This window comes from Cygnus atratus, chromosome 1 (assembly GCF_013377495.2).
Source record: "Cygnus atratus isolate AKBS03 ecotype Queensland, Australia chromosome 1, CAtr_DNAZoo_HiC_assembly, whole genome shotgun sequence".
Taxonomy (NCBI): Eukaryota; Metazoa; Chordata; class Aves; order Anseriformes; family Anatidae; genus Cygnus; species Cygnus atratus.
In genome coordinates, this window is record NC_066362.1 from 118,995,072 (window position 1) to 119,137,141 (window position 142,070).

The 142,070-nt window shown below is 44.8% G+C and overlaps 1 protein-coding gene across 2 annotated transcripts; it reads right to left on the minus strand.

Moving 5' to 3' along the window:
• Nucleotides 1-2,154: 2,154 nt before the first annotated feature.
• TSPAN7 (tetraspanin 7) lies at nucleotides 2,155-96,586 on the minus strand. 2 transcript variants are annotated; one of them, XM_035542272.2, is made up of 8 exons: nucleotides 96,362-96,586; nucleotides 22,629-22,817; nucleotides 20,371-20,445; nucleotides 17,882-17,977; nucleotides 15,494-15,649; nucleotides 11,238-11,321; nucleotides 3,570-3,642; nucleotides 2,155-3,293 (listed from the first exon to the last, which is right to left on the minus strand). In XM_035542272.2, exons 1-7 carry the CDS (start codon nucleotides 96,440-96,442, stop codon nucleotides 3,574-3,576), a joined length of 750 nt encoding a protein of 249 aa, XP_035398165.1. In that variant the 5' UTR covers nucleotides 96,443-96,586; the 3' UTR covers nucleotides 2,155-3,293; nucleotides 3,570-3,573. The 2 variants fall into 2 exon arrangements, with proteins under 2 accessions (XP_035398165.1, XP_035398166.1); XM_035542273.2 differs by having other exon boundaries at nucleotides 2,191-3,378; nucleotides 96,362-96,465.
• Between the last annotated feature and the right edge of the window lie 45,484 nt (nucleotides 96,587-142,070).

Sequence of the window (142,070 nt, forward strand, 5' to 3'; positions counted from 1 at the left end):
GCTACCGACCACACGGAAGGACTGCAGTCTGAAATAACCGCTCGGTGTCACCCATGGGTAGCTTCGGCAGAGACCAAAAATAGCCAGGCTGCAGCTACCGCAGAGCAGACGGGCGTCTGCCTCGCCACGGCTCGCTGCTGATGAGCGTGCACACACCAAACCTCTCCAGCCGCGCTAGAGGAGAAGGAAACCCCATCTGAATAAAATGCTTCTTGCTAGCAACAGGACCAGCTACGACAGACAAACAAAAGGCAAAACCAGCAGCTTCTTCTTCAAAGTTAGGCCAGTTTGGTAAAAGCAGCCCTCGGAAAGCTGATTTCACACATCTGTGGGGTAAAACACTTTTTCTGACCAAAAAGCGGGAGTGTTGTTGGTGTGTTGACCTGGGTGACCTGTTGTTTGTAACAACCTGGGTGCGCGGGTGTTTTCAGACAGGGAACGTGCGATCCTCGGCTGATGTCAGGGTTGGCAATGGGGCTGGGACCTGCCCCTGGTTGATATTCCCATTTCTGGTACCACGAGGAGAGCAGAACTGGGCACACCGTGCCAATGTCCCAAGGGGGGAAGGTACAAAGCAAGGCTTGACCTGGCCCTGCTGGCTTCAGGCACTACCCTGAGGCCGCAGCGCTCCTCCCCAAGGACCGTGGCCACCAGCGAGGCCCTCCAGCACTGCTCACCAGCTGAGGTCCTGAGATGCCCCCACACCACGTCCCAGAGGCTTTCCACCGAGCGAGGAGAAAGGCAAGCCCCTGCCCCAGGGGGAGCACCGTGCAGCTGCCCCATCCTCCCCGCGGAGCTCCACGACGCAGGACTCGCCGATGCTGCTTTTGGAGAGCAGCGATGCCACCAGCAGGGACACGCTCTGGTCTTGGGGCAGGCTACAGGGGAAGGGCAGTGAAGCAGCAGGGCAGATTTAAATTTGTGGAGCAGCTTCCTCTTCTCTTATTTACAACCCTCTGTTCTGAATTGTTTTTGAAGCTCAAGGACGGACTGGTGGAAGAGATGGCGTCCCCACACTTCAGGGTCCCCTACACCTAATGCTGCTCTCACACAAAAGTACCAAGCCTTTTTGTTCCCATTGCCAACAACTTAAAATAGGGAAAATGGAGCTGATGAAGAAAATATGACATGCTCACGTGTTTCACGGGGTACAGAAGTGCATTACCCCAGGCGCAGCCCTCAGCGCAGGCAGCTCCTGGGCACCACAGTAACACAAGTGCCGCCGACGACTGCACACAGCCAGGCTCCTTTTAGCGCCGCGCTAAAAAATGCAGATTGCGACAGAAGACGAATGTGAAGCTCCAAGCAGTAATCAAACGCAGAAGCAGAGAACGAGTGGTGAATCGGAGCTTTTGGTTTTGGCAGCGGGTCAAATCTATACAATCCATTACCTGCGAGGCAGGGGACAGGGTTTGGCACGGCACTGCGCCCCTGTGGAAGTGGTGCCAGGGGAGCAGCTCCTGGAAGACGTCGGCTTAGCCCTGGATGTGCCCAGATACCCCTCTGTCTGGCCAGCGGCAGCCCAAAATAACAGCCTGCCCTGGGACTGGGGTTGGTGTTGCTCTGCAGCCCATCCCACGTTAGCAAAGACCAACCCCGCTTTACAATCACAGCAGAGACCTCATGGTGGCAGCTTGCACACAGGCACAGGGCGCCTGCACTTCCCGATTTAAACTTCTACAGGCCTTTGATCAGACCTTCAGGTCCTCGCACATTCAAACGAGAAAGAGATGAGTGCCTGCCTTTCCGCAAATGCAGCAAAGATGGCTATTAGCCCCCCCGTCCCTCTTCCCCCCACCCACACGCTTACCAAAATCAAAGAGATGCTTAATGCCAAAATCATGCGCAGCGCTAAGGACAGGATAATTAAACGCTGCAGATTGTATCAGTCACAAGAAGAAAAATTGCAAAGCAGAGGGTATGTATTTGTCACATGGTGAAACCAGCTGTGGAAGGTTTTTCTAGGAGCTTTGAAACAATTCCAGCTCTTTCATTTTTTTTTTCCAGGGTAATAACATTTTTCTGTCAAAAGCAAGTTAGTTGTTAAAATATGCATAAAGGCATGTCATTCCAAGCTGTGCACTTGTGTTTCATTTTCACTCCCCCCCCCCCAAAAGAGTTTTGTTACAACTGAAGAACAAAAAGGAAGCAGCTAGAAATCTGTAATGGTTCCATTTATTAATACGTATATCACAAATACTCACAATATCAATGCATTCTCGTTGGCATGCTAGACAGAGGCATTATTAAAAAAGTCCTATTTTTTAAAAAGGTTTTAAACTTTTGCTTTCCCCCAAAAATATTTCATATGCCTGTTGTTTTTTTTTGTGATTTTTTTTGTTGTTTTTATTTTGATTTGATTCAACAACGTATTTGGTGGCTGCAACCTCAATGCAAAAAGAAAGAAAAAGAAAGGACGGGAAAAAAAAATCTGAAGGCCGCAGTACAGCACGGTTCAGTTAGTTCATAGCTATCTAATAAAAATAAAGGAAGCAAAATTACTGCCTTCACGGTAAGCAACAACACAGCTTAGTAACAGTATTACACAGGATCAGGTTCAGAGGCAAAATGCACTAGACAAAGCCTACCGGGATACGCACTAGGCATACAACACTGAGTAAGAATCAAAGATGTAGAAGAACACCAGGAGCAACGCTTCCCTTCAAGCACAACATTTTAACATCATTTTCAAGTATCTTTATGTTATGTTACCGATTCCTTTTGTTTTTGGGGACGGGGAGCAGGTGCGGGGAAGGGGGAAAGGGTGAAAACCTTAGTAAAGCAATAAACAAACCAAGAAATTAAGGTAAAACCAAAAGAATATATATTTCATATACCGGTCTTATATGAACGTGTGCAACACTTATTAACCATGGCGAAAGGCTAATCGCGCCCTCCAGTCACTACATGCACAGCCTGGTCGATGCTGTTAATGAATTAATTACCTGTGTTAACTTACAATGCAACTACTGCGTGACGAGGAGCAGACGGACGGCGCCGCGTCCTCCACCCGGCCGCCAGCACGGAGGTCGGGTGTGGAGGCCGAGCGGTCCCGGCGGCTCTCGGCGGCACGGTGGGACTTCACAGGATGGTGGTAACACTACACGGGGGGCAGAGGTCGGGAATTCGGGGGGGCGGCGAGCGCGCACACGCGCGCACGTGCTTGCTTGTGGTGGGGGGGTGTGCGTGCGTGCGAGAGACGGTGTGTGCTATAACATTCGTGTCAGTCTTTCTTGGGTGCTGCTGCAGGTCCTGGTCCTGAGACAGGCTCTGGACGTCGCGCTTCTGAAAGACTAGATGGGGGGGGACAAAAGGAAAGCGCCGGGTTGGCTCGGTTGCTGACAGCAGGTATTTCGCCCTCTCCTTTCAAGAAGAAAACTGAAATGGCAAAACATTCAATAGGATGTTACCACCTCCCCCTTTTTTTTTCCCCAACAGACAGAATATTGGGATGAAAAACCCAAGAAATCACGTGGGAAGACTTAATTCTTGGTGAATTAAGCGGCATCTTCTGTCTTCAGCAGAAGCAGCACATACAGCACACCGCACAGGAAGCGGGCACGGCTCACCTTGTTACACCATCTCGTACTGGTTAGCAGTAATAAACCGGGACAGGCAGCACGCCAGCAGCATCCCGATCAACTGTTCCAGACAAGAAGAGAAGCAGAAGAGAAGAATTTAGGTTAAAGGAATGCAGGGCAAAGCAGAGGCCACGGCAGGCAAAGATTTCTTGTCCTGGTGTTATCACCCACAACAGAATTTATCCCCTGTTTTAGGGACCACTCTAATTAGAGGAACAGCATTAAAATCTCGTCCTTCCTCACTGGATCCTCCTCTGGATTGTTACCCAAGCCCCTTTATATGACAGGCGGCACGTGTTTTTACTACTTTTCGATCCTGTTGCCATTCCAGGCCCAGCCAGGCACGGACGGGCAACCAGCGGGTGCAGCAGCACGCTGCCGGCTGCGTGTCACTCACTGGCTCCACTGCGGGTCCTGACGCCCCAGGGTAGCTATGCTTTCTTTACAAACGATGCAGCACTCGATAAACGAATGTTATAAATCCAGAAATAAAACAATATAAAAAGAAGTCTTTCACTATTCCCCTGGATATTACTCAGATTATTGAAAACAGATCCCTTGCCTCCACTCTTCAATAACCTCTCAGTCATTTCAATGTTTTGTGTGCTGCAGTTTGTTAGCATTTTCTGCATATGCCCACAGCATTAACGCACTGTACATAACTCAGCCTCCCTTTTCTCATTGGGATTGGTCAATTAATTAACTCACGAGCATACCCAGATTGTCACCGTTCATCACCGGCCACGGGGCGAGGCAAGAGGGCTGCCTCCACACGAGTATCAGCCTCTCCCTGACTTTGCTCCAAGCAGCCGCAGCAGCTTTTGCCAAGGTTTGGGATCCCCCAGCTGCTCCAGCGCCCTTTCTGGCGCCATGGGGTGCCTGGTGGGGACAGTCCAGCTCACGGAGCAGTGCTTAGGAAGGCAGATCCCAACCCCGTCGCACCATCAGGGCTCCGCTTCCCCTTAGGCCCTGCAGAGCGCCCGCAGCTAATGGCTGGCTGGCTGCCCGCCCAAATTGGCTCCTTCTTTCATTTCACGCTTGGGAGTGTTTGTCATTTCCCCTACACAATCAGTGCTCCCTGTAAACACTATCATCATCAAAATATTCACCTTCTCCACTGGCCAATTGCTTGATCCCCTGTTACGCTACACCCGCATTACATCGCTTTACGGTTGCATCTAAATACTGAGACCGCTCAAAGGCTTGAAAGCGCTTGCCTCCCCCCTAATAACATTTCTGGACACGGCTGTAAGAAGCACAGCTGAGTGACACTCCACTTATGTCAGAGTCAAGCTGGCATCAGCCCAGAACAAGACCAAGCCCGGGTACCACAAATCCAGATAAACTGTTTTATGCCCCTAGGATGTCACATACCTGGTCAGGCCACGCTCCATTTGACGGAAATTTGCCACGTAGCACTCCCTCTCCTATTTCAGGGTCTGCATGAACCAAACGCACCACAACTGCTCCAGGAACAGCACAGCACCAGGGGTGCTGGTGTCAGATCATGTACCACCATGACTGTGCTAGGCATCTGAGAAGGGCATGGGGTCTTCCCTAAAAGTAGCCTGAATCTCTGCTGTCACCAACACGCCCCCCTCCGATTTTGCCACCAAATAACAAGGATGATATTGCCTTCGATAACCCTTCCTCAACAACATCCAATAAAGATCTCAGCTACTAGGCTTTGTGGGCTGTATTTTCACAGCTGCCAAAAGAGATGTGGGTGCTGGAAACACTCCCCAGCTTTGAAAATCTTACTTGATACCAAGAAGACATTTTAGCCTTTTCTACTCAACATCTCTAGACAGGTATTCCAGCAGGGAACTGATGCAGCAGCTGGCGTGCTCACAGCTCACCCAGGAGCCTGTGGACCAGTAACAACGATGCCACCACTATCCGTCTGGGCTTTGGATTTCCATGTGTAAATACCCCAGTCACTGGGATGATTTTATCAATTTGGCAGCTCAGAAAGTGTTGCTGAAAACCCATTTACGTTCAGTGGGTTTACTAGAGGGGCTTTATCAGTTCCACTGCTTGCTTGTACGATGTTTCTTTATCTCAGCTCCAGTTTTGAGAATGAGATTTCTTATACCGCGTGCCTGGTGTGCAATGCTCCATGCCTTGACATCCAGAGCAGAGTTAAGTAACGCTGAGTGGCACTGTCCCACCCGCCTTGCTGTTCCCTTTTTATGTCTGCAGTACCTTTCCTTCTTCTCTCACCTTCCTCAGCTGGTCACACAAGTTACTTCCCTGACTTTTTGCCCTTTTCACTACAATGAACTCCACAGTCTATTTCATCCTATTTATTTTCACTGAGCAAATTCCATCCCAAACGCAAAACCGTTCCCCCCTCATCCTACAATGGCCAACAGTGTACCTACATTCAAGGTAACTCATCTTGCTAGCCTGTGCCACGAGATCCTTATTACTTCCTATCCCTCACTAGAGCTTCGGTCTTCCTTTGTTGCTATTTCAGACAGCATCACATTGCACAGTCCCAGACTGCCACAGAGGGGAGGAAAGTCAGGGCAAAGCCTGGAAAACACGGGCAGTTGGTCCTGCACTAGCACCCAGCTTATGGCCACCATTGTTCCCTAACACAGCCTGCTACTCCTGTCAGGTTTACACGGGAAAGATGCTGCAAGCAATACAAACAGCAAGCATTTCTTTTCCACATTCGACTGTACAAGACCTCCCCGGCTATCTTTAATTTGGGATTCTTCTTCTTTTTACCGGCTGCAACTCACCAATAAGCAGTTGTCTAAGTTTTGTAGCATCTGCAGGCACACAACAATGTTTTGATTTAACCAAGTCACTCGTAAGATGAACGGCAGGTTACACATGAATGCATCTTCCTGATCTCTGGTCCACTTATTAATTCCTGGCCCTGACTATATGCTGATTTATGCATCTAAGTCATTATAGTACCATAACACCCAACTTCTGTATTTCAAAAATAACGGTCCGCATATCAAGCCATTGCATACACTGATTTTATAAGGCACTTCTACCCATCACTAGGGCACAGCAGAGCTATAACAAATACCTTAGAAGTACTTTGAACACATATAAAACCTTGTATTTTACAAGGTGTGTAGACTCTCACATTGAACCACAAGAGCACTGTCCCTCCTGTACCAAGAAGAGGCGATATTGTATTAAGTTGCTGAATTTTCCTCACGGTGCTCTTTCATTACAGTCACAGCTACAAGTTTTCTGTATTTGAATCAGGTTAGAGGCTCTCCGTCTGTGAACCACAAATGAGCTCCCTCCACCCCCTCTTGCTCTCCGTGTTTGCTTCATCACTTGCAACCTCTGCTCTTCAGATGGAAGTCCCTTATCCCATTGTGTAGCAGGTCCCTGCAGCTCCTTTGATACACCAGAGGAACCAGCATAAAAGGGTTCCAGCAAAGAAACTAGCTGCTAGAAGTTGCCTTCATTTCCTTAGCTCCCACCATCTCTCAAGTGCCCCATCTCAACTTTTACTCACTTATTAATTCCCTTTTTTTTCCTTTTTTTTATAGTCCCATTTTTTTGAGCTCTAAGAATGACAAAGTTCAAATATCACTCCACCAGGGAAAGTGCCAGATTTGGTTCTGTAGTTGTCTCCTCTCTCACTTTTTCCTTTTCTTCCCACTTTTCTAAGATTACTTCGGTCTCCTGAAATATTACACAAAACCCAGAGAGTTTGTCTTGATACCTCTGGTCTTGCTACAGGGAACTTGAAAATACTGACAAATTCTTTGGCTTAGAGCACTGGAAAACCCACATCCCTCAGGTGCATCTTCCTTACTACCATTCTGTTGGCAAAAGTTCACTCCAGACAGCTCAATGCAGTCCATACATTTTTCATTTCTCCATGGTACCTAGGAGTAATCTTAGGCATATCTTGGATCTGATCACTGAAATCCATCCATGGCGACTTCCTAGCAATCTTATCACCTACCACACACATGATGACTGTTTTTTAAATATAATCATTTCACAGGTATTAAAATTGAGTGGAAGCTATCCTGCAGGACACACTTATTACATCTTATTATACTGAAGAGAAACTGAAGTGCAATTTGAATTTCCATTTTTCCATTTTGTGTCTTGGTATCTTCACCATTTCTCATTCTTTGGAACCCCACCAAAATCTATAAATACAGATGCGTTGAAGTAAATTTGAATTCATCACCGGATCAGGTAAGCTAAAACTGCTTTTTTATCCATCAGGAATAACAGTATAGTTCAATGATTTACCTTGCCGTATTCTCAATATGCAGAGCTTCAAGCATCCTGGTTCCCTGCCTCTGTTTCATAAGACAGCACATTTTCCATGTCATGTGCTGCTTACCCCAGTCAGCCTCCAGTGCCGCGGTATGCCTCTGGCACAGGTCCTATCTCCGTACTAAACCCACAGCGATTGGTCTTTAGAAGCAGCAGACTTAGTGTTATATTAGATTTCAGGTCGCACGTTGCATCCCGATAAGGATCCAACTCCCCAGCCCAGGTGCAACGGGGCACAGAGCTGCACACCCCTCCCTGGGAGCTGTGCCAGGCCAAGTCTCAGCCTCCGTGTCTCCAGACAGGGGTTGCAGTAGACAAGGTTAATGATGTCTCCACCAGAACTGTGTCCCCAGTTAGGTAGAACTACTCACAACTACGTTAACATACAGGAGGGCACAGCACCTGGCTTCCAGGCCTTCAGTACAGAAGAAAGAATTTGGCTTTAACATTGCACTGAGAATCCTTTATTCAGGGACCCTAATGTCTGTAACCCTTCCCCCTCCCCCCCAAATCCCTCTCTTGCACCCCTTAAGCCAACGCCTGCACTGTCGTTTTATCTAGGAAAAGGTCTTCATCATCCACGCTGCTTACATAATTTTATTCTCTGTTGGGCAGAACAGTATTCATTTTGCTGCTCTGAAGAGCACCTGCTAAACGGAAATTATCCCAGCTGAAAGTAAGCGTTGGCATCTGATGCCAAAAACTATAAAATTGTATTTTATTATTGTTATTTCAAATCCGAGACGCAGTGCCGGCTTCTCAACATGCAGACAATGGTAGCAGCGCAGTGATTCGTTAAAACTCCGACTCTGACTGGGAGGTCTGTGCCAGGCCTGCGAGATGTAATGCCATTACATCAGCCTTCCCCGTTTTGGAGAATCAGCACATTCCTCATGCTAGTCAACACCTCACAAATCACGCGAAGGAAAGGCCCTTGACCATGCTTTGCTGGAGATGAGCGACACGTCGTCATCTGCCTTTTACTTAGATTAAAACTATTCTCAGTAGGAAGAGCAAAACCTCGCCTGCAGCTGGAATGCTGCCTGGCACTACTGCCAGCCAGGGCTAACCTGAAATCGATTTGTAAACACCAACCCTAATCGGGTCCAGCAAAACAGATTAGTCAGGAAATGACAACTGGCCGCCTTCTCTTCTTTTTCTGTTCTTCTTTCTATTCAGCACACACACCTTGGGTTTCCCTCTGAGCCGCAGTGGCGGGGTGCATGCCCCACGGTGCTGCCTGCAGCCCGCAGGGCTCGCCTTGCCCCGTGCCAGCAGGCTCCTGCTGCGGGGATCACGCTCTGCATGCGTTGCCCAAGCCCTGCTGCAGCACTGCCTGCCTTCCTGCGTGGCGTTCACAGAGCAACTGATGACCTACAGCAAACAGCCAGGCACGTGCCGAAATACTGACAGCTCCAGCTGAACTCCCCCTCCCAGCTGCAAGCAACTTCCAGGCAAGATGTTTCTTTGCCTATCATATGTGTGGTAGACTGACTAAAGTTTTTCACATAGTACCAGTCCTGATTGAAGCATTTACCCTAGCAGCACATAAATGACTCGTAAAGTGCTACTTATCCCATTATTTTGGAGGGTTTTACATTAGACATTTAAAAAGATGCTACATAGCCTTCTAGCTGTCCAGAACCCAAAGTGAAATAAAGAGTTCAGAGTCCTACAGAAGTAATCAAGTTATAATCGAGGTTGGAGAAGAGTATCAAGACAACTGTGACCATTCAACAAGAACTAGAATAGACTTTTAAAAAAAAAATCTCTCCCCCCGCTCCATGCACCAGTTCCAGACTTCTGGTTTTCACTTTGGATCACAAAGAGCTGACACCCACGTGCATGCTCTGGGTGCCTTGAGGTACGGTGAACTAAGGTTTACATTCATATTGAACAGGATGAAAAGCCAAAGCACGGGGCTTCTCACACCTGAGACCAAGACAAGAAGGCATCAGGTTTATAGATATGCCCAAGGCAGAGCAGGCAGCTGGCCTGAGCCCACACATTTTCAGGGCTACCTTGGATTGTGTGTATGATGACCATGAGGATGTGGTGGCCATTTTCCACACAGCTTGTGGACAGTTACTCTGAAAAACCTGGAGGCCACAGCAAATTCTGAGTGAATTAGCCTCAGAGAGCTCTTATAAATACCATGCAGCCAAGCACAGACCGAACAGATGGGGTAGCCAGGGCAAGAGGGGAACTACAGCCCCTCCATCTACTTGCCCACCACCAGGAACAGCACTGGAAAATCACTTCTTCCAGTGCAGCACAGTATAAACCTGCATCTTGCTAACTGAATCCATGAGTTTTCAGAAGTCAAATAATTTGTCCTAGCACCTCACTTTTTCATACCCCTGGATAAATATAAGTCATTCAAGAGATATTTGTATTTTCAGTGTTGCCTCAGGACCCAGGTTTTTAATGTTGTGTGAATGAAGCAAGTGAAAGTTGCATGACAGTTTTTGAATATGACGCTTGCAGTCATACCACATACTCTCCACAGAGAGAAGGCAGACTGCCTCTCAAACGTAAGTGGATCAGACATCAAATACATCCTCACACATTTTGCTGCACCATTCTGCAAGCACTTTTCCATTGCCTGTGTTTCTCCCTCTCTCATTTTTGCACATTCGCGGGAGAATCCTTGTCATCATGCATGAAATGAGTAGTATAAAGGAGCACAGGTCTTGTTGAAAAATGCAGGTATTTTCCTGCCACTTCTTGATTAAAAGATTCTGACCAGTCCTTTAGTTTCCCTAACCTTTGTCTAGGTAAAGACAGTTTGAATATCAGAGAGCAGCAAACTTAGCTCTTCTCTTCTCCTACCCATACCAAACATTTTAGTGCAGGCAAGGAGCTGGTTTAATAACCTGGTTTTGGCAGATCTCTGCTCAAAGTGTTCCGAGCTACAAGGAAAAAGAAAGATCAATCACCAAAACCCAGTGCCCCTTGCAGGCTCCCTTTTCCCCTTCTCTGGGATGCAGAGGCCTGAAGGTACACTCTTATTTGTATTCTTCATTCCCTTAAAAAATAGTAAGAGAGCTTAGAAGATAGAAGCTTATCCAAACAATGGACAAGCTATTTGTCTTCTTTGCTGTTTATGCTCCATTTAAGCCAATGTTTTATTGGGTTAACCTCTGTGTGACCCGGTGAAGGGACAAGTTGTTTTCCTTGAGCTAGTCATTAGCTCAACCGTAACTGATATTCCCACGGAGAAACTTCATTTAAGTTGAAAAAAAGAAAATCAATGAACAGATGACCTCAGGACTAACGAGCATGCTGAGCTCAGTCCCTTACCATAATCCTTCCTTCCTTGATGTCAGGATAAAGAGAAAGAAGAAAAAAAATGGGGGAGGAAAGCGTTTATGCACTTACCTGTGAGAACGCAATCCCAAAAGCAACTCCAGCTATAATTCCCATATTTGTCTCCATAAAACTGGTCACCAAATCGTAACAGCCCTGGAAAACAAACATAATAATTCTTTGTATAGATCTTCCCTGGCATGTACACATACATACATACCTCTCATTTAAAATGTTCTTGGGCTAGACGATGTTTTTGCTGTTATTTCCAACGTCATCTTTATTTCTAACAGCAATTCTGAGTGAATGACGGAACATGATGACAAAAATAGCTCTGCTTAGAAACAAAGGCATCCGAGTATTTTTAAAAGCTAAATGTGATGTTGCACTCATTTTCACAGGTCGTATTAAAGAAAGACAGTTTGCAGTGACTGAATAAACATTACACCTTTGATTTAAAACCACACCAATAACGACGTAAAGTCATGTTATAATACAATATAGGTGCCAAAAAATGAGTAAATGATGCTGATCTCTGAATATTCCGGATGTTTAGTACAAGCATGCTTCAGGTGTCCAGTGAGGCATTCTGCTTACCTTCATCAGTCAAAGGAGACCAGGCAAGGTTCTGAGAGGTATACAACTTCAAACTATCTAATAAAGTTATCAGGCGTCTTGTATGAAGCTTCCTGGTCTGTTTGCTTTAGGACATAAAATTCCCTGTCCACCTCCCCAGACTCAATTTTCTGTCTCTAGCTCAGACCCTGACTCCATCACCGGAATTGCTTCCTCCTACCCCAGCTCATGGCACACACCAGTGCCAGAAAATTCATACATGTAAGCTGCCCTTCTCTTGGACAAGCTTTTTTGAGATGTCCTGCCAATGTTAGCTTTACCCAAGTTTCTCCAATTGCCTACTCTGCTCTTCAAAAAAAACAGTTTGAAATTAGTTTTCCTAGTTTGTGGTCCCTAAATGAATCTAAACACATGACAAAAAAAAACTTGAAAAAAAAAATCCATTTTCTTTTCTTACTAACTCATTTGCCCACACAACACAAAGCCACATCCCACCTTTTTGACACACCTCCCCAAAGGACCAACAACACTCTCAGCATAAAGTCATTCCCATGGCCTTGCATGTAATATTATAACTTTATCCACTTTATCAGAAGTTGGAAACAACAGAAATAAGAGTGAGTTCCCCTTCCCAGTTTGGACTCTAGTCCTGTACTGGAGATACATCTCTACATTCCCCCTCCATCCACACACTACTTCTGCAAATACTGGAAGAACTCTGCATGATTTCAGAGCATTACACTGCTTGTGAAAAATAACAGCTAGAAGGAAAGGACAATGTCATCTGTTGCAGACAGGCCGTTCATGACCTAAATTATATCATTTCTTTAACCTCTTCTGTAATATCAGAAGACATTTTATTTAATCCTGGGAGTAATGAAGTGGTAAACCTAATAGTAACTGAAGATCAGCACAGCCATAATTCAGTTCTGAAATGTTTAAGCATATGTATTAATTATGTCTTACAACACTGTACAGTATGTTAGATTCAAGCTTGCATATTTAACACATCAAGCAACTATAGCTGTGCGTGTGCCGTACATATTACGAAATGAGATTAGATTTCTCAACCAGTTCTTTCATTCAGTCTGACACGCTTAATGTTCTCCTAGCTTTTCTGAAATCTGTTCTGTTCAACAGCCTTCAAGAGAAGCAACATCTAACAGCAATGGCAATTTGAGGGAGACAGAAGATCTCACTAAAAAAACATGCAAGTGAGATAGGTGTGATCATTCTCCTCATCTGAAGACCGTATTTTCCCAAATCACAATCATCTGTTTCCTGAAGTACATTGCATAAATATGGCTAACTTCTCTCCTTGCTGTGCACATGAATAAGACTGCAAGAAGCAGTAGTACAAATGTTTGTGAAGCACTGTGCTGATTAAGAGGTCACAAGTGACGACGTAGCAAGAATATGATGATTCTTCACACATCTGTTCCTTTATTAAGATTTTTGAGAGAAATAGTTCTTGGGATTTGCTGGTAAGGAGCTCTGAAGATTAAAAGCACAATACAAACTTCAATTAGCTAATCCTAATGACAACTTTTAAAGTTAGGTATTAGTCCCATCTGAGATCAGGAAACTGACAGACTAAATGATTTACACAAGGTCACCGAGCAAGTTAGTGGCAGAGTTTGCAAAGAAAACCCAGGAATGTTTTCTTTTAGTCCTTCAATTAGATCTTTAGCTAATTCTCTTTGGATAATGTATCATTATTCTTCGGGCAAAATAACCCTTCCTCCAGCTTTACTTTTTATTCTCACGCCCCTTTCAGAAAAATCCCACCTTGCTCAAGAGTTAGGGACAAATCCAAGATCCAACAATTGCTAAACTTCCCCATGGTAATCAAACCAAGTAACGAAGTCAGCTGCCTCCCGAGGAATCGGCAGTTCTCCTCCACCAGGTGACTCGGGCATTAGACAAGAGGCAGGTTGAGGAGCAAGCATGACTGCAAGCCAGTCACTGGCACTGGACAAGTTCCTTCATCCCACAGCTGCTCCCTACACATTTGCAGGTGTCCTTTGCCAAGAGGAACTCACAAATGGACAGGGATTCCTCTGTGCGTGCAGAGCATGGGGAGTAAGCCTGGCACTTTTGGGAAACACCAGACTGGTAGTGGGAATGCAAACGACACCTGCACTGTTACGCAGCCAGGAAAGGGTCAAAGAGCATGGCCATCCCCGGACGGATCCCCCGTTAGAGGACAAGGCAGTCTCTGAGGATGCACACACACACCAGAAAGCTTTCCTGCCAGGGATGCTGGCTGTACTGCACATCCCATAGATCCACACCCATCCTGTCTCTCACCGTCTTCCCACTTTTACAAAAACATAAAGTTACTACAAGTTCATAAAGTGTGAATGAAAGGAGTTGCTCATCCTTCATATTCTATACTTATATTCTATATCTATCCTATGCAACCCAGCAAGATTACTTTGCTGGTGACGACAGTGAGTTTCGTAACAGATGGACGTCACTAATGTTCCAGTTACATCTGCAACAAGTGGCTCTCATTAAACTATCACAGAAAATAAAGTGGTTAGAACAGAAGAAGTCAGTGGGAAATAATCCTCTATTTTCCTTTCTTTTTTTTTTTTTTTAATACATGCTAGAAGATGTCCACTTGACTGGTTTGAAAAAAAAAGGTGTTGCAGGCTGTTCTCAGCCACCACTGCAACTTTCTGATCTACAGGTGACTGAGGTGAAAAAGACAGAAACAGAAAACAGAGAGGCATTTCCATATTTCCCGTTATCTACTCAAGACATTTTCTTCTTTTTTCTTTTTTCTATGCAACACTGAAAACAGAAACAGCAAAGCAAACAGTTCTTAACTCTGAGGTATGCTGCAACTTAGCTTGGTGATTTGGCTACAAATTCATTAATTTTACCAATACACTGTCTGTTGCTTTTCTTGCAAATCTTAACTAGAAAGAAAGAACTGATGATGCACCAGCAATTAAAGGAAAAACTTGAGCTGTACTTCTGCAGTCCAGTGTCTGTGATATATGCTGTATTGTTTTCCCTTTATTCCTCCCTTTCCTTGTGCTTTGTGTATTTTTATTCCCCAATTATTCATTTTCTTCCTCTTTTTCCAACCTGCTTTCCCATTCCTGTGCTGTTTTCCCAATCTGTTCCTTCAGGTGACCTCAGGCTGTGCTTTGAATGCAGTGGCACACGTTCAAAGATTTTCTTAAGAGCCACTGTAAACGTACCCACACAAACATACACTTGTCAGTCATCCCTGTTTTCTCTGTTTGGGATGACAATTATGCACTGTCATTTCTAGTAACACTTCTAGCGCTGAAATTTCAAGTAGAACATAAGCAAGAGTAAAACCTGTCCTTCCTTCCACCTAGACACATCTTTCTTCTGAACAAAAAAGCACAGCATTCAGCAGGAGAGCACAGAGAAGCACTGAACAACCTAGCTTTCAAGGACAGCCAAATGCATGTGCTGCACACACTCCTTTGCCTGATCAGCACTGCTTCTGTGTGCAGAGCTGTACCTGAATCAGTGTTATGAGGAACGGGAACAAATTTCCTTCTCAGCAGAAATGTCACCACAACTGGTCATTTGAGAAAAGTCAGCTTAAAGAATTTGAAAGCAAGTGAGGAGCAAAGCCCATCCTCACCATCACTCTGCCCCAAAACACATCCTTACCAACCAAACATTTGAAATGAAATGCCACTGTTCCACTGAGGTACTGGATGGTTTCATAACAATTGCCCTTGGCACAACGTTACTATTACCTTCTGGTTTACTTTAGTGGCAGCCACGGTCATATTGCGCAGATCCTGAGTATTACAGTCACTGGAGTTCATGCAACAGCTTGTAGGGATGCCATGTTTGAAGAAGTAAGGGCTGGTGCTCCAGTTGGTATAGCTCTGAATGCCACAGCAGCTCAGCTACAAGAAAAAAGAGGCAGATTAAAATAAATTAATAAAAGAAAAAACAAAAAAACACAGAATTGAAACTAGTACAGAATCATCACTGCCCACTTAAACTCATAAATAAAATAAAGGCAGGTTCTCTCCAGATTTGAAAAGTAGATACTAATCCCCACTATTTATTACAAAAGTGTCCAGATCTCCCATCAGGAAGACAGGAGCAGATGAACTACTAAAAAGGTATTTCATGAGAAGAGCTATTATTTGTTACATTTAACAAAGGTCCAGTCATAAACCCATCTTTTTTAATTGAAGCCATCTTTTTTTTCTTTTTTTGCTCATTTATTTATTGGGTGAAAGATGATTCTGGAAATTCAAGATAGAGCCTCATCATGTGGTCATAAAAAATGACCTTAAAACCCCAAAATGTTATAAAGTATTAAAATGAACACAGACAGGGTCAAAGCAGTACAAATTCCTAAGGTGAAGCAAACTTCCCTAACTCACCAAAATAATTTCTAGGAAAATTCACTGAGCTGTGAATAGGAAATCATATGTTCACAGAGTGTGTCTATAAAATCAGCTGAAAAAACATAAGTCAGGAAGGATGGTTCTGCTCTAGATGCTAAACCAGAAGACTGTCATTCAAAGATACGGAGTATGTGCTGAATTCTCTGCATGAAAAAGACTTATAAACGCAGTTCCTGTGAAAACAGAGCTACAAATGGCGTGAACATTTTGCTATGACAGAAACACCAGACAGTTACTCAAAACTATTTAGTTCAGCCAACTCCAAGGAATCAGAAATTCCAACAAAGAGTTAACATTTCTCAAACAGGCAATCTGACAGCAGAATATACTCTATTGAGACCAGCACTATAGTCTGCTGGGCTGGAGGAGCCAGGTTAGGGGCAATTTCAAATGTGCTGAGGGGCGCTAAATAATAGTTGTCATCTCTAAGATAGACCTAGAAGCCCTCAATACATTTACATTAAAATTTCATCCATTTGGCAAGTTCCAATCCTACGAAAAGCCAACTGGCTCAAAGCATGTACTGTGAGCTGCAGGGATCTTTTGGCTATGGTATAACTTCCTGTGAGAATTTATATGTGAATTTTACTGCCCTTTGCTCCAGTCGGTGGACTTGGCCCCATGTGTCTGGCCACCTCAGATTAGTTTGGCCATGCTGCAGCATTTGCTCATGCTCTGCTCTCTGCTGGAAGGCGAGGAAACCTCCCATTGCTCTGTCACTGCACCCCTCAGGTCACAGAGCTACGTTTGTCTACCCGCTTTCTCTTCAGACAAAATACACTCTGTTTCTTCCCTTAGCCCATTAAGTCTCCTCTGCCAGCCTTTCTTTGTGCTTGCAAACAGAACAGCTGCAGTTGATCAGCGATGCAAGATGCTAGATTACAAAATCCTGTCTGATCCAGCTCAGATTTACAACATTTTATAATCCTATTGACAGATTTCCCTGAAGAATAAGGGCTGCCCACTTTCTACCACACATAAAACTGGCTCCTAAATGTAATTCAAGATCTGGGTGAACCACAAGCAAGAAGGACAGGCCCCATCTTTATTGGACAGCTTGTAGTGAGCTCATTAAAACTTAGCCATCTTGTACAAGCATGTCAGTTGAAATACTTTTTCTTTCGATCAGTTTTGCCACTCTCTAATTTGGATTTACATCAGTTTGTCTGAATCAATCGTAAAATGTTTCCATGCCACTGGTACATGTTTTTTAACATAGCCCAGGCACAAGATTAGAGGTAATTGCAATTGATTTGACAAAACAGCAGCATTAAGAGCATACCAGCATGGTGCTGTTGCAATACTGGTTTTGAAATTTTGCCATTTGGTATCTCCTGCTGCCTTGGGCATGGTATCCAGCAAATCTCCCAAACGAAGCAGGGCGTTCTTGGAGAGACTAACTACTCTACGACTAGTAGATGTTCTGGGCAAAACCTGTTTTTACTGGTGCATAAGGGGAAGTTCCCATTGACTTTGTCAGGGCAGCATGTCTTCTCAAGCATTCAGAAACCTGATTTCTTACAGCAAAAACATGCTATGCAACCAGACAGGGCTATAATCAGAACTGGGGAGCAAGACCAAACCTTAAATGCTGCATTTTGCTTCCGAAATACAGCTTGCAGATGGAGTCATCAGCACTTCATGTTCTGTGATCAGATCTGAAGGTATGCTTTGTCTCTACTTATTTATTCATTTTTAATCTCCAAATTTCAGACTTACGCTTTCCTGTACATTATCCACTGCATGGCTCCGCTCATCGTTCTTGTTGTAATTCTGGATTGCTTCAGTGTATGTCCTAAGGAAGGTATCCTTGATCTAAGAGGGGAAAAACAAAACAAAAAAAAAACAACAAACCTGCCAACTTGAAAAACAAAAAGCATAACATCCGAGGCACTTTTTCCATGAAACAAAATCATTTCTAAGCTGAACAAGGCAATTAAACCATCCCTTCACACTCTTTCTAAAGTGTGCTTTCACAGATGGCAGAGCTCCTTCTTAACCGTCAGGAGTCTACTCATGGTATTTCCCAGGTGGGGTCTATCAGACTTGGCCTCTTCAAAGAACACTACCCTAGCACACTGCTATATATTTTTAAAAACAGAATTCTGACATTTTAGTTGTTAGTGTAAAAACACTATGCATTGAGCAGGTTATTGGGATGCCTGGGGCATGAATATACTGGTTCTGTTGAACAGGGGCCCTCTAGAAGGAAAACTAGACAGCAAAAGGATGGCTCCATGAATCCTACTTCAAAGCAAATGCTTCAGAATCACAAATCCTTGGTATACATAACGGGATTGAGGAGATCCCATGCATGGACCTGCAAACTGACAGCTTCAGACCACACAGCTCAGGTTTTAACCATTCTTGAGACTGAGAGAAAATTGTTGGTTTTGAGGATTTTCCTTCCTTTTCAAGACAAGCAGCAGAACTAGCTGCAACCAAGAAAAGTATAAAAATGTGACCACTGAAGGCACACGAGAATCATTAGTGGTTAACCAGGGAAATCCCTTAAGAAACATGGGGAAGATATGGAGAGGAAGCAGGTGGATGTATCACAACCCGCTGCAGGTGCTAGGAGAAGTCAAGCTTGCCAGGTGACCAAAAAGGGATTGGAAAATGACTTAATCTATAAGAAAGATGCTTTTTCCCCAACTTCACTCCAGCACTGTGTTTTGAAGGAGGCTCCACGCTTCCCTCTGCTCAAGGGTGCCTGATGGGAGCTGGAGTTTGGTCAGACTCCTTGGCACAGCACAAAGCAATGACTGAGATGGCCCAGGCCCAGGCCACGACCCAGAAACCATTGTCCTTACTAAGCACGCCCTGGGGAGCCAGGAGGGCACTGACTGCCTTGAGAACATCACTGGGGCACATGGTGAAAATAAGACTTTTCACTAAATGCAGGACAACATCAAGCAGGCATGAGGCAAGGAGCAAAATTATGAGCTGTTTGGGGCTGTCTTCCCAGCTACACTGCTTTGGTGCCCAAGGAGTTTATACCCACAGCAAGGTGGGGGACGGAGCTATGTCAGAAAGGCAAAAATAGCAATTTGTGCAAAGGAAGAGAAAGGAAGCAGTCTGCACATCTCTGCCAGACAGACCCAGCCAGGAGAGAGAAGACAGGGGCCTCATAAGAAACCATGAATCCCATGACATGGCAAACGTTATCCCCAGCACCGAAGGCGTTTGCTTTAGGAACAAAGCTCTCTCAGGTGAAGAAGGTCAAGCACATTGCTACGAAATGTACTTCAGTTGGGTGGTAAAGGGGATGCGTAGCAGATGATTTGGTCAACCCACATGGTTGTGACCTTTGCAAGAGACTGCCTCTGCCAAGAGGGAGCAGCAGCGTCACGGCAAGGCTGCCACGGTTTAGGCCCGATGACATGGCACCTTGAGCAGACGGGCAGGTCTTTCAGGATCAAACTAAAAACCATCCACCACTCGCAAGGGCAGACACCACAAAAGCCTATACCAAGGGAATTTTCACATCAAAAGAGGAGACCAGAAAAGCAGTTAATACAAAGACAAGAGACAAAGAAGGTCTCTGGGGTTGTTCTAGTTCAGTATTAACGGCATGTAGGTGTATGGACTTAAAACCAGAGATAGACCTGATTAGAATGGATAAAGCAGAAGTGCTACTACAAATCTAGACCGTCATGTGTCTCTAAAGCTTCTTCCTGTCCCAGTTTCCTACCTCATGCTATTTCTAATCTCTCCCTATTCTCAGTATAGAAACACAATCCCATTCCACATTCTCTCCCCGCTCTCCTCCCTCCACTCCCCCCAAAAGAAAAAGATTTACAATACATCAAGTGTGATCTGACGTAAAAGTGCTCTTTGCCTTACACGAACAAGTGCTTGCCTGGCTGAAGAAGCTGTGTTTAAGAAAAGATATAATCTGTTTTGGAGTCTTCAGCATATGTAAAAGAGTAAAGATCTTACATGATGTACACACAAAAAAAAATGATAGCTCCGGAGTAAATATCAGACAGCTGAGGCCAAGAGCTTTGGCTAAATCCCTTCATTTGGAATCGTATCGTTTTTTAAGAGCTGCACACGTTATTGTTGAACATCAGCCGCATCCCTGGAGATGCATATGGAGCTGCTGAACTCAGCGACCTACAAATTGTCCACGCTCCAGAGCACTTCTCAGCAGCTCCTGCCCGGGGAAGCACTGCCACATGCAACCTCAGCACATTTCCACCTACCTCGTGGCGAAACACAAACCCTGAAATGCCAGCCACTAGCTCAGCCAGGAACACCAGGGACAAGAACATGGCATACTGAAAAGAGAGGAGGCAAGAGATGTCAGAGGGGACAGGCTTTTGTCTCAGCACAAATACTGCTCAGTTATCACACAAAATTTAATTTAAACTTTCTGATCTAGACACCCTTTAAAGACATTAATAAATGTATTTTAGCACGATACACAGGTTATTGCATGAATATATTTTATGCATTTACGCAACTCACAAATTACATGCATTGTCTAATTGCTAGGTTTTCTGACCCCATATTTTTTAGCATTTTCATATAAATTAAAACACATTCATGTACCAGAAACAGATCACAAGCCACTAAGGTTTTGATCTTGCAGTAAGGAATACAAACAGACCCTTTTTATTTGTGTGGCACTCTGCTAAGGTAAATAGGCTTCCCCAGGTGTTTTGGCTCATGTTTATCTATCTCTTGCTGCTAGATTGGGATTTCCAGCCTAACTCCTGAAGTTTCTCAAATGAATGAATGAACTGACTTCACTGGAAATATTCTCATGGTAATAGTAGACGGATGCCCCATATGTTTTGCTGAGCCAAGGCCCGTGTTTGGATTTGGGAGTAGCATTTGGATTCAGAGCTAAATAAACTTTTGAAAACAGTGGCTTTCAGTGTAGCCATTCACAAACCATCAAAAATACATCTAGGCCAAAAAAAAGTAAAGAAAAGAAATGCAAAGTGGGGTGGTAAAATCTGAAGTTGGGGCTTAATCTTCTCATGGGAAAATGCCTGTTTTCTCCATGTGCTAAATAACTCAACAGTTATTTTAAAAAGGAAACATTTTAAATTAAATTCAGTCCTAACAGGATTTAATGGAAAGAGGGAAATTTATTTTTAATAGAAGGTTGTTAGGGAAGGGAGGACAACAGTGAAGACAGAACTAGAAAAATCATTCTCTACAACTAATACTGCTGTCAAATCACTTCTGTATTCCATTCAGGAAAGAAGTAAGGTTTTGTAATATTTCTCACGTGTACAATGAAAATAAAACTATGTGTTTGGAACAGCAACATGCCACACTAAGTTAGAGGACATACCTTTAAACAAGTTACATGACTAACAGAGCAACTAGCAGAGCCTGATTTCCTATGGATTTATATATTCTTTCACACTTTCCCATCTGGACTGCAGTAACTCTGACAAGCCTCTACACACACCCTGACAGCACATCACCAGCAAGAGACAGCAGTGGTGCACCTACAATGGTGTTAGGTACACACTGACTAGCCAGCCACATGTACCCACCGATCAATCTGCAGCTCCTGCGTCTCCCCTGCTGTGCCATCACTTTAGAAAATTAACTCTCTTTAGGATGTCCTTTTTAAAGCCCGCTTCACACTGGAGAGGAATCGTCTCATCTCCTCAGGAAATCAGCCCTAAAATACCATGGCAGCAGATGCATCTACTGTAAAGCCCTTTTCCACCATGTCAGTGTTTCACAAGTGGTATTTCCACCCTTCAAATTGTTATGCATTTTAAATTTTGCTCTTGAATATTCCTAGGAACATGGTTCATGATATAGGTTTGTTTAAATGCTAGCAACTTTGCATTATAAGGTGAGCTGGAAAACTTGGACAGAAACTTGTAGCAAGAGAGGTTAAACTGGTTAAGATGGCTGCTGTACCTCAGCTTAGCACACCTTGACTCCGTGGTGCTTTTGAGATGTGGAAAAACATACAGTACAGAGCTGTGCTGTCTGGGGTTGACTTATTTTATTCCAGTGAATATTAGGAAAAAAGCAAGACTGGTGTGCATTTAGAAGGTACCAAATATTTTTCCACGGATTTCACATCAGAGACTCCTTTAATCTATATTTCAAATAAATTTTACATTTATGGTGCTGTGAACACTTTTAAGATTGTAAATACACCTGTCTGGCTCACAGAAAAACAGAACGACCGTAGAACTGCTCGCAGAGCAGCACTTTACCCTTGCTCCCAACCACACATGGGCCTGTATGCTGCGCAGTAGCAAAATTCATTCAAACTCAATCAACAACTGGTTTTGGCAAAGATTTTTTTTTGCTTCTTTATCCAAAAGACACACGTGTTGAACATTAAGACCCATAAAATCTAGCCTATGTGCCTAAAAAAACATGTTAACATCTGGTGAAGCTTGAGGCGGGAGTGGGAAATCATAATATATTGACAAAACCTCTTCCCCTCTTCAATACGGCACTTTGGCGTACTTACCAGTTTCAGCATCCATGGGCTGCCACGACAAGTGGCAAAGCAGCCGAAAAGCCCGAAGACAATGATGGTGGTACCCGTTCCGATGAGCACGTAGGGAGCATTGGTGGAGTTCTCAGCGATGAGAGAGATGTACGTGCCTAGAGTGAGCTTGCCCCAGACGCCGACTGCGAGAAGGATAACACCTGTGATCTGCAAAGTAAGGGGAGAAAGCCATCAGAAGCTGTCAGTGAAGACATCCAAATCCAGTACACAGTGATCCCGAAGAGCTTCATTGTTGCTGTTGTGTTGGCAGAAGGAAGCTGCAAGACTTTTACTAGCTCCATAGGGATGGACAGAGAAAATTAATTTCCAGTCTCTGGAGATGTTTCATTATGGCTGCCATTGGAAGACAAACATCTAGGACTAATCACTGCAAGGCTGATGATTGCCAAGGGAGAATGCAGTGCTTGCTAATAGCCCCTCTCTGTCTAGGAATAGGCTCTCTGCTCCTACAGCATGCCAAGAGAGGTGGCCAAGTCCATCACTCTTACCAAAAGCCAATAAAAACTGCCTATACCTCACACAACCTGAGTTTTGCCACAAAAACTACCTGAACAACAAAACAAAACTTCCTACCTCCTGTCCTGTCCTTTTTTAACCCAAAGTACTCAGTTTCAGGAACGCAAGCACCCCGTGCAGCATATTGCCCTTGAAGCTGAGCCTTCCCCGCTCCCATACTTATCAAGCGAGACCCCTGGCCACACAGAAGCTTTACCCCTCCAAGTACATGGCCTTGGGAGTACCCAGCTTCATGCCTAAAACGTGAAGACGATGCCCACACCCCAAAAACCCAATGGGCGTGCATTGCTAGCAAGAATAATTGAGATTTTTAAAAATTAATTGAAAAGCATTAAAGCAGTCTTCAGTGGAGACCTCCTGGACAATGGCAGAGATGGAGATAATAGGGGGAGTAGGGGCGCAGAGCAGAAGGAAGTGCCAATGGCTTCCTTGAGGTCGAGGAGCAGTTTAATCCCTGCTAATATGAGTTCACTGTGCACATTTAACACGTGTCAGAGCTTCACATCTGCTTCAAGCCAGTACGCACATCACTTATTCCCACGGCATGACCAAAGGTGCCAGTCCTGAGCACCAGGCCTGCAGACACGGCCTGAACTCCCTCCAAACCACTTTCCAGCTCCTCGAGGCCACTACCAAGAGGCTGAAATGGACGAAATGCCCTGACAGTATTCTTTTGTTTGCTTTCCAACTTCTCCCTTGTGGACATCTTTATACTGCTGTGAAGTCTTGAAATGCCCCGCTATCACACCAGGGCTGCCCTGCAGTTGTTTATGGAGGGGACCGGTGTTCACAGTTGTGTTGCACCAGCTGAGCTACTTTGTTAGATCCTTTCATAGATCACTTTTCATAAAGGTTGACGTGAATTAATTCAAGGAAGACCTTCTCAAAGGAAAAAGGAAAGCAGATTCTTGGCTTTTTATATCCAGGCTCGCTCAAAAAACCCACACAGAGTGCACCCTTGTCACTGCCTTTCTACTAGGTCATTTCCTCTGTCTTGCTGCTCAGTATTAACAGGTGAAGGAGCCTGTCATCCATTCTGCATGTATCTGAGGGAGCCACAGCAAATGCTGCTCTGACGCTGCTCAGCTGCTGCTGAGGTGCAGCACTTCTGCTCCTGAGGGAACCGCATTGAGCGGAGCTGCTGAACGATCAGAGCCATGCAGGGAAAATGCCAGGAGGAGAGAGGATACAGAATAGGTGCTCTGAAGAAAGATATAGGAGAGGGATGTTGGGGGGAGGAACAGCATGGAAGAAGCAAAGCCAAAATAGAGAGAGAGAGAGAGAATATGGAGAGAAACCAAAGGAGAGGAGGCCAAGCAGAGAAAATCAAATTAATGTCTCCTCAGAGAGAGGAGATCCTTTCCATAACACAGAGAAAATAATCTCATCTGGCAATTTTAACACTTCTTAGCTCATTCTCTTCCTTCTCCCACCACCTTCCAGAGCTGTAGGGAAAGAAATGCCCCCACTTGGCTCCCATCCACAGCACGCCAGGGTGCAGCGCTGCCAGAGAAACCCGTCAATTCCTGCGGTTTCCCTAAACCTCCCCTTGTGCTCCCAACCTGCCGCAGGTGTTGGTATTTCTGTCACACCTCCTGAACAGGATTAGCAAAGATTTCTGCTCCCCTGCCCACAGGGGAGTTGAGAGTAAATCCAACTCCTCTTCATCCCTCAGTGCAGTTCTGTGAAAAGTGCTGAGTCCTCGCTGTTGCAGCCCATCAGCCAACAATTTAATGTCAAAAAAATCACCACGTAGCTTATGTAACCGCAGACATCAAACACCTCCTGAGTTTAGTACCATCCCTACGCAAAGCCTTTCAAGGAAAGGAGCAGATCCATCTCTCTCTCTCTTCTCCTATACAAAAGCTTTTTCAGACTGTCCAGATTAGCAGGTTAAAAGCAAACCAGCAAGCAAGCTGTGAGGGACTCCGAAACCCAAAGAACAAATGTTGGTTTCTTGCCTCCAGTGGGACAAAGGTCTGGTTTCTGCGCCTGAGCTGAGCTGCCGAAAGTTTTACCACTGTCCTCGGGGAGAAGTAAAAGCAGCCTCTGCTGCCAAAACAAACAAGCAGCTTCACATTGGAAAGAGAACTCCAGCCTTGCAATAAAAAGCATTTGTATTCTGCTGTTTGAAACAATTACTAACCCTTTACTCTGTGTTTTAAGAGTCTGGTTTCCCTGTACCTCCAGGGGGCCTATCCATTTTATGGTATACAAAGACTTTGGGAGAAAAGGAGCAAAGTCTATTGGCAGCTCATTCCCCTTTTGTTTCTTAGTAGAGCTCTGGTGTAGATGGGTTTAAGGAAATCCTACAGTCGGTGGCGAGGCCTAAAATCCCAGCAAATCTGTCACTGTGCAGAGGGATGGGAAGTTTCCCGAGAGAAGTGCTGCAGACACCCTTGGGCTGCAGTCATGCAGCCTGGAACTGCACTCATGAAGAGGAAAAAACAGAAGACTTCCCTGCAGATCTTTTACTGACCTTTATTTAACAGAGCACGAGTGGCAGTCTGACCAAAGCCCACTTTCACCCAAAGGCAAACCTCATTTTCGTATTTTTGAGATACACTTTTTATCCCTATCTCTCTGTTCCATCACATAATCGAGGGAACAATCAATGTACCAGCTGCTTCCTTTTTTTTTTTTTTTTAGGTTTGTTTTCTTTAAAAACAGGAGGGACATTCATGGCAGGAAGGTCTAAAAGAAAACTCACAGTACCTCCTGCAATGCACAGCCTCCCCCTCATCTTCCCTGCTCCCTTCCCTTCCATTCAGACCATTATCACACATTTCAATGGAAAAAAAATTCTAAGGCTGAATGTCCTGCCATCAAAGCACACTAAAAAGCCTTTTAAAATAAATTAGAAAAGTTTGATGCTGACACAGGAGCTGGGTTTGAGGGGAGCACGCCCCACGGAGCTGAACGTGGCACCCTGCTCACTTCCACGATGGGACGTGGAGCCAGCGGCAATGCTGGTAGCTGTACTGCAGGGAAGCTGTGAAACCTCGTTGTGTCGCTCACGAGGGAGATTATCAGGGCATCTAAAAGTCACATCAAACAGGCAACACTACGAAGGTGAAGGCTCGGGAACCAAACAGAATACCAGGATGCTTTAGCACTCCCAAACCTAGTAATTTGCATTCCCTTGGACTCCTCAGCATCAAAATAAATAAACACAGTAAAAAAAAAAAGAAACAAACAAATAACAACAAAAAAGCAGTCAAGGAAAGGAGGGTCTGTTTCTCTTTAGCTCGCATCCCAGACTAGAGATCTACAGAAAGGTAAACTGTGCAACTAAGCTACCCATGTTCAACTATATAAAATCATGGTTCTTCCAAACAGTTACTTCTTGCAAGTACCTCCTTAACCAAGGCAGGCTGTTTCACTTCTCTGGTGCCTCCCTAAAATAACGGTAACACCATTAACTTCACAGGGTTCTTGTACAGCTCTAATATCTGCAGTGCTTCAACATCCAGGTGAAAGATGGCATCTTCCTCCTGTCACTCAAAAGCTACCAAGAACTGCTTACCCTCAGCAAATCTGAAACAACAATGGCAAGCAGCTATTTGTATTTCAGATTTCTCTGTTGTTCAAGGAAGGAAAACATTCGTAGTCATTGGGAGACTCAGGCTGGCTCTGCCAACTTTTAGTCAGTAGGCTTCAAAAACGTTGAGAGCAAGGGTGTTCAGAAATACCCTTGTTCTTCCCAAGCCTCTGCTCATTATACAATCAGACATTTTATATATGTAAGCCAGAAAATTTTAGATTTCATGGGAGAAAAAAAAAAGTACCTCTTCATTTGAGATACAGGGTCTTACCCGTGTACGTTTGTGCATGCATATATTTTTTTCTCCCCGTAGAGTTAAGCAAATCATCAAGATAAACAGTAGCAGATATACGCATATGAGAAATAAGTTGTCCTCTTCAGCTCTCCTGGCAAACACAGGAGAGTCACTACAAACCTTTTAGAGCCCACCCGAGCCACAGTTCAGATTCCACAGCCACGTTACATACAAACACCTGCAAAAGATGGCACACATGGGGCAGGAGAGCAGCAGCAAAATTTGGCCTTTGCGTGGGCCTGCTAAGAATTAAGCTTTATCCTGGAAATGGTATGATGTTTCTGGCAACCGTATTCTCTGCCAAGGTTTGGCTAAGACAGACAGAGCAGTGCCTATTCCCAGGCACGTCCAGACCTGAGCTCCTTGGCAGACAGAGAAAAAAACTACAATGCTTCAGACCAGAGATCTGGAGTGGTACAGTAACACAAGCACTGGCAAAAGCAAAAAATAAAAAATAAAAATGAAATAAAAAAAAAGAACTGCCTCTAAAAAGAGGCTATAGGAAAGACGCCCCCACACAGGGAGCTGTGGGAGGAAGGCCAGTGGCTGCCCTTAGGCAGGCTGGGACCCATCCCACCATGGCCTGGGGGAGGCAGAAGGGTCTGGGTGGCCTCACCAGGCCTCAGCCCCATCTTACGCAGTGTCAGCTGTGACAAATGTAAGGTGACAGGAGACCAGCCTGGTCACTGCCTGCTTGCCCTCAGAGCCTTACAGCCATGGTGGGCCTGCCCCCTCCCTTTCCATGGCAGGTTAAGAGAAAGCAAAACCCCAAAATATCAGGTTAAGAGAAAGCAAAAGAACAAAACCCCAACATAGCAGGTTTCAAGGCCCTTCCCATGCATGCTCAGATTTTACAAGAGCTTTGGTTTAAACCATATTAGTCCACACCCAGATAAAACAGTCACAGTGCCAGGGAAGGCCTGACTTATGGGTGCTCAGGGCAAGCCCAGCGTACACAGCAAGCCTTCAGAAACTCGGACAAGCTTCATGCCCACAAACGGGCTCGCGTGCTGTTTGTTAGTGCCGACTTTTGTCAGCTCTTTTTAATTCTTGCAAATTGCCCTGCCTCTCGCACGCAGCAGGGTGTTTAATCTATTTTGACGGATGCTCCCTGTTTGCATACATTTCCAGGACAAAGCACTTCGTTTAGGCGCCTGACGTATGGCTCTCTCCTTCCTGCCTCACACGCAGCTGCCATCAGGAAAGCGCGAGGCCTCGTAGCCTCGTATTAAAATCTGTCTGGAGAATGACTGTTACTTCTGATTCACCCTAATTCAGGATTTTGTTTGTCTGTTGTCACCCTAAATGTGCATAAAGGCAGTCTCCTGCTTCATGACTCCTATCTCCTTGTGCTGACCATCCTCCTGCACTGTCCCCCAGCCGGGAAGGGAGAGGAGGGACAGCCGCACTGCCTGCCTCCCAGCAATGCAAACCACCTCAGGCAGGGAGCTGAAGCAGCCCCAGACAGGCAGCGTGGTACCTCCACGGGTGTCCATGGTGCTGCGGATGTCCCTGTTGGAGGTAGGATGCTGAAACCCGTGGATACTGCAGTGTTACCGCATTGACCTTTCGAGACAAGCAACCTTGAAACACTAATTACTCCTCTTCAGCACCCAAAAAAGAATTAAAAAAAACCACCATGCAACTTCTGGTTCTCTTCTGTGCAGTTTCTCCAGCCTTAAACATTATTAGAAAGATATTTCATCCTGGATTTCATCAAAGATAGATCACTGCAAAAATTCACTGCCATGGAAGCCCCTTGACTCATGCTTCTTCAGCACAGAAACCTGAGATGTAGCATTCAATTTAACATTACTAGGCCTGCCTTTCATTTAGGTCAAACTTTCCAAAGAGAAAAATATCCAAGCAGATATCCAAGCAGGGCAAGGATTGTAAGGACTAGATGCGACTAGAGATTGTATTGTTTAGGGCTACAAGGCCTCACACTTGATTGCTTCTGAACTCAGGCTTGGCAAATACAGCCCAGAAACCCTTGACTGACTAGATGGCAGGAAATGAAGCAGGTAGGCAACCTGGTCATCTTCCAAGAAAAACTCCACTCCAATCAAGATGTTCCCATGGAGTGTTTCAATCTAGATGAATCAGCAAGTTCTGGCTGATTCAAAAAAAAAAAAAAAAAGAACCTGGAACAAAAAAAATCCAACCAGCTCTACCCCTTGCTCTGACCACGTGCCCAAACCTCACTGGCCTCTCAGGCATCTTTATTCGCTTCTGCTTCTTCCCAGTTCATGTCTCTGTGTATAATTACTCTTATTCAGCATCTGAACAAATCAGGGATTGTCAGTAGGACTGCGAGACTGCACATGGAGCTGACTAGATGTAGTGAAAAAGTTAACGTGCTTCACATGGGTAGAAATACAACTGAACTGAATGCTAGATGTAACTTCACTTGTCCAGTAAGCCCTCTACTTTTCAAAGACACACAGGCATAGATATGGCCAGTAGCTTCAATATGAGGTTATGTGCTGCAGCTTTATAGGAGCCAGGGAGAACGATACCTTGATAATGCTATGCATTTCTGAACTCAGAACTGATGCTGAACATACACATTTTCTCATTAAGGGAGAAGACACAAATGCCTAGGAATTACTTATTTTAATAGGACCAGAACAAAGATTAAAATATCAACCCCCTCCTTCTGAGTAACAGATGAGAAACATGTAAATAAGAGAAGAGGACTCAGAATAACTTTTGAAACTGCACTATCTTTAATTCTGTCAGAGTAACACAGGAAAACCTTATGTACTCCTTTAAACAGGATGCACGCTGCATCCTAATGGAGTCTGCTTTCTTCACACCCCAAATCTCACAAAGCATTTGCAGCACGGTATAAAGGGAGCTGCTGTCTTAAACCGAGACAGGAGATATAAAAGCTACTCCATCTCACATCCACTGAGATTTCAACAGGCCCAAATGCAGAGGAACTAATTTATACACAGGGCTTCCATATGGAACATTTAAAGTTTATCATTTACAGAGGTGAAGATAAATGTGCAGCAGTAATTGCTAGTTTATTTGTCTACATAATTCATGTCCTCCTGTTCATTACAGATGTCAGCTATTTTGCTTCCTAAGCTCTGGCAAAATAAGACTTGGTACCCAATCCTGACTGATACTGAGCACAACAGCAATCCCTTCTGATTTCAGAAGCAGCTGGGAGAACACACAATTTCTCTGGACCAGTTTTTTACTCACAGAACCAAGAAGCAGGAGGTCAGCTTCATTAATCAGGCTCTCATTGTAGGTATCATTTTTACCGTTTCATTTCATATTCACAACCTTGCTAAATGATTGATTGCAAAACGTGTGCGACTTAAAAAGAGATCCAAAGTGGCAGAAAAGAGTCAAATGCAAAGAAAATACGGATGGTTTTGATATTTTCAGCTCCTTGATTCCAATCCTTCCAAATACCAGCCTCCTTGCCTTTTGGTAGAGGTGTGCTGTCTCAGCACCTCGCTGCTGGAGTCTTCTCCTCTAACGGACTAGAGAAAGTCTGTGCATAAAACGGATGAATCCAGGGGAAGGCAGACAAGAACTAATGCAATCCATCTTGGCTGAAGCTGAAAGGTCTAGCGATAGGTTTAGCAGGCTGTGAGGAAATGAGAGAGGACAACAGCGCACAGCTAATTAGATCTACCAGACTTCTCCCCAAAGGAGGGAAATTTTTTCATGAGGAAAATGGTCGACCTTGAGCATACCCTGCATGAAAAGCATGTCTAGAGAGGCTTAAAAATAACTGGCCTACCTCTGAAAATTTTATAAGTTTCCCGAAATAAGCAAGGGATCACATTCAAAAATGTTCTTGCTTTACAGCCTGCCAAGCAATGGGAGTGGCTGGCTTTGAATCTTTTTCTGCCTCAGCCTCTGGGCTCTCATCAGGCAGGCAGGGGACTAAAACAAGCATAAATCTTCTTCGGAGCTTCAGTGTCAGCTCTTCACAGGCTGGATGGAGCAACAAAGCAGTAAGAAAAGATAGGATGCAATGTGGAGATGCACATAAGGCAGCAACACAGCTGAATTTTCTGTCTTCGCATCTAGTGATCTTGACTACACCTTAAAAGTCAACCTCAGTTACGTTTTGCACAGTATTGACCTCTGCTGGAACTAAAAGAAAGCTGTATCTTTGGAAGGAGGCAACTTTTCCACATCTTTCCCTCCCCTTTGGAAAAAATAAAAGATGCACATTAGCAGAAAAAAAAACAACAAAAAAAAAACCACAAAACTACCACCGGAGTTGCCGTCACCAATGTTACTGCCTAGTATTTCCACAAAAAATGAAGCTATTTAAAAAAAAAAAAAAATCTGATCAAAGAAAGAAATGTTTCCAGCAGAACTTTCTTGTCTCTTTTTTTTTTTTAATTTTAATTTATGTATTTATTTATTAAATCCACCGTAACTATACTGTGCTCAGGGAAGACTCTACTGAAGAAAAATTTTTTGTCTCCCCTCTTTTCTAACTCAGGCATGTCCCTCTCCTTCCTCTCCTTTCCCGACAGATTTTCCCCTCTAAACAATCCCTTTCTAGGAAACTCCAGCCCAAAGGATGCAAAGAAAAATGCCATGACCTTAATTTGGTAGCTTACATCCCTCTCTGTGATCCATTGCTTGTCTCACCTTGGTCAGCTGCAACCCTTTGCGTTCAGAGCTGTCTCTTTCTGTTGCACAGGTAGGATGTCCAGCACTGCAGGTCTTGGTTTGTCCCTTTGCCCTAGCAATCTCTTTGAATTATGATCCACGCAGCTCGGCATCCATCTAGTATTAGCTGCTGTCACAAAATGGATTACCTAGCACAGCCCTTGCTCGTTCCATCCCAAACCGTGAATCCTGTTTATTAGAACTGCTGGTCCATGCCCTCCCTGCAGAAAATGTCATCAGGGATACCAGCACGAGCAAACTATGGCAATGGGGATGCAGCCACTGCTCTCACGTCCCCGCCGGGTCAGAGCTGAGTACCTAGCGCATCCAGGTCAGCAGACAGCCACCAGCTTTGCTCTGAAACACAGAGCAGCAGATTTTGATTAGATACACCGATGTCAAGCTTAACAACCTCTTCTTCCCCAGCTACTTTCCGTGTGTGGACTGACATCCTATTTCTTTTTCAAAAATATTTCTCAGGTTTGCTTATCTTCCTTGCTGTGATGCTATTACAAATGCATGAATATTTGTTATAAGCGAGCCACCACCACATTAATATCCTTGGAGCTGAAATTGCAGGGCTGTTTAAAAAAACATTATGGAAATGAAATAAAATACCAACTCTCAGATAGACACCAAAGTGACTATTAGGTTACTACAGAGAATGCAGTTGATTAGGCTACTCGCCACCAACCCTGCAGAAAACAGTGTGTCTTATCCCTAACTTTAATGGTGCCTCTTTCAGCACCAATTGAGTTAAATGACCTCCAATAGTAAGTGCACATTGTATATATAATCTGGGTGTTTCCCAGAACCCCCACCCATCCATACACTAACCATACATACCAAAGCTTAATGACACTTTCCACCCAGGCTGGGGCAGAAATGACAGCCAGGGCTTAAAAATTAAAAATAGTTTAAACCAGGACTTGGAAAAAAGTTAAAAATCAGAGAGGATAACAGCCTTCCCACAGTGCCTCCTTGCCACCCGGAGAAGAGGCCAGTGCTCCTCGAATTAACAGTGAGGGGTAGGAGGGTAAAATCCAAGTCATCCAGTTCGCTGCAGGATGAAAAACTGGGTATGTCCCAAGAAGTCCTAAAAGCACTAACAAAGAGAGCGGTGTGGGGGGGACATGACAGCTTGAAAAGATGCTTGTAGTGTGGCTCAAAACTAATCATTTCTTGCTAACATAGTAGCAAATACCTATTCTTATAGATTTTTTTCCCATAAAGAAATAATTAATTACATGCCACTTACTGGGAGATTCAGGAAGAATAATGAGATCTGGGACCTGATCTCTATTCTAAGATCACACACATAATAAATGGTTATAATAAACAGCCATATTCTCATGGTGAAAAACTCAGCTTTATCCCACCTTGCACTTACAGAAATACTTAGAAATCTTAGTAACACTAAGATCTTCATTATCAGGCTGATGTTTATTTTTGTGTAAGAAACTTCAATAAATGAGAGGAAATGCTTTGTTTTATAGTTTGGTTACTAGTGGCTCTATAAATTGATGTATCTTTTAAGTCAGCTGCAGACCAAAATGTGGTCGTCTCTGGATAAAAAATAAAATGCAAAAATACATTTCTGCTGGGAATTTTCAGTACCAATTTCCTGAAACTTAGCTTTAAATACGCATGCCTGAATGTTTAAGGAAAAAGAGCTTCCAGTTAGGAAGCATCAAAAGCAGCATCTCGCTCTGCAAACTGAAACACGTCATTAGAGAAAGAAGGAGCCCCCAGCACCTATCATCAGCTTGTGGAGCATGGTGTAAAGCCTGGTGGCTGGATGCCTGCGTGCTGATTCAGCCTGTGTGACACGTCTGCTACACTTGACAATTTTGGTCACTTGGGTCGCAGCCGTGTGCTGCAGGCGGCCCATCAGCTGCCCTCCCTGAGCCTGACGTTGCAACGATGAGCGCTTCACATCCCTGCCCGTGTTGCTCCTACAAGAGGTACGTGATGACAGCAGGAGCCAGCAGCTGAGTTTTAAGACCTGATGCAGCAGTAAGGCAGCGTGTTTGCAGCGCGGCTCCGGCCAGCACACCTACACGTTGCCCTGTAAAAGCTGCACCTGCACTGCTTTGCACAGCCAAAACCTTGTCTGCAGCTCAGTTCCTCCAGCTTTGATTTTTCTTCTGAATATCCTTCTTCCTCCACCATATATTTTCTCTGAAGAGTGCCCAGCCTGCCGGGTATATGGCTGTGAGACTACCCGTTGCGACCGAAGTCTGGATATAGCTTATCCATTAATGACATCCAAACTGCTGGTGTTCAAGGAATGGCCACCAAACCCACCACAGCACGTGGTGCCTCTGGATTTCAGCATAACGGAGGGCTAACAGGCAGGAAAGTGGGGACGGCGTTCCCACAGATGACAAAGGGGAAGACGAACTTTCTGGCGCTCAGGTTGAACGTAATGAAAACCAGCCTGAATGGTCCAGGCAGCCGCTGGGGCGGAGGAGCTGATGAGAGGAAATGAAGTCACCGCCAGGATTTCACAGCAGGACTGTGGGGTGCATCAAAGGACAGCGCGTGCAAGGGGAAAAGCAGCCGAATCAAGCCCAAGTCTTTTAGGAGTCGAAACGAGAGCATCCCACCTCACCAATCATTCTGAGCTATCTCCAATGTCTGTGCCACCAGAGAAGACTTTTGTCCAGACCTGTTGCTCTCAAGACGGCAGTGCTGCATCTCTTTCTCCTCCTCTTGGGCAGTGCAGCAATGGCTGGACGAGAACATTGCCACAGAGCTTGAGAGTCACAGCCACAACTGACTGGTCCTTTTTCTTCATTTGCTTGCCTGTTTTGCAAATATTTAGGGTAGGCTAGGCTTACTGTCTTCCAGATGTCCATCCCTTTTAACTATATCCATCCCTGCCAAATTCCCGTGCCTTTTATAGTGTCAAAATCTATTTTTCAACAATTAACATAGTATTGGAAATTGCCAAGTTTTCCACGAGTATAATTTTAAACACATGTACACTCAGTTCATTATTAATGTGAAAGCACACTCCTAAGCGAAGAGCCAGTGGATGTTTTGAAGGCCTAGCGCTATACACAGTGGGATGGAATGGAATAGCTCAGTTGGAAAGGACCTACAGACCCTACGGGTCATCGAGTCCAACTGCCTGACCTCCTCAGGGCTAACCAAAAGTTAAAGCACACTACTGAGGGCATTGCCCAAATGCCTCTTGATCACTGACAGGCATGGGGCATCAACAACCTTGCTTGGTTGGGAATAGAAGGAAAAAACTCATGGTTAGTAAATGGATACTGCCAGAGAATATTTTTCTGTAGGACTTGGAAGTCTGTGGAAGCTTAAACTCACTGTCGTATACCCAGGCAGCAGCTGTCCCTCATAATCACACTTTCAAATCCCTGCAGTAGCAATACACAAAGATGACAGAAATGTGGGTTTACAAAGCATTCAAACCTTAAAAACCTTCTCCAGTTTTATTGAGATATAAGACTTTAAATGAAAAATATGCAAGATAATCAAGACTAGGAATATCTGCTATTTAAATCCTTTATTGTTTCTTACATGCAGCACCTAAACTTCTATAATCCCCAAGTGAAGAAAGTAAATCAGGAAAATGAAACACCCAGAAAAGCAGCTGCTGGTGCTAACTGTGTCCATCAGAACAGTTCTATATCCAAAGCCCATGTTAGCACAGGTATGATCTAGCCCACAATGGAAAGCCACAGCTGTACCTCAGGCTTGACTAGGATAAGGAAAACCTCTGCTGAAGGAGGTTTGGTAGTTTCAGCAGATCGGTCAGCACAGAAATTCCTCAACTTTCAGACACGTAGCAGTGAACTACAGCACGATACTATCCATCTCAGTCCCAAGCGAATCATCTGAACTTCTTGAGCTCTCAACAGGAATAAAATAAAACCCAGAACACGCAGTGAGCATACAGTGACCACACAGTATGGTCTATCCAGCCCTAGGGGGGAAGAAAATGCAATTTCTGCATTCTGAGTCAAACGTACAGGAGGAAATGAATTCTTTTGCACCAGTACAAGTGCTGGATGACAGCAGGCACCGTACACATTGCCAGAAAAGATACTGTGAAAAAAGTACTGAAAAAAAAAAGTCATCAAAGACTGCAAATCAACATCTCCAAATGGTTGCAGCTTAGGAAAGGAAGCTCCTCCAGGGAATTTCTGCATCCGCTCAACGCACGCTCACGGTCAGCATGTGGAAAGGGATCCTCAGTCGCACCATCACCAGCAACGTGCCCAGAGGGAGAAATCCTGTTGGGCACACAGGAACTCTAGGGCAGATGCAGAGCCGTACCAGTCCCGTTCCATCCTCAACTAGGCACTAGCCTGCTGCTGTCCGTATGGCAACTGTATTTCTGCAGTTGTGACTCCAGTAGTCCTACACAGCTTCCTTCCGAATGTATCGAGAGGCAGTAAAGGCATCCCCAGCAGCACAAGACCCAGAACGATTTCTCTCTTCGCTGGCTAGGGAAACTGCAGGAAAAGCAGAGCTATCGGATTGTTTACCTAGTGTTCTTAAAAAGTTAAGATTTAACAGGGAGAAAACTTGAAACGAATTAAAAACTGATTAACAAGCTCATTAGTCACAGCACACGACAGCGGTGGTATGAACCTCTCTTGGAATCACTTTGTATTCAGGCTCCTCCGCTCCTAATATCCTTCAAAACAACAGGCTACAGCACAGAAATGGGCGATAATAGCGGTGTGCAGAAATTCAATAGTACTGAATTCAAGGTCATGTTGCTGGGACCAATGCCAGAAGTTTCAAGCTCCTAAATTTGCAAATAGTCGTGGAGGAAAGGGATTTTTGCGTGCCAGCTGACCGCAGCCCCTCACGGCACACAGGTACGAGAAAAAGATGCACACAACCCCAAGATGCATTTCCAAAGCCAGGAATCTCCACCAGCAGGCTGCCACTGGGGTGGGAGGGCAGGAGGCGAGGGCAGTAACAGGGTCGCTGCCTGCAGAAGATGGCAGATGGGCAGCTTCACCCCCTCATCCACAGGAGGAGAGCTGCTGGGCAATGGCACAAGGGGAAAAGCAGGGGGCCCTGCTAAAAACCCAAATTGGCTGGAACCCGTGAGGAGGAGGCAGGGGGCCCCAAGCCTCCATCCACTCCGTGCCAGGGCTCCTCTGCCAAGAAGGTTGTCAGCTGTCGTGTTCATTTCGGTTCAATCCATGCAAAAATCAGCTCAGAAGCACATGCAGTGATCTGGTAAGGGCTTTGTTGGAGGTTCCAGAAGGTTTTTGTTATTGCAACCAAACCTCTAATGTGCTGATCCCGTTTTATTGGAAATTAGAGGTTATTTACATTCTCCTAATCATACTTAGAAGTAGCTAAGAGCTGCCATCCCTTTGTATGCCTATTTTTTTTTTCCCAGCAAAGAAAGGCCACTCTACTCTCATACCGGAGAATTCTGGTCTTTCTTCTCTCCTGCACGACCCATATTTTCCTCTGCAGCTCTTTAAGGCACCAAGCTGCAGGGAACTCCTCTGGTGGATACAGGCCTGGTTTTGGCAAGAAGTATACACATGGTGGATCCCCACTGCGTTGCTGTCCACCTCAAATGATCCATCGCAAGAAAGCAAGTCTTCTCATTTCAGCTGATCAAAACCAATGTTCTTACAGCCATCCATATTTGCTCTCACCCATACCGTGGCTCCCGCCCTTCCAAAACCCAGGTAGCGACGCATCCAAGAAAGACAAAAAATAACAAAACAAGGCAAAGCGCGAAAAAAGTTTGGTTTGTACCACCCCAAAATAACCCGGTCTTGTCCCAGTCAAGGTCTAGCACTCTGTCTCAGTGTCTACACAGCAGCTTTTCATACTGCTCTGTTTGTCCTTAGCATATGGCTCTGTTTTTCATGTGCCACTCCTACTAAAGAAGCCAAAGTCAAAGCCAGAAGCCTCTCTTCTTAATACTCAAATGTTTTTTTAGAGCGAGGAAGGTGACATCTGCTCTGAATCCCAACAGGACGGCATACCCACAAACTGTGGCATGCAGATGCTCTGTGCACTCCCCTGCACTGCTGGGAGATGCTCTAATAACCAAGGGTGTACTCTCAAGTCCCATCTTCCTAACAGCAAAAAGGAGGAGGAAGAAGCCCAATGAAACTCAAATTTGTCAGTTCCTCCAGAGCCTGCGCAGTAAATAGACACGGCATGATGCCAATTGTTAAGAGTTCAGAACCAGCCATTTGTGGAGCGTGTAAGCACACATTTTTAGAATATAACTCTTAAAATCAGCACCTGCCTACAAACAAATCAGATACACACACCCCGACACAACTATGTGGACGTCAGGGTCCTTCTACACGAGAGCAGTTGACAGCTAGAGTGAACAACAACACCCTTCTTTGCAGGTTTAACAGGGATATCACGTCTTTATCTGCAAGGCAGTCGGTCGTTCAAGGTGAGAGGTGATGCTCAGCTGTGAGTGTGAAGATGTGCTATCAGAATACACCTATCCTCGGCAGAAAAAAGATGACTTTTCCACGAGCCAGACTGGTAGAAAGGGGCAAGTAGCAACAGGGCGGCTTTGAAGGACTGCAGAAGAGAGGGAATAATTCCCTAGCATGCTCCTTGTTCTATATTTTTATACATAATCTCATACTCTTGCTTAAATGGTTGACGTATGTGAGTTCCTGTATTTGTGGCTACTGCACACGTGTATGCATCTCAAAATAAAGGCACATCCCTCACATAAGAGTTGCTTTTCAGTTCAGTACACATATTAGAGATGCCTGATGCAAATACCAACACTTGTGCGTTCTCCTGTCAAAAAAAAAAAAAAAAAAAGAAAGAATTTTATCTAGGCTTGCACTCAAACTGCTAAATTCCAGCTGAAACACACATTGAAAAAGAATTCAGCCACAAACTGGAATAAAATTTCAACCCAGATGTTTGAAGCTGTGAAGCTGTGTGGTGTGATAATAACAAACAAACCAAACCAAACAAAACCTTTCAATAGAAAATACCAGATAATCACAGTAACAGGTAACACTACAAGACTGCTGATAACACACAAGTACCTACACCGTTTTTATTTAATATTCTTTTGAGATGCAAATGCTCAGACATCTCCAGCCAGACACGTGCAAAACTCTACCTACTGCAAGTTAGGAAAGATACTGGTACGTCCCACTCTAAATGGATAAACTAATCTGCATCTCTGTTTTCCATCAGGACTGTGCAGACATCAGAAGAGCTTTTAACCACAGGTCTCCCAACACTTCAATTCATCTTACACTTTCGTATGGATCCAGGAGCTGTGGGACACATGCTTATCCCATCCTTATCGCCCGCCCCCAAGCTTTGCCACAGCACCTTTGGGAGCACAGGCACTAACACTGTCATTATTCATAGCTGAGTACTCCGAATCACTCAGAAGAGCCTCAGAGGTCTGCTGATGCAGTGGTTGCCACTTTCATCTGCAGACCATTCGGACCCTCTGATGTCCCTCCATGTGGCCTGTAAAGCATTCTTTGTCAAAACCAGTGAAATGCCTAAAACCTTCCGAGCAAGAACGCTCTTGCTGTTTGAGATGCGGCGTAAGATTTGCAGAAGGTACGGATCAAACTCTCATACTGCTACACGTGGCACTCGTGGCTCACTTGCTCCTCTCTCCTTCAAGGTTTTTTATTTCTTGAAAAAACTACGGTGATGTACTTAATGACAGACTGACCAAAGTCTACCCAGCCTCGCATATCTTACTGCTATTAAAGATGATTCACTTTGAAATAAGTCTTCTCTCTTCCTATGCATCTCATCAGCTCTTATCCAGTTTTAATATAACACTAACACGCTCCCTAACCAAATCCACTTAAAACCAAAGCAAATAAATGAAGTAGGTGGGCTGCTTAAATGAGGGGGGAGAGAAGGTTTCAGACTCTTGTGGGCAAATGAAGGCACCAGAAAGCCTTGCTGAGCAGCCACCACGTGGCTCCTGGCACTGTCCTCCGCCGTCTGCCGAAAGCAGGGCAGGAGCAGCTTGACAGGATTACCGCCCACATCTTTCAGAACTGGACACTCGCAGATAAAAGTGGGGATCTGAAGTTTAACTAGTGGATAGTTGCCCCAAATTAAGCATAAACCCCAGGACGAAGCTTCTGCAGATAAGTCCCAAAACACGAGATAAATTCCCCATAGTAAGAGAAAGAGATGAGGTTTGCTCTACGTGGCAGCTTTTCTGAGTTTCCTTTAAAATGCCTGTAACTGAGATAACTGATGAAAGCCTCTCGGTGCATTTGGTGCTAGTGTGCTTTCAGCTTCACTGGAAACAAGGCTAATAAAAAAAAAGCCCATGTTTACATATAGCAGACAAGAAATATGTTGGGGAAGCAATTTCATTTTCAAGCTTGAATGGAAGTACCGCAATTAATGGAAAGTAAAAAGATAAATATAAAAAGTAGGCATTAAAAAACCTGTTATATATTTTCGAACAGCAATTAAAGGAAATGATTCAGTGCAGGGCTCCTGTTGAAAAGAAAAGCATCGCCTCTTTTTCAAGAAGAATTACAATTTGAAGGGAGGTCTCATGCTAGTATAATGATAGTTTATTTACAGATATTCAATATTTATCTTACTAGCATTCATACTAACAGTAAGACAAGCTAATGTTCCCATCATTATACACATCATTCTGTTTTATTTCGTTTGACTGGTGTTGTTAAGTTCATGTCTGCACTGTTGCCAGTCATTCTTCTTCAAGCCTCATCTACAATCTTAAAAGGTTCCAATCTGGGGAGCCACCTACTAACGAGAGAAAATAGAAGGCATTAAGAGGCTGGGCATGAGCTATACAAATTCTTAGCCGATTACTCTCTCACACACGTTTACCAAGCTTTCCTATTTTACTTCACCAGCTCTTACTACACGCCGCCAGCAGCTGTCACTAAGACCACGCTGTGACCGGCTCCAGGCAGGGACGCAGTTCGCAAACGTGCCGTCCTATCTGGCTGGAGCTGATGCTCGCTGCTAATCCAGGATGACACACCACCGACGTGGTGGCTTACCGAATGGCCTGGGAAAAGCTTGAAGTACGGGGGGTCTGGCTGCTTGGAAACAACATAGTATCAGCAAGAAAGGCAACAGCAAATGAAGTTGCTACAGTCACACATATAAAATGAAAAAAAAAAAAAAGAGAGAAAGAAAAAAGAAGGAAGAAAAAAACTAGACTTAAGAGACTACAGGACAAGACCAGATGTCCCTTTTGCATTTCATGTTGCCAACCACGTTGTTGACAGACGCTGCAGTGCTTCCACTTCCATACTCCAGACACATGCAAAAGGAGCCCATCCTCCCACTTAATTAACATATAAAAATATAAAGCCTTGCATTTTAGTTTGGATTATATTAACAGACAGACCTCATGGCTTCCAAGCATTCCAGGCTGTCAGGGGGCTCTTCTGCCTGAACGTTGCTGAGGACAACGCTCACAAAACGTATACTTTGCTAGGGTTCAAAACCATTATTTCCATTCAAGTGTTACTGGCAGGGAGCTCTCCAAGATCAGCCTATGGAGAAGAAGACACATCCTAAAAAATTACAGCAACTCCCTCTTGGGCTTCAACACTACAGCTGTAGGAGATTAGCGTAACAAAACTCAGGGTAAGACTTTATGAAATATGAAGGTGATTTTATTTTATAAAACTCCTAAGCTGATTTTACTTACGGGCACTCTCACACTCAATAAGCACCACGATGCACGTGCCCACCCAACCAGTCTGGCCAGGACCACCTGTGTGATCACCACAGAGGTCAGGAGACACGGGCTCTCTGGTCCTCACAACATCTCCAGGTTCTTCTTGCTCAGAATCTTCTGCCTCATTATTTTGCTTTATGCCTCTCAGAAACCTTAGGAAACACTCCTGAATTTCCCAGTTCTTTTGTTGTCTTTATCTGGGCATCTTACGGCTCGAGTCTTGTTCTTCATTGCCTTATGCTGCCTTTAGGTCAGGTTTTGATTCCTTTCTTGTCCCAAAAGGAACAGACTTCTCAAAGATATTTCAGATACTTTGTGAGTTAAGCACAGAAGGACTGAAACTCACTGACCTATAGGTTATTCAAGCACAATGCATGACATTAATGAAATACCAAATGAATGGCTTGCCAAAATAAAAAACGTGCCATTCTTACAGAGGTCTTTGCACAATACAAATCACTTAAAACTAACTCCTTCTGCCCTTACACCATCCCGACAGACCACGCAAAAAGACTTGATTTCAGACCACCAGGTTCCTAGATTCCAGGTTCCCAGTGTAGGTCTTACTACAGAAATTACAGGTGAAAACAAACCAATGACCGCTTGCAGTCTGGACACTGGAAAGGGACCAGATGCATTCTTGCCGGTGCAGGGCGGTATTGCTGAATAGCCAGCAACAGAGCATGGACAATGGGGAGCTCTGGATGCTCTTGCTGACTTGGGGAAAGGAGCACACCTGGACTTATTTAGACATGAAGATGTGTGGCATTCATAAAGGCAAAAACACTCTGGCTGGATGGCAAGGCATAAATGATGAAATGGGTGAGCAAATAAGAACACACCACAAGGACACTTCACATTGGATACATGACGCCACTGCAAGATGAAGCCGTCTGAAAAAGAAAGCTTAGGTGAGTGCACTCTCTCCCCAAAATGCCCCCCCTTTAGTCAGAGAGTAAGTTTCCCTGACTGAGGGCAGGGGCCACAGCCTTGTGAAACCAGAGGGGACTATCCCACGGCAGCCGTGACAAGCAGGCACCGCTCAGTACTTGTCACATCGCTGCATACACGGCACAACTGGGGAGCTCGGCACGGCTGGCACTGGCGGCCCCGTGTCCCCCGCTGGGAAAAACACAGGATCCCAACAGCACGTCCCAGACAAGGCTGAAAACAAACCTGAAGGAAGCCTGGTAAGTTTGGAATAGTTGTGATGTATTTGGTCTGCTATTGCTACCCGCTCGCTGGGTACACCATACAGATAATAAATGGATGTCAAGTTCTCAAAAGCCAATTTCCTCTTCACTGAAATGTCCCATTTAGCCATCCAGAACATTCTGATGTAGCAATCAGAACATCACAATGTTCCCCATAATATAAGAATATTTCCCCCATTATACATAAATGTTATTGCCAGTACGGTTCGAGGCTTGGCCCTTAAGTACATAATGCTTTGGAGTAGTTTTATCGTAGCTATTTTGTGCTACAGCTGACAGCACAGCAGTACACGCAGTTACTTAGAGAGCAGGAGTGGAAAGAAGATAAATACTGAAGCAAAACAAGGAAACACAAATAGAGAAAAGAGCAGAAATAAGTGCAAAACAGAGCAAAGCTTCAAAAGCAAAAATGTGTTTTGCTAAAGAAAACTACTTGAAGTTTGTTGTTCTTCACCCCACCAGCGAAAACTAAAGCTGCTTTAGGAGTCTCCACCATCTTTCCCTCTTCCTCCTTCACCTCTGGCTGCTATTTTGCTCCATTGCTATGTTTTGCTCCTCACGAGTGGCAGGGCGTCCCCCCCTAGGCATGTTTGCCAGGCACTTAGACTCTACAGCCCGGAGGTAGGTTCAATCTCTTCTAAATGCCAGCCCAACACAAAGGGAAGACAACAACAACGACAACGAACATGGAGAAGCTTCCAAAGCCTTCAGTGGCTTTAGACCTCTCCTCCCTCCACAGAGGGCCAGACTTAGGGATGGCAATAGCAGATTTATTAACGTTGCTCCCATTAGAGGGCCTAAATAAAACACTTAAATACATTCCACTGGAAAGTGATAATCTCTGCTCTCCCCTACTTGATTCAAAGGAGTTGGCTAATGTGAACAGAGTACTTTCGTCCATGGGATTTAAAATCATAGGGTTTTCAGAGTCTTGATTGCTGCTCAAAGTTACACCCATGGGTGGCAGAGGGAGGATGGGACTTCTCAATTACTCCCCTCCCCTTCTCCTCTGTTTGTCCACCAAAAATTATGTTAGAAGGGTCGACTTCTTCCATTCTTGACCAGATGCTACTGTCTTGCAGTCACATTCATGACCACTTCATAGTTTTCTTAAACAGTTTTTTTCCTTGATAACTACTTGATCAGCTTCAAAGTCCCTAGGAAGTTTGATCTTCTGGCAATACATGGTACATCTGAAGTCAAACCAGTGCTGTTATCTGAGAAAATGAGGACTCAAAACATCTACCTAGTTTGTCACGGTTAAAATGGAGCACTGGTTTTGGAAATAAAATGTAAAGGGTTATTTGTAAAACTGAAAACACTGGCAGGACCCCACTGTGAAATACTCCAGCCTTACGTTAAACATCAAACGTCTAGGTCAGATGAACAAGTCAAATCCTTCAAAAATACAATAGCCAGAATCAATGTTCATGTTTAGTTTGTGTCACACCTTGACTTTGAATCCAATCGCAAGAGGACACACTTGTTAAAGCTGGGACGACCTCTATACAGGCACTGTATTTTCCACTATACTGTATTACTTACTTTCTTACATCACATAAAGACTACTTAGAGTATCTTTCAACGCAATCTATGCTTGAACTATCATGAACAATTGTCCTTTCTACATCCCTTTGCTTCTATCCCAACAGGACTGCACAAATACAGCCGAACTTCCCCTTGTGCTAACCTGACGTAGTGAGTTGAGCACCCAATAATGCAAAACAGGGACAAATGCAGCTGATGGACTGAAAGGGCACCTCCTGATCAAATTTGATGAAAAATTTGTATCTGAAAGGGCTTCTGAAACACATTTACATGGGTACAAGATTTAAAAAAAAAATAATCTGGTTCAAATGGATATTTTAAAGTCAATACAAGGAAACGCTCCCTTGCAGCATCATTACAGGAATTGCACTGTTTAACAAAGCAAAGATAACTGGAAAGTAAAACATACTAGAAATTAGTGAGATCATTTTCACTATCCAAACTGATAAAGTGCCAAGAGAAACAGAAAAACAAGTCCTACCTACTGAAAGAAAAAAAACAGAAGAATCATCATTTGCAATCAGGCATACCATTAGGTATGTACCGTTGCCTGCTCCACTTGGAATGGCTGGCATCTGGCAGCAGGCTATCAGCAAGGTATTATCTTCACTGTTATTTCTTAAACTGATAATGTCCCATTAAAACGCATCAATATTATGAGCCTATTTTTTTGCAAACTTAAAACCAGCATTAATTTTCAAACAGAGGTCACCATCGTACATCTTCAGCAGCATTGCCTGCATTACTGCTGCTAAATGAAGCTGAAAATGTTTTATTAATTTAAACAGATGCCCTTTTTCTTAACAAAAAAAATATCTTTTTTCTAGTTTGCCTCGCTTTATTGAAGGAAGGCATGGAGATAAGTAGGAGCTGGTACAAAGCCATGCAAAATATCTTACTGAAGCATAGTTATTGCAGACTAACCCCAAGAATTCTTTCTGAAAAGCTGACTCACTTGGACAACAGAAATACGACTGGAACCGTCCGAGTTCCCTTCAGTAAACCTGCTGACAGAGCAGCACACAGAAAACTGAGCAGAGGGCTGTACAAAGGCAGCATGATGAAGGAGCTGGCAAAGCAGGGGAAGCTGCTGTAGCCATTGCTGATAGAAAAACTGTTGGAGTCATTAGAGAAAAACTCCAAGTATTGGAGTTGACTTATTTTTATGAAAGAATGTCTCAAAAAATTAGGAATATCCTAAGGAAATTTTAGTGGTGATGTAACTGGCCAAGACTTTCACACAGCGGAATACTGTCATGCAGAGGATGCTGGAGAACATGGAAGAGTTTCAGACCAAAACAGAAGGAACACAATTATCTGAGCAGTATCTTCTGCTTAAGAATCAGATCTTTGGCACGTGCTGGTCTCGGCAGTCAGGAGTTACAGAGGAAAGGCCTGTACCAGCTGCTCAGAAGATGAGCATTAGCTACCAATGCAAATCGGGTGTGAAAGCAGCTTGTGCAAACAATGAATTTCCAGTAGGCACACGGTGATAGGAGTGCTACAGAAAAAAGCACAGAAGAAATCTCCTCCTCTGGAGCAGAGTAATGATTCTGGCTGCCCATGATGAAATATGATGAAGTGAGAGTGAGAAAGATCCAGAGGAGGATTGGTCAGCTCTTCCATCTCTGACCAGGCCTCTGTACAAGGAGAGACCAGAACATGACTTGCTCTGCTAAACACAGCAACCTGAGAGTAAATCCAACTGCCCTACAGCTTAGCTCGCTTCCCTTGTTTACTCCTGGGGAACTCCTGGGTTTGAAAATACTATTGTACCACTTTGGGATAAAATTAGGTGTTTAACCCTCGCACAAATGAGCTTCTGAATAGCCTCTCAACAGGACTGTTGGAGGCAACAGCCCACTAGCTTTGAGACAGGGTTTGGTCAATACAGGACAGCATCAGAAAACGTAGCTAGTAGTCTAGCAGGGAGTCAGGTTTGGACGGTTAGACACCAAGTCTAACACCCGCGTTTACTTGCAGCAGAACCTAGGAAAGGATTAAAAGTGGCATAAGAAAGCAAGTTATCTTTTTTTTCTCTCAAATCTGCATCGGAAGACTGAGGCTTCTCAAACTCTGGTGTGTGACTGCAGGTCAGGGTCACTGCCGCCTGCAGGGAGCCTCCATCAGCACAGCACACGTTTCCCAAGCTGCCTACTGGATTCCTCCTCTCCCTCCAGCAGCAGCACGCGTCACTCTCATGACTGTATGAGTGCAAGGTCTAAGGTTAGTTTCCAGTCATGCTCTAACTCATATTAGCAAGCACACATGACCCAGGTGGCTGTGAGTAACAGCCAGGTTAAATGAGAACTGGCTGGAAAAATGAGTGCAGGTAGTTTTGTGGGGAAGGTCTCATCCTGGTTTAGTGGTTTTACATTCCAACCTGACAATGCCTGTTAAACCTTCAAACCCCAGCTCAGCAGCGTCAAGCATATGGCTCTGTAAGTAAATCCATCCAGCATTACTAGAACAGAATTTTCAGATCTCACTTTTCCTTTTTAAATATGTAAGCAAATGTTTAGCTCTTCTGAGTACAAAGAGCACCCACGTAACAATGACTGCCTGATTCCACAGAAACACTGAAATTAAAGGCTCCGAAGTCTCCATCCACTGAGGCAACTGGTAGACTACAGCCCATTTATGTTAACAGCTTTTTACACATTTTACGTATCTGAATGCTAAGCCAGAGCTCCCATGCCTTCTATTTCCTTCGTTGCTCTGTCTAAAAACCCAGTGCTTACATGTGACTGTCAATGCAAACTACTAAACCGTGAAGACTACACCCAAGAATGGGCATCGATGGGCATCAGAAGATAAAATACATGGGCAGCAGCTTTCTTAACTAATACAAACCAGATTATCAGAGGTTGTAAGAAGCCCAGCATGTAAATAGGAAAGCTTTCAAAAGCACCAACACATTCAGAAGGGAAAACATGACAGAAAATAGGCACCCATTTTCCAAAGACTGTCTTTTACTGCACCAAGACCCAGGTGCCAGACCACCCGAAAATCCCAGGAACCAACTGCACCTTCGGGTACCTGAACATCTTTAGAAACCCATTTCTTCATAAACATCACCTTTTCTGGCCACTCTCATACCTGCATTAATCTGTCCCTTTTCCCATATCCTTTTTCATTTAAGCTGCCTCAGAATAACACACCAAAATATTTGATCTTTCAACTTCCTACCCTTAGCCTTTTAACATAGACACAACATACTTACAAAGCATTTTCAACATAGATGTGTAACCAGAAACACTAGCAGAGACTGTTCCTGTAAGGAAAAGGTCACATTAAATACAGTCTGCAAAGAACATAAAATCAGTGACATTTTTGACCATCAGGCCTTCAGGAATGATCTGTGCTTCCTGCTCACAGGGCTCTGCTTGGTGATGGGCTGATTCTGAGCAGATGGCTGCGGAGCACGTTTTGCTGGCGCTGAGCCATCATATTGTTTCTCTTGCTTGTTAAGGTTGGTTTGTTTATTTATTACGTGGTCTTACAAACTTGTGATCGGGGCATGATGGAAATGCAAACACACAGACAGTAAGATGATGTTGCTATTGTTAGGGGGGATTATCAAACTTTGATTTTCTATGGCCAATTTCCCATTCACCATCTCTCGTCTAATAAAGCTTTCCCTATTGTCTCTCCAGCTTACAACTGCTAATGAAATGCTTGAGTGTTTCTATGAGAGTTGATATTAATGTGTTTTTCCTAGTTGTTTTCTTTGGAAATAGCACTGAATATGTCAGCTGAGCTCCTGCAACCATTTCTTGCTAAGCTCAAAGGTTAAGGTACGAAACTAATTGGGGTAAAGACCAAATAAAAAATAAATAAATAATAATAATAAAAAAGCTTAAATTAAAAATCTGTAACAGTGAAAGTGATTAAATATAGATGCAGCATTATCAGATGCTAATTTTCATACAATTGTTCAGAAGATGCCTTTTTAGCCTAATAACCATATAGCCATTATATATGGCAATAACCACATAGCCATGAACAAATAGCCATTGTTCCCTTCTTAAAAAGTTCCTTTCGAAATGATAACTTTTTAATGTTGAACTCTTTCCTATCACAAAGATTCTTACATATGCTCATATTTCAAAAATACTTTTGAAAAAAGCAAAACAAGAACCACGTACACATGAACTAATGTAAAAATTAAAAAAAATCTACTCCACATTAGGATTCATACAAATTGTGCTGCACAGACTCAGTCAGTATTCTGCTTTTTGCATGCATACTTAAACAGAGCTAATCCTACACATAAAAGCGGCAGGTTTAACAATTACAAGATAATCATTAGGCAGACATTAGATCAGCCAGATGTCCAGAAATATACATTTAATCTCAACTGTAGTTTTACCTCCAAAATTATACCGCATTCTATCTTCCACCCCCCATGCCTCATTTTTAAATCCTTCCATTATTCACTCCATAGCTTTTTATTATCCTCCCCTTAACTCAGTGCGATCAGTTAAGTTCCAGTAGATGAACACATTCTCCATATGAATAGGAAATCCACCATAGGCACATCGCTGGCTGGTATTTACATGTAAAGTGGTAAATCTTATAAGAAGAAAATTAAAACGACATCAATTTATACTTTGCATTAAGTGGATCAGACATCTCCCCTCTCCCTTCCCCCTGCTCCCTCCCACCCCCCGAAGCTTTGCTGACGACAGTAGCACTTAATCTTTTTTTGCTGAGGGATGCTAACTGCACTGGGCTACGTGGACTGTTCCTCTAAGTTTCTCTGTTATTAAATACTTTTTCTGGTTGATTGCTTTCAGGCTTCAAGTCAAGTTAAAAATAAATGAATACGGTGCAATTATTAATACCCGCTTCTGAATCAACCTTAAGCATGCAAGACGCTGAGGGAAAACACAGTAAATAGTTGAGCAAAAGTTCCGACTAAATTTATTACCTTTATTTTGATTTAGAGGTAAACGACAACAAAAACGCAACACTTCTAGTGACTGATAGCATCACGAAGTAGGACAACAAACACCCAGGAATGCATCAACTTTTCTAACCACTTTGATGAAAACTGAAGGTGAAGCTGCCACCGTCACCCCACACCAGCTCCTAGCTAGGCCTCCTCGTTTTGTTCAGATGGTAATCGCTAGAGAAGGGGAGCCCCCTGGTCACAGAGGCTTACTCCCCCTCAGACAAACAAAACCCTGAAGTGGTTTTCAGGGCAGCAAGACCTGAACCAGCAGACGAAGCTGTGTGGGAGCACCTGGGGATTTCTGCCAAAGGCCAAGGCCTAAAGGCTGCCTCCCCCTCACAGGCAGAGGCCGCAAGCGTCCATGCACAGCGGTCTCCCTCAGCAGTGGGGGCAGCACCTGAAGCTAGGCATCAACCCCTTGCCCCCCAGAGACCAAGGTCTTGGCTGGAGGGACAGAAGGACGGCCCCCACATGGGGTTTTAATCGCGAGGACATGATGTAGAACAAGAACGTTAAGGCTGTTCTTCCACCAGCCAGGGAGCAAAAGGCAAGAGCCTTCATCTTCAAGAGCCTCCACCCTCCCCCTTCTTTGGGAAGGAGGGAGAATGGGAGCAATGACGAAGGCACAGCATCTGTGTGGTATCCTCAATACCGTGCCATATTCTACCTCATGCCAGTCACTGGTACCTGCTGGCTCCATGGAAAAGCAAGCAGGACGAGTTGTACTCTGCTGAATAAATACCTCGTTTCCTTTTCCAGCTATTTCAAGTGACAGTCATTCCTCTTATCGCAGCAAAGCACATTAGCAGAATGAACATTACCCAAGGCTAGCGCATTATTTTTTTATTTTTTATTTTTTAAGGAGCTTCTGTTAGAGTAGCTAGCATGGGGGACACTGTCAAGAAGTTACAAAATAGTTCCAGGGATGGCCAAGAGCAACTTGATTACTAAGGGAGAGCCCTCGAGAAGGCTTTGGGTTATTCTGTGAAATGTAACCCATGGCAGGAGGAAAGCAGAGGGCATACAGCTTCAGCTGAACCAAGCAGGTCGATGTATGTTGAAGTGACACATACACAGGCAGTCAGCTGTGCTGCTGATCAGTCATCAAACACCATCCTCTTACAGATGTCGCTTCATGTCAAATGGCATATATAAACCTTTTACACTGTGGCAAAGCACACGGAGAAAGATGGAAATGACACCACTCCATACCTCTTCACACGCTGGTATCACTCCAACATGAGATTCTGGCTGAGTTTGTCAGCTCCAAGCTCTGATTTTCCAGTAAACATACAGGCTTAACACCACAGTTACCATGGCTGTGAGTCACAAACGCACCTTCCATTTAGCAGGAATGCTTAAGGCAGTGTAGGCTTGACAAAATAGATGGGTGGAACGGAATTCTTTCTCACAGGGCCAAAATACATCTTTTCAGACAATGTAGTAAGCATGTCCAGGGCCAGAGTAGCGTTCACACCAGAAGCATGCATAAGCATGATGGTGTTCCTTGGATGGATTTTTGTAGCTACGATCATGTTGTTTTTCTTCCTCAGAGAAGAGAAGTAATTCAAAGTTCCCCACAGAGCTGAACTTTTCAAGGGCTACACCTATATAGCAGTTCAGCCCCTGATTACATCCATTTGCTCACCTGCTTCATTTTAAAAGCAAAAGCAGCATGCCTAAAACTTTAGGCTGAGGTAACTTAAGAAGTCCTTTTTATATTCCTGTTCCTCCTTGCAAGGAAAAGCCCACACCACTGTTCCAACAGGACACCACAGGCTGACCACAGCCACCACTGCACACGCAGCACTGTCACCCTAAATTTGTTTCCTGACACATGACTAGTAACTCGGATGTTTTTCTGGAGGCCTTTTCCTCTCTGTGTTCTCTTTTGCTGCGCTTCCTCCCACTGGCATCCAAGTGTCCTGAATACATCACTGGAAAAGGATCCACTGTCATGATGACAAAATAAATTGTCTTGTCACCTACCATCCTTTATCCATTTGTGGGCTGTATTTCCTCCATCTTCTGCACAGCCAGACTCACCAAGACCATGGTCCTCTGGCAATGGGCAATAAGTGGGGACACTACTACACGAGCACCACCACATTCACAGGCAGTGCCACTTGGAAATAACTTTGCCAACGGGGAACAGGGGAAATACAGACTGACTGGATGAACAATGAAGAGTGATAAAGTAAGACAGCAAATGACGAGACTGAGGGAAATGAAACAGCAAATGTCACCACAATGTTTCTATTGATATTTTACAGCCCATCTGTAAAGTCCTATATGCTTTACTACTGCATCTCTTTTGTAAGAAGAGATGTAAAGAAAAGCATTCATACAAATGCTTATTGCTGTAACTACAGCTGGTTAATATTCTTGCTGTGCTGTCCCTGTTTGACTGTGAGCCAATCCTCTTCCCCAAGTACAACATGGTCAGCTACTTAACAAGGAAAATTCAAGGAGGTTAAGACCACAAGTATGCAAGACAGCCCTCCGTCAAAAAAATAAAAATAAATAAAAATACAAACCCTGCTGCCCTCTAAAGACAGCACCAGGGATCTGGTTTATGGTCTTAAGCACCTCAAAGACTACAGATGAAGGTGATAATCCACCTTTAAGGTGGCTAGGTCACCATTTTGTCAGATATATTTTTTCCCCCTCCAAAAAAGCAATAAAAGCAATAGATAACTTATCCCAACTGTGCAGCTGTTACATTCAGGTCCAGATTTCTAGCAGTCAGTGCTAGATCACCCTAGCTAGCCATGTCATGGCAGACAGCTACCTGCATACTGGCCTTGCTCCAGAAACCTTTCCCTTGGCAGCCACACCTGCAGTGCAGACAGCTCGTCCTCCAGAGGAGGAAGGTGCTGGAGGCTGCTCCGGTGACAGGGCACAGGAGCCCCGTTAAACTGCTGTCCCCCTGCATTTGGGCTGGCTTGGAGGGGGCACGCAGCAGGAGGTGGCTCTGGCGGACCCCTGAAGGAAGCATACCGGGTGGCCCTTGCTCTGCTGGTCCATTTGGCACTCAGACCGTGCTGTCACGGGAGGCTGCACAGAGCCACGAGGCAATTAAAGTAACAGCACTTTGTCTGGGCATGTTCAAAGCGCTGTGCAAATAGAGGGCTTAATTAATCCCCACAACAGCAGTGCAAGGTAAGCACCACTTTCCAGATGGAGAAGAATACAGTAGAGGCAGTACAGAAAAGCCAAGAATGAAACGCAGACCTATATGCCTGTCAGACTTGATTTGAGTCCCTCGGGACACATAGGAAAACATTTGCCTTTAAAGTGAGAGTGATTTATGATGATCTGGATCGCAACCTTGACCTGTTTTAACAGTTATAACTGGACAGGAAAAATCTCTCCCAAATGTTAACTGAAGCTTTTAAATCAAAATCTTCTATTCCAATGCAGAGACATTTAATGTACGAGAGAACACCTCCTAGCTCTGTGGTGGCAAGTTCCCAAGCTCATTTCCCCAAGCGATTTTGAAAGCAAGCAGTGCTGGGATGTTTCTTACAACTCTGCTGTGCTACTGGCTCTTGAGTCTTGTGCTGTGTACAGCAACAGCAAGCAGAGAGCTGTCCTGGCACTACTACAATCACTAAATTGCAGTAAATATAGCTAAAATTCACTGAATCAGTACTTTGATACAGAAGTGATTGGTGTAACTATGAAATAATGCCTCTACAAAGGTGTGGCCTACAGCCTAGAAGAACTTGGAACCATTGCGCTATACAAAACCCAACACATCAGCACACCAAGGTTATTTCACATCCACACAAAAGCCAGCGGAGCAGGAAATATTCCTTGGCACATGGAGGAGGTGGTAGTTGATATGAAGAGGACACCACTTCCCAAGGCAGGAGGTAGACCAAGATTCTACTGAAACCCCCAAATCTATGCACTTGCTCATTCTTCACAAAAGGATTGCGCAGACTTTTGCATGATAATCATGTATTCACTGGTGAACAGGAAATTATTGTTATATAGGTTAAAATTAAGTCATCTCATATAGTTTTGGGGGAGCCTGCAGTACCCAGAGATTAACTGCTAAGAGAAAACAGTCCAGTTAGCAAGACAGGACGTAGCTTCCTCATATAATACACATACTTGAAACGCATTTCCAAGCCTGTCAGTGTCAGTAGGGGAGAAAATCAGAAATAGAGCATTGGTTTTTCTCCTTTGTAATGATGATGACTCCCCTGAGGGCACTGAAAGAAACCAGGTGGCTGAAATATCCATATACTTTAGGCTCCTTTGGCAGAAAGTACAGGTGTATCATCCCCAGACAACCTGCAAAGCTTTGCAAGGAACATCCTTTCTTTGTGGAGCACTGGGGCAGGAGGTACCCCAGGTGGTGAAAAGCCACTCACTGCCTTAAAGGCATATGAGCGCTTAAATTATGGGAAGAGAAACACAAATTCTGGCACCTTCCTATGGTGTGATTTCTGTTAAAGCTCTCAAAAGCAAATCACAAAGGATGGATATGACACGCTCCAGGTTTCCTGATGTTCCTTTTTTCTTCTGACGTGACGTTGTTCTCTGGAGCTCTCAGTCCTTTTATCACAGCCTGTCTCCATCAGCCAGAGTGAGACAACGTGCAGCTGTCCTACAAGAGAAGATGCTTGGTCCAGAAGCACCATACCTCCTACTGTGCTTGAGCATTTTTGTTCTCCCCAAAACACCTTCTGTGATCCCATCCATCCTGTATTATGGCTTGTGGTGCTGGCTTCAGCATCGTCAGCCAGCTATCAAAGAGCGTATTCAGGGCAGCCTAAACTCCACCTCAGTCCCTCTGCTTTGCATTTCCCACGAACTAGCACTAAGGCTTCACAGGCATTTCAATAGGAAATCAATAGGCTTCATGGTTCTGGAGGAATTTAGGTTGCCACAAAACTGTCCCATCTGCTGAGCATGGCCAGTCTCTTCTCAAGTCTCTTCTGTGCAGAGTTCAGCCCTGCAATGCTGATGGACATAAATCGTGACACTTGCCTCGGGTTTTCTTTGGGGGCAGCCAGCAGGACCGTTCAAAGAGCCATCACTGTTTCTGCGCTGCCCTGCTTCCAGGTCGTCTAGCAACAAACACCAAGAGCTGGAATATGCGGCCAGCTACTGTGCCAGAGAAGTCACGGTGATGAATAAATGGCAGCTGTGCCTGAGAAATAAGAACTGTGCAATCTCTTAGACAAAATCCAGCAAGAAATGGGTTTTGGAGCAAGCAAGCAAAAAGAAAACAATAAAGAGAATAAAAAGGAGATACTCATAGCCACTGGCTCATTTGATTGCCAGAGAAACGCGGGGCAAGCTTTTGATAACGCCGTGGCATCCATATACAAGAACTGGCAAGACAACACGGCTTGCAAAAACAGGAGCCACGGCAGAAAAGCCCCTTCTTCAATGCAGCGCTTCTTGCTGCACAGCTAAGAAGCTGGGGGATTATGCTTCTGAGTATTAGCTGGCCTGTTTCTTATTTTGTTACTGGAGATTGGGGAGGAAAAGAAACACAGACGTTCAAGCACGCTGCCTAAAATTGGAACGAGAGCAGCAATCTGCAGCACACCACACAAAATTAATCATCATCACTTTCCATTCCCACTGACGTCTCACTACCCTCACCCAGTGACGAGACAGAGGCAAGTATTACAAGGGCAACCAGGGGAACAGAAAAAAACATTATGAAGCAAGCTGCCCTTCCCGTTAACAGCACTTTATATCTATTCCTGCTACTGGTCTTCACGGAGAAACCAAGGTATCTGTCCGTGACGCAACACCTGAATATGTCAGGAGGGCTTCGTTCACACCTTCTCAGCAGCCACACACAGAGCTCAACCCCCTGCGCTGCAGCCGCAGTGAGCTCATGTACTGCTGCACCTGCTGCACGCGTATGGGCATTTTGCCTCTTTTATCCTCATTTCTGTTTCTTCTCAGCACATAAGAAGGACAGGAAAAAGGAAAACGGAAAACAGAAAAGGGAAAAAGGAAAAAGGAAAAGGGAAAAAAGAAGAAATGAAAGCTCAACAGTTTCTAGCAAAAGCAAGTGTAATTCTCTTTCTAGCTGAGAATGACGGCCTAATTTTGTTTCCAGACTTGGCCATTTTCTCAGAGCTAACCAGCAAACTTCAGCTCATTTGCGGAATTAATTGCTAGAGCAAGAGATTATCGAAGAGACAAGCAAAATCCTTCACCTCTTCTGAAGCACTGCTATCATCAGGCTTATGTCCTATACATCAAAGCAGTTCCTAGTGAAATTTCACTGGCAACACTTTTAACCAAGATGTAGCATGTACCTCCAGCTCACCATTTAGTCTCTGGTCTCACATGTATTTACACAATTTATTGAAGGGTCTGGTCCACTCAAATCCCATCCTCCTAGGAGTGTTCCCACCTGAGGGTGGAAAGCCCGCTCCAAAATACAATACCAAGAGGAAAGGTAGGTGTATATATATTTTTTTTTTCAGCAAAGCTACTGCAGCTTCAAAATATAATACTTGAGCTAGTCTCTTGGCAAGATTTTAAGCACATTAACTGCATTACCTGGTGCTGCCACCAGATGTCAGAGAGCAATAGAGAAAAATTACTTGCAGCTGCCCTAAATCAAAAGCCGGCATCGTAAAGGGGAGGTAGCGAGGGGAGCTCAACCAGCCATCTATCTCGGTGACAGTGAAGTCCACATGACTCTACCCCTATTTATTGCAACGTGTCTTATCACTCCACAGTATCTGACATGTAGTCAGCCTTCTTTCACATAAACACCCCCAGGTTTTGAGAGTGCCGTCAGGGGAATTAAAAAAGAAGGGGAAAAAAAAAAAAAAAAAAGTGCCTGGACTTCTGAAGCTGGAAATTCAAAAGAAAAACCCTAAGGTAATGCAGCAGCATTATGTAGGTCTTAAAGGCACATTGCTCAGAAACACTCTGTTTGCAACGCGATGATCAGCTCTGCTTTGTGCATGTGTAACAATATTATTACATATACTGTTATCTTCTCTCCTTTAATTATCATGCTGTTGGCAGCAAATTTTACACACTTTATTCAGATCCCCACCCTCTCCAAATCCCCTGTCAGTGATGAATAAAATACAGAAGGATGCATTAGAGACTCGTCAGCAGCCACAGTCTTCCTGCCAAATTTATAGAGTGCCTTTAAATCACCCTGTAACAGAGAATGAGAGCATGAACTAGAATATACGATGGGGAAGGAGGGCGTACAAGGTGATTTCAGTATGAGTTTGAGATGGTGCATTACACACAGGTGGTAAAGCCACAGTTGGGTTTGGATTACAAGATTGAAATGTTAAAAAAAAAAAAAGAAAAAAGTATCCCTACCCTGCATCCTCCATATGTCGCCTTTCTAGAAATGTATCCTACAGCTTTTCAAATCCTATTACAACTATTTTATTTGTATCCTTTCAAAATGATGGATACAAAGCTTGGAGGATGCTGAAGCCTCTTAAGATGATGTAAAATACTTTCGCTGCCTTGTAAAGTGAGTGAGAATTTTAAAAATTGGTTTCTTGGGTCCTTTCCAAGGTAAGATGGAAGTGCTACAAGTCCCACTGGATAGGAAAAATTCCCACTTCTCTTACGGTGTAAATCTTGTTCAGGAGCACTTCAAGAAAGTGACTAAAGTTACGGCTGTTTAAACTGCACCTTTGAATGGTTTCAGGCAGAAAAATGTGGAAGTCCAGAGGAGAAAAATGTTTCTATGGCAGGTTGAGTAACCAAAAACCATGTCTAACGAAGTCATTTAAGGACTGAAACAAGGCTGAGAGTGCGCATCGGGTAAGAAGAAAGAAGCCCAGCGAAGCAGCCAACAGCATATGGTGAACTAATTATTTTTCTAGAAATTCTGTGTGTGTATGGTTTTATACATTGCACTACATGAATACGCATACACATCCATATGCAATTGCAAAAAATAAAATAAAATCTAAGGAGCTGCATGTGAGGCAGTAATTTGCCAGCCCAAAGGATGGAGTTAATGGGCAAAACTTAATGAACTTCATCCCAGCACCCGAGGGTCACCCAAGAGGAGCAGCAGCAGGGGGCACAGCCAATGCCCTGCACATCCATGCGTGGACTGAAACTTAAAGGATGGTGTCAGCACCGCGCAGGCAGCACTTTGCTCCAGATACTTTGTGCTGAAAGCAGGAGATTATCAGTTACGTGAGCAGCAAAACACAGGCAACAGCTCCAGCTCAGGAGGACGCTCTGCTTCCCCTCCTGACCCCGCTCCCAGGCAGGGAGGGCAGCAGGCACAACATTTTGGGCTGCTGTCTGGAAGGCAGGCAAACAGGGCATCAACAAATTGGATTGTGCCAGCCCCGGCATAAAACATTCAGTACACGGGGCACGTGGCACAGCCTAATGAAATCTGCTTCAGAGGGGCTGAGGACCGAATGTCTCGGTGACAAGACGGCCCCGTCCTTCTGTTAAGGCTTAACACCAGGGAATTCCCATGAAGAGCAGCTCCGCTTGCGGTGGTGTACCTGGGTGTTGCATGCTGTAAACACAGGCACTGAGGCTGTACGTCAGCTCCACAACACATCAGGGAGCAGAAACTTCCAGTACGATATACTGCAAGCAGTATTTCCTCCTTAAAAACCCCGATCTATGCATTGGTGCTTTGGGTTATGGCAACCTGGGTGCGAAGCAGATGCTCTGGATTATAGTTTTGTTATCTGGTGCCCAAGGCTGTTTAGAGCTCTCTTTTGTACTCTTCAAATTTATTCTATAAACAGAATTTACAAAATCTCCAAAAATGTACCAGCATCCTTATTTATTTATGAAACAGTGAATAATTCATGAAAGAGGACAGACAAAGGAAAGAGATGGGGACAAACGAGGTGCTCAGCATTATAACATATGTACAGATTCAAAGGAAAAAAAAAAAAACCATTTGACTTTGGAAGATAACACTGCAAAGTTATCCAACAGCACTGGCTTTAAAGCCTCATGATGTCATTTCATGCTTCCAAAGGCACATCAGCAGCCACAGGAGAGATTAATGGTTCAAAGCTGCACCACGGAGATCCAGGCACAGACCTGCTGAGCTCGCTGTGTACTTTTTCATATAAATGGCCTTACCCCTGCAAACGAGAGCAGGAGGCTGCACGAAGCACACCGACGTGAGATGAGACTCCATGCAGACCAGTAACTTGAGTTAAAGGCAAAGCCTGAAGAGCTGTGCTCTAACTCTCACAAAGGGCTGGTCGCAGCTGCAAATCTGGGTACAACCCAAACTCTACAGCCCTGAAAACTGCGTTTGATAGATTGAAGTAAACTACCTTAAAAAAAAACACACCACCAACAAAAAAAACCAACACCTAGAGGTAATTAGTAGCCAGCATACTTCACAAAGCCGTTTGTTTGTCCAGCTCTCTAGCCAAATGCAGAGCAGGTCAATCACGCTCTGTAACTGCAGAAACCAAAAGGAGTTGGTGTCCTGTCAGCATTTGAGTTTGATAGAATGAGGTCAAAACTAGTCTTGCTCGGTCTGATATGATGTAGGCTTCTGGATCTTACCCTGCTCACCGAGAAGATGGGAGACCTCCTTCTCCTTTCACAGAGTCACGTTAAAAACTGCCAGAGAAGCGCTAATGTGGTAGGATGACATGCCAGTTACAAAAAAAAAAAAAAAAAATCGACAACACAACACCTGAAATATGGTGAACGTTTTCAGAGAGGACAGGGGACGCTGGGCCACTTTGTGGCCTCTGTGTTACAGATTAAAAACAAATCAAAACTGCTAGCTTTCACCAAGAAGATAAACGTAACAGTTGGGGTCATGAAACAAGACGGCAAGACTGGCAGGAAGGATTTAAGACATCTTGTTCAACACTGAATCCAAACCTTTGCCTTCCAGTTCCAAAGAAGAGCTGTTCTTCTATTCTTAGAATAAGCAATATATGATTGAATATGTATAGAAATCACTATTTGCATCTTTGGCAGATGAATGAACGTATTCTCAATAGCTATACCGTAAATTAAAGGAATACTTTAAAAAATACGGAAAGATTGTAACCAGTTGTCATAGAGGATATGTTAATTGATCTGGGTAAAGAAATCTCCATGAGTGCGCTGTTATTTTAAAATTAAACATATCTGTTCCCAATTGATGGCCTTTTTCATGGCTTTCTTTTGCTTTTAAAGATTGAAAGCTTTAGATGCAAGAACAAAGTGGAAGACAGATTTAATACCAAGGAACTTTCAGTGAAGCCACTAACTTGCACCAGATTGAGTCCCATCTTGAGGCACACTTCCTAAAACCACAGAAAAAAATAAGAATGGATAACTTGCCAGATGAGGCAGGTACCAAACCATTTAAGTTAACTGCACCCCCCCAAAAAAGCTATTAAAAGTCAGTATAAATCCTGATGTACTGGCATATCTTGTTATTAATAAAAAGAAAAATAGAGTGAGCAGGATGTGATGTCCTCCCCTGGCTTTAGCTCCAGCGAAGCAACACTTGGCAGCAAACACTGCCACCACCTCTTTTCCAGGAGATAGGCACAGGTAAACGGCGCAGGTCAGAGAGCATGGGAGGACATAATTTTATCCATCTACCAGCGTGGAAGGCAATCTTACCTAAAAACGGCCCAGGATCTTACCGCATACAGACAGTGTCTTCAGCGACCTTCCAGTCTCAAGAGTTTCTGCATTCCCAGGGGCTTCAGACAAAGCTGACTGACATGGTAAGGAGATAGGTTAAAGGGAAGCACTGAGACTGTCTCTGGAAAGAGATCTGTGCGTACTCTAATCAGTGAGGTTTTTTAATCAGACGAAAGCTTACTATAAATTGAAGGGGTTGCACAGAAACATCAATACGGGCTCTTAACGTTTCAACACATCTCCTACGATTTACTCAGGGAACGCGAAGACCGATCTACTGCTGAATTACAAAAATAAAAACAAATCAATCTGAAATCCAGGTTAAGCAAGCCAGTTGGTTTTGGCGTTGGGAATAAACTTACAATCATTTAAGCAAAAACCCAAACCTCTGCACATTTACCGCTTCAGATACTCTGAATCCCTGGGACGGAAGCAAGCAGTTAATGACCGCCACCCAGCTAATTATAGAGCTGGTTTCGCTATCAAGCCCGGCTGGCAGAGCAGTGTGAAGGCAGACAGCTTCATGACACATTCACCAGCAGTGCTCCAAAAATGACCAGCCCTCGCCTGCCTGAATTTCACAGCCACCATTTAATTGCTGGCTGCCAGGCAGGAGATAAATCGGAGTAACGACCTGCCTCTCTCCCTGCGCACGCCGCCACGCACCCAGGAGCGGCAGCTAATTTCTGCTGCTCTGGCCTCACGTGTTGGTAATTGCACTTCCCTGACAGTGTAGGGCCACTAATAAAATGAGAGCATGGCGTGGGGCAGAGCCACGGCACCGGACTGTCCCCCCTCCCCGGCACACACCTCTTCGAGCTCGCAGTGAGCCCGAGGATACATCTGAATGCAGCGTGAAGACAAGCACATGCACAAGGAGAAACCATGCAGCATGAGGAAGGCAAACGGCCTTCTTCTCGGTGTATGGAAACTCAATGATCAACCTTATGGAGGGGGATAGAGATATTTATTTCTACTCCCTGAAGACCGGGGTCCTTCAGCAGCCCGGCGTGCTGGTCCCACAGGTTCGCGCCCACTCCCCTGGGGCGCTGGTCACGAAGCAGTAACTGCTGCCCATTTATGCTTCAATTCCAAATGTTTGACAAGAGGAGAAAGCAAAATAAAGCGGAGGGAGATCACTCTTAAAATGTTTTCCTTAACCTGGAGAAAACAACAGCTCGCTACAGACCTCACGCTGGCCTGCCCTCGGTCAAAACAACTGCAAGGAGTACTGCACGTATTTCCATCTCAGAGTTGTTTACAGAGTTTTGTCCTTCCCTCAGGCATTTTCCTTCCCATGATTAGCAGCGATGTGTGAAGATACTTGGGTATCAGTCCCCTTTCACTGGAAATAGTCCAGTCCACCAGCCCGGAATGACTGCTATGAAGTGCAGCGTTAGCCTCAGCCACTGAAATCTCTCATCCTGTACAACTCCCCCAGGTTCCTTCCAATACACTCAGCAGCAGGCAACAAAGCACTGTAAGACTAATACTTCATGACAAGAGTGCTGTACTTCTGATCAGCATGCAAACAAAATGATGCCACACAACTTTGAAGACTGCACAGCCAGTTAAGTCTAAGGATACACCTAAAATAAAATCAGTTCCAAGTAGACGAGAAAAAAAAAAAAGAGATGAAGAAGGGATGAAAAATAAATCCAACAAGATGGTGCACCCAGGCATATTACATCTTAGTTACTTTTCAGTCCACGCAAGCTTCATCTTCTGGAATCAATTCCAGTTGCACCTAAACAAAATCTGATCAAATGTGCTGTAATTACTTGTACCCTTAAAGTACCAACTCATCAGTAAGAATGAAATAGAGTGAGCTCATCAAATGTGTCTCATTATTACAGTCTTTCACAGCAGGAGTCTGCATCTTCCCTCACTGCAGACATCTGCTATTATCATCAGAAACCTAAAGACGAAGTTGCACAAAGGCTCTCTTTTTTCAGGACTATTTCAGCTTGAGCATTTGTCACTGCCACGCACACTATTTCCACTCTCCCCAGCTGTCGCACCTAAGACGCACATAAAGAAGTGCAAAAGTATGATGAAAAATACCTACTGTAAAACCCACGCGCTGGCAAGGGACCGAGGATATATATAGCACTTGAACCTACATTTGCCTTCAGACTATGAACTGCATTAGCTTTCACGTCAATGGAGCCACTGAACTTGGGGGCTTGCAGTGCCAACGCCCCCCAACACCAGTATCTAGTTGTGTGCTCTTGAACTTTTAAAACCAAGAAAACCAATATTTACTACTTACCAGCTTCCAAGATCCCTATATTTATGGCTGATTTACATTCCCCCGCCTGATTTACATTCCTCTGCGTGATTTTTATCTGAGATTAAGACAATTTTCAAGTGAGGAGCCTGCACAAATACTAACATTGTTTTGGACATTCACTCACTGTTGCAACTTGACTGTAGTCAAACTGGCAAGAACGCCAGTACATTAGCATCCGGTGAGTTTTCACTTCTGCAGGAAAGCTCCAGATCTCTGTGTATGAAATACTTTTGTACTTTTTTCTACCCGTACCTCATTGGATGCTGCATCCACAGGTATTTCCATAAGCAACCAGGGAAGCAGAGTCTTGATGAAACCAGCAATGAATAGAGGACCCCTACAAATGTCCATAAAGGGTCGCTGTAGAAGTGAAAAGGGATGTCAAGTAGATTTCCCCCTTTTTTTCTTGTGCTTGGTTCTATTCCATTCTGCTGTTAGTGAAGGAGAGGAGGAACTCCAGGAGATGTTTATTAAAATCCGCAACACACAAGCACACAAGTCTGGAGGGAATGCAAGTATACCAGAGGACAAGATTATATGAGATTATTTCAGCATTTGAAGACATGCTTTGAAATTCAACATAGCTAAGAGTACAGCATTACACTTACCCAGAAACAACCAACCATATAAACACAGGTTGGGCAAAACTGTTCAGACAGCAGTTCATCAGAGAAGGATTTGAGGTGGAGCAAATCCTAAGGTGAGTGTGATTCAGTGAAGTCATACTGTTAAGAAAACTGAATGAACCAAGATGTATAAGCAGGAGCACACGTCACCTACAATAGAGGTCATCCTTCCATCCTGCTCAGCTTCATAAGGACGCGGATGAAGGATTATCTCCTGCCCTAAGCACTTTATATATATATATATATTTGAGGACCAGAGAAAGAGAGGTCAAAAAGCAACAAAGAGATCTGGAAAACATGACTTGTGACAAGAGAGGTTAAAGAAAATCATGTTGTTTTTATCCAGAGAGGAGAATGCTATGGGTGGGCTGGTAGAGGACTTCTAAGTACATAAAAGCATTTTTCAAAAGTAAATAGAACAACCTGTTCTCCATAACCAGATAAGGAATAATAACCAGGTAGATAAGAAATAATGGGCTGAAATTTGAGCAAAAAAAGACTCAGATCAAACATTATAAAAAGTACATCTGATGATATGGAAGCACAGGAATAGATTTCACGCTGCGTTCTTTAAACACAGAGCAGATTAACAGTGGTTATGAAGAGCTGAAATATTGCTGATCATACCTGGGAGCACAGAAAAGAACTTGAAAACCTCCTGGCAGCCTCCTCCAATCCATTTTTTCCTAGCTTTCTGTGAATCTCGACTTTATAACCGTAAGCACTAAGAGCACAACGATATTATAACTATATGAACTGCAACAAAGCACTGCAGTGTTTCCATGCACCATGTCCCCGATTAACACTGAAAATTAAGTCACAAATGGTCTGTGCTACCTAGGTCTGTGCTACCTAGGCCAAAGTGATGACAGCGAAGTGCCTTTTACAAGGGACCAGTTTCAACTGACATAAATTCAGTAGAAGAAGAGAAATTTCAGTCCAGCACCACCCTCATCTCCCAGCAGAGTCAATGGAGAGAAATTACTCTAAAAATGTGTGCTTTAGGACACAGGAGATTGTGCCAGGGAAATGCTCTTCAGTGGCTGGGCAGAGAGCCTTGCCCAGCTGGCTCAGATATTTGCATTTTCACCTATTTCCCAATCAATGCATCTGGCCACAAAGAGATGCTCTACAGCACCTGCACAGGAGGTCTCAGATGGACTTCGGATTCCTCTTCTTAAAGGATTTCAGCTGCATCCTTTACTACATAAGGGAGCAAAACACCTCAACATGCTTCAGGGTTCTTACTGAGGTTAGCCTGTACGGGATGTCAGCATATATTTAGAGGAGACCTTGTCTGAAAACCGTATCATTAGCCCTGGCTCTCGAGCACACACACACACTTTTCTTTTTTTCTAAAACACAATTTAGGACACTACCGGAAAGGAACAGTTTATGTCCTATCTTCGCTGAACCATTGGGCCGAACTTCTTGCAGGAAGGAAAAGCGTAACCTTTCAGATCATGTTTCAGGTCTGGGGGTCTGCTTCCACCTTTGCGTCCCCATGATTTAAACACCAGAGAAGTGACCACACGCTGAAATTCAGCTGCTTGGTTCACTGGGTTTTCTCCTTCTTCCCACCAGGGACAGCACAGCTAATAGCTGGTCATTTGCCACTGGAGAGCTCTTGTGCTACGATCCATTTTCCATGCTAGATATCAGCACAGGATGGACAGATGTGCTTACCCCAAAGTTTATTTCTGTGGACTAACAGGAGAAACGAGTCGATCTCGTCAGTCCTTCAGACCACTGACAGCCCCCAGGCAGGACCCGAGCAGCCATCAGGCGCCTGTCTGTCCACACTCACTGCAGTTAGGATTCCTTACACACCCAGCCATGTTTTTATTTTTCATTTTCTTACTTTACAGCATTCATTCCAGCCCCTCTGGGGCTGGGAGGGTGAGGAAGGCACATAAAATTCCCCTACTGCAGAGCGCAGAGATAATTTCTTCTAATTAGAGAAGTCTAAATATTTGGAAGTCAGTGTCCATTATTATTCTGGAAACTTCGTATGGCAATAAAAGATGGGATGAATCTGGCAAAATTTCTTCATAACAAAAGAACATTTTCAGAAGCACAGAGGCACTTTCCTGTTTTTCAGTGTAATAAAGCCAACAAATGTATTACAACAGGATTTATGCAGCCTGCCAGGCAGCTCAGCAGCTAGCTCTAAAAGTGGAAGAAAGGCAAACTTTTAAATGTGAACATCCCAAGCAAAACGCATTCAGAGGGCCCCTCCCCTCCCATAGATGAACCCATGGACAAGATTTCTGTCAAAAATGGCATGCAATATTAACTGAAAAATAGCCATGGGAAATCTTGTGAATTCCCATTCAGCTGTGTCTCTCCGATGCTGATATAAGATATGTGGCTTCTCTTCCCTGAAATGGCTCCAGGAGAAAGGAACAGAGAAAGGAGAAAAAAGAGGGGAGGAAAAAAAAAAAAAAGAGAATTGCACTGGAACTGACTTTAGGAACAAATGCAATGTCAGCTGGAAGAAGCCCTTAGTGGCGTTGAAACACCACTTTGCTATCTTCATCTGTACAGATTTGTTTGACTGGAGATGGCTGCTCTCAGGGACATTGACACAGTAATTGGGAACATGCTGACATCTGCATCAGAGGCTCAATCTAAACAGTAGTCTAAGCATTAGGAAGAGGTGGCAGGATCACCCTAAAGGGCCTTGAAAACTTGAAGTCAGGAGAATGTTTTAGGGAGGCTGTCTTTTTGTCTAAGATTGCTTCCAAAGCCTGCTGGAAATGCTGCAGAACAGAACTGAAACTCTACTCAAACACTTGAACATACCGCACAGCGCTCTCAGAGCAATCCCAAGCTACATTTCACTTGCTTAAAATGTAGTTAATTCACACACTTGCTTAGCTAGTGCCATAGACTACAGCTGTTGAATGAATGCTGGGACTCATAAGTAGGGTGATCGCTTTACCTGTTTATCAGTTTTGTATGTGCCTAGTTGTGGTTGAAAGATTAGCTTTGAAACAGCACAATTCCTGTCTGAGAGAAAACCAGAAAGCTTAACAATTCGAGTCAGGCTCTCTTCCTGCCATCAAAGTGCATGGCACTGGGAGAAGCAGAAAAGGAAGACACATAGCATAGCCAATGCACAGATTTGTGAGGAGCTGTCATCAACCCAAACCCAGCTATGCAGAGGGGCCAAGAGACGTTTCATTACAAAGGAAAAACTTTTTTTTGGTAACCAGGCCTTCATCCAAAATGCTGCTCAAGAAGAAATTTCCCTCTCCTTAGTATCAGCAACAATACAGCCAGCATCCTGAAGCACGCCATACCAAAAGCTGCAGAAGCTCGGGAATAAAGCAAGCTTTGCTTTCAATACATAGCAAAAGGACTGGGGAAGTAGGGCAAATGAGACAGCTTCCTTTAGGAATATATCCAGGAGTTTTGACTTGACCTGTGTTTCTCTAAAGCCAGAATTAGATCTTTGTCTCACAGGACAGGCAGACAGACAAGGGGAGCCTCAGAGGAAATTAGCAGCCCAGTAAAAGAAACAGGCATCTTCCCTCATGGCCTGGCACTCCCTGGGATGCCAAGACAGGGACTGCTTTGTCCCGTTCCTAATGAGGCTCAGGCAAATGGTCAGGCACTCGCCCTGGCCAGTGCCCAGCCGCCTCATTCTGATCATCCTCATCCAAAAGTGCTCGCAGCACACAGGAGTTTAACTGCAGAGAGGGCTTGCAGGTAGCCATGCAGGTGGCACTGAAGCCATCAGAAATAGCCAGGGGCTTTGCCTCAGTGAATGGCATTTGCTCTTGCAACGTTATGTTTTCTGCTCTATCTCCATCACAGACTGATCTGACCTGATGTGTGACCTGCAAACCTCACCAAAATTGCCTTTTCTCTGTTCTGCGTTTTCTTCCCAGGGTGACTGTTTGATCTGGCCTTCAGACAGGAATCCTCGAGGGCAGAGGGCAAAAGAGAGCTGCAGAAAGGACGGAGGAGAGAGAAATCACACCGGCATGCAGAGAGCAGCACAGGCGAGAGCCAGCACCATAACAGCCAGGCCTTTCTCTCGCTGGTGGGGACGGCTTGCATGACGGGGGTGCGAGCTGGAGCTGCTGAGCTTTACATTGACCATGGGTTGACAGCAGATGAGAAGCCTGGCCCCTGTCAGCACAGAGCACTGGGGTATTTATCATCCAGGGGTCTCTCCTGCGATGGAGGTGGGCTGCATCAGCAGTCCTGGGAACAGACAGACCATCACAGGGAACTGCTGCAGTTCAAGCAAGAAAGGGTGACAGCACCCTTCACCTTCCTGAAAACAGCAAAGTAAAGCCAGAAGACTTTTAACAAAAAGATACACGAGAGCTGGAGTGCAAGATTACCTCATCCTGTCACAGCATCTTTCCCCCTCCCTGCGGACTGCTGCTGCCTGAAGCAGCAGAGCAGGCGAGGACACTGCGCTTCGCCTGCGGCTTGCCTCCCACACCGCTGAGGACGCAGCGCTGCATCACTTCAGGAAAAACAGAGCGTATTAGCCCCTCGAGTCTCAAATATACGGCCCTTTAGAACGAGAGCAGAAACAGCTCTTCTCATTTAAAACAAAAGCGGCTCGGGCACTTTGCACTGAGGAGATCCAAGAGCAGGCGCCGTCCCCTCCGAGACTGAAGCAGCAGCAGCCCCGCACCAGGCCGTGCTCCCACACTTAACGCACAAAATGAAAGCCCCAAAGCAGCCTGCAGGTTTATAGGTACTGTAAACTATCTTAGACAAAGGCTGAATTTCTTCTTTGTCTAAACCCAACCTCTGTGCTGCAGAAACAGCTGTACCTTGAGAGGTTCGCTGAGGTAAACCAGTCCGAGGAAAAATCGGAGCAGGGAAAGGATCTTGTAAGGAAAGCACGCAGGCTGGTCCCTTCCTCAGTGGCATAGCCCCCTGACCAGAATACAAATGCCGAGCGTCGCTGACAAGCCGGTGTAACATCTCAGCCCCCTTCACAAGCCACCCGTTCGGCTCACAGCACAGAGACAGTGCCTGCATTGTCAGGAACACACTGCTCCCAAACAGAGCAAGGGGGAGGCCCGCAGACAAACATCACCCTATGGAGACTGCACGCAACCTTAAAATGTACCAACAGATACGGCTGCTAACACGCACGCACAAAATGGGATAGGGGCAGAGCACGCCGCAGTGCTTGTTCATTCCTTAGCCTCCATTTCAAGCTAGCACGTCACCCTGTAATTATCTGAAATAACCTCTGTTCTGCTCGACTTCTCTATCAATGCAAAGCTCACGAGAAACATTTATCATCAGGGGAGGTTTAAAAATACACTAGAGTTTTACAGCAACAGCTAGATAAATGAAGCCCTTAGTTTCCCTGTGCTTTTTTTTTTTTTTTTAATATTGCAAGCGCTAATTAGAAAGGATTTTCCAAGTTTGACTGTGCAAGTTACTCTGTAAAAATTCAGTGGCGATGGACTTTTCTTATGCTTCAGCTCTAAGACAAGAGCGCCGTGCCACTGTTTGGAAAGACTTGTGCATTTAATTCCTAAACAAAGGTACATTGTAAACTCCAGAAGTGCCTCGCTTTAAAATACATCCAGGACAAAAAGTCCATCATTAACATGAAAGAACTGAATTTCTGTAAGAAATATAAAGTTGAGGTTGACATGTATTTTATTGGCTGGTCTTCCTTGAAGAAAGATATCGGTGGGAACTAACTGTGAGCAAGTAAGAGACCCTGCATTTCAAATAGCATATCATTTGCAGAGGGTTGGTATTTTTTTTGCTGCACCTTTATTACTGTGTGAGCATCTGATTCACTGGGCCTTTTGTGTTTTTTCTTTAATTAAACATTTCAAGCCATTCACCCTCTCTGACTAATGAACCCTGCATATTCTTGTTCTGTGTGCAGATGGTTGTACACACAAGTGTGAGCATTGTGACCTATGAAGCATAAAAAAACAAATTTTGATAAAAAAAAATAAGAAGAAAACCCCATTCTAATGCAATTTTAGGAGCTTGGGGGAAAAATATAGTCTGAGCACAGGGGAAGCTCGGGCTGTCAGAGTGCCAGGAAAATCTGCAAGAGTCACATATGAAGTTGTAAAAAGATAAATATACTGAAATAACCAAATAATTATATGCAGGAGTTGTTTTTGTAAAGAAACAACGCTGCTTTCTTTTAAAAATATTTTCATCCCATGTCATTTCACTCCTGATCTGTACAGCTACTGAAATCCTTCTGCAAGACGCTGCCCAGATTGAGTCGTTATTATGCTTGCAGGAGGCAAAACACTCGGGACGGGTCCCCGTACACCTCCGTTTAGTTCAAGCTGCACCATTACAAATCACCCCTGTGAAAAGGCGCGAAGCAGATCTCTTCTGCTGCGAGCTGAGACGCCGAAGTGGAGAAAATTATTACATACGGTGTCGAAAATGTTTCCTTTGGCAGCAGTTAAGAAAATGCCATTCATTCTGTATACAGCCTGCTTGCTCCTGCATAATAAAGAGAGCAATTGAACAGTCTTAAGAAGTTTACTGGGTCACATTTCTCCTGGACTAAGGCCAGCGTTCCCATTATTCGCCAGTGCTGGGCGCCCATTACTCAAATCTTCTACTGGTCTCGATCCTTATTGTTTTTCTGGTGCTGACAGTGCCTGAAAACAGAAATATGAACCCTGAAATTAATTACAACGTAAAGCGTGTTTCCAGAGGTTGTTTAAGGCAAAATAAAAAAACTGCTACCCTCGCTTCTCAGGTGGCCAGCTGGCCACGAGAAGTGGAGCCTGTGCACCTCAGCATCACCCGGCACAGGTTGGTCCCCAGTCAAAGCAGCACATGCCGCTCCTCAGAGGCACGGACGAGAATGAGAAGTAAAGTAAAACACAGTGAAGGGTAGAATAACGTGACGACTTGATTATGCAAGCCATTAAAGTTAATGGGACTAGTCACACGAGGACATATTATGCCAGCAAGTTTGGTGTTGCAGAAGAGTGCAGAGGATAAATGGTACTTTCCAGCTAGGCGCTAGCACAGCTTTCTAAGGCTGCCCATCCTCTCCCCTCCCTCCGTGCCACAATCAAGGCAGCACATTTTCCAAAAAGCATGTGGCACATGCAGGGTGCTGTGGACAAGAGCCCATGTAGTGGTGCTGCCCTCCTCTTGACCGACGAGCTCAGTGCCCTGAGCCAAACACCTGCATCCCACACTTCTTGGGCAAAACAGCAAAATGCGGAGACATCAGCAGTCGCACAGCCAGTGGCCAAGGTTCCCTTGGTCAGGGAGAACTGAGAGAAATCAAGGCAGCTTTTGCAAAGGGAAGCAATTTCTTATGCAAGAAGGTGGCAGAATATCTCCCCGGGCAACACTGCTGGAAAAAGAAGGAAAAAAAAAAAGAAAAAAAAGAAAGAAAGAAAGAAAAGAAGGGGTATGAAGGAGAGGGAGATTGGAAAGCAGCTGGAGATGGGGACCAAGGGGGGTAGCCAGTGCTCCGAGTCCCCTTCAAAGCACGCTGCTTGCTGCCTGGATGGGGACAAGTGGTGCACCCCCAGGCAGCAGCCAGAGCTGGATGCAGCCTTAGAGCCAGCCCCATCCTCCAAAGTGCTGCGGGGGTCACCTGCCAACACGTCTTCCCCCATGTCCCTTGGGAAAGCAGAGGCACGGGAAGGATGCCGTGCAAACAAATGGACCAGGAAAGAGGCATGGTTAGCAAAACCAGCGAATTTTTCTTTCTCCCTAGCTGTACAATTGGGTTCCCCACTTGTTTAACAGATTGGTTTTCTAGAAGAGTTAGTTGCCTTTTTCTTTAGTAACTAAGGAATATTTTTTTAAATAACCTAGTATTTTAGTACTTCACAGACCAGTTTTTAAGCAAAGCTCACAAACTACATTTCACCAGCTGTCTCCATAACCTGAAGGCAGTAAAGGTGCACAGAGTTTCCCATACACAGAGAAGAGAAAGGAGCTGTGCACGAGGAGTCGGCAATGGTTGTGCATCAGGAAGAGGGCGAAAGGAAAGAAAAGAAAAGCAAAAAACCCATCCTCTCATCCAGACGCACAAAACCAGCCTGCCCCTGCACACCACCACAGCTGGGTCACTGCAGACACCCTGTGCCAAGAGGCACACAGCCTGAGCACACGTGGCCCCGCGCAGCACTCAGGGAGCTGCCCCTTCACAGGCAGCGTACGCACACAAAAGGTGATGACTCCGAAAGTCACAAAATAAACAGGCATACAGGTACGTTTGCAAAGTTTGGCTGAGACTTTTGCTCCTGACTCCCTTTAAACAAATGGGCACAAGCGCTAGGAAATGCTCGTGCTGCCCAGGTTTAGACAGATTGGGATAACCCCAAGTGCCTGCCCAGAAGGTCCGTATGTGCCAATTTAAAATCGTTTCAGATCTGAAAGCAAGAAGGGGAAAGTGAGGGTTAAAAGAACAGATGACGAAAGGGGGAAGACAGCCTTTGAATTTCTGCTATTAGCAGAGATAAGGAGCCCCGGTAGCTTAATTTCATGCCCAAGAACTAATTTAGTATGTACTCATAGCGCTGTCAGTGTACTCAGCAGAAAGAGCCATTTCTTTTTGTACTGCTGAAATGTGCCCTTTCAGGAGGTACTGAACAGCCTGCAGGAAAGTCTCCTTTTTTTTTTTTTTATTTTGGAAAAACTGCCAGCAGCTGATCTCTTCATTAAGGTAGCTATACACAGGCTTAGCAAAATCAGGCGTGCTGTTTTGCTGATGCTCTTGTAAAGGGTGTAAGGCAGCCGTGCACACACCAGCCTAACACCTCCCCTGCTGCAGAAAAGGCAATTTTTTATTCTTTATTCTCTATTTTATTTATGTTTGAGTTACAATTTTGAGCCTCCCGTTTGCTTCCCCTAACAAAATCTTGGTGTGAAGAGGCTGCAGCCGGGCAGGACCGCACCGATGCCTGGCCACAGCAGGGCAAGTATGCGAAAAACCAAAGGAAAGGTAGGTGCTGCACCACAGACACTTGCAATGTGACACCCCAACGCTTCGCACAGCAGCAGTGCGATTCTCTAGGGCTCGCAGAGGCATGCCAAGCCTTGCCAATACTCTCCTTTTCCTGCCTGTCCATCGGTACAAACCAGCACTGTTTCTGCAGTACCAGCCAAAGCACGATGGATGCTCCCAGGAGAAAACCTGAGCCAGCTCTGCTCTCCCAACACGCTTCCCACAAAAGAGGCAATTTTTTAACCACGCTGGCTAGGCCACAGCCAGCACTTACATTTGCACAGGTTTAAACGACCACGGTTCAGCTTCCAGCCCATGTAGATCAAGCTGTGGCAAAAATTTAAAATTGAAGCCTGTGCCACGTGTAGGAAGGAAGGCTGGGCTGATCGGCGGTGACTCAGACGTGCTGGCACTGAGGAACAAGCTGACAGAACATTCAATTAACAAATTAGCTTTCCACTCTCTTAAATAAGCATCACAGTCTTACAAACATCCAAAACTACAGCGTTCGGCTTCTACCTCGCAGGCTACACCTGACCTTTCTCCAAGCTTCGCTCCTCAGTTTCCATGAAAAACAAGCCTACCTCGTGCACCGTCAGATGTTGTGCTGACAGCAAGGCTTTGCTCTGTGCACTTCTCCGTAGCTGCAGGGTGCATTAGCCAATCCCTCTGAGTCACCTCGAGCGGTGTCTCTCTACCAGCGGCGCCGATTTGTGCGAGTGCCTGTTTGCTTGGCCGGCCTCCAAGCACACCAGCTCTCCCGACTGAGTCTCCCGGTCCCCTCTCTGAGCAAACGAGAGGCGGGAGGCTCGCACAAAGCCTTCTTCCCATCAGGTGAGGCAGTCAACAACCAGATCTCGGAGGCCTTTTTCAGAGTTGACTTAGAAGAAGGGAAGGAAAACAGACGGGGAAAAGAGACACCCGTGTGTCTCATCCCAAGTCTCAATACCTTCTTCCCTTTACAAAACCGGTAACCTTCTCGATTCGAAGAGAAAAAGGTAACCGGTGCCAACGCGGCCTGGTGAAGTACACTGCCAGAAAACACGCGACTTTGAAAAGAAGTGGCCAAAGCTACAACAAGGCACCTTCATGTGCTCACCTCTCCATTAAGACACGGGATCAAACACCTGCCCAGAGGAGCTGAACTGCTGTTACACTTTCTGGTCACTGTTTTTCCCCCTTCCCAAACATGACCATTGCTTCCTATGTTGGGAAAAGGGATTTAACAGATTTAAAGGGCTTTTGTAACAAGTTGGGCCCGTATCTCCCAAGCTGAGCCATCCCCAAGTGGACCCAAGCACCCAACTTCTTTCGGAGCATCTGTTCTTCCAACGGCCGGTCCGCAAACACAACGGTCCCCATTTCTGCAGCAGCCACCCCTCAGACAGAACAATGAGCGTGACACGCTGAACAAGCAGCAGGCAGCTTTCAGGCAGGCCCCTTGGGCCAGGACCCTTGCAGGACCCTGCCAAAAGCAAGCTACCTATTCCCCGCTCACAGCACAAGCTGCTAACAGACGTTTAATTTTAATTAAGTTTAATGACTGAAAGGCAGATGTAGCAGGGCCAGAACAACAAATAAGGATGGCTGCCTCTCTTTTCTGGGATGGGGAACAGGCAGCAGAGATCTCCAGTGATTTGAAAGCGCAGAGGCCAGCCGAAACTCCTCGGGGAGACCCAGCATAACGGGAAGAAGATTGCTTGGGATGGAAAAGCAGGCCAGGGAGAAGGAGCTTGCCATCGGGGAACACTAATCCCCAAATCCCTGATGGACGCACAGCGAGCCAAGATACTTGCCTCCCACCTGTCCTCCCCGGGACACTGCTTGCCCACCCCGCAGAGCCCTAGGAGCACCTCCTCCCCGCGGCAGCAGGCTCACTTACCACATCACCACCAGCAGGACATCGGGGTCGTCCTCTGTCCCTCCCGCGGAGGGTGATCCCACCTTACCACGACTAAGGTCAGCCAGCAAGCGCGTGACGTGCTGACCTCCCGGAGGCTCCAAGCAGGCACCCGCAGAAACGCAGCCCGCATCCTTCCACAACTCCACACCCACAGCTCCCACGGCCAGAGGTTGCTCCTGGGCTGCTTCCCAAGACGTGCCCCCTTGGGAACAACACGGCTACCCCACAGCCTGCCCCTTGCACCCGCCTGCCCCGTGGCTCCCACAGACTCTCCCCGTGCATGGGAGGTGCCCGCCCGCAGCTCGCCGTCTCTGCACCGATTTTTAGCAGGCGCTATCGCCCTCCCTCCCGCTTCACGGGTGAGCGACGGCTTTGAACGCTTGTCTTCCCTTCACACGCCTAATTGCCTGATGTATTGAGGAACTACCTTGTAAAATTACCGCGCAGCTCTGTTTCACTAGGCTCCCATCGCCCGGCATCCAAGCCCGTCACGCACAATCGAGCCAGGGGAATCTTTTACCTTGGCATCGGGAGGAAATAAGAAAGATCCCTACGGATTGAGAAAGCTGCTCTTCGGAATGGCTGGTAATTTTTGTCTCAATCTTTCTTCTTTAAAGCCAAAAACGTTTTTCCCCGACCTGCCTGGTACTTATTTTCCACCGGGACCTCAGGGGAGGAAACCACTGTGTTTGTTCTCAAAAGCTCAGCACATTTTGTACTTAATATAGAGAAAGAAGAAAACAGCCCTTAGTGTGATTTTGAAATCGGTGCAAAAGCAGTTAATATTTAAGTACGAAACCCTTAATAAGTAAATCTTTAAGTAAAGAAATCCAACCTGTTCGGATTCTCCTTTTCAAATCCCCTTTCCTACTTCCCCTCTGAGCTCCAAAGCTGACCAGAAGGAGCAGCCCGTGTGATGGAGCACAAGTGCTCAGCACACAAAAGCAGCCCCTCCATCCCCACCCCATGCTGCTCCTGCAGCTTCCCGAGGCTGCAGGAAGAATCGGGGCGTACCAGCTATCTGCTGAGCACCGATCCCCAGGTCAACGTCCCTTTTAAGAGCCACTTCATCCCAAAAACGATGAGCTTGCTCCATCAAAGGTAGCTTGAAATGCAAGCATCGCCGCTACGCACAAAAACATAGGGGTGTCAAGTGGTAAAAGGAAGGGAGCCCCCTCGCAGAGACTCACAGCGACTGCTGCAATATTAATGAAGCTCTTTATAGGAGAGAGTCTAAAAAGGACTTTGAATAATGCATTGCAGGCAACTGTACATCAGCGGTGGCTTTTTTATGCGAGAGGCAGCTGGCATTTTAAAAATAGACAACTTTAAACTTGATGGGGGTAGCTCACCAGAGGAGGAAATTATCCGCAAATGAACCATCATTTCAGGGGACAAAGCAGATAAACAAGCCGAGCACAAAGAAAGTTTATTAGCACAAAGGCTCTGAAGCAGTGCTCGGCTGTCAGCACAGCCCTGCCGACCATGAGCAATAAGCGTGAGTAATGGTGAAGCTGTGGGTGCCTCAGCATATCCCGTCCCTTACTGTCACCAGAGAAGCCTCTGTAGCAGGCACGTTCTGGCAAAAATCTAATGATTTGCTCCTGTAAACAAAAGGGATGCTCTGTCACCCCCGGGCAGCTCGTGCATTTCTGAAACTTGTATTTAAAAATAACAGGATACTACTGAGCTGAGCTGAGAAGTGTGGGAAAACGGCCGTGTAGCAGGAGCCAGGCAGACAGCACGACACTCGGAGCCTCCACACCTGTGGAGCTGATTGGAAACCGAGGGTCCTCGGGCTTTGGGATGGCATTAAAGGCCCCATTTCCCCAGCACGAGCACGCTGAGAAGCAGCGTACCAAGCAGCCGCCTGCCAAGCAGATAGCGGACGGCTTGGCGTGTTTGGGGTTTGAGTGCTTATTCGTACTACCAGCAGCAACACGGCCTGCTGTCTTGGTGACTGACAGGCAGGGATGCTGCTGTACCTGTCGGCTCTGTGACAAGGCACCATGAAGGTGACATACGCACCTGCAGCCGGAGACATCTTCTAAGCGCCCTCGATAAGCGCTCCCCTTCCCTGCGCAGTCAGGATTTAACACGCGGGTCTAAAACGCTGTGGCAAGGGCAGGTGCAAAGGAGGGAGGCTTGATTCACGGCACAGGAGCCCTGGCACCGGGCTCCGCCTGCACATTTACTTTGCTGATGGCCAGCACCACTCGAATCTTTCTCTTTTGGAGGAAAAGAAAGCTCTCACCACCGACCTCGCTGCAGAGCCGGATCTGCAGAGAAGGGGTTTCATACCACGGAAAGGGAAAACACAAATAAACGGGAATTTCCCATCAAAAGGCACTGGAGGATAACGCATGAGCACAGCATGACATAACCCTGGGCTTGATTTGTTTTCAAAATGAGCTTTGCCTTGCCTGGGGAGGAAACCTTTGGGCACTGCAAACACCACAGGCACCCCCCAGCACTGCCCCTGGGTACCACGGGCGCAGTACTGCCAATGCTCACATAGTGCAGGCAGTCCCTCTGTGCACTGAGACAACGCTGTCTGCATGTGTTATCCCTGAGTAAGACCACACAAAAGCTTTGGGGGGCTTGCAGCATCCCTGTGGGTGGTGAGGCTTCGTCCGATGCCATTCCCACCTGCATCAGCACGCACAGCACCAAAGTTTATGCTTTTGCGCTCCCCTTCCTACTTCCATCTTCCATTTTTTTCACATCTCACTCTTTCCCCCTCCCTTTTTTTAATGCAGCGCAGCTTTGGTTTTTTTTTTTTTTTTTTCTTTTTCCTCCTTCAAACTGCTAAGGGAAAAAAAAAAAAAAAAAGACAAATGCATCTCAAGGGCAAAATGCAGGCTAGATCCACAGGAGAGCAGCGCTGCGCAGGGCACCCAGGAGCAGAGCATCTCGGCCCCAGCACCCACCGCAGGTGCGTAGGAGGAGCGGCTGCTGTGCTCAGCCTGCGCAGTAAATAACTGCGGCCTCATTAGGAGAGCATTACAAATCCAAGATGCAGCTGGCACAGGATGGGTTTAGCATGGTTGCCCTATTCAGCATCCATATAAATCTCCTTTCTCTCGCGGCTAAGCCTCCGCTGCAAACAGCCGCTCTGCCCGGCACAGCTGAGCACAGCCGGCACACGCACAGCCAGCCATTAGCAGCGCCCAAGAGGCTGGTGTTCCCCCCCCCCAACACTGACCAGTAGCTCTCCATAAACGTCAAACTGGGCCAGAGTCACAGGGAGAAGAGCCTCCGGGGAGAGCTCTGGCTCCGAGGCTGTCAGACAGCCCAGAAGCCCCAGCAGAGCTGGGACTCCTGAAGAGCAAATTAGGAAAGAAGACAGGCTCCTCCAAACCAAAACAGAATCAGATGTTAACCCATTAAATTGGGTTAAAAAAAAAAAAAGAGAGAGAGATGATTTTACTAGGAGTTTTCAACCCCAAGATAATGGGGGATTGCAAAGGCACACAGTGTGTAGCTTGATGTATTCCCTATGGATCATGTCATAAAATCCCTGCCTCCTCAAACTGGGGACAGGAGAGGAGCTGGAAAAATGCAGAGGGAAAAGAAAAGTTTGAACAAATTGCCCCATTGAAAAAGGTGGTGGGAAAACAGGGAACCAGAACAAATGGACATGTATACTTGGACACCAGGCAGTGGAAGTCTAAAACACAGGATGCAGACTAAGGTGGGGGCCAGAAGTGATTGATTTTAAATGAGACTATCAACACACTAGCAGCACCAGAAACCCAGTAACAGGAAGGCAGTAATGGGGACTCCTTACATACAAGCTACCTGTTACATGGGAAAGAGAGACTAGATCATAACAGTGAGGCTGTGGGGGAATTAGTGCTGCGTGCTGAGGAAAGCCCAGGCTCAGAAATGCAAGGAGCATTTAACCCTGACCATCACAAAAAGCAAAGAAACCCACTGATGTTCCCTAAAAGGAGAGTGATCCCAAAGCATGGGAGCTTATTTGAGCAGAAAAAGCTGCCCCAAAGGAATGCATTTGAGGAGTGTGTGAAAATTGTATAAACTCATCCAACTGGAAGTACAGAGCAAGGGGTACCTGCCAGAGGAGGCATCAGAAAGACACAGGAAAAGCTGCCACCATTAAATACCAGTCCAGTGAACCTTTGTGGCTCACATCCAAAGACAAATGCTGCAGATCCATCTGTCCTGTCCCACTGATACCAGAACCGTGTCCCTGACAGGTTTCATCACTGCTGTCTGAGAAGTGCCCACCTGAGGGACACAGGGAACCTGCTTCTTGGCTAGAGAGAAGATTTAAGAACACAATAAATGTTTTGCTGCTTTGTTCTACCAGAACGTAAGCTAGAGGCATCCACAGTATCAGATTCAGAGTGATTTCAGGATTTTCAGTGTTATTATTGTTGATTTTATTATTATTATTTAGGTTAGACATACACAAGAAAACCTTTTTATTATTTCATGTTTCAGGGCAAACTGCTTACCATTTGTCTTTCTGTTCCTGAAACTGGCAGCCTCAAAGGTGCAGCCCAGGTGTGCTTCAGAGACACCGACAGTTATGTCAGGAACAAAGAAATTTAAAACTTCAGGAGCACAATATTCTGGGAATCTATGGCGCTTCATAAAGAAAGCTTCAAAATAAGTGATGCTAGGGCTCTTCCTCCACCAAATATCTTTTTATGTCATCACAGATCAAGTTACCTAAATTCTTCCCATTTTCTAGATGAATCACCTTTCATGTACTGTTTGCTGAAATACAAAGAAAATAAAAATAATATTTGAAATAAAATCTTCTGTCTTTACGGGCATCCTCTGCCCAAAGTTACGCCTAGTTCAAACTTGAATTTGATTGCATCAGTAATGTGAGTGTCCATGTGTCTTCCCACAACAGAAAGCAAGCGCAAATCTTTACACTTTACAGTTATCCTGTGCTTTTCTTGCCAGTTGCAAAGGCAGGTAGACAGTTCATTGCAGTACACTCACCAGTGAGCTAGAGAAAAGATCAGCGATGGGTGGTGTTACGACACCGATATTCTCCTTCCTAAACAGGTAATGAACTGTCTTCTCCTCTAGCAGTGCTTGTTAGGCAGACCACACAAAAGGAACCTGCCAATTTCCATCTACCAGAAAGGCTGACACACGAGGTCGAAGCATTATTATAAAGATCTTTTTGCCAGTCAACTTCTAATATACATACAGCTCTTCGAAAAGGGAAGGCACTACATTTAAACTCTGGAGCTAAGCTTTGGGAGGAAGGTGGTGGTTAAATCATGAATCTATGTAATGCATACAGCCTTTACGATCATCTCCTAGGCAACTTCTCATGTCCGTCAAGAACAGATTTTATCCCCAGTACCCAAACTAGCGTATGGCACAAGAGCAAAGCACCTTCCTCCCCATCCAGCTCCTGATAGCCCGGCTGGAACAAGGAGGGAAAGAACACACTTCTGACTGCTCAGGAGACACCTGACCTAGCCTAAATTCATTTGTTAGGGACCCTCTACCCCCTCCTTTCTCAGTCGGAAGGAGAGGTTGGAAGGCCACTAGCGAATTAATGAGCTACTTCTCAAGAGCAGAGCTTAAGGAAGAAGTGCAAGGGAGAGTTGGCATTAAATACTTTTATCCCTTCGGCAGCTTAGGTATAAAAGCTGGTACTCCCTTCTTTGCTGTTCTCCAGAAGGCATGCCATATATCTATCACGTAGCTAACAGAGAATAAAAGAGACAGAAAAGACTCAGCTGTAACCTCCACCAAGGGCAAGGGCATTTGACCATTTTGCAGAGTCATGTATTCAGGAGCTCCTGGAGCAAGTGAGGATAAACTCACCTCTTCTTTCCCTGAAAGACCAACCGTGTAATTCTAGTTCCTCCACTAATGAGACCACAGGTGAAAATGCAGGGCATGTGACTGGGCAAACATTTAAGTCCACTGCTCAGAAAATACCCTTGCAGCAGTTCTAGCTATCACAGGAAGAGGCAAACTTACCGGAGCTCTTAGCTTGGTCAATTTGTGAGCAAAAATAAATTCACAGTGTGAACAGCAATTCCCCTGCTCGGTGTCAAGCATTAATTGAGAGATTCTGAATAAATTGCAATAAATAAATAAATGTCCTCTGACTGATTATATAAATTATAGAATGATTTGCTCATCAGGAGAAGTAAGTATGTGTATCAATATAAAGATATGTATGAATAACACATCTCTCCAAATGGCTGAATATCACTTCACCACAGCACAGACCAAATCGTCTATGAGATGCCTTCACAGAAACCAGAAGTTCACAGCACAGACCAAACGGTCTATGAGATGCCTTCACAGAAACCAGAAGTTCAAACATTTTGGAGAGCTTAGATTAGGGGGGACACCTAGAGCACATCTACAGTGCACAACACAGCGCTGTGCAGCAGCTGTATGTCTGGAAACGATACAGCCAAACCTATGCATCCTTGGTGCACAGCCAATGAGTCCTCCCGAGAGGCAAGGAAGAGCACATCTTTAATCCTGACCGTGTTACTTCCATGATCCAGGTACCTCTGAACACTCCTATACTGTGCTCAAAAGACAGGTCGAGCTCAGAGGTTGCTCAACTGTCTTTGCAGAGATCTGGGCTTTGCAGTCCTGATTCCTTTCGAATTTGGATCTTCCTTATATCTTTATATCTTCCTTATATCCTTATATCACAGTCAGATTCTGCCAAACTAACAGACTAGCACAGAATTACTCTCCAAAGGCTGTACCCACAAACAGTGCTTTGTAGAAGACCACACAGTTGTATTGCTTATGTCCAAGATGGTAACACTCCTAATGGAGGGTACTTTTCTTCAGACAGAACAAGCCTTGAAATGACCTTCCAGCTTCAGACTAGCAATGTTAAAGTGAAAGGATATAGAAATACCGTTAAACATGGTAATTTTGTGACAGCATTGCCAAGGTGACTCCTGTCACACTAAGGGAGGGCTTTTAGTCCACCATGAGCAGAGCCCTTCTGACTTTCTAATGCTGAACACGCGGAGAGAGGCCTTGCTAGCACAAGCAAGCAGGTTTGGGAAGAAAGCTGACAGAACAGATCTTTGTGGTGGAATCCTGTAATCACCCAGAAGAGAAACTTCTGAAGTATCTCAGCCCTTCCTTGAATACTCAAGAGAAGGCAATACGGTCACTTGAGTCCTGCGAGATATTCATTACTACAAGCTGAAGTGACTGCCTCAAGGAAAACAGCCTTCTACAGACGAAAGCCAGTTCATAAACACAGAATGGCCCAAAGAAGGCTTTAATTACCTTTGTGATGACTTTAAGACCAAATGAGGTAAAAGATGCTTTAAATGGAGGGAAGGATGTTTCCAAAATAAGAGGTCTCGTGCTAATTTGGCAAGAGGTCCCAAATGTACCACTTGTGTCTCCCTATTTCTTGAATAACCAGAAAAACGTCTGAGTGAACCCACAAAGAATTTGGCTTTAACCTAGACTCAAGCAAGTGTATGTATGGGGGGAGAGGAGGACTTTCCACTGACTGGCTTTGTCTTCTCTTCTCTCCCAGAGGACTTCAGAGACAGTCCTCGTGGATCTTCTAACACATTGCCAACCTTTCCTGCCTACTGTTCAAAAGACAGACAGAAACTGCTGCCATCCTAGTGATGTGCCACTACGAAAGTACAGTTTTCATAACCTAAGTTGAGAGAGAGAAATGCTTCCAGACCAGGCTGAGGTGAAGTGTCTTCCCCTTGCCCAGCTGCCCAAGGAACAGGTCTAAGCCTGACAGGACCACCTTCAGCATCACTGCCTGGACACTTTTGATGTATTTTATCTACTAAGGGTTATCACCCTAATGTAGAGAAAAGAAGCCAGGACATTACATTATCCCATAGTTGACATAAGCTCTAGTCACCTTGCATGAAGCAAGGACTGCTTAGCCTCTGCCCATCCAGAGGGGAGGAAAATGATTTTGATTCAGGGGGAGGACAGAATAAAATGCCACGTTCTAAACTGCATTTTCATGAGAATGCTCCTCCAGAAAAAATTTACTCATGTGAAAAAGGACAGCCACCTCCCTCACAGAGATTTGGTTTCTTAGTGTCAAGAGGAGACAGGTGTCAATTAAGAAATATACTGTCAGAGCCCTCAGAAAGGCCTGATCTACCAAACCACAATCAGAAGGCCACATCCAGGATCTCTCAGCCTTTGCCTGTTAACACCCCTCCTTTGCAAGCAAGCAACATAATACAGTACACAAAGCAGGCTGTAGATTTAGTGGTTTTGGCAAAGGAAGCCTCAGAGACCTCAGCAGACCCAAAGATTACTTCAGCAGGCTGTGTTTAAGATCACAGCTTTCTTCATCTGCTCTTTTCCCCTGCCCCATTACAGATGCTGCACAAGAAAACCACATCAGAGCATGGATGATGATGCCTGCCCCACATTAAGAAGAAACGACTCTTTGACACATCCCCCTTTCCTCTTTCGCCCTTTGCCCACTATGGTATCTAAGCATTTTAGTGCACGAGCCAGGCTGGGGGGGAAAAAATTGGTCCAAAACATCTATGACTAATTCTGTTTTTTTCTCCTGCAGCTTTTCATCAGTTACTACATTTTAGGCTATCATGTGGTACGGCGCAAATGGAAGTGAGATTACATAATGGAACTGACTGCTCTGCTCTATATACTTACGTTGTCACACAGGACATTTGATTACAGGATAAGCCAAAAAAGGGGGAAAACAGCAAGCACAGCAATTTCTTCCAAGCAGGGATATAATTTCGATATTATTGATACAGCCCTACATGAACCACATACATTAATTTTTGAACATGCCAAGAGCTGGAATAAAGAACACCAAAGATCAGATTCCCCCGATTCCAGAGGAGTTGTATTCCCTCCTGTGAAACGCTCATGCTGAGATCCAAAACACATATGTAGACAACAGTGGCTCCCACCCTCATGATCCTCCCTGTCCTAGCTAGCATGGGCCATCTGTTACCACTTAGCAGGCAGCCCTACTAAACACTAGATTGGTACCACTTACGTGAAAAGGATGACTTAAACCGCCAACAAAAATGCCTTTACGAAGTCTTGCCTAAATTACAGTAAGAGCAGCTTGTAATTTACCCACTTAGAAAGTATAATTTAAACCATGCCAAGTAAGGTGATAAAAGATAAGACACTAGGAACTAAGCCATAGGCCAGTCTCAGCCTCTATCTGACACCACTCATGGAGAAGGAGAAGGGGGAAACAGAAATCATGCTGGAGCACACCTAACAATTCCCTTTTTTAAGATGGTAAGACCCAGGAATGCCAGAGGAATTAATGACCATTTGCAAAATACAGAGTCCCTGCTGAACAGGGACCCTTGTCCACCAGCCCATATAAGATAAGAACAGAACAGTGACTGCTCTAAACTATCCTGCTCTGCTCTCTGCCCATCCAACCCAGCAATAGCCATTACAAGTGACATTAGGATAAAGCTGCGGTGGCGGAGGAAGGGGCCATCAGAAGAAAAACAGCCTGCCATTCACCCAAATCCACTCAGCTTCAAATGAGTAATAGGATGAACGATTGGTGCCTTCCATCAGCTGCCCCCCCGACACCCACTAGCACCAAACAACAGAATACACCTCAATCTGCGGACAGTTAAAAACCTTAATTACCTCTGACATAGAACCAAAGGCACCGAGCATTAATTTCTTCCAGACAGCCCTCACTGTGGGTGTGGGAGAAAGCAAAGACCTATAGTACAGGTTACAGAGCCAGCTCTCAGCACAAACGCACTTCTTCTTGAAGAAATCCCCAAGCTAAGTGCTTCCTCTGAGCAATAACTTATCCGACACCCTTCCCCTCACAATCTATTCTAGTTTTCAGTGGCAGCTTGGGAACCTGACTCTGTCTATACCAGCACAACTCAGCCTGAGCCCAAGGAGGTGCTAATGCATTTTTCCTGCACAAGAGCAGACTCCAGAGAGCTGCCATGCTCAAGCAGACTGCACGTTGTAGCCGTCCGATTAAAATTCATCTAAGAAAACTGCCAAGAAGTCTTCACAGTTGTCATAGCATCCATTTCACAAGTAAATTAGAGACAAATTAGTTAAGAAGTCGGTCCAATTCCTAGGAGCACTTGGCAATCTCACTGAGAAAATCTGTGGCAAAATCCACAAATCACAAAATTCTGCGTACTGGTCTTTAAACAGAGCTCCATGTTAGCAAAATCCTTCTCCATTGATGCCCACAGGAAGGTAAAAATAAGCAAACTAGCCTGTTCTGAGGTCAACGTTTAAACTCGATCCTGCTTGCCACACTTGGTACATACCACGGAGATCACAGATACTGAGCACAAAGAGGATGAGGACATTCCTAAGTTAGCCCACCGTTTCCTTCCTTTGGGGTGAGCGTGTCAACAAATCCTCTTTACTCACCGGCCAAATCATCTTCCAAATTAGAGGCGGATATCCATTTACAGAAATGTGCACTTACTTCCCTGAAGGAAGCCACCCTGCCCAATCCGTGAGGGCAGGAGAGGTGCCTGCATCGTTCCCAGCTGCAGACACCCATGCAACTGGTGGCACTCACCATGCACTGGCAGCTCTGCTCCCTCTCCCAACACACCGAGCAACCTGATGTGCTGTTTGCAGTGCATCGTGTATGCAGCTTCAGAATAAAGAAGCATCGCAGCCTGCCATTTCATGGCTCAGATACAGCCAACCGCTCCATCCAATAATTTCTTTCTACGAGCACTATTCATTAGACTTCTCAGAAATACTCCCTGTACTCTACAAACTACCTTAACAGCAGGGAAAATTCAATTTTTATTTCAACTTGCTATTCCTGCAATTGAAGTACGACGTCAAAGTGAGCCCTACTATTAATAATGATTACAGTCAGGGGCTTAAAATAACTGATTCAAAACGGTGCCCAGTTTGACTGCCAAACTGTTCCTTAGACATCTTGCTTGACGTGCATCAGTGTCTCCTTCAATAAAATGGGCATAACAACTGTTATTTTTCACATACTACCAGTGGAAAACAAATCTGAAGATTTAGTTTTCCCCTAAGTAATTACCCAATGCCTCTTAAGAACAACAGTATTGTAAAAAAAAAAAAAAAAAAAAAAAAAAAAAAAACACACATAAGGCATGACCATCAATGTTGTCACAACAACAGACAAGAAAAAAAAAAACAACTTATTAACCTAATAGGAGCAGCCAGGCTCCATTTTTTTTTTCTGATTTTAATCCAAACAACGTGCACTCTGCCATGCCCTCTGATTCTGGTCATAATACTCAGCATTTATTCACCTACCAGCTGACTCATGCGTGATCTCACAGCACACTATCTCATCAACACATCTACAGATTGAGTATTTTGCTCTCGTGTTTTTCAGTTTAGGCTTTGGTTTTATTGAAGTTGCAATATTTTACACACAATTCTACCTCCTTTGGTGTCCATCTAAGCTCCAGTAGAAACACCACCCTGGAGAAGCCCAAATCTTCCTGCAGAATGGTGCTGTGCTGCAAAACCAAAGGGCAAACAAAACAAGCCTAGAGACCTAAGGTAGAACGTAACAAGTCTTCCATCTTGACAGTTAAAGGGGAAAAAAAAAAAAAAAAAAGGTTTATCCTGCTTTGATATCCAGCACAAGAATGAGTAATAAAAACCTCCCAATCCCAACTCTAATTCTGCCATTGACCCTTGAGGGAAGCCATGACAAGCCACAGGCTGTCTGCTGCAATTTACTAATCAAGGTTGGCTTTGGCAGATGGACCTTAGTATCACAAGCCCCAACAAACTGAGAAACCACTGACTATGTTATGGATAAATATCTTCAAACTTTGGTGTGCTAATTCCACAACTACTAAATTGACGAGCCTCCTTTGTTTTAAATGAGTGATGTTATCTTCTCTCTACATGGCTTTGTGACTTCCACGTCATCCTCACGAGCAATGGACAGCAGGACGGAGAAGTTCTATGTTCCTCAGAAACTACATAGATATGGCAAAATAGTCTGAGTTAGGAACAGAGCAGGTACCAATGGCACCGCAGGTTTAAGATCACATTTACCCACTTTATTTTGAGGCAAAATAAAAAGGAGCAGGAGTGAGTTATGGGAACTCTGTGGTATCCAAGTCAGAAGAACATTCTGTTTCTCCATACCTGAATATTAACCATGAGAGAGTTTTAAAAACAATCAGCTAACCACCTAGGACAGTCTGCTCATATATGGTTCCCACTGATTTTAAGCAGAGCAAGATGACCTTGCAAGATATTTTATACATTTCATATGGACAAGCCTCTGTCTACCCACACAGTCATCAACCTCAGCTGATTTAATTCTTAAAATGTCATTTCACATCATATGCTTTTGCTTAACAGTACAGCACTAGTACCAGATACAGAGCAAATATGCTTTCAGAAGGCAAACGTTACTGCTAACCAAACTCTGGTTTGGGTGTACAACTGGCCTGATGAGGAATTGTGCTACAAGAAAAAAGGTTAACTGTCTGTTTCTCATCATTGAGGTGGTTCTTCTGTCATTACCAGCTTGAATGTTTGCCTAAGAGCAAAGATTCAGAACAGAATTTTGAAACTTTTCCTGAAATCCTTCAGATGTAGAGGCCTGCCATATTATGTATTTTATACATTCAGCAATGCTGGAAAAAAATAGGAAGTCATTTTGGTCTAACACCAGGAATGAAACAGCAAAGCCCAACATTTCATGAAATTAAAAGAACAAATCAGTGGTTGCAACTCAGCTGCATTCTTGATCATTTTGGGACTGCACTGTTCTAGGAAACAGCCCAGCTCCTTACTTTAATACTGGATATCCTTCAGGGTGCAGGGATGAATCCTTTCTGGTCCCTTGGCAATCTGAGGTCAATGACTGAGGGGGGAGGGAATACTTTAAATCTGATACTTCTGTTAAAAAATAGCTATGGAGCAACATGCTCAGGTTTCGGTACAACAGGGACCCAGTGTGTTTTAAGCTCAAGAGCATACGTCTCTCTGCATAAGTACTGCAAGTATATCATGCCAGCTCTCAGAAACTGAGGCAACTTTTCCATATCATTTTGGACAATTTCACCAGCTGAAAACTCTCTCTCCCACAGACATTTCTATTTTAAGCACAACTACATTTCACGAAAGAAAGCAAGGAGCTGTTGCCTACAAAACACAAAACTCATGGAAGTGGGAGGTTTTATTTTTGTTGCTGGTTTCAGTTGAAAAAATAAAACAGAGAAAAAAACAACACATAATTGTGGGATGCAACACTCCATTTACGACCACACTCCGTTTGCCCGGCACATCTCCTGCAGCTTGCCTCTCCTCAGGATGGCGAGCACCGTGGTACAGCTGAGGTCCAAAGGCTGCTTGCTCACCCCTGGGCTGTGGAAGGGACCATCTCATCCCATCTCACACGCCTGCCCTGGCCAGCAGAGCCAAGGATGCACACTGCACAGCAAAAGCGTTGCTTTGGAGTAGCAGAAACAAAGGGAAAAGACTTGAAAAAGAACATTTTCCCATAAGAAAGTATTTACCTACAAGCCTGCAGGCAAAGAAGCACCATCATACACCATCCTACCAGCAAGAGGTTGCCCAAACACTCCTAGAGCACCGCAGAGCTGCCACACATGCCCAACAAGCACAGTAAGGCCTTGCTGCCTCCTAGAGAGGCTGTGCGCTGCCTTGATCTTACCAACCTGGACAAAAATAACTCAGTAATGCCGCCCCTGCAAACCACATTTTTTTCCTTCTTGAAAGGTGTGACCTTCTGTCAGTACATCCTGATCCAACCCCTCTGCATCACTCCTTGCTTTATGAGAACAGGGAGCAAGGAATAAACTTGGGCTTGGCCTCTATGCTCCTCTATGCTCTATGAAACAATACCGAACCACTCCTGATAGCCAGCTCCCCAGCGTCCTGGGATCCTGATTCCTTCCTCAAGAGTCTTTAAACTGCACTTGCATGTGACTGGAAGTCTGCAGGTGAGGCATAGATGGTCTGTAAGCTGCTCTGGGATAAGGGAGATCAATTTAAGCCTTTACGTCATTTTGCCTGCATAGTTTAACTCAGCAACTTTTCCTAAAGCATACAAGAAAGAGAAGCTCAGTCCCAGACAACGTGGAAGCTGATCTCAACATTAGCTAGCAACTGCAAACTGTATCTGCATCAACTGACTTAAAAAACAGTATCAGTTAATCGTAAACAGAGAGGAGGTAAAAAAACACCTCTAAACAGACAGTAATATCAGCTGCTGGGTTCCTATCAGACATAAAATTTACAGGTAAATGTAACCACACACTGCAATCAATGCACGCCACAGAGCAGGAATTATCACATGTAGCACAGAGCAGCTGCAACAGCAAAAATGACCACGTCATTGAGAAGCAGAAATCAGGCTGAACTTCAACATACTGAGGCTAACTTACTGGTATTTTGGTTTCTTGTTTGTTTTCAAAGGGAAACAGAAGTGACATGCACTTAATTATGTTATAATTCCAAGCCTAATTAGAGCCATTTAGATGTTAAGTACTGTTGAAGTGAATAGCATACAGAAGGATTGAGTGCCCATCTTTTCTTCTGCCACTATTTGCGTGGAAAGTGTCCTCTCTTATATCTTAACCTATTCTTGTATCTTAACCTCTTGTATCTCACCCTAATAGAAGCCGCAATTTTCCTGACAGATTTCTGGTGTTTTGTCTTCTGATGCAGTGGTGGTTCAAGGCACTATTAGGGAACAAAACAGAAAGCATGGGATACTTCCCCCCACTTTCACCATACTGGAAATTTGCACTAATCCTCAATCACACGTAGCTTTTGGAGTTCCTCCACACCTGTTTCCATGAAGTATGTATAATGTCCTTCCTATTTTCTTTGGTGGGGTCAGAGTAGAGCATCTGACCTTTCACACTGTCCTTCAAACATGCACAAAATCCCTGGCATACGTCGCTGCAGGCTGTGTGAGGCCTGCAGGCGCAGGCTCCCCATGGCTGCTATGGACTTCCCTCTCTGGTTCGGGCCCCAAGCCCCGGCCATGACTTTGAAGCAAAGGAACTCCACACATCATCAAAAGGGCAAGCCTTGGTTCTGCCTCGTTGGACTGATTTAACACAACTCGTGACAAATGGTGATCCTATAAAAGTGGCCTAAGTTTAAAGTTTAGGTCCAAAGACAAATGTCAACGTTATCTGGAATATTCCGGAACTTCTTGTTTCTTTGAAGATTTTGAGGGGTTTTAGGTCTTTTTTTCACAGACAGGTTCCATCTCTGAGAGGACTACCTCCATCAAAGATTTCAAGTTTTGATACAGCTCCAATTTATTTTTATAAAAAATGACAAAGATGACTGGTTTTTTTTTCATATTCCATTGCCAAAAATACTGAAAGGATTCTTCTAAACACCTCAAAGTCCCTGCCAGAGACCAACCCATTGGAAACTCTGTCCAAATAATAAACGTCTTCAAAAGCTACCAAAGGATTAAATCAGCACAATCAAGCTGAAACTTCAGTTGCAGGGAATGTATTTAGGTCCTTGCAATAAGAGTAATTTCTAGTGTACTGGGGATTAGCTGTAAACATACCTTGCTGTAGGAATTTAGCACAATTTTCTGCTTCCATGTACTATTTCCTCTGATGCGGTACTTATAATCTGGTCAGGAACAAGTTCCTGAGGAACTTGTTAGTTTCACCTATAACTTCAATCCTCTGGCATCAGCAGACGTGAGCTGCCTGTTTCTATCCAAAGGCATTCAAGCCCAAGGGATTATCGGGGGAGCTTCTGCGCTTTCCAGTTTTAGGGCAACGTAGGGGCTCCTCTTCTTGTGATATTCACAGGGTTTCACCCTCTCCTCCCCTCTCATCCTCCTCTGCTACACGATGCACACACACCAAATTTCACCTTAGGTCTGCTCCCAAGATCCACAGACTTTTGCAAATTAAGTCCTGCACCTCATTATGTCAAAGGAGCGGTGACTGCCTGAGCTCCGCATGGCAAGGCAGGGAGATGGGGAACGTGGGGAAGGGGAGGGAAGGGGGGGCACTCGCTCCTTTTAAGGATTTTAGTACTGTCCCCAGAACTATATATATGGAAGAACATCTGGAAAACATCTTGCAAAATGTTACAGGGAAAATACGGCAAAATTAATATTAACAGCGTATTAACAGCATCTCTTGGGTTCTTTTATTGCAGCTCCTAAAAGTCCTGTGGCCTACTCCCAGAGCTCAAAGAAGCAGTTCAGCTATGAAATAACGATAATCCAGCAAGACACAAGCATGCCATGCTTCGTACTGTGCTTCACAGGCCCTTTAGTACACCAGAAATTTAAATGCTTCCCTCTCGTAACCCAGAACTGCTATAAAGACACTCTCCGCAGAACATGCAAGCCATCTGCCCACCATGGTGAACGAGAGCTAAAATAGGAAAGAGGCCTGCTCCACAGATATGAAGGATTTGTTCTCTGAGACATGATTAAATACTAATTAATAATGATAAGCCTAAAGAAATGGCACTACGCAAATAAAAATGGCTTTATGGTACCTGTCATCTGCTCCCTACAGTCTCCTCTGGAGTATCCTTCTAAACATTTGAGGTTCTCAATGCACTGAGGTCAACAAGATTTTCACCCACAGATTTATTGGATGAAGAACAGATTCAGTAAGTACTACAGTAAAGCTAGCATCTCTGTAACAAATCACATTGGACTTAAAAGCACGTGGAAGACTGAAAGAGATGTTTCTACAAGCTTACATGCACAAACAGCCTCTATAGATATTCATCTATTAACTCATTTGCACATAAATTTGTAGGACAGTTGCAACAACAGAAGAAATGATGATAAAAATCCAGGGATGAAGACAACTAACAGTACCAGGTAATCTAATTTACTTCCCTGACAGCACAGGGAATTGATAAATAGTCACATAATGAGAGATCAAATCAGATTCTTGGATCCATTTTAAATTCCCTAGGTTTATCTACGATAATTGCCTCCATTTCCTTGACAAGCAAGTCTGGCATGAACCAGCATCCAAAAAGAAAGGACTGTATTGCTTTCTTGACCAAAAAGTACCAACAAAACCTCCTGAGTACTCTTCCCTAGAATCTGTATAGAAGCTATTTAGACCATACAGCCATTTGCTTAGAGCAGGAGCGAACAGTAAGCAGCAGAAGTGTTTGCTACACAGATAGCAGTACTCCACAACACCCCTACCCTGTCACCTGCAAAAGAGCAAGGACTTCTGCCACTGCTTGGTTATGAATCCACCCTACATCTTCCGAAATATAATGTAAACACTTCAAGTCGAGCACTATCCCTATTCACCAGTCCAAACTGATCTGTTATGCATAGCAGTTACCATCCCCAAACTAGAGACTGTCCAGATACACACACCAGGATCACGGTGTAGCAGGTAGCTCATCAAGACAGCATCAGTTACACAGACAGCAAGGGAAGAAGGAGCATTTAGCCAACAGCAAAGTCAACTACACTCCTAAATTAGGTTTTCCTATAACACTAATTTGCACCACACATACATTTTCAGAGCATGAACAGGCATCAGTAATGCAAAAACTACGTGGATTTACCAAAGGATCTGCTCCCAAATAAAATCAACTAGACTTGGAAAAGCAATTCTCTGCCAAGCAGAAGGACATTAGGTCTGGAGGCCCAGCAACCTCCTCCCAAAGCCCTCCCACCCAGGCATCACCAGGGGCCGGTGGGGGACCACCAAAGCACCCCTCCTGATGCAGCCGCACAACTTCTTGCAGAGTCCAAGCCTAAGTCACAACTTTTTCTTTTCTATTTACTCTCACTTAACAGAGTTGTCATGCTGGCATGGCTCTCAGGTTGGACTGCAATTAAGGGGCTTTTATGCAACAGTTTTCATTAAAAGAAAAAAATCCCACCCCAAACCCCAAAGCTAAAACAAGGTGGATGAGTACCCCAACAGGGAACCTAGAAAGCTGATTCTGGAGCTATGTTTCTAAACACCATCTAGTCCTTTTTTTTTTTTTTTTAATCTAGTTATTTATTTAACCAACAGAAATCACCTTAGGCTGTGCTCACAAGAAAACACCTTTATCTTTAATCTTTCATGTATGCCATTATGTGAATGGAATGGGAAACAACCAAATTAGGGAGGCAACTGCATGAGGTTTGTGCCCAAACAAGTCCATCGCACATCAAGTCCATCAACCTGCGGATAATGTACATTTTTGAAAGAGTGATTTTCCTGGACTTCAGATAAATACGTACAAAAAATGAAATTTCTCTCCAAAAATAGAGCAGCTTTGCAGTCAACAGAACCACCAAAACACACAACAATCTAAACTACATGGGAAAGCTAAAACATTTCCCAGAATATTTCCTTTATAACTCTTCAAGCAATTAAAAAATAAATAAAAGAAAAAATATAAGCATGATGAGAGAGATTAAAAAGACCGGATACATGCACAAACCAATGCAGAAGCACTGAAAAGAAGTTCTGGGGAGAAAACTGGTAATTCTAATAACCCAGCTGGACATTCATAGTAAAGATGACTAATGCCACTAGTAACTCAAAGGGACACAAAAAGTTAATGCCGTATTATAATGAACAGTCTGAACTGCTGTATTTGAAGATGGGTCAGCAATTCAGCCATAAATTCGCATTACAGAGCAGGCCATCATGCTTGATCTTTGTCTTGGGCATTTCCCACAAAACGCCTTTGAGCTCTCAAAACCACACGCGAATGCCACCTCCTCCAAACCACTGCGGTGTGAGGATCGGGTCAGTGCAGCGGTGTCAGAGAAGCCCCAGAAGCTGACAAGGAGTGGTGAAGATGGCCCCAGGCTGCTGCCAGCCCTGGTGAATGTGGAAGGAATGACAAAGGTGCTCCCACCCCCCTGCTGCTGACCTCCTTTTCTGGGAAGCCTGCGAGAAGAGGGAGATGCAGGGGCTGCTCTTCCAGATAGAATCCCCCAGGCCCCTGTAACAGCAGGGAGCACCCCTCCTCACGGGACTGAGAGTGTTTTACTTCACAGGGCCATCTTCTGGTGTAGCATCCCTGTGGCAGCTGGAGGAACTGGCTACCAGGAAGTTTAATGCTATGACAACAAGTAATTCCAAGCTATCGTAAAATGACAGCGCTGGCTGTGGCCTCACAAACAAGGGACACTTGCCTCTCCTGCCACACTCCAGTCCATGGCTCTCCTGTGATCTGCTAACCTCCACGGGGAGGTACAAGGACTCTAAGGTCCATTTTCTAATCAATTAGAACTTGGAAAACCAAACTGCTGTTTTGCAAATAGATACCTTAATCTCAATTTTATCGCATTTCAAAGGGCAAAACAAGTTCTAAGAACCCAATTTAGTATCTCAAACATTGATCTTGGTCTGAAGATGCTCTTCAAATCAGTGAACCGCCTTGCAAAATATCTGAATGGAAACTCTATTTGCATGCTCTTATTGCGTTAATTAACCTCAAGAATCCCCCATACCAGCAGAACAGTATGAACAAAGCACTCATTTGAGTGCCAAGTGTCTCACAGGACCTAAAATCAGAAGCTAATCACCTTGCTACGGGGTCTGTTTGGGACAACAATAAGATTTGTGTACAAGAGGAAAACCATTTTCTGCAGAGGTATGACTTTAAGGACCAGTGGATGCACGCCTAAAGCTCCTTCTCAAAACACTCTGAGGCAGGCTGTTAATCTGATAACAAAATATATTCCAAAGCCTTTACGATGTCACACTAAGAATACATACATTTTAAGACATCAGTCTACTTAAGAACTAGATAAATAAAAGGTTTAAAAATTTTGTTCCCATATAGAGAATACACTTTGAATTCTAACTCAAAATTCATCTTCCCGTAAAAATAAGGCAGGTGATATCTCAGATTTCTATGCAAGCAATTTATGATACCCAAAAGGAAAAAAAAAAAAGCTAACAACCAAGCAGTGTTTTTACTGCCTTTTTTAATCTACTGGTTCCAAACCAGATGCATTCGGTACAGCATTCTGATTAGGAAAAAAATGGCTGTTGAATTTTTATTACTACGTCCCCTAAGGAGCAAAAGCAGTAACCCTAGGCATTTAATGTGTACTATGAATAACAATACATACGAGGACATAAAAAGCTTGTTATCTCTGTTTATGGAATTTTTCTACCATGTTGATACGTTTATAGAAAGAAGTTGGGAAATACGGTGAGGGAGAGGAGAGAAGGCTATCAAAATAACAAACACTGTTAAATAAAACCCATTTGGAAATGAACAAGCTATGCGGTACGAAACATGAATAAGCTGCGTCTCTTCATTACCACCCTGCAGCTCCCATGTAGTCAGCGAAGCCTCATTTAATGCCTCCACTAAAAGCCTTCAGCAACATACATCTCACCCATTGATAGAAAAACGCAGCTCAGATTTAACCCTGACAAACTATCACTCATGATAGGCACAATCTGCGCACACAGATTTTCTTCTTTCATACTCAGTGTCAACGCAGAGAGTTCCTTTCCGGCGTTTCGAAGCAGCTCCCTGGATTCAAAGAGGAGCCTTCTCTCCTGGTCCCCTTACACCACAGTCCACAGCCACCCGGCCAGACACCCAAAGGGCTCCCATCGCACATACCTCCCTGCCGCGGGACCGCTCTCCTCCATGCGTTATACTGCGACTCCATCCCCCAGCAAGAGAAAACAGGGAGCTCCTCGAAACCCATATGAACCGCAGCTAAGCAACGCGGGACTTTCTCCTGCAGAAATTGGCTTACAACCTCCCCAAAAAACATGGGGAAGCTGTCCGGTGAAAAATTCTACAGACCAGCCATTTGCAGCACTGGTTTGTTTTGCTTCCAGTATCTAGATAAATCCAAGAAATCAAATTTTAACATAGCTCCTTTTGTTGAACCCTTCCCGTATTTTCAGCTTTGAGAATTCATGGGGACCAAGTTTCAGTTACTCTGGCTCTGGAGCCAGTAGCATGCGAGAATAAAAAGAGCCCCCCAGAAAATAACTGAGGGGCACTGAGACAGTGCTGCACATCCCCCAGCTCCCAAACTCACTTGCAAAAAGAAAAAGAGGATACAGTCAGAGAACACCATGTTTCTGCTGGACTCCTGGCAATAGGTGGAGCCTGCTCCAATTTATATTAAGTGGGTCGATTCAAACCCCAAAAAGGGGCCAAAACTGTGGATTAGTTTTTGTTCTGCCATGCTGAAAGGGGGGACCCATGACAAAGACTTGGGGTCTGCTGTCAATTACTCTCGATCTTTACCAAGCCTTTTGTTGTCTTCTCCCACTGAGATCCGTGTAGGTTCCCCTAGGTTGGTGCCCTGGGAAAACAGACACACCACAGAGCACGATGGAAAAAAAGTCACTTCTTTTTTGCAGGTCTCTGTCTCCAACTGTTCATTTTCCCCCTCCTTCTCCAGGGTCGAGGAAGGAGACAAACAGACAAACTGACAGCTATCAGGCTTTAAGTGCCTGAAGAGCCACTAGTGGGCCATGCCCTTGGGGAAGACTGGGATGCATGGGAGCCTGACAGCCTCTTTAGAGGAAAGGGATTTGCACTAGAGCATCCCACCAGCACAGGCTCACTGCTGTGGCCCAAACCAGATCTCAGCTGTGTTATTTACCCTGCGCAGTCCCAGCTGTCAACCTGGCCTGGCATCAGCACAGCCTGCAGCGCAAATGCCCTTAGCCAGCTGCTTGGCTCCCCGTACAGTTCTCTCTTTTTTAATGAGATTAGCCTTCATGAAATGTGCTGGCTCAACGGGCACGACGATTTAAGCCCTCCGTTTAGTCGGGGTGTAATGGATAACAGCAGTCACTTTTAAAGAGACGTCATTTGTAAAGACACTGCGAATTCACCGGAGTTCCTGCAGCTGCTCAGTCGTTGCTGGAAGAAGAGGGGCTTCTCATAGAGCCGCCGGGATCAGAGCGCGTGAAGGGGTGAATCCTCACCTTGTGGTATGTACATAAACTTAGCAGCCTGCCTACCTGTGACCGGCATCAAGGATGTCAACACCAAAATCCAGCAGATGATCCCAGCTTCCTATCCACTTCAGTCATCGCACTGCGTGGTTACCACAAGTGTTATAAAAAGAAGGGTGGGTGTATTAAATGCGTGTGGGGAGAGGGGGGTCTACAGCGCAGGATCCTGCCGTGAGTATGGCTCAGCAGAATGACTTTTGGTTGGTTTGGGGGGTTTTTTGTTTGCAAAAGCATATGGAGTCAAACCGGACAAGTCATAGAGGATATAAAGTATTATGGCGATGCACAAGCAAGGCTTTGTTGGGAATAAATTTTTAAGCAGAAGGACGAAGAACCGAGTTACCCCGTTTCACTGCCACTTTCCCCAGCACCGAGCCATTAAAAAATGCTCAGAGATAAGCAGCCTGCCTTGCTGGCAAGCGACGAATTCGCTCCTCGGTGATGCGCAGCTGCCGGTCCCTAATGGCACACAGCGGGGCCATTCCCCTTCGCCGCCGCCGCGTTCCCATTAAAAGCTCTTTTTAATCCCCAGCTTTGTGCCGGCGACGTGCTGAGTAACAGGCCGGGACGCCGCCAGCATCCCCCACCGCCGGGGCTGCCCGCACGACCCCCGCCGCCCCATTAATGCATCTGGGTCACCGGGGCGGGCTGCGGGGGGCCCCATAACGGGTTACGAAACGCTGGGTGGGCACCGGGGGGGGGGGCAGCAAACACCGACGGGGGGCTCGGGGTAGGGCCGGGGGCCGGCGACTTTCCTCTGGGGCGAGAAGAGGGGAAACGCGGCCGGGGCACCGCGCGGTGGGCAGGTGGGGGCGGCCGGGGGGGGGGCTCGGCTCGGCACGGAGGGAGGAAGGGAGGGAAGGAGCACGGGAGGGCGGCGGCCGCGCGGCCGCGCCGCACTCACCCAGAAGACGAAGGAGTAGATGATGAGGAGGGTTTTCAGACACGTTATCACGGGTTTGGTCTCCATTCTCCTCGATGCCATAATACTGAGATCCCGGCTGCAGGCTGGGCGCGGGAGGGAGGGAGGGAGGGAGGGAGAAGGGAGGGAGGAGGCGGGCGGGGAGGCGGAGGGAGCGGGAGGTGAGCTCAGCGCTCGGCTCGCCCCGCCGTGCGGCTGCTCGCCGCAACGCCTGCCGACCGCAGCCACACCCGCGGCCGCCGCCAGGGGGAGAGCGGCGAGACACGGCCCCGGCCCCGGAGTTGCCCCTGAGGGAGAAAATGTCTCCCGGCGCCGCTTCCCTGCGGGAGATGAAGGGCTCGGTGCAGAACCTGAGGGAGCAGGGCTCCCCCAGGTCTCCTCCCGGACACCTCTCGCCTTGGCAGCTCTTGGGCTGAGGTTTAGTTGAGTGGGATTTATGGGTGCTGCCTCACAAGAGCAGGTCGTGAAGCTGGGATGCTGCTGGGGCCAGATCCCTAACCTCGGCTTCGCCACAGCCTCAGATCTGGACTCTGTCCGAAAACTCTTCTGGGCACTGAACCCAAGCCTAAGTTGACCAGAAGCCTCGTACCGAGCTTCAGCTGGTACCGAGCTGGTTCGTCTCTGCTGGGCCAGGATGGGCCCCAAATGGCAACACATCCCAGAAAAAGAGCCCCTCAGGAGCGAGCCTGCAGCTCATTACTGTCACAGCAGCTGTCAGCTCACTGTAGTACCCAGCAAAGGACGGGCGGCATAGAAATAACCATATTAGTCTAGGAGAAGAATGGAAAGGGAGATGATCCAGCAGACCCTTAGCAGCACAACAGCTTGGATCTTGCCTGCCTTCCCTGGATGGGGATAAAAGGGGCTGGTGGTGTGGCTGCCACTGAGAAAAGCTCGCTCAGAGCGAGTGTGCACATGCACCCTGTGCCCACATGCGCCTCAGTGACCAGAACTGCTGCACCAAGATCACGGGCAGGTGTGAAGGGAAGGCTTTCGGGTTTTCCTTTCCACAGTTCATGCTTTATAGGAGGGTTTGTGTGCATTGAAGTGAATGCCGGAGTACAGCATGCCCCTCCTAAATGGTGCGCCTGGACACCCCCAGGGCAGTGCTCCAAGCTATACCTCTCACTGCATTACAATCGAAACAAGGTCAACCTACGCAGCATGTCTCCTCAAGCTACAGAAAGATGCAGTTCACACAGCTGAGACATATCAAGGTGATAAACCACGCTTTACCATTCAAGGGACAATGTTTAGCAACAGAGAGAAAAGAATGGTCCCCAAGCAAGCGCTTTTGTAATACGCAGAAGTTTCGCAATGAAGAATGGGGCAAGATTTTGCTGGGTTTGACTTATGGCTTTAAGAGTTGGTTATTTTAATGGATAGCCTACTGTTTGCAGAAACAATGAAGGCATTTAAAGGATGCTTGGAGGGGGAACATTCTGCAGGAGCTACTGTTTTTTGAAGCATTCACCACTTTTGTGGAAAATTTGTATGACAGATGCATAAATCTTTGTTGACTTGGCCATTAAAATGTAAATAAGTGCAGTAACTGCAAAAAATTATATTGACACTAACAACAGTTATAAATATTCACTGTACAAAAATTACTGTAAGATTTTTGACAGAAAATAGCTAAGCAAGAGCAGGAGAGACTTAATCTGCCTGCCCCTCACACATGGGCTTTAGAAAAGATAAATGCTGCTGTTACAGGCTGGGGGACAGTTACCATTTATTTTGGTAGCTATGGTTGTATCTCCCCTCCCCTTCACGTGTTTTTAATAAAGTACAAACAAAACATAATATCAACCAGAATTTACATATCCACCCAACAGAAAGCTATCTAGGTAGAAGCAGATTTTAACACAGGTGACAGCTCACATTTTTGCCGATAGCCTGCCATTTTAGCCCACTCTGTTTTGTAGTGCCTAACTTGAGATACTTAAGGTGTCTGAGCTTAATCTTAGGCATCCTGAGAAGTGTTGACCATTAAAATATTGGCTTCCATTGCATGGCAGAGAGCAGCACAGACTAAGTGACCTTTTTTTAGAAGCAGGTGTCTTCTGCTTCCCGGGACTATCAAATGTATCATCTATTTCACATCCCAGGGGCAGAGGTACAGCTTAGAAGCAGAAGAGCTTAGGGGAAGGTCAAGCTGATTTTGAAAGAAACATCAGTCCCTGAGTTTTCTCACAAGGATATGTCAGGGATTCGAACTCCATAAATGCTTACAGAGCCTCCCTTTCCAAGGTTGTTAAAACCCACAGAAGGTTTCAAGCCCTTCCACCAGGGAACCAGAAAGAAAGCAGAGGTGCAAGGAGTCCACATCTGGCAATGTGGCTCCTTCCTCCACAAATGTCAGCCTGTGCTCCTCGAGGGGACGATGTCCTGAGAGGTGAGAAACAGAGACTCTGCTGTCTCCACCCTAACCTACAGTCTCCTGCTCAGACTGCATTTGGAAAAGCACTGAACTGCTTTCTGACATATGGTGAAAAAGCATAAACTTTATTGGATGTAGATGCAAATTTTGGATTAAAAATGAGAATGTCGGAACAGAGCTGGGCATAAATCTGTCTGGTTACAGTAAATACCATTAAAATGTGACAGAAGCACCAAAACATCAAACATCTTAGGCTTAAATGGAATTACTGAACAAGTGCTGGCCTTTAAAACAAGTTTACCTTTTAAAATTATTTTATTGTATTTTTGCAGATTTGGGAGCGCTAAGCGTTTCTTGAACAAAGCCAAAGCGAGTCTTTCTGAAGCAAAGCACATTTTCAGTGCTGAAATCTGTGTTTGCAAAGTTAGGAACATAATTGCTCTTTACATCTCCCTGTAGAGAGAACATTCTTGTATTTATTTGAAAAAGGACATTTTTGCCTAGCTGTGTCATTTGAAAAATATTTCTTTAAAACACCAGCAGTTTGCAGGGGATTCATCTGACAGTCAGTGCCTATGAGCTCCTTTTTCTTCATAATGCACAGGGAATATCCTCTTTCTTCATAAGTCTTTCTGCAGCACATCAGTCTAGAAGGAACTACGACAGGGAAGCATCACATTATAGAAAGCAAAGATGAAAACTTTCATCCTTACCTGAACCTAACACTGTTTATTTGATGGTTAAATAGAAAGTTTCTGGGGAAAGTGATGGGAAGATGTAAGCAGCCATTGTATCAAGTGTAATAAGGCCTAGCACCTTTCTGCGGTTACAGCAGGTGTGAGGAAATCCTGTGCTTTGTTCTCTTCATGCCCACTCTGGCTTTCCCCAGACTCCCTGTGGTGCTGTTTAAGGTAAAGACTGTCACTTCTGTCATCCTTTACTGGGCATTTAAGCTTTCAATCCATACCTGATTTGGCCTCTGCTGATACCAGCAGTTTGGTTTGTATTTTAATCCTTCTCTTGTTCCTTCTCCCTCCACATCACCTGTCAGTGGCTGTCCTCAGCCAACCAAATCTTCATTGCAGATTAAAGATCAGCTGTTTGAAACAATGCAGAAAGCAGAGGAAAAATACAAGTCCAGCAATTCTGTAGCACTTGTGCGTCTCCGGTAAGTTCAGATAGCTCTGTTCAGGCCCCATGCAGACCTCTGTGTTGTACTTTGGTCTCTTAAGAAAGCAGAGCTCTTGCACAGCAGCCATAGCTTTACATGGCTTGTAGCTGCCTACTTTTGGCAGGTGCGTCAATGAGATCAAGCTGTCAGGCCCAAGCTCCAAAATGAGTCTTATAAGGAAGCCTCAGGCTTTATATATTGCCAGGGAAGCCATGGAAGGTATGCGGCCAATCTCAGAGAAAGATTTGTCAGAAGAGAACCCGTAAATCAGGAAATGCAGTGTTGATGAAGTCAGCTGAGGTACCCCCCCTTTAAAAATGACAGATTACAAAGATCCAGTCTCCTGCAGCATAAAGACAGTGGAGCAAATATAGACATCATCTTTCGTAGCTTGGCAACAGGTATGAGTTAGGATGAAACAAATACTGAGCCCCGATTTAGAAAAAGGGGCTTTTGGGATGGCATTGCTTTATTGAGAGACATAATGCAACCTACAGATGATGAGCTAGTAGTATGTGCTTACAGAGAAAGTAGAAGTAATGCTAAGAAATCTGTTTAGAAAGTGTTAGGATGCTTTACAAGAATATACATCATCCTTTATGAATGATGCTTAGTAAAGTAAGGATTACGTTGTGCCAGAAAGGGATGTCAAGGGAATAAGAATTGAGAGAAGTAGGATTATGAGAGAAAAACAGTCAAAGGACTGAACTTTACACCTCTCACAACTCAGACTAACCTCTTATAAGATAAAAACTGGTACAGATGTTGACAAAACTGTATTAAAGGTTGCACTTTGCAGCTCTCATTTTGAAACTTTAGCAGGTTTGTCTCCAAAGCCAACCTGCTGCTCTGTAATGTCTTTGAACTGACATATTTTCATTTTCAGTGTTAAAGATTCTTGTATTTCTATTAAGTTTAGTATAATTCAACTATTTATTTATACCATATTATTTTGGGTTTTGATGTTGTTGTTTTGTTTTTCTTTTGTTTTGTTTTTGCTTTGTTACATGGTTGTGAAGTTTTGGAAAGGTTTTTAGTCCTCAGCATGAGGTTTCTCTAGAGCAAGTTTTTCAAACTCTTCCAGTCCACACTTTTGTCAGCTTTGCAAAGGCCACATATACTTTTCTTTGATGTTCCTCAATGGGGGGGAGACCCTGAAATCATGGCCCATTCTTCCTACCTGTTTTCCCTGCCTGCTTCCAATCCCCCTCGTAAATAAGAATGCCCATTCTACACAATTTTAGGGAAACCATTGGTAACACGTGTGTGAAGGCAGGAGAAAGTGTGGGGTGGAAGGATGTCCTTCATCCCATTTACCTTCAGAGCAGGTATGGAATAGCTGGCTTTTTTCAGTAATGTCAGTACAAATATGCTTCTTTTCATAAGTTTTCCTATTTCTCAGCAAATAGTTTGATTTAAAAAGGGAAGTTTCTAGCATTTTTTGTAGGCAGGGAATCCTGATGGCCTGCGATGATTTTCCTGATTACTCCGAATCTGTGCAAAGTGTCCTCGCTGAAGGGAGCAGAACAGAAATACATTTTTGACTAAGCATAACTGCAATAACAAGATAAATTAAGATGACCATCATTTGCAGAGAAACATTGTAAGACTTTGGGTTCTTGGAAAAGATTAGAGGTCAGAAAGCAAGAAAATACACAAAGAATATATTATTTCAGGAGAAGCATTATTATCTCTTCAGATTATGTTAGTTTTGACACATGGCAAGAAAAATGGAACCATGAAAGTTTATAATCTTCATCTTTAGCAACCAGCTGACAGACAATTAACGTTGCACATTTTCCAAGTCACTCAGATTGGTTTATCACACTCTATTTTCTCTTTCTCTCTCTCTCTTTTTTCTAAATATACAATTAATTTATCTCTTTGTAGTTCTGAATACCAGCACTGGGTTCTGCCCTGATATCCCTGGAATACCTAGAAATATTCTTAAAGTCGTTAGGTAATCTACAATTACCTTGGAAGGAATTATATTATTTCTTCTTTTGAACTACAATATGAGGGTTAAGAAGCATTAAGAGGTCCTCTTGTCTATGTTTTGCAGTTATTTAGCTTCTGTCAAGAAGGGCAGGTGGAGCAGCACCTTAAAATTTCAACACTGCAGTATTGAAAATTGTTAACATTTTCCTCCTTTTCCCATCTTGACTGTGCTGTGACTTGTGTTCACTAGGTTACTCCTGAGTCTGCCCTGAATTCAGCAAATGCAGGGAGAACTTGGGAGCCTGGCCTGTTCTCCAGGGTAAAAGGCTGGTCAGCCTGACCATCTGCAAGATCTGCCCAGCCCCATCCCAGCAGCCATCAGCGGGTAGGCAGGGTAACAAACCAGTAGCCTAGGCTGCTCCTAGTCTGTTTCTCCAGCTGTGGACATGGGATTATTTGTGTGAACCATATTTGTGTCAGCAACCTTTTGGCAGTGGCCACTCCAGTTACAACTGCTTGCATTTGCAGTGTTTTTCCTTTGGTTTTGGAAAAGTCTTATGTTCCCCGAGGCTCGTTTCTCCTTGCATGCTTCTCCTGGTTCTCCTTCCAGAGGAAGGGAAACTATAACCTGAGCCTTGTGCAGGTATTTAAGCAGAAAGGCAATCCTGAATGTCCACAGTTTATGGATATTGGGATTGGGAAAGCTCAGGTGTAAGAGAGCTAATAGACTGTGTACTTTATGGATGTTGCAAGAGGGAGCTCAGGATGTGGAGCTTCCACTGAACTGGAAAGCATCATTACATTAGTGTGACAAAACAGTGTAGGAGGAGGAGAAGCAAGGTAGGAAGATGATCATGTCAGGGACCTGCTAATTATGTGGTTAACTTCAGGATACAGCTGGCTTTGTGAGACCCAGAGGAACCCTTACTTTATACAATATGGAGGAGCACAAGGAGCACTGTGTGAAGAGTCACAGAGGCCATGGTCAGCCCGAGAGCTCTTTCATAAACAGCCATGCTCAAGGTGCCAAAATGAGACCATGCAAGCAGTGAAAGGAACTTCGAGCTATAGTGCTGTGGTTGTTGCCTAGTGATGGACAGCTAAGATCCACCACGCAGCTCTCTCACTCCCCCTCCTCAAAGGAAACAGGGAGAAAATATGATGGGAAAAAAAGCTTGTGGTTTGAGATAAGGACAGGGAGATCGCTCAACAATTACCATCACAGGTAAAACAGACTCAGTGTAGAGAAATTAATGTAATTTATTGCCTATTACTAACAGATAGAGCAGTAAGAAACTAAAAGCAAAATAAAGAGACCTTCCCCCCATCCACTCTCTTCCACCTCCTCCTCCCGAGTGGCGCAGAGGAACGGGCAATGGTGGCTGCGGTCAGCCCCTGACGCTTCGTCTCCGCCGCTCCCTCACGGTCACTCTCTGCCCCTGCTCCACACGGGGTCCCTCCCACGGGATGCCGTCCTTCCCGAACTGAGCCTGCGGGGGCTGCCCACAGGCAGCAGCTCTTCAAGCACTGCTCCCACACGGCTCCGTACCACGGGGTCCATCCATCCCCCAGGAGCAAACTGCTCCAGCACGGGTCCCCCACGGGCGGGCGGCAGCTCCCCCCAGACCCCCTGCTCCTGCGGGGGCTCCTCTCCACGGGCTGCAGCTCCGGCCCGGGGCCTGCTCCTGCGGGGGCTCTCCGTGGGCCGCAGCCTCCTCCAGGCCACATCCACCTGCTCCACGTGGGCTCCTCCACGGGGGGGCTGCAGCGTGGAGATCTGCTCCGTGTGGGACCCATGGGCTGCAGGGGGACAGCCTGCTCCACCAGGGGCCTCTCCCTGCACAGGCCGCAGGGGAACCGCTGCTGCCTGCCTGGAGCACCTCCTGCCCTCCTGCTGCACTCACCTTGGGGGCTGCAGGGCTGCTTCCCTCACATGTTCTCACTTCTCTCTCCCAGCTGCTGTTTCATGGCTTCTTTTCCCTTCCTTAACTCTGCTCTCCCAGAGGCCCACCCAGCGTCGCTCCCTGGCTCGGCTCTGGCCAGCAGCAGGTCCCCTTTGGAGCCGGCTGGAGCTGGCCCTTTTCTGACATGGGGCAGCTGCTGGGCTCTGCTCACAGAGGCCATCCCTGAAACCTCCCTGCTACCCAACAATTACCTTATAAACCCAATACAGTTGCATGAATTTTAAGCCAACATGTTTTCTCTTGATGTGTGGCCTAGGTTTCTTTCTCCTCCTTCAATGTCTCCTCTTTATGCATTCAGAAAACAAGAGAATTGATTTTTAAAGTAGCCAATTATTTTATAACAGCGTAGTAGTAATAAAAAGAGAAAATATTACCACAATTATGTAGTCAGCATCTTTTGTCAAATGGAGTTAAGCTATATAAAGCAGTAACATTTAAAAAACAATTTATTACAGATAAAGTATACTGACAACAAATCTTAGCACAAGAGTGATATTTAGAACATACCTTCTGCCCAAGTCAGTGCCAGTCTAGGTTGAGATCTCGATTTTTAAGGACAGGCTGTTGTGTGTTACACACAGGTATCTGTTAGACGAACACAGAAAAGTTGCAGCTCCAGCTTAGAGGCCCAAGTGTTGTTTCTGGAGCAGGCTCCTTCCCAGTGGTGCTGGAGAATGGCACTGATGGGACACTGCTGGTTTCTTGGATGAGTTGAGAGGTGGATGAGAACAACTCTTCCCTTCCAAAGGATTTTTTGCTCTGCACCTACATCTCTTCCTTCTTGTTATCTTAGAGGCACTCTTTGCTTATCCTTCTCAGGTTCCTTCAGTGAGCAACCTCATTTCTTCTACAACCACATGACAATTTCCTGAGCTATTGTGTGCGGAGCTGTGTGGAGCTCCACTCCTCTAAACAGAGGAGCAGCAAACTGTGGAGGGCTCATCCCATGTCAGTCTTACCAGTCATAACAACCTGTCAGACCCCTTAGCACACCCTCCTACCCTTCCTAGCATCTTGACTGCTTGGGCTTCAAGCCAGCTTAGATAATGGGTGCAGGTGTCACATCTAGAATCAAAGATGTGTTTGAGAAAACAGTGTGAGAAGCCTTGGTGGGAATGGCTGGTCTCTCAGGAGCTGCTTTTTAGCAGGGCACTGCACCTGCGCACTCTGCCTGATCTCCTCTGCATCTACATCACAGCCATGTCCCTGCCCACGCCTTTGCTCCAAGCTGGCCACCCACCATAGATGGTCTCAGGTCAAAAAATGAAAGAAGCATACACAGCCTATTCTCAAAGTCCTCCTGGCTCTGGAAAAAAAGCACCGTATGTTCAAGCAGCAGGAGCAAAAGGACAAGCTCAAGGCAAAGAGTGTAGACAGCAAAAGGCCAAGGAGGTGCACAGGAAAGGCACCAGGACATCGTGCTTCATGCTTCCCTGTTCCTTCTTACAAGGCAATGGGTGGACAGCAGTATCAGCGACATGTGTCAGGGCAAAGAGATCAGGTCCTATACTTGTCACCAGCAGAGGACAGAACGCAAGCCATGGTGCCACTGTCACTGATGTATAAGGCACAAAGCTTACCTGTATCACTGGCTATTCACAATGGGTCTGGTGTAAACAAGACTTATGACTATACATACTCAGATTTTTAATTAATGCAGGATCAGCTATGGGTTTCCTTTTTTTTTGTTTTTTTGTTTTTTTTAATGTATAATGAAGACTGATAATGTTTTTTAGCAGTTTATTGCCTTTGAAATGTAAGGTTCTTTTCCATATTTGTCCTGAATTGTATATATTTGTTAAACTTTATTACTGGCAACCAAGAGAAATATATGTGTATTAGGAACTGACTTCAAGTTGTTTTTTTTTTGACTCATTTGAAAGAATTTTTAATGATTTAAAGGTCACTTAGATTCAATACTGAATCTCTTGTGGCAAAAAAGAACAATAAAAAAGGGTCTGTGTAAACATCAGCACTACAATGTGCTGTGGAAATGATCTCTGAAGACCTCTCTACGCTGTCCAGCTCCTGCTGGGGCTTCTGACCTGGATCTCAAGAGCTGAGTATCAGCACCAGAACATCCCATATCTCCTTGACAGCCTGCTGGCAACATGGATGAGGAAAGCAAAGTGTGCTGTCAGTCCATGGGAGTCACTTCAGACATCTTGGTTACGTTCATGTGAGTGTGTCCCCTGGGCAGGAAGAACTCAGCAAGTCTCTTGTTTATCGTATCAGTGGCTGAGCACCTCACAAGCTTTAGAAAATTAAATAAGTCTCTCTGTCTCTTCCCTTTTCCATTTCATAGAAGCAATTTTCTCGTTTTGCTTCCATCGTGCATTTTACAGACATGGTCCTCTCAGTGTTCCAGACCAGCCTGCAGACCTGTGCCAGATCTAATATCCCACAGGCCATCTTTGGGAAGTTCACCACATGGCAGCTGCACAACATACATGAGTGAAGAAGCCACACAGACTGCACAATTTACATAAGGCAAAACTACAGTTATATATGGGTTTTGTACTAGGTTTGGGTAATTTCAGAAGCACATATAATACTGTAATAGTTATGAATTACTGACAGGATATTAGTCCTGTGCAGGAGGAGGACAAAAGAGATGAGCAGCGGAGGTGGTGCCATTTCCATGAAGATGTGAGAGAACCAGCTACACCTTCCAGTGACATGTTTTGATGCAGAAATTGGTTTTTAGCCCCTGAATAACATGACTGAACTTTAGAACATTCCTAAAGTTGGTGAAGTAATTTCAAATAAAATACAGACTTCTATATTTACTTTCTCCTGGAGATTTTTCTGTCAAATTGGGTCAACTTAGAAGTAAAGAAAGAGAGCATTTTAATCTGCCACCACTGCAAACTTAGCTTGGGATTTCAAAATTACTTATAAGTTTAGAAATGTTGCAGATTCTGATTTTGGTGAGCGTCATTGTTGATGCATAAGATATAATGGTATATAATCCAAAATCTGATCCTTTCTGCTTTGTTTGGTTTACCATTATTTTAGCTTTTTTTTTTTTTTTTTTGGGGGGGGGTGAGGAACTTGAGGAAATAAAACTTCCATAAAGATAGTTTGCAAACATAGAATAAAACATAAACCAACGTTCCCCCCCTCACACACACACAGTTTTTTAAGCAGTACCATTTACCACCTTTATAAAAATACCGTCTATTATAGACATGAATGCAGATCATAAAACTGCTCTGCCCAGATCTGTAGGGGAATCAAACAGATGGCAGATCCCACTGCAGTTTGGATGAAGGTCTCATAGCTAGATATGCAAGAGAACAGTAAAGTGGTTTCAATGTCACAGATGAGGTGAAAATTGTGGCACGTGTGGCCTTTCTCATGCATTTAAAGGCAATGAAAAATTTTGGAAACAACAGTTACCGCAATACTTAGGCTTCCAAGCACAGAGGTGCACTGAACCTAAAAAATACCTTCACTATCAGCAACAAATGCCCTCATTGGAAGGTGATATTGCAACAGGAAACCTTGCTTGCTTAAATGGTAATTTTAAATGCATATTCTACAATCATTTTTGGAGATATTCATTACTATTTCTGTGTGTGCATGTGTGTATGTATTTTTATTTCAGTTAGATCTGCAGGTGGTGTACAGCAGCTTGTAAATAACATTAGTTGTGAATTTTGGCAACAAAAATTATTCTCAAATAATGTTTTTTGTTATTCAATTAGTTCTGAGTCCAACACACATCTAAAGCTGTTGGCAGCTGATTTTTTCCTCTGTGCTTGTGTCTTTTATGCCCCTACAAATTTCCACATTGAGTAGTTATGGCTTTAAATGGAAAATTCCCTCCCTGATTTGTTGTATTCTTTTAAAAACAAAAACCTCTAGCAGTCTAGCTTGTGACATCCGTCAGGCTCGGCTACCCAGATCTGGAGGCTGTATTTCTCTCTTGTTTATGTTATTAGTCTGGTTTTAGTTAATTTTCACTTCCAGATGTCTCTCGTGCCTGCTTTTCCTGGTTAACAGGATATAAATTACTTTGATATGCCAGAGCTGTTTGCTCTGCTTCAGTTTTACTTGTTTAATTTCTGGTTACGTTTTACAGAGCCTCATCATCACAAAATAGCTGTTACTGGCTAACAACATGGATTTCACTGCCTCTGCTTATTGGTGTGAAATGTGCACGACGGACTGAAGAATCAGGCTTGCAGCCCGGGTGTCTGCTCTGCCTCCCAGGGGGACGAGGCCTGCAGGGGGATGTGCTGGGCTCAGCTCCCAGGCTGCAAGAAACACCAAAACCCTGGTTGGGGTGGCTGCAAGAGTAGGGACGTGTGGGTTACTGCTGTGAAGGGTGACTCCTACTTGCTCGACGAGGATGTCATCCTCAGGAAACAAAGCTAAACTGAGGCAAGTTTAATATCTCCTTTCCGTGAAGGGAAAGGGCTTTGATTTTACTCATTAGCAGTGAAAGAGGTGTTTCATAGCAGCACTAGCTGTCTTAGTAAGTGGGCTGGCTGCCAGGCAAATCAATCCTGAGCCGCATCGTCTTCTGCTGAGTCACTTCTGGTCCCGAGGTCCCCTCTGAGGGAGTGGAGGAGGCGGGCAGCTCCTCCAGGTGGTTTCCTGCAGGGTTTCTGAAGAAGGGTGGTGAGGTACAGTGGTGGCTGTTACGCCTTACTGGACTTGCCAGATCCCCACCACACTTCTTCAGTTGTGGGTGGGTGAGATGCCTTTTCACAGGGACATTTAGTTGCAATTTATGTCGCTATAAAGCAGTGCAGCACTGCAGTATTTCCTGCTGCTTTTCCAAAGAACTGCTGCAGGGACACTCTCGTGTTGCATACGAGGATCCCAGGACACCTTGTACTTTTCCTTAGAGGTTTTGAGGACTCAAAGAGGTGAGATCCAGTGATCTGAGAAAAAGCCTGGGTGTCGGTCTTCAAGCTTTAAGTCTGACTGCCAGGGACAGCCCCCTGGCCTGTTCTGTGCTGCCATTTCCCCACAGGTAGGCCAGGCCTAACTAACATTCAACTACATTCTGCTGCCAAAAGGAACAGCAAGGCTTCTAACATTGTCCAAAGCTCACAGAAATATGCATAGTCATACTATTTCTCTAGCCAAAAAGGCCGTGAGGGGAGAGCTCAACTCCCAGCAGCATTCACTTCATTTAGGGACCAGCTGCAGGCCCCTCTTGGGCACCTTCTTCTGCTCACCAGCTCAGCCAAAGAGGGGTTGAGAAAAGCGGTCACCAAGCAGCTGATGCACTTACCTAGTTATCACTGCGTTTGCACATCAATAGTTACTCGGACTTGCATTGTCAAATGCACTATTTTTGGTTTTATGCTGGTCAGCTGAGGTCTTGCGCTGATGCTGATCAAGGATCATGAAGGGGAACTATGCAGCAAGTCAGAGAGATTTGTATGCTGAAAGTCATTTGCGCTTTGAGAGCCTGCCAAAAATAATGTTTCAGAGGGCATGTATAACACTGCCAAAATCAAGCTGATGAATGGCTGTATCATTGAATTTGGATGCAGAATGAGGGTCAAGTTCAGAACAGTCTAGCAGTAGGCTATTCACACAATCTAAGCAGGGTGGAACCAAGACATTTTGTAATTAACACTTATGAAAAAGAACTTATTTAGCCCTGTTTCCTTCTAAACTGCAATAGAGGGAGGGCAGAGAGGAATTAAATCTGGAAGGTAGATGACTAGGCAGTTTGGGGGCTATATAGTGCCAGGGCTTATGTGAGCATTTGGGAATTTCATCTAGTTAGGCACAGTAAAACAAAGAAGGGAAATATTAATAGCTTCTTCTGGAACCTGTACGCATCCAGAAGCTGACTCTGCAACACTGGTGTTCCCTCCTTTCTTCCGCAAGTACAGTTGTTCATTCTTAATGGTAATTAAAAATACAGAAATAAAAAGTCTCTAGATGAAATACTACATGCTATTTTTCCCAAACGTGAGATGAATTTGCATTTAAATAATGAGGCTTAGATGTGAAAGCATACAGCCTTGCGTTTCATTTTTTTATTGAAGAATCTTATCTCCCTGGGTAATGCACAGGGGATAGAGCAACAAGCATATCACTTTTCCCTATCTGGAGAAAGATTGTGAAAAAAAAACTCAGATCAGGTACAGAAGGTGTCAGATCTTGGCTGAGTGCCTCCCCTCCTCACTTTTGCTTTTCAGTTCCATTTATATCCTTCTCTTTAACCAGTGGGTGTTTTCCCATTGCTTTTTGACTTTTTTTTTTCTTTTTTCTTTTAAATGGCAAGTTACTTTCAGCTCAAGCCAGTTTTTACTAGTTTTGTAGTCAAGGGCTATGTGACCAAGAGAGAGATCACAGTTAAGTCAGGTCCACCATGACCACTTCTGAGGAGAAAAATAAGATTACCTGAGAGTTAAAACTGCCCAAAGTACTGCTAGTTACTATTAACTTATGAAAAGTGCAGTATCGTTTCTAATACACACAACCATGGGACACTACTTGGAGGTTTGTTGGGAGTATCATGGACAATTTAATTAAAATAACTGAATATACAATAATTTTGACTACATTCTACTATGATTTTAGTGATCTCCATGGCATCCTTTCTTATGCATCAGTCATAAGCTCTTGGGGTGATGACTACACAGTACAAATTGATGGAAAATAGGGCCAGTCCTTGGTGTGGCACTATGTCCAGATAATGAAATAACTGAAAAATGACTAAGAAAACCACTTAGTGTAAATTAGTTGTTTGTAACTGGAAAACTCATGTGAGAGCTCATGATGCACATGGCTCAATGGAAAACAAATAAAATAAGAGAACAGCAAACATAGTTAAATTGAGTTTAGAGCTGAGGCTAGCTATCTAAAATTATCTGTATAGTGTTGACATAATATCTAGCTATGGACAAATCCACCCCATTGGATCTGGACATTGTGGTTTAATAGATATTAGTTGTTTCTACATCTGTGCTTAGATTACTAAATGGCTTGTACAGGGTAAATTAAATCTCATGGCAGAACATTGCATTAGAAATATTAGCTAAGCTTTACGGGCCAAATTGATTGCGCAACTATTCCAGATCATAAGTGACGACTTATACCAATCGTTTTTATTAATTTATTGCCTGCCCCTAAAATGGAGATTTCATCTTCAGATAAAATGTCTCAGTTAAAAGAAAAACTGAGTTCCAGGAAGACAGAGGAGCTTGATTCAATATAGCAAAGAGGGCAACAAGGATTGCAGGGTTTCTGAACAACACGTTGGTTTTCAGCTTGAATTCAGCTCTAGCAAAAATCCAGCCAAGATTCCCAGTTCTCTTTTCACAGTTGCCCCTGGACAGCTGAGCTGGTGGCTGTCCTTTCCATTCAAGTGAGCAGTCAGATTTTCAACCATGTACTAAATAGTTATCAGTTTCTCATTCTTCTACCCAGACAAGCCCATTTCATTTATCTTGAAGGTCAGAGCAAGAGCAGGGCTGTGCAGACAGAGTTTGTCCTTAGCCACAGTCTGTCATGTAACTCCCTCTGCCCAGCTCCTGCTCGTACACCTTGCTTGCTTCGAGGCTGGACCACAAACACGTCATCTCCCATCAAGGAGTTCACCATACCTCAAGGATTACTTCTCTTCCTCACTGTTGCTGGTGGTGAGTAGTTTGGGTGTTGGCTGCAGCGCTCCTGGTCACCCCATGCTTCCTCACATTCTCCCAAATGGGTAAACTGCTCACCTCACCTGCCCACACGGTGAAGGTTAAGCCTGGGTGATACTAACTCCTTCAGCGTCGTTTATCTGTGTACAGGCATTGATGAACTACAGTTCCTCTCCAAACATGCCTGCAAATAAACAGTGCAATTCAAATGTTTGCTGAAAAACAAAGGAGAGGGATGCAAGCCTGGCTGAGCTGGATTATCTGATTAGGCACAAATATTCGAGGCCACCCTTCCCCATCATTTTCTCAGCTATGTTCCAGCTACATACTTAACTGCTTACCAAACTGATCACCCACTGTCAGCGTCTATGATGGAAAAATACCGATAGTCCCCAGGGAAATCTATGCTTCGTTCTCCTGGGCTAAACTGAAGGTGACAATGCTGCAAAGCCTCGAGGGTGAAGGTAGGCCTGCACAGGAGGGAGGAAGAAGAGGTGGCTGTACTTTCAGTAAACAAGGAGATCACATTTTTAAAGGTCAGATCTTTCATCTTTCATTTCCTAAGTGAAATCTGACCAGTGCTTTGCAACGCATTGCTGCTCTAGCTGTAAATAAGCGTAAATTTAGGTCAGGTTACAAACTAGCACTCAGAACTTCACATGTTTACATGTTATCTTTTAAGAGCCCCCAGAATCAAATTTATCTCAAGAAGCATTTCCTACAGCTCATGTCAGATACTTTTATAATCAGAGACTGGATGAACATCTCAGCAATGGTGAAAACAGCTTTGTGTTTGGAGAGCAGGAAGGTAAATGGATAGTCTCCATCAATTTTTCCTGCTTCAGCTATGCAGCAGTGCTAAAAACAGACAAAAACACCATCAGCTTGCCTGCTTTTATGAATTAAGGTTGCCCTAGTTTATATGGATATATGTGCATGTGTCTACATATGCGCAGTTACTCTGGGTGAGCAGAAAGAAGTGCTTCACCTAGAAAGACTGTAGTGTATTTTGGGGCTTTTACAGGCTTAGAAAGACATTGACAGAATGTGGTTAATGCAAATGCAAAAAAAAAAAAGGCATGGCTCATAAAAAAAAGGGGGGGGGGACTACGGTACATTTAGAGTAGGGAGGGGGACTATGATACATTTAGAGTAGCTTAGTTAGATGTGCTTTATGAGTAGGGTGCTTTATGAATCCTGGGAGAGTGAGTGATGCTGATGGACGCCGAATACAGCTGTATATATAGTATATATACAGTGTGGAAGAAGACTCACATAGTTAGCCTTGCCTTTGCCATAGTAGGCAGGCAGCCATTGGGCTGCCCTAAAAGAGTAAAAAATCTCAGTTGACTTTTTTATAGAATCCATCGAAATGAAGAATAGAGCACACGTAACTTGACGCAAGGATGCTACTCAGTTTATTTACAAAACTTGTAAAATGCAAAAATGCAATAATGAAATTGTGTTCTCATGTAAGAATGAATTAATAGATTAATAGCTTCAAAGTGCGTCCGTACCAAATTAACACAATAAGCAAACAAATCAAATGGCAAGGCTGTCACTTTCACTCTCGCTCCTTGTCAACAATGAAGTTGTGCTGAGAGAATTGGAGGAAGAACTGTGCCTTCAGACCAAGCCTAGCAAGCATGCCACCCAAACCCCTCCTCTGACTCGGTTAGGGAGACGCAGAGGTCACACCACGTGCTTGACTGGGGCTAAGACTCTTACCAAGCAAGGACGACAGAGGTGAGTGATCTTCCTCCTTCAACACAGGTTAAGTGTAGCTGCCCCAGTGCAAACCATAGCTCTTGCCGTAACACTTCTTCAAGACTTGCGGCTGTTTCACGGCACTGGGTGCGGTTACTAATTCTCCTGCCCATGCACACGGTTTGTAGAACAACAGATCTAGCCCCCTAACACAGGAGGGGTTGCTAGATAATGCACGATGGCAGCTTTGAACAGCTTTCTACCTTGTAAGAAATTCCTGACTAACTCAGTGGCAGGCTGACGTTTATTTTTATAAAACTCTACGAGGTGTTTTTCCCTTGGTTGTACACAAACACTTATTTGTACCAGGAAAGGAGGGTGGTGGGAGGAAGAGAGAAAAATATTGGACTGAAGTCAGCCTGGCAAAACAGCTATTCAGTGGGAGCTAGGCAAGTGCTGCTGGCCCGGTCTGGACCACGCTGACTCCCGAGGGCAGAGTTTCTCAGGCTCTGCTTGTTTCACAGCTGGTGACACACAAATTAATGAGAGACAATAAAGGAACATGTCTGTCCTGCTGGATTTTTCTTAGAGAGGGGTGGAGAATGCAGGGCTGAACAATCCCCATGAAAACACCACACAGGAGAGGCTGCACCCTCTGATGACCGTACCATTCCCTTTCCAAAACAAAGCTGAATTCCAACGAGTGCTGAAGATAAGAAAGGCTGGATTTATCCCATGTGGAGATGTGCTGAGAAAATAGTCCCTGGATATTTCTCTTACTAAAATATCTCAGTAGGAGAGTTCAAAAGCAGGTACTAGTGGGATTTATCAAAAGAAAGAGCTTTCAACCCATCAGAGAACAACAGTGTGCAGCCCGAGGACTCTGAAGATACGCTACAATAGTATCAAACTGTGTTGTTTTTATTCTATAAGACAAACCATTATTTTCTTTCACATATTTATAACAATGATCATACAAATTGTGGTTTGATGTCACAGGAAATCTCACAGTTCAGCTAGTAGGGGAGAGAAAAAGGTAGCAGCAAAATGTACAATGGCATTAAAGCAGCAAAGAGACGTAGTTATGTTGGCAATTACTCCTGGTGTCTGAATGTTTCCACTCCATTTAATTTTTAGATGAAAATTTTTTTTAAACAAAAGTCCTCCCCAAATTCTAATAAGCATCAAGGGAAATGGATGGAGAACCTCACAGTGAACGGGGTGAGCAGCATGAATGAGCCTGAGCAAGGAAGTTAGCAGGGAGGTTGCTTCCTGACAGCTTTAGGGAGGGGATGGCAATCAAGGGTTGTCTGAAGACAGCAGGCATCAGCTTGTCTGTCATTGCTAGGGAAGAAACTGGAGCGTTGCAGTCTCTGGATGTGTGGTAAACAGACAATGCAAAAGCAGTTCAACAGCCCTGCTCAGAGCAGGTCACCGTAAACAACAACCAGAAATATCTAGGAGATGGCCAGAGGAAAACCCCTACAGCAAGTCTGTGTGGGGAGCTACCAGGAGTGCAGTGCTCTGCTTCTTTTCTGATACCAGTCTAACAAGTAGAGAGGACACTGAAGACGACCTCTCTGGGACAATGGCATTGACTTTAGCAACTCTTTTTAGCGAGGATGAATCAATGGAAAATGGGTCGTGGGATGGGATAAAGTGCTCTAGGGCATTCTGACTGTTGCAGTAGGTGTTTGTTTAACATGGCTAGAAATGCTGTTATTAAAATAAATATTTGTTGCTAAGATACTCTGTTAGTTCAATACCCTGAAATCTAGTTTGTGTCATTAGATTGGAGTTGCAGATATGTTATAGACGCCTTTAAATCAATAGCAGTCAGACCTAGGAGGGAGGGAGGGAGGGAACTCCTCAAGCACTAATAAGAAGTAAAGCCGTTTCTAGCAGCTGCTTTGACCTGCAGAGCAAAGCTATCCCTGGAAGATAAGCAGCTTGCTGAGGGGGTGCAAGAGAGAAGACAGAGCAGGAAAACAGTGGTAAAAGATGAGGAGCAACAGCACCAGGATGGGCCACGAGGGAAGGCAGCATGCTGTACTGCCAGCCTGATAAATGCCACCACGTGCGGCTCCCTGCACAGCACAGACACAACACTACTGACCTGGGCTATGCCAGTCAGGAGAAGCAGTGGGGGTAGATTTTGGAGACTGAGAGGTGGTCTTCTGATGCTAAAGACCTATCAACTTTACTACACTAGTTTCAGGGGGTTTACTTCGGTCTGGTTCAAGTCTTGCCCCATGAACTGAGCTCCAGTCAGGGGCTGGAGCACTGCAGGTGTACTCCTACGGTGCGTGAACTGATTCAGTGCTGTGCAAACACAAAAAAGCGCCCTATTTAGGTCCTCACATGCCTACGTTTTAGGCTTCTTCTCCATAGTATAGAAATGTTTATTCCAGCCTCCCTAAAGCAAATTCTCTGCACAGTTAAGAGAGGGAAAGAGGACACCCTAGAAACTTCCAGATACTAATTCAGCATCTTAGACTGAGCATCCCTCTCCATTGATTATTTAAGAAATGAGTAGGAAATGCTGGATGACTCATTCCACCAGAGGTACTGCTTTTCTGTGGAGGATCAGCAGCTTTTTACCGAAAAGTGGGTCTTTTTCTTCTTCTGCCTCTCCCTGCCATCTCTCAGTGTAATATGACTAGTGGGCGGAAAATGTGCCTTGAGTGTGAGCAGCCTTGTCTCCAACCTTTCCTCAGCCTGAGAAGATCAGTTTTTGTCTGATATGAGCGTATGCCAGCCTTACATGGAGGGGAGTCAGAGAGAGAGCATGAGGCACCCTCTGGCCCATCAATAGGGGACCCCTCTGCAGTCAGTAAAGGGGCTCAGGAAAGCTAGCAAGAGAGATCTGGGTCATCTGGGAAGTAGCAGGAGGTTCTGCTCCTCGCAATATGACAGCAGTAACACAAAGAAGTATCGGCTGTTTTGGGAAAAGACATCACCTGCTTCTTCTTGAAGGCTAGCAGGAGCCATTTTCCTCTCGCTTCTGCTCCTGGGTGACTCTCACCTTCCAGCCAGGGGTTTCAGGGTAAGCAGGGAGGTGATTAGGTGTCTACCAGAGCGGGTCACAGAGGTGTGCTGTACCTTACCCACACATGTGGGCACCAGAAAAGTCCCATCCTGTAGCACATGAAAGTTTGAAAAACATTGCTCCTTCTCACTAGAGATTGAGTCAAAAAGGAAAGCACCAGGGTTGGATCCAGGTTTCAGACACAAGAACCCCGGGGCAATGCTGGCACGCACAGGAAATTTCCCACGTGTTTCCCCTATTTCCTGGGGCTTCAGTAGCTGATATATTAAAATTTATTTTTCTCGTTTCATTTTTTACCAGTCCATTACAAAGCGCTTTGCCAGATGGTAACCCTTGCTGTAGCAGTTTAAGATGTTATTGCCTCCAGCTGCCCCGTCCAAAGTTATGACCTTGTAAGAGTCACCAGAAGGGGACGTGCACCCAACTGCATCTGCTCCCACTCACAACCCTGCACACTGAGGTCTGTGACTAACCCTGTGGACCATAATTTGGAGCAACCAAGGAAGAGGTAACATTTCCTTCTCCTCTTGTTGTTAAGGGGGATATAACCTTTGCAACTGGAAGTGACAGCTGGAGATGGTCACCTATTAAAGCAGTAGATGCAAGTTTCCCAAAGTCCCCGTGTGGCAGCCATGAGCTGTGCCACCCTAGAAGTACTTTACTTGTATAGTTGTATAGGCACGCCAATCTGAAGAAACCACTTTGTGTGCGGGTGTGTAGCTGTGTCACTGTTTCTGCTCTTTGCACTGCTAAAGAAAGCAAAGCTGTATTTTATGAGCAAACCAAGCTATCCCAGCAAACATGAATTCTTGCCAATACAGCCGGCTGAGCACCAGAGGCTTCTGCTGACACAGCTAAGACAGTCAAGGATGATTATTCTTCTCCCTCCTATCAACACACCGTACTGGAAAATATCTGTAGTAGAGACTGGAATAAAAGCAATCACAACAGTTCGTCTTTTCCGCAGTGCTCCAATTTAAACAGGGTCACACAGGCAGAATCCACGGGTGCAGTTTTACTGCTGAGATCAATTTCGGTGCCCTGCAGAATTGCACCCGTAGTAATTTAGTGTGGCTGTAAAATTAGAGAGACGAATTATTTCCGGGGTCTGTACACACAGCTCTCGGCTTTGTGGTTGGAGCCGTGAGAGTGCTCACGTGAGAGCAAAACGCTGCCAGAGATGCTCTGCTGCCAGCTCCTTCAAACAAAATTTTGGGGGGGCGAAGAGGAGGAGCTCATAGTTGCATCTTGTGGCTGTGCTCTCTGCTTGTGTAACTATTTTTTATTTATAGGGAAGCGATTCTGGCAAAGCATAAATATTGTCATAACAGTTTGGAGAATGGTGTTGAAGGAGAAACGTGTGGATTAGCAGGAATGGTTGGCAAATCAATCAAGTCACATCTTTGCAGGGTGATGGAGATATTTTATTGTTCCTAACCTACCCTAGCAAATGACAGTCCTCCATCCTTTTCTTTGTCCCTGGTGTTCAGTGAAGGTGGTCAACCATATGGTGCCCTCCACAGTCTTCAAGCCAAGCTCCTGCAGACAAATTATTAAGTGCAGTAAAGCCAAGCAGGTAAAATCTGGATCCTACTGACCTCAGTGGGGCATGGATTTTACTTTATGTGCAGAAACTCACCCATGTGTATAAAGTCTTTCCATGATGTGTTTTGCTGTTGCATAATAGTTAAATTATTTCTCAGTATTAATATGTAACATAGATATTTTTTCCCTCAGTTTTAACTGAGAGTTTATTACTTCCAGTCTGCCCCGAGTTTCTGGTAACTGAACCATACTTCCTTTGCAGAAAGGGGATGTTCGGGGATGTTATTATCTGAACTTGGGACAGGGAGACAGAGAACCTGGTTTTTCATTGCCAACTTCTGCAGCCACTTAAAGTGGGCAGCAGTATGTGTAATGCTTCTTTCTTCTCCACTGTTGATAGTCCCTGCTCACTTCTCAGTGATGTAACAACCCATTTTGTTGACCAGTAGAGGATCAAATCCACAAACATCCACTTTCTTATCTTGTCTCTCCTATTAACTTCTCAGTAGCCTTGGGAATTTCACTTAGTCACCCTCCCTTTTTCTCACATTTATAAAATATGGATAATATTTGTATACCCTCTTGGCTTTTATGATGACTATTAATTACTATTCATGCACTCCACTGGAAGTTAATGTAACATGCAAGTACTAAATGGTATTTAATTTAATTATCGAAAAATCAGAATTATTTGACTTCATAGGCTATTTTTAACTTTTGGTTCATAGTCTATACAGAAATCACACCTATTTCTTTCACTCTGCAGAAGAATGTGTTAATGGCAAGAGGTATATAAGCCTTGAAACTGGCTCCTGCAGAAATATAAGACTTTCTTGTTGCCTGTGATTCCTAAGGTCATGTTGTCTGGGGCCTCAGCTCATCACATGAAAAAAAATAATAATTTCCAGCAAACTAACCCCCGTATTTTGTATCTCAGCTGCCCACACCTTCTGCTGCCTTTTCTATAAGCCTAAGAAATATTTGCACTGTCTTTTACACCCACTAATGCACCCTCTTTCTTCCTTGTTGCCTCCCATCCTTTCTTAGCATTACGTGATATGGTTTTCCCACCAGTTGCTATATTCCACCCACCTGGAGGTTCTGCCCACCTGGAAACAGGTTGGTCTTATGATTAACATGTCCCAAATCTTAGTTTCAAATCTCATTTCATTTCAGATCTCATGCTAATTTGTTCATACATTTTCAGATTTTAGACTAAAGAAAATAAATTCTGTTTTTTAATGATTTATGACTGAAAATCATTGTGGGTTTTGCTGAACTCCATAGGCATGGCTCAGACAAAGAGTTTCTATGCCATCTAAGAGGATATACGCTGGGTAGTTTTCATGCCCTGGAGAAGAACAACTCTTCCTCTGTGGCAAATTCAAAAGGACCTCCTTCCCCATATCTACAGTGGTTAGGGAGAACAGGGTGCCAATATTTGTGGCCAGCTAAAAAAAAAACACATAAATTAAAAAAATCATACTCCAAAAGCTATAGTGAGGATTTAAGGAAATGGATGTGAGCTGTGTGCTCAGCCACTTGTCTTTATGAGCAGTTTGGATCAATGTTCAGACAACAAAAAGTTATAATAAGTTTCTCCACTGGATATTTGTCTTCTACAGATATTTTGGTGATTCTACAGGGACTCATTCAAGAAATGCCCATAATTTCACAAATTCTCAAAACTACGCACTACCAGTAACTCTGTTCAGGGAGTGCAGGATAAAATCTAAAATACTCAGTGACCAGTCTGTGGTACACAAATCACACAGCTGCTACAAATGAACCTAGGAAAAAGGGGAGCAGTATGTTTACACCGGACAGGAGACTTCAGACTGTCGCTGAACCTAACTGTTGCCCTTGAGATCACCCTGTGTCATGTGAGGCATGATTCAGGATGCTGTACAGCTTCTGTTGCCTCAGGCAGCATCTTTTTCCAGGGGAACAGCAAGAAGAAAACACAAATGTAGCATGTTATGAAGCAATGCAGGGTCATCAGCTAGTTCTGGCCTAGTCCCTGGAGAGGAGGCCAAGGTTGGCTCAAAAGCCAAAGGTTTGGCTCAAAGCCAAAAGTCAATTCATTTCTGAGGAAAAATAAATAAATAAATAAATAAATAAATGGGGAAGGGAGGGGGGAGGAGGAGGGGTGGTTAAGCTCTACAATACTTTTTGTTCTGGAAATGCCGAGATACCTGGAAAGGAAATTCTTCTTTCCACAGAGGGGTGGCTCTGATCCATCTGAGACTAGGACTAGTGAGGCTGGGGAAAGGAAAAGCCTATGACAGATGGGTGTTACTAGCTTGAAATACCCCATATGTGGCTTTTCCTGGACAAGGTTAGTGAATTTGCTGAGGCCCTTCTGGATACAAAGGGGAGTCAAAATGGAGCCTCTGGGGAGAGATGTGGGCTCTATCCTCTACTAAAGAGAATTGAGACCAACTAGGAATTTGACTGAGCAGGAGGAAATTTCTCTTGTAATTGCAGTAGGGTATGTGTGTACCTGTGCAAACTCTTGTTAGAGCAGACTGGGCTCAGCACAGAGGACAGCACTGACTGTACTGATGGTGTTGAACGTGGGTTTGTGTGTACAGGCATAGTTACAGGTTTCATAAAGCTTCAGAGAAGCAGTTGTGCTGAAGAGAGATGTGTCTGAAGAAGAATTCTGTGATTCTACGGCATGCTGAGGGCAAGGAGAGGAGGTCAGAAAGCAAAGCTATTAAGGGAGGGGTGTGTGGTGGTGTCCCTTAAAGAGCACGGTAAATGTGTATATGTCTTTGTGTGAAGACCAGGAGATGGTGTGCTCTGGCCATCAATGTGAGTTTTGTGGGCAAAAGATGGTCAAACAGCTTTTGGATCTTGTTTGCAGACTGATGGCTCCCTTCCTCCAACACAGCAAGGTGCTCTCAGACACCACAACCATGGCACACGAGGTAACATTTCTCCCCAGTAAGGAAACAGGGCAGATGTATTAGGTTTATATGACAAGGGTTTGGTAGTGGGGGAGTAGCAGGGGTGACCTCTGTGAGCAGAGCCCAGCAGCTGCCCCGTGTCAGACCAGAGCCAGCTGGGCAGGAGGTGCTCCAGGCGCTGGAGCTGAAGCTCCCCTGCGGCCTGTGCAGGGAGAGGCCCCTGGTGGAGCAGGCTGTCCCCCTGCAGCCCATGGGTCCCACACGGAGCAGATCTCCACGCTGCAGCCCCCCCGTGGAGGAGCCCACGTGGAGCAGGTGGATGTGGCCTGGAGGAGGCTGCGGCCCACGGAGAGCCCCCGCAGGAGCAGGCCCCGGGCCGGAGCTGCAGCCCGTGGAGAGGAGCCCCCGCAGGAGCAGGGGGTCTGGGGGGAGCTGCCGCCCGCCCGTGGGGGACCCGTGCTGGAGCAGTTTGCTCCTGGGGGATGGATGGACCCCGTGGTACGGAGCCGTGTGGGAGCAGTGCTTGAAGAGCTGCTGCCTGTGGGCAGCCCCCACAGGCTCAGTTCGGGAAGGACGGCATCCCGTGGGAGGGACCCACGTGGAGCAGGGGCAGAGAGGGACCATGAGGGAGCAGCGGAGATGAAGCGTCAGGGGCTGACCGCAGCCCCCATTGCCTGTTCCTCTGCGCCGCTTGGGGGGAGGAGGTGGAAGAGGATGGATGGGGGGAAGGTGTTTTTGTTTGCTTTTAGTTCTCACTGTTCTAGTCTGCTAGTGATAGGCAATAAATAACATTAATCCTCCTATACTGAGTCTGTTTCACCAATGACGATAATTGTTGAGCGATCTCCCTGTCCTTTTCTCAACCGTTAAGCCCTTTTCATCATATTTTCTCCCCCTTTTCCTTTGAGGAGGGGAAGTGAGATAGCAGTTGTGGTGGAGCTCAGCTGCCCAGCAGAGTAAAACCACCACAGCAGTGGTGATAGAGTACACCAGTTTAACTGATAGACCTGCTTGCCTCATGAAGGACAGTGGTAATAGAAAAGCTCACCATTTAGCCTGCGACAGTCCTTGCCTGACATCCCCAGGTTAACAGGTCTTTGTTAACATCAAGAAGAGACAGACTCTCAGCTAATATGATGCCAGGAAGCTATTGGATTTGGACAAGCCAGAAATGTCACCAAGAAACAAAACACAGTGAGCCTGTTTCCTCTTTCTGCTCCCCTTGGAGCAGTGGGGGCCTGAGCAGCAAACAACGGCAGCTATCTTAATAAATACTGGTAGGTAAATTCCCCCTTGAAGCTGTACCTCTGGTTTGCCTAAGTTGATCTTTGCCTGCAGCTGTAACCCACCTGGAGAGGGGGAGGACAGGACACAGGGGACCAAAGAGCCAGGGCAAATCTTGGTGTACTGGGAGATACATCTCGCCATGCAGGCTGCGCTTGCTTGGAGCTACAGGACGTCGTCACATAGGAAAGAGGAGTCAGCAGCAGAAAGAGGCAACCCTACACAGGAGGAGAGATGAGGCTTAGAAACTCATTGAGGCATCTATGAATAGGAGCACAAAAATGGGGAAAACCCACTAGTATAATACTGTGTGCACACATGATGGTGGAAGGGGCGGGGTGAGACCTTCATGTTGGATGAATGGTGGCAGCTTATGAATATAAACATGGAAAAGCGATGGCAGACAGCCTGGCTTTGTACTTCTATGAGAAATCCATGTAAAGGATAGGGACCAAACAGAGAAAGCTACAGAAAAGAAACAATGCCTTTTGAGAAAGCAAAGCTTGCTTTTTGCCTGGAGGATAAAATCAAGCAGAATGGTTTTCCACTGGGAGAGGAAGAGATAACCCATTCAGAAAAGGGTGTTTTCATTGACATATTTTTTTTTTCTTGGTATGACTGTTACTGTTTTGAGTCTTGGGATATGAATTGTGCTACAGCAACACAAATATTTAAATGTATCTGAAAAATTAAGCACATCTGAACAGAGAGAAAAGAGTAATGGCAACTGAAAAATGGGGAATTGTCATTCCACAGAGGAAAGAATTCGAGTACCAGTCAGAAAAACTCTTTGTATATTCCCAGCATGTACATGCTGCAGCTATAGCAGTAATTTAGTAATCAGTTAGAGCCAGGATGCATTTAAGCTGTTACAAAATACATGGTTTGATTTGGTTCCATACCACAGCTCTTCTGCTATCACTGTTATGGCTTTCCACTAGTATATAATATTCTGCATAACTGTATTTTAATAGCACACTACGGGCAGCTCTGTGCTCTGCCCAAAACTCAATCTGTAAACAAAGAACTGTGGATTTTTAACCCACACATATTTTATGACTAAGATTATTGAATTTCTTATATCACTCCAATAATCTTTCTTCAGGGGTCACAGCAGTCTTTTGCTAATAGGCACTATACCAAGTTGCTCCATTATAATGTGGTCTCAGCTTCTGAAGTTTGCATCTTGGCAGCTGAAAAGTAGAAATGAAGAGAACATCAGGGACTTTCCCAGAGGGTTCCTAAGGAGTCAGACACAAATTAATTACAGCACAGGTGGCAGAAATGTATAGTGACTAGTGTTTCAGGATATGAAACAGAAAAATATCCATTAGGAAAGCTGATGTGATATCAGATGAGACTATATAAAAGTCTGAACTAGAGCATTTGGACATTGACTGGGCCTGGAGAAAGAGCTCCCAGGATCAGGTAGTGCAAGCACAGGTATCTATCCTCATCCCAGAGCCTGAGTGGGCTCATTCATTACTTGGCCTCAGCCCCAGCTTGGGTTCAGCATCATGCAGAGGCAGATTAACGGGTCATCCCTACCAGTGGCACACTGTTCAGCACACCTCCAAGCTGCCTCTGAATAGTTTTCCAGCCCAGAGGATGTAGAAGCTAGAGATGAAGAAAAATAAAGCTATTTGTACCTGGCATACTGAAAGACCTTGGAGAAGGTGTTCTCTGCTGTAGGTTGCTCTGCCACTGCTGCAGCAGATCCACAAGTCTGTTCCAGCTCCAGAACCTTGCTTCTTCAGCACAACCTGCCTACGCAAATGCCCAGCAACAAGGGGACAAAAGTCTGTCATTTGTAGCACAGTGGTTTGGAAGCAGCCTAAGAAAACATAATTCTGACTGCAGGAAGCTAGGATAAAATCCTAGTACCCCAGTAGGAATGGAAACATTTGTGCTACCATTCCTGTGCTGAACAAGTAGCAGAGGTATTCAGCCTCTGTGGTGAGGAGTGGCAGAGCATGCCATGTACAGAGAGAAGATGGCATCTCACTTAAGCCACATCTCTGGGCTGAACATAACTAGGTGAGTGTGTCATTGGCAGTAAAACAGGATTCAGGCATGCTTGTGTATCAGGATATGTTTCTGGATGACACAGTCATGGAAATGACTGCCTGCCAGTTGTGCAAATTTTGGGAACACAGCAGAAGGTCTTCCTCAGATGGGAAGACACATGACAGAATATCAGACTGGGCACTGTTATAGAAACCTCCCCTGCAGCATGACAGGGCAGTCCGTACAAAAAAATGGTACATCTAATTCATTATAGGACCAGATTTGTATCAAGTCATGTGGTGCCCCACTTAATTTTTATCCTTTTTTTTTTCTAGTTCTTAGTAAACCTGAACTTACTTATTTATTTATTTATTTATTATTTATTTATTTAATGTAGTTGTGGTTATATATTTGCTAGAGAGCAACAGTCCCATCTATCATCCTTTTTCTATTTAGTACAAATAATCCCAAAGCAAAATCTCATTAATGCCTTCCAAAAATAGTTCAAAGAGTTGCGGTTTCAGTCAGAGCAGCTGATTTTGCATTCCAGACTTGGTGACCATCACACAAGCCAACACAGGGACTTGGCACAATGATACCTGCAAGTTCCAAGATGATTTTCTTGTCAGGCACCCATTTAAATGGCATTTTAACTGTGATAAGCACCTCTATCCTCATTATCCTCTCTTAAAAGCCTATGCCACCTCCTGATTATTTCAGGAGGAGCAGATAAGGGCCCTGTCACTTTACCTTCCTTAATGCTTTCCATTACAAAAGACCGTTGTGATGGTTTGTGAGAAAATTTCATATATTCAGTCTTTTGGAGAGCTGGATTTTCAGCAGCAAAACCTTTTGGCTAGAAAAGTGGAATTCTCTTTGGGTTTTGGCTAATTAATTGTGAAAAAAAAATCGTGAGAAAAAAAAATAAAGACAACACCTTTTGTTTTCATCTTTGGAAAAAAACTTGCTTCCTTGCCAGCATCAGGTTTCTGAGGATGAGCCGTGATTCTAGCAAAACCATTCACCTCACACCCCTCTGAGGATGCCCCCGTAGCTCTGCTGAAGCCATAAGTGATGAGAAGAGAAGCAGGCCAGGGTCCTTCCCTCTCCTGGTAATAGCATACATTTTTCCAGACCAAGTACACAGTCCTGCTTGGGGAGCTGGGGACAACTCCTCCCTTCGTCTTCTCACTCCCACAGATTACTGCAGAGGCTGAAACCTCCAGAAATTAAGTAAGGAGCAGGCCGAGCAAGGCAGTGCTATGTCCATTCCCCAGTCTGGAGTGGACAGTAGGGGCTCAGTTCAGTTGCCCAAATGTTACTGTCTATTTCAGAAGTTCTCCTCTCTCCTGAATATCTCTATGGGACTGACAGAAAAACAGGAGACCCACAGTCTTCTGGAGAGTCAACAGGAGAGTAAACGGGATTCCCTAAAGCATTTAATGCTGCAGTAGATGTCTACGTGTAGAGAGTAGATTCAAACATAGTTGTGGAGTTGTGGAGCAGGTGCAGTTGGTGTCTCAGCTCCTGTTGGAGTCAGTGGAGATCCAATTCATATTCTTCAGTAGAACCTGGAGAGCTGTGAATGCACCAGATGTGCCCATTTTAGTGTAGCCCTCTACATCCCATTGACTAAAACGGGGGGATGGTTAAGTGGCTCACATGTCAACAGCTCTTCTAGCAACACCTAAACTTAGGGGTCTAGGTCTGGCCCTATATGTCTGTGCCTGCAGCTCAGATCCTTCTCACTATGGCAGCAGCTTGCTATAGTTACCTATAATTTGTTGCAACTTTCTACCATATGGAAATAAATGGGTAATTGCATTAAAAAAAAAAAAGTAAAAACTTGATTTTTAAAAAAAAAACAAGATTCAAGTTGCAAAGTCAGATCCTTAAAAATTAAAAGCACTGTATTTACAGCTACCCACACAACACCTAATTCAGTCATCTTCATATTGCATTTCTCTAGACTTTATTGCATTATATTTTTTCATATCCACCTCTCATTTCATCTTACATTTCAAATTACTCTCTTCCAATATTTAACAATACATTATTAATATGAATATAATATGGCAATACAAATACATTACAAATAACACTAAACAAAAGCTATGTTTATTTAGGCTGCACAGTCAAGCACTTGAAAGATAGGAAGTGCCAGGTGCACGCACTGCAAGTAGAGCAGAATGCATTCCCTGTCCCAGAAACCTTATGAATCAAATTAACACATGATGATCCCTCTGGTAGGAGGTTATGTTGGGAAGGTAAAAAGAAGAGTTACTAGGACAAGTTACATAAACTAGGTATGAGTATCAAGAGAAAATTAGTTTTTTTTTGTTTGTTTGTTTGTTTGTTAATTATTATTTTATTTTAAGTGGTTTCAGGACACCTCTTGACCCTGGTGCTGTTGACATTCCTGAAATAATATTCTGCATATGGTACATATCCCCGGATCTTCTGAAATAGCATCATCAGACATAGTGTGCCCGTGGGGACTCAGTAGTGCCTTCCTCAAATACCTGTTGACAGGCACATTTCTGGTGTTCCGAATTTACAGGATGAAGTGGGACTTCCTCTAGCAAAAATGCAGCCAGTGAAAAAAAGGAGATTTCATTTTGCAGAAGGCGATGGTGGTCTCCAGGGAAAGAGCCCACCACCCCAGTGAGGCCAGTGCCTGGCAGCGCAGACCCCACCATGCTTAGTGACAGAGAGCAGCCCCCTCTGCTTTAATCATCTTCACAATGACTTCATTTTGAGTGTTATTCTCAGGAGTGGATCTCTAGACATAGGTGTGTGGACATGATAATGAGTGTGGTAAGTGAAGATGTGATCCCAGTCTGCTGTCTCTGGTGACAGAGGACAGCACTGACACTGCCTGGGACTCCACACAGGGTATTTTAGGCATTGAGGGCAGAGAACAGAAAGTATAAAATAGGGTTAGGTCCTCGATCCTTTCTCCTTACAAGTCGTCTCAGCAGAACATTACCTCTGACACAACTCCTCTCTCTCTGAAGTCTATGATTTATGCTCATGCTCAAACTTCATGACAGCAGGAATGTAAAAATGAACAGTGACATGAATTTCTCTCCCTTTTCTGGACTGGGTGAAGGCCACTCTCTTGCCCCAAATTCATCTTTCTCCATCAGGCTCTGTACAGTGTGCCAAGCTGCTTTATGCTACTGTGTGAAGGTACTGGTGGAAAAGTTGACTATTGGGAATGCTGATGAAGTCTTTCAAAAAACTGCCTGAATTACTGATTCATCTATTCATTTACTAACTTAGTTTCAGATCCGTGTCTTTACTGTGGGACCTAGGGGTATTTCCCAGCTTCTGCATCTGTCTGTGCCTTCTGCGTACTTCCAGACCCAGGGCTGAGTCATGACTTGGATACACACCAGCCTCCTGCCTCCTCTTCCCAAATTCCAAAAACCTGAATGAGCCAGCCAGAGAGGATCAGTGACACACTTTGCCTGCTCTTCTAACTCTCCTACCTTGGCAGTACCCAGCCATGAGCAGTTCATACTCCACTGCAATCTGTTCTCAGTTTCGGGTGTATCAGATGATTCATGACACAGGGGAGAAGCATAACTAGATATAAACAGCAACTCTCACCATGCTCCGATTAATCATCCCGGAGTATTACTGTCCCACCACATTCCTCCCGCTAGCTGATACCCCTCCAGCACGCTCGTGTCCCATATGCTGGTGCAGTGAAGGGTGGCTAAAAATGCGCAAAGCCGTGCCCGTGCGCATTTGCAGCTCTCCCAATAAGCAGCGATTCTCCTTTTGTTCCTGCTGGAATCTCAGCAATCCGCTCCCCACCCACGCGCCTGCCATCTGCTCCGGGCTTCTTGGTGCTGTAGCATGAGAACAACTGCACACAACTCATCCTCAGAAACATGTCAAACGTTGCTTTCTTTCCAGCCTAGAAGGAGGAACTCCGGGAAGGGCATGGAGCTCCCTCCTTTCCTGGTTTCTGAGATTTCTGAAAAATCTCTCTTCTGTAATGATCACAAGGCAGAAATGATCTGGGTTACAAAATGCTCTTCTTCCCTTCTACGCATGCTTCCAAATGCACCACTTGCTAAATCTTTACTTAGAGAATGCAGCCTATTGTTAGTGCTCTCTGCTACTGGATTTTTATAGTGTTTCTTAAGTTTGTTCCTGTCAGTGGAAAAAATATGCTACTTCTCTGACCTTCCGAGCTGCTTGCTTTTCTTAGGTATCAGCAAAAGTCAAGGTGCAATATGTAAAGAATGGTGGAAAAATATCCTTGCGTTTTGGTTTGCGAAAGCAAGGTCAAGTGGGTGAGAGAAAGAAATGGTATGAATATGCATGTATGGATTTATCTTCATTAGGCTCTTTCCTTCCTGTAGTACACGCAATTTCTTGGCCTCCACAAGAGCTCCTGCTTCCCCTACCCAGTGCCACTAGCACTACGAGATTCTACAGAAACCTTCATTACGCTAACGATTTCAACCCAAGCTACCAGATGGATAGCTCATTTCCGTAAATGGGTGATTTTTTTTTTAACTTAATCCATACTTTTAATACCTTCTCTAATACAAATCATGACTGGCTTAACCAATATTTTTTGTTTTCAAAATGTCATTATTTTCATGTGGGAGCTTTTCGTGTTTGGCACAGAAGTGGGGAAAGACATATTCTCCCTGCAAGTGTTATAGCTCACCTGGGGTACTTTCCATTGCATCAGTTACTAGGAAATTGCACGTTTCCTTGTGGCAAAAGGTTACATAGTTGTCGATGCTGAAACAAAACAGAAAAAGAAAAAAGAAAAAAAAAAGGAAGAAACCTCTTTTATTTTTTTATTCCCCAAACATGCATAATAGTTCAACTGGCTAAAATGGCTTTTGGAAGTCTTTTCAGAACAATTCCCTTCCTCCTGAGACTGAGGAATTTCTGACTAGGAGAATTAGTCCGAAAGTTCAGAACTGAAATCACAAATTGAATAAAATATCTCCTGCAGACTTCACAATGGAAATATTGTTCTCATAATTTAATAAGATATTTGTCATTACTTTCTATACAAAGAAAAAGAAAAAACATAAATAAGGAGAAAGTGGGAATAGGAGGCTAGAGGCTTTTGTGTAATGCAATGTTGTGATTTCCCTTCTAGCTGCCAACAAAAGCAACGGTTTGAATTTTGGCTGATAATTCAACTAGGAGAATTTCAAAGCAGTTTATAGATTAGCAGAGGAACTGCCATAACATGAATAATAAAAGAGACTAAGCAAAACCACCCAAGGAGAAGATGCAAAATCTCTACAAGAGAACATTGCGCATCACACCGGCAAACAGCTCAGCCCCAACCTGTACTTCAGTACAACCCATTGGTTACCTTTGCAGCCACCACACCCAGAGTCAGAGCAGTTCAGGGAAGTAAAACAAGATCTGAAGCGGGCAGATCGTTTACATCACATCTTTTCCAGTGATGCCTGGAAGTGGAGCTTTCTGTGAACTCTGAACTTACACTACAAAAGGCAAAAGCAAAACAGCAAAGAACTTCTTCATTCTTTTGTGGTGCCTCGTTACATATCTGTTGTGTATATTAAAATCTGCCTCCTGTATTTATTCATTTACAGCTGTATTTATTGCTTACATCATCCTCATCCTTGATCATCTCTGTCTCCAGCACCCAAAATAAATTCACCATTGCACGATACAGATCATGTCCCCATGGTTCCCCATACAAGACTCTTGAGACACAAATTTTTGCAAGATTTGTGTGTGTGTGTGTGTGTGTGAAGTTGCTCTATCCTGTATGGGATGAGAGGAGGGAGGAAATATAATGCAATACAGTTCAGCTTTTGATGTTTTCTCAGCCTTGTTATCATCTTAAAAAAAAAAAAGTGGTTTTGTTTTTGTTTTTCATTTAGGTAAGTTAGCCGCTTCCAGAAAAGAAGAAGCATTTATCATAAACCTGGAGTTGCTAGATACAGGGGGACTTAGCATTCCCTAAGACTCTCTCTTGAGGCAGCATTCCTAAAAATCCATTATTCTTCCCAGGTCTTTGTGACAGCTAGTGAATCTTCTGCCCCACCTTAGAAAAGCTCAGGGAGATTTCCTTTACTTCACTTTCTGGAGGTAGAGAAGGCAACACCAGATCCAAGCTGTTTTCAGCCTACGCCTAATATGGGAAAAATCAGAAGGCTCAAGAGGGCTCACCAGAGCAGACTTCTCTCCGCCTCTCAGCTCTAATCAGTAAAAATGAAAAAAGAAGATATGGCTTTGCCATTGCCTGCTGGGTCCATCATTTTTCTTTGTTAGTAAACTCCAGTATCTGTGTTCATAGCACAAGAATGCAGCCAAGAAATCCGAGACATACCATATATTTCATGGGTTTAGCAACCCATAAAAGTTGAGAGTAGCATCTGATTTATCTCGGCAAATGACTCCAGCTGTTCTTGGGAACATATTTTTTTAATCAAAGGAGGTGTTCCCTAAATTAAGTCTTGATTTGAATCTGCTTGCCCACAACTATTTGTAAAATATTATCTGCTTCTTAAAAGCATTCTGAATGCTCTGTTAATGCGGTGTGGTGTGACTTTCCTGTAATCACCGTTTCTTCCCACAGGAAACTAACATGGTGATTAGTAATTGCTGGATTATCAAGCAGTGCACAAGCTCATTTTCTGGCCTAGGCAAGTTATTAGAGTTTCATAACTGCTCAGCCACATACACTATGTTACTGTATTAACCTATTACTAAAGAGACTGCTGAGGAGAGGATGAATGACCCGCAGAGGGACAGATGAATACTCACTTCCCTGAACGATCAGACATTTTAAGTGCTTGCTGCATGTAGTGTTGCTTCTTTTGAGTGCATATGCAACCGAAGCCTGTCCCGCACATCCCACAACACATTGATAAGGGGTTGATGACAAACGGTGGTGTCTCCCAAACACTTGAAGTTCAGCCATGTTTGGTTTTTAACAGCGAGCTCAACAACCTCAGCAACCACCCAGCACGGCTGTTTTACAGTGCTCACTCTCCTACCAACTTTCCTCTTTGTCCCTGAAGCCTAAATCCTGATACAAGACGGAGATGAAAAATCTTCAGGCTCGTCTCCACTGGAAAAAAGTCTATTTGTCTTCACAAGCCTCCATAAATCACTAGGTGGCCTTCTTTCTGCCGGAAAGGAAATGGAAGGAGGAGCAAGGCAAATACATATATTTGACTGGTTAATACCCGATTTTAACTACTAGGTGAACATATTGAAAGGCAAGGCAGGTTTTTTCGAGAGTGATTTTTTTTCCCACTGGAAAGTGCTGGTTTGACAAAACTGAATATTTCTACGGGTACATATGGCTCTCATTAAAATATTTGCAGAAGATGATGAAATGCTCTGTTCTTACCTTTTTCCTACAGCCCTTTCATTACACTGCCATTTTACATAAATGCAAAATGAAGTCTAATTAAGTAAGTCCAAAGGAAACATTTTGTCCTTAACATTTGTGTATTTCTCTACATGAAAAATTATGTCATAATCACTTTTTTTTTTTTAATGACTCAGAATGAAACCAAATTTTGAAGCCATGCAGCTTTCCAGAGGATGGGATGCCTGGTTCCTGACCTCCCCTACTCTTGGTGCAGTCGTGAGCTGGACAGCAATGCTGAGCAAACCTCAGAAACAGGACTGGAGGAGCACAACGTATGACATGGCCTGAGATTTCTGCACTGTACCACAGCAGGAAAATGATACAAAAGCTCCATTCAGCACTGTCCCAGGGAAATGCTTTTTTAATCCACTCTAGTTGCTTCTTATTTTTTAATTTATTGTCTTTTATTTATTTTTTCTGTTTCTCTTCTAGGGATTTTTTTTTCAAAATCTTGGTTTGCTTTCTCTTTTGGTCTCTTAAATGCTTCAATGAGTGTAAGGCTCTCTGTTGGCGGTCCATATGTAGGTTAGAGAACAAGAAGGAGTGCTCTGCCCTTGCCTAGGGGTGGGTAAGCAGCCTAAAATATCTTCGCGGGAGACATATTCAAAGCCCTGAAGGAAGGTGGAAATATGGATGGCATAAGGCTAGCCTATTTCATGGTTTATAACTTTGATCAGTATGCAAATGAAAGAGGGTGAATGTGTATTTCAAACGTTCACAGTAAAAGAGTTCATCTGGTCATGTTATCGAAAATAAGCAATGAAAACAGAGGGGTGCACAGTAGAGAGAGTCAGAGACAGAGGTAACTGGTGTACAGACTGCCTTGCCTTAACCTTTACTCTGAGCTGTGCTGCAGACTTTCGACCTGAGGAAGTCGCACATGCTTCCAAAACAGCCTTCAGCCTCAGGAGACCAAACTGAAACACCTTGGGAGGAGTTCATCACCCTTGAGATGTCCGTGCACGGGGTGGCCACGCAAACCCTGATGAAGTACGGAGAAAGCAGCTGCCCCACCGAAGATGTGCCAGCCCCAGACGGGGTTGGACACCCACACCAGGATGAAGCACAGCTCTCACAGAAGCTCCTCTTTCTACCTGCAGCCCAGCACAGGAGCTGGCACAGGAGGCAGCCCTCTGAAGCCCGTCCAGAGGAGCCCACCCGGCGGCACCTCTCTTTGAGGCAGCCACTGGGGGATGCAAACCCTGCTGGCCTCCGGTGACACCCGTGTGGCAGGTGTTTTGGAAGCAAAGCCATCTCTTTTCGATCTAGCGCATGGGTCTTGCAAAAATTTTAATTCTGACAGCCTAGTGTTTATTTTCCCGAGGGAAGATATCCTCTCAGGATCAAGCTGTTTCTGCTTTGTGTTTCCTAAGGCTCAGAGACCAACAAAAACAACCAAAAAAAAAAAAAACAACCAACCAACAATGTGACGTGAGAAAGGTGCTGTTAGGAAATCATGGATACCGTTAAGAGCCTAAGCCTCTGTACCATTCATTTCAGAACACAAACACTTAAACAAAAATTGTCTCATTTTTTGAATTACAGCAGGGGTCGAGTAAGATTGGTGTCTTGTGCATTTCACTAATGAAGATTTTCAGTCGGGCTCTTTCAGTGCCTCCCCAGTTGCTGTTTCTCATATTTATGCACAGCCATAAAACCACTACAGGTCTCACATAAAGCACAAGAATCCCTAAAAATTATAGGGTGTCAGGACAGAGAAACAGAGAACAGAAACAACCCTTACCCATTCTACCTATCTTTTCTGTAAATTATTAGAGAAAGAAAGATCTTGAAAAGATTAAATAGAAATTTCTTAGCTTTCGAATAATTATCCAGTGTACTAATGTGCATCCCAGGACAAATTGAGTCCTCGTGTAAGCGACTGGAACACTCATGAGGTCAGGAAATTCATGGAGTCAGACTTATGTCTAAATTTGGCTTTGTGTGTTTTATGGGGTAGCTCATATTTTTTCCCCTTGGAGTGAAAATACAGTTCTCAACCAGGATCTGTTGCATCCCTTCAAAAATAGTGCACAGATTCCCTGCGATAGAAGCTCAGCTACACCAAATAGAGCCTTATGCAGTGCTCAGGAGAAAAAGAATAAAGAATGCTACAGCCCAAACACAAGCAGGGACGAACATGATGTGTATCTGATTTCTTGTTTTAATTCAGCAGGCTTCTGTATTCTAAAAGAACAAATGGATCTTGCTTCCCCAAGCATATGGCAGCAACACATGCAATTTACATCCCATATGGGGTCTCTTTCAGGCAACCGTCAGACTATAAAATGTCACGAGAAATTGCTTTAGATCCGCATTGTGTAGTGCAGACACTTAGCATTCCCCTTTGTAGTATTGTCCATAGCTCCGGGAGAGGTGCTTTTAATATAATTGTTTGTGCTGCATTAGTACCTGGAAGTTAGGGAGCCCTGAAACACCTCCACCAGCACACTGTGGAAAAGGTGCGATTCCTTCAGATGCTGATGATCTAATTTAGAAGCAGATGAAAACAGTTGGTGTGACAAATAATGAGAAAAAATTGGACAGGAAAAACAACACTGTGTGATTATTATATAGTGCATTTTACCACTCGGTCTCAAAGCACGTTGTAATCAGACAAAATTATTATTATTTCAAAGATGGGGAAACTGAGGCAGAAGCGGGTAACTTTTTGAAGCATGCTAAAGCAGTGGCAGAGCTGGAATCAAGGCCAGGTCCCCAAGTCATTGTCCAGTACTTTATGCACCTGCTCACACTGCCTCTTCCTCGCATACTTTGGTCCTGTTTAAACAGATCATGCCATAACCATAAATAGTTCAGTCACACACATGTGAACGTGGGGAAAAAAACAAACAAACAAACAAACCCACAGAGTAGGTCTTTTTATTTCCTCTTCTGACTGCACAATCTTGCTTAATGGACACGGTTGTACTGGCAGCACAATAAAAAGAAAAATGCCCAGCAAAATGACCAGGTGCAAATTTTAAAGACTAGTATCAGGAGGGTCTTCCTTCCCTGATGAAGAAAGCATGCAGATAGTCATTGGCAAATTAGATATCCAGGCAAATGAGGCTGAAATTTCTGGCATCGCAGAGGATGCAAATCAACAAGGCATTAAAGTAAGTAAACAGAGGCCTGGAAAGTGAACAGAGAATATTTGTGCTTGATGTAATTATAATGAAGACAGCAGCAGGAAGGGATAAGACAGTAAAGGAAATCGCTTTATCAGTGCACATGGAGTAGGTTAAGTGGTTTTGATACTAGGAATGCCAAGAGGAGGAAGTATTCATAAATTTCTGCCACAAGGGACTATTGCAAATACCACGTAGGGCAAGCAAGTAGCTCCGGCTGTAGGAATCCATCCTACACTGGACCTTTCAGAAGAAGGGAGAAAAACAGAAAATGTTTAGAAGCATTAAAGGAATAACTAAAGAAATAGAAAGAGATCTTGAGGAAGGCAGGATTGTCAAAGCCAAAGAAAGAAAAAAATTCAGCAAGTGTTGTAAAATGGATGGCACCAAAGCCAGCTAGGAGGATTAAGACCTAAGGAAGATGTGGGCTAGTAGTTGGGAAAGGGGCAGTGGCATCTAGCGTGTGTGCCATCCTCCAAGAAATGCATGAGCACTGGGCCAGTTTTTCCTGTTTCACAGGAGCAGAAGAGAGGATTTAAGTTGCGTGGTAAAAGCCCTGACTTGAAGGATGCTATTTCTCCTCACAAGCCAAGGTTTTATGATATCCTTAAACCGCTCCAGCAGTGACACCATGATTAGTGTAACTGTCTTGACATGGCCGTGCCATGAAACCGAGATAACTGCACTGTGAAAACCCAAGCTTTTCAGCATGGCATGTCACTTAGCCAGTTTCAAGTCAGTGGTTTGCTTGCTGTAGTGTGGCTGACCAAGGACAAGCTGGGCACAAAGCCACTCACGGAGGTTGCTGTTTGAAAGGAAGCACAGAGAGAGAAAAGGACCTGCAATACTGTCCCCTTAGCAAGAATTTGCAAAGATGTCTGGAGAACTTAGGCTGGGCAGGACCATGACATCCATCCGCTCTGCCCAGTGCAGTCCACTGAAATTCCTAAAATGATAAATCTGATGTTTTTCTATTACCTCTGCTAGTTACCCTAGCCCTTCTTATTGAGCTCGTGTATTGTTACTCTAGGCTTCACCTATAAGTTTGCAGGGAGCAAGTTTTTGATGTATGTTTTTAATAATTTTTCCTTACTTCACTCAGGCAGCACCCTCCCCAGTGCCAAACACTGCTGTCTGTGGGAGACTTTCCATTCACTCCGGTGAGCCAGGTCAAGCCGCAGTCAAAGCCTCGTTCCTGGGAGCCTCACACTGGTTACAGAACTGATAATGACATGAGGAAAGCAAGCCTCGTGCTCAGTAATTGCCCAACAGTCTGTGAGAGAAATATCCATACTACCTAGTAGGCAGGCTGCACAGAGAGGCCAGAGAGTCCAGAAAGACAGGCATATTGTTCTCCTATGGACATCTCTAGATGACATCTCTCTGCCTTAGTCTAGACTGGAATTAACCTTATGAATTCGGGTAATTATTCTCTGTCCTGAATCTTGAGTGAATGGCTTTAGAGAGCCTTCTCCCCGCTGCCTCCAGCCAGAGCAGATTTCAGATCTTAATTGAAAAGGAAATGTTTGCCAAAGGTCAGTCTGAGTGGAAGAAAAGCCCCTTTCATTGTGGCTGGGGGGTAGAGCAGAGCAAATAAGTATCTCAAGGGAGGCATGGAAAGCCTTTGTGATTTATCTGTTAGGGGGAAGGTGGGAACCAGTGAATTTTCCCTCTCTTATTTATTTTTGTGCAGACTTTTCAAACTCAACACATTTCTAGCAAGACCATACATCATTTCAGTACTTACACAGCAGTTCTCAAGATCATTCATCCCTTTTTCTACACTTATGCACACGCTTGATAGGTCACGCTGCTCACGGCTCGGAGATCTCTGCGTGGATTAGTGCACAGCAATTTTTAAATAAGTGGTTGGAGCGTCTCAAGTCACTTATCGATTACCACCAACCACCTTGAATGCAAAACAGCATTCAGAGACCAGATGGGCATTGCTCTTCAGTTTTCATCTGAGGACACGATGTTCTTTTTGTGGTTATAGGCAATATATGGCATAAATGGACTAACACTTCGTATTTTTTAAAGCTTTTATTGTTGTTGTTGCTGTTTTAAATCTCTCACTTGAGCCTTTTGTTCCACACTGTATTGCACTCCTGGGTGCTGGGAAGCTGAGAGATGAATTCGGATGCTGGTACTTAGAGACAGGAACAGGCAGAGGAGGAACAGTCAGTCCATTTCTCCAGCAGTTTTGATAATTCTGGGTGTCTGGAAAACTGAAAGAGAATCCTGGCTACAGGACAGTGCCCTGTCAAAGACCTGTGTCAAACCTGCCTGAAGGGAGGGTGCAGAGAGGACGGAGCCAGGCCCTTTTCAGTGGTGCCCAGCACCAGGACCAGAGGCAGTGGGCACAAAGTGGAGCCCAGGAGGCTCCCTCTGAGCACCGGGCAGCCCTTCTGTGCTTTGCGGGTGAGGAGCCCTGGCACAGGCTGCCCAGAGAGCGGTGGGGTCTCCTCCTTGGGGATCTCCAAAAGCTGCCTGGGCCTGGGCCTGGGCAGCCTGCTCTGGGTGGCCCTGCTTGGGCAGGGCTTGGAGCAGGTGGCCTCCAGAGCTCCCTGCAGGCCTCTGTGATTCTGTCATTATTTATTTATTTCAGCAGCAAAACCAACTTGGAGAAAAATAAAAAAAAAATCCTAATGAAAGACTGAGCCCTATTTTGCAAAACTGCCTTGACAAAGTGCTTTGATACTGAGAGGCACAACTAAACTGAAAACCTGCCACCCGTTTTCACAGAGCATTCGTGGTTAAGTGTGCTCCTGCTCCTGTGTTTGCTTCTGCAAACAACCATCATAATATATGTTCTCTCTCTCCATCATGGTATTTGGCATCCAGACATCTTATCGAGTAATGGGTCTCCATCAACGGGTTGAAAAACAGGACAGCCTCACTAGCTACCTCTTTTGGAGACTGTCCAAAAGCTGCAGAGGATCTTTTTTTTTTTTACAGTAGCCTTGACACCTGCCTTACACAGGTACCAGCCACCTGGAGACAGGCAGTACGCGCTAGCTTTCAGAGATGCTGAGTGCTGAGGTCCATGCAATTTCTGTGAATTTATTTCCCTTGAAGGTCAGGTCCCGTGCCTATAAATTATTGTCACTTGCCATGTACGATGTTCAAAATAAGCATGCTTGCTCTTCTGTCCAGCTCAGCAAGAGGGAAGAGTAAGAAAATCCATTGTGGCACTGAGTATTAACAGCTCACCGCCCCCACAATTCAGAACCCTTTCTGTCTTATACACCTCCAATTGGTCTTACCGCCCTCTCGGAGCGCCAGGAAAGCCTTTCCTCGGTCGGACCAGTTATCCTCCTGTTATGTGGATGCCTAAAAGCAACGTGTGCATGATCCCTATAATGCAGTCCTGCTGAGGAGTTGTTGAACACGTTTTTCAGAGCCCTTGATTGCAGTCTTGAGAATCCTAGTTACTACCCTGGCTAAATCAACAGTACTGTTAGAAGAATAACTATAATCTCCTGGTTTCTTTCTCCCAGGAAGACGGCAGGTAAAATAGATCGTTTTGCTGTACTGCAACTTCCTATAGCTGTTTTTGATTGCATTTTCCTCCCTGGTGCTACAATAAGAATTAAACTCCTGTCTCCGGTGCAGTTTTTAGTGGCTCTCCTGCTGTGAAGCGATGCTCTGAAATGCCCGGTGATTCACAGCTCTGATATTTCATGTCTAATGGAATTATTTCTGGATGGAATTGTTGGCTTTCCTGTGAGAGGGGGACTCATAAAGCTGGTAGGAGACAAATTATATGTGTCTACCCCTGTCTCCTCTGGAGCACTTCTCAAAATCAAATTACTTGGCTACACTTTCAAAAATTTCTCCTATTGCATGAATGTGTAAGTAATTTAAAGTAAAACATAGGGGCATTGTAATTATGCAAAACACCTGAAATTCAGGGTTATAAATGGACTTAAAGACCCAGTTGTGTCACAGCACAGAAGAATAAGAGAGGGAGATCTGGAGGCTCTCTCCGTGTAGACGGTACTATCAAAAACTCTGTGTTACAGGTTTATATGCCTATGGTGATCGACTGACGCGTGAAGTGTATTATGTATCACTGGATCAGGATTAAGACATTTTATTGTCTGAAGTCAGTCTGAGCCTAAAGTGCCCCCAGTCCCTCCGTGGTCCCTGCCCCTGCTCCCATCGGAGGTGGCTGTGCCCTGAGGAGCCCACCAGGCTGCATGAGGGGGAGAAACACCCAGGGGAGCAGAGTGTTTTCCTGGTGCTCAGAAATCCCCCAAAACTACTCCAGGGTTTAAATCAGAAATCTAAGCTGCGGAGTGGGGCTTGAGAGCCTGCTGATGACTCACGTGAAAGCTGGGAGACATTTCTTTTCAATTAGTTAAATTCCCACAGCAAGCAAATATCCCCCCGAGTGATATCAATTCCAACATGCTCTTGTCCATCATGGGGAACACATAAGGCCCCGTCTGCAGGTCCGTGGGGTGCTCCACACCAGGAGGTTCATAAAATGGATGCAAACCTGCCCCACTGAGGCTGCAGCAGGTGGGGGCCCAGCCCCACAATGCTGGGCAGAGATCCCGGGGGCACGGAGGGGCTGCATCCACCTCCCAGCTGGACACAGGCTGGGTGTTTCAGATGAAGATGCTGGAGAAGACAGAAGTCAGGCAGGTGAGACACCGCTGAACTTGCTGGCTCTGACCTGGAGAGGGACCTGTGAAGTCCCACAGCCTGTGTGAGCGAGCAGTTTAACTTCCTCCCTCCAATGCACTTTTTTTTTTTTTTTTTTTTTTGGTGCTTAAATCACTAAGCACCTGCCCTGTCCACTCTTCAATACTCTTTCCCAGCTATTGCTGTGATTCCTCACAGCTTAAGCCTCAGCTAAACGAAGTAACTTTGACCAACGAAGGCAGCAACTTCAGTGCTTGTCCCTCTTTCTGGATACATTATGCTTGTGTTGCAGCCTGCTTTGCACGGGTGCCAATCCCCTTAAAACAGGCCCATTAGAGAGCAGCAGAATTCAATAGTCCTCTAACGTACAACACAGACCACAAGGAGCTTTCCAAGGCATTTGGCAGCGTCAGACAATGCTTTGACTGTGGTTGTGAAAGATCTGCTTTCTGAATGGAGTCACCTCGGGTTGCTTGCCCCTAGAGAAAATCCTCTACACACACACACAGGCATGGAAGGGATCATCAGCATTTACAGAGGCCACAAAGGTTTGGGATTTCTTCAAAGAGTTGGTAACAAGATTGTGTAAGAACCAAATTGCCTTGCAAATAGCTGTATCCCATTAGTCATGATAGCAAATACTGGGCTGAATAAAATGTTTATTGTGGCTTATGAAGTGTCTCTGTACACATAACCTTGGGCAAGACCCAGAAATTCTGGGCTCTGCATTTGAAAAGCAGCTGATTAAATAGCCCTGGCAAAATAATCAAAAAAAGCAGTGTTTATTAGCTCAATACATTAACCAAGTGATTAACTGAGTAATGGGAAACCCAGAAGAAAGAAGAAACCTTTCCCTTTGTGTGCAGAAAAGTGTTTTTCAGCCTTTCCACCAGCATTACACATTCCTGGAAAACAAAACTAAGCTCGATATGCTTCTGCTAAGCTGGGAAAGCTCTCCCCAAACTGAACGATCATCTCAGTGCATTGCTCAGACCTCCATGCAGCTCCTCCTCCCTTTCTCACAGAATTTGAAAGGCAGTGAAATGATTTTGGCTAACATTTTTTTTTTTTTTATGAGGTGTAAACACACATTCAGGAGTTCTGGAGGACTTCATGCACCCAAACCCAGGCTACTCCTTGCTATTTAATGCATCTAGTTATTCCTGTATTTTCCTTCTAGCAACTCAGCTTCTCACAGGTGATTGCTTCTGCTACCAGAAAATGAGTAAGTCTGCTGTAGATTTTTTTTTTCATTCTCATTTCTGATGTAAACTGGTGTAAAGAAAATGCTTAATTCTGTTTCAGAATTTCTACATTTCTTTGTCTCCTCCTGATTGTCCAAGATCCCCACTGAGTCCTTTCTAAGCTTACTGTTCCTCATATTCTGCAAGATGTTGATTATTTGCAAATTCTTTCTGCAGGCTTGCTGTTTCTGTGCAGTTTGTCCTCTGTGTATGTAAAAGAGAACACAGGACAAAAACTATTCTTACTCTCTAAGAAAACTATAGAGGAGCTCTTTTTCCCTCTTCTTGCACTGACTCGAGAACGAAGGTTGGATTATTTTCAGGTGATGATAGAAGTGGCCAAGGAACCCCACCACTACTGGGAACCAACTGCGGAACAAGTGCTTACAGTGCCTTCTGTGATGGCATCACCAGCTGGGTAGATGGGAGGAGAGCAGTGGATGTCATCTACCTTGACTTTAGCAAGGCTTTCGATGCTGCCTCCCATGACATCCTGCTAGCAAAGCTGAGGAAGTGTGGGATAGAGGAGTGGACAGCAAGGTGGGTTGAGAACTGGCTGACTGGCCGAGCTCAGAGGGTGATGATCGGCGGCGCAGAGTCCGGCTGGAGACCTGTGACTACCGGTGTTCCCCAGGGGTCGGTGCTGGGTCCGGTCTTGTTCAACATCTTCATCGACAACCTTGATGAGGGAATAGTGTCTGCCCTCAGCAAGTACGCCGATGACACAAAGCTGGGAGGAGTGGCTGACACGCCAGAAGGCTGTGCTGCCATTCAGCGAGACCTGGACCGGCTGGAGAGATGGGCAGGAAGAAACCAAATGAGGTTTAACAAGAGCAAGTGTAGAGTCCTGCACCTGGGAAGGAACAACCAGACGTATCAGTACAGGCTGGGGGGCGACCTGCTGGAGAGGAGCTCTGAGGAGAAGGACCTGGGGGTCCTGGTGGACAACAGGTTGACCATGAACCAGCAGTGTGCCCTGGTGGCCAAGAAGGCCAATGGGATCCTGGTGTGCATTAAAAGGAGCGTGGCCAGCAGGTCAAGGGAGGTGATCCTCCCCCTCTACTCTGCCCTGGTCAGGCCTCACCTGGAGTACTGTGTCCAGTTCTGGGCTCCCCGGTACAAAAAAGACAGGGATGTCCTGGAAAGAGTCCAGCGGAGGGCCACAATGATGGTACGGGGCCTGGAGCATCTTCCCTGTGAAGAAAGGCTGAGAGACCTGGGTCCGTTCAGCCTAGAGAAAAGACGACTGAGAAGGGATCTCATCAATGTGTATAAATACCTGAGGTGTGGGAGACAGAAGGATTTGGCCAACCTCTTTTCTGTGGTTTGTGGGGACAGGACAAGGGGTAATGGCCACAAGATGGAGCACAGGAAGTTCCGCACCAACATGCGAAAGAACTTCTTCACGGTGAGGGTGACGGAGCACTGGAACAGGCTGCCCAGGGAGGTTGTGGAGGCTCCTTCTCTGGAGATATTCAAGGCCCGTCTGGACGCCTACCTGGGCAGCCTGCTCTAAGGAACCTGCTTTGGCAGGGGGGTTGGACCCGATGATCTTTCGAGGTCCCTTCCAACCCCTACAATTCTGTAATTCTGTGAGAAACTGCTAATAAGCAATATGGCTTTTCTACCTCTAGGTGTAATCATTTACTCTCGAGTACCATGATGATACGGTGGTGATGGAC

Excerpts from the sequence above, each read along its gene's own strand:
- TSPAN7 (XM_035542272.2), bottom strand. The coding sequence starts at position 96,442 with ATGGCATCGAGGAGAATGGAGACCAAACCCGTGATAACGTGTCTGAAA. Across the intron at positions 20,446-22,628 it reads GCCCATGGATGCTGAAACTG|TATGCCATGTTCTTGTCCCT; the intron begins GTAAGTACGCCA and ends CTCTCTTTTCAG. Across the intron at positions 15,650-17,881 it reads TGGATAATGTACAGGAAAGC|CTGAGCTGCTGTGGCATTCA; the intron begins GTAAGTCTGAAA and ends TTTTTCTTGTAG.